Source organism: Hesperophylax consimilis, chromosome 12 (assembly GCF_061612785.1).
Source record: "Hesperophylax consimilis isolate HC1 chromosome 12, BYU_Hcon_1.0, whole genome shotgun sequence".
In the NCBI taxonomy this organism is placed as follows: Eukaryota; Metazoa; Arthropoda; class Insecta; order Trichoptera; family Limnephilidae; genus Hesperophylax; species Hesperophylax consimilis.
In genome coordinates, this window is record NC_142847.1 from 30142879 (window position 1) to 30287057 (window position 144179).

General features: G+C 33.5%; 1 protein-coding gene across 1 annotated transcript; it reads left to right on the forward strand.

The window, feature by feature from the left end:
* Window positions 1-28635: 28635 nt before the first annotated feature.
* LOC149419474 (uncharacterized) lies at window positions 28636-111489 on the forward strand. Its single transcript, XM_089637594.1, has 4 exons — window positions 28636-28819; window positions 29709-29840; window positions 58245-58360; window positions 110640-111489. Exon 4 carries the CDS (start codon window positions 110674-110676, stop codon window positions 111487-111489), a length of 816 nt encoding a protein of 271 aa, XP_089493720.1. The 5' UTR covers window positions 28636-28819; window positions 29709-29840; window positions 58245-58360; window positions 110640-110673.
* Window positions 111490-144179: the final 32690 nt, after the last annotated feature.

The following is a 144179-nucleotide window of genomic DNA, read 5'->3' on the forward strand; positions in this document are numbered from 1 at the left end:
TTTCTCCGCGAGGTGACGGTTGCAGTCCTCAACCGAACGTTTTTCCGCCTGGGCCACTTTCAAACCAGCCTGGGCAGTAGTCAGATCAGCTCTCAGTTTTTCTCTGTCCAATGTAAGTTGTGATACAGCACCAATTACGTAGGTTACGTTTCTGGCAATTTTTAGTTGCTGCTCCTTGCTTACCTTACATTGCTTTTCAGCTAAAGTGTCCTGCAATTCCTCCAGCGCCATCTGGACATCGCTTAGAGCTTCTTTCCCAGATCTAAAGTATTCTTCAGAATTGTCCGAATCCTCGTCCGAAATATCACCTAGTTCTAGCCTGGGACTGCTGCAGCTGGTGCCCGGGATCTCGGCGGCGGCGGTTGTGGGAGAGTGCGGGGGGGCGCCGCCTCTCTTCTTCCTTCGGCGTACGCAAAGAGTATGGATACTAGAGAGACAGCATGTGAAGTGTGCCCGCGCGCTCCAAGTGTGAATTTTGTGGAATTTTACGGAGACGGCTGACATTAGCTTTTACACCTCGGTCGCGTATTGAGCTCCTAGTAAAACGTTGATAAAACATAGAAAAATGGTCAACTGCGCCGTAAAATTGTGTAAAAGCAATTCTGTGAAGAAAATTAAGAAGAAAGACGGCATTACCTTTCACATATAAGTATTTAAACACCGCTCAATTAGACATTTTATAGTTAATTTTTTGACGAGTTCATTTCAACCGCACGGCCATCCCGAATCACGCGGCGGACGAATGTCAATGGGCCGAATCAGTCAACTTATTTTATAATAATTAAAAATTACCAACAAACCTTTATTTTTTATTAATTATAACACACGTTTATAATGATTTGTCTTGTATGGTGACCTGATAAATCAACACATCGACGATTCAACACGAATTTTAAAAGTGGTATAAAGTCATGGAAAGTGATGAAACAAAAACTTTATTAACTGGGTTAAGTAGGTTAGGTTAGGTTTTTTTTTTCCTTCGTTTTTAATGACTTTATAATGTACTTTTAAAATGTGTGTTGAATTGTCGATGTGTTTATCAGGGAACCGTCTGTATATATATATACCTAGGTCGTACTTTAAATCCTAGTTTTGTGAACAATCGCGCATGTGCGCGCGTCGGTACGACGAGATGTGTGTCACTATTTTAGGTTTTCGATAAATAACTCTTAAAAGTTCACTTGTATCACATTTTATTTTTTTCCGGTGTAGATAAATATTCTAAGATATTCCGTGTTTTTTTATCGTATTTTTGGAACCATGGATTGATGTTTATATTTATTCATTTTGTATCATGCCTATAAATTGTGTTTATAACATAATATTTTATTAATTATTTAAAATTGTTATTCATGTCTCCTGTACTTATCTTTAATTTGATTTTTTTTCTTCTTTTTTTTTGTTATCACTGTAAAACTGTAGAGTTTTTTTCTTATATTATTTACGACCACTCCTTTCCTTAAAGTCAAGCACCAGCTTCCATAGGGAAATAATAATGCACAAAATTGTACTATGCAAATCTGTTGATTAAATAAAATAATACTACCTAACTCTATATTATCAAGTTATTCGTAATCCGGAAATTTTTGTCTTTCTTTGAAAATAAATCTTTATATATGTATATATAAGAAATCTCGTGTCATGGTGTTTGTGGTCGCACTCCTCCGAAACGGCTCGACCAATTTTTATGAAAGTTTGTATGTATATTTTTTAGGTATGAGAATAGGTCGTAAAGTATATTTCTTACCAATAGGTGAGTATGTGTCCCTATTCAGAAAAAATAGGGTGTCCCTATCTAAAAATAATTTATATGGCAGAACAACGTTTCCTGGTCAGCTAGTATATATATAGTTGATAAACTGTAACACTGTAAAGTTATTTAATTTGACTTTTATGTCGTTTTTAGTGTATTTATTAGAGTTTTTTCATCGAACTCTTTCAGCCAGATTTTTATTTTTGATTTGTATTCATGAAACTTTTCCAATATTTTTTTTTATCTGGAGGAAGGATGTTGTCAATTTTTGTTACAAAATAAATTAAGTTTCTTCATCGCAATATGGGTTTATAACTTGCAATGTTTTCTGTCTTTTTGATTCGTCTAGTGTGATGGATAAGTTTTAAGTTTTTTCTTATATTATTAACGACAACTCCTTTCCTAAAAGTCAAGCACCAGTTTACATTAGAAAAGAATATGATAATGCACAAAATTTTACTCTGCAAATATGTTGATTATTTAAAATAATTCTACCTAATACAAAAAAAAAAAATCTATTCAAACTGATGAATTGCGCAATATTAGCACCAAGGAATGGCGCTGCGAGTTTCAGCAAGTTCATAACATTAGTTTTTCACCCAATTGCACTTGCTATACATTCCCTGAAGATTGATACCGATTTATTTGGACGCGCACTACACGATTCGATCATAATATTGATTTGGCAAAAAAAGATTTACGTGAAATCAGATTTAGGTAATTTACAATAACATGTATGGTACAATAAATAAATAAACAATATGTATGTCTTTTTTTACTTCCCTTTCTGCACTAGTTAATTTTATATTTTTACCACCATTCTTTGTTTGGCAAATAATGCGTAATGCGCTGTATGCCCAAAATGTGATAAAAAATTAAGGATGTTTTTTTAATAAAAAATAAATAAAATAATGTGCAGCCCGTTCACAGTTCGGCCCTTATCTCTGACCCACGACCCCCTCCGCGCTCGCTTACCGCTCTTCCCCGTCTCTATCCCCTCCCACAAGGGCGTTGACAATTATGGGAGCTTCATTGGTTTTGCGTATTATTTAATACATCTCGACAAATTATGCCGCTTCCATTGATCCTAGTTCCATGGGCGTACGTTATCGTCCGGTTGATCCATAGATGATGGAAGGTAATTCTGGAGTGGTCTTCTCTGCGTTATTGTTCACTTTGTAAACATATAACTATTATCCTCTACTAAGCACAAGTTAATAATATTATAAACTTCACTCGGTACAGCCGCGAAAACAAACGTCAACTGTCAAAAACTACCGCAAACATAAACGTCAAAATTAACACAAAAAAAGGAATCTAAAAGTATGCTGAATTGACCGTGCCAGATTTCACTCGATGGGAAATGTTTTTTAACGTCTGGGTGGTCTCTTATTTACTAGATTAGAACTGACTTAAGTACTAAAACACTAACTTAAAGACCGGGTCCTTTGGACCGGGCCGAACTGTCACTTTCAAAAACACTAAACCATATAATTACGTTGATTTTAAGTTTTAATATTATGAAACTGATAAATTGGCGGAAAGCCCTTGACTTTCTACGTCGATTGAGCACTTATTTTCTTAATGAAAAACGCTATTTTGAATTTTAGAGTTGAGAATTGCACGGAGCAAGTGTTATTGTGGCCGGTTTTCGGTTAGGATGATAGATACATTGAATGATTCCGATAGAAGAATACAGCAGGTTTATTTATGGTATACAGGCAATTCACATTGTAATATCACCACACAAGTTCTGTAATATTACTCTCGTAGATATTTATATTAACTTAATAATGTTAATATTAATAATATATTATAATAAAACAAATATGAAACTTTTTTCCACTTTAATTTTATTGACTGTAACCGGTTTAGCTCGTCAAAGGCATCTTTAGACTGGTACAAATTATTCTTAGTCTACGGTTTATATACATAACATATGGGGGAGGGGGAGAGGGGTGGTCCACAAGGGTTATTAATCAATTATATTAATTACATTTATTTGTTAATTAATTACATTTACAAATAAATGTAATTAATATAATTGATTAAAAACTCTTGTAGACCACCCCTCTCCCCCTCCCCCATATGTTATGTATATAAACCGTAGACTAAGAATAATTTGTACCAGTCTGAAGATGGCTTTAACGAGCTGAAACCGGTTACGGTCAATCAAATTAAAGTTTCATATTTGTTTTATTATAATATATTATAATGGAATTCCACCATGAATTGTCAGTGTCAGAAATATTAAAAAGTGTCAATATTACTCGTGTGGACTGGTTGTGATGTCAGAATCAGCAGATTCAGTCGTACCTACCAACCAAACGGTGTGCTTTAATAATATTTATATATTCAGAATCAGCCTATATATAATTTATAAATTTAGCCCATAATATTTTTCACTGGAGTTCCATATTAAGTTTAAAAATATACAAAACCAGGCAAACTAGTTAGAATTAGCGATGGCTTCTAAAGTTAAGTAGGTACCTACTTAGTTTGTTTGCAGATTGTTTGATATGGCCGCTGCCGGCGATCAGAAATCAGTAATCTATCACAGATAGTGCTTACTGATTACCATATCAAAGTACCTACCTAACATCTATTTAGGCAACATGTTTATGTTTATGGGCGTACAAATATTATCAAAAATACTAATTTTGGTTGTGTCTGTAACTCCGTGCAATCGGTGCAATGAACTAGACATAGGTAACTCGGATTCGCTCTGATAAGCTTTTATTTTAAAAATTGGAACGGTTTGACCATACCCAGACAAGCGATAAAGTACTACCTATAACACACTTTTTAATTTATCTAAGCCTATAATATAATATTTATATAACAGAAAAGTATTTTTTTTTATTTGTCTTCTTTTTTTAATTGTTTTCATTATAATACGCCGTGATTTTCACAGCTTCGCGGTGGTTATTATTAATACCATTATAATTTTTTGCGTAGAGAGATGTTAGGTTAGGTTAGATTGGACAAACGGAGGTTGGATAAAGCTATTAATTTCAAGCAACTTTTCGAATCTCAGTAGTGGTCAATTTATTATCTGGGCGTTACCAGGTTCAAACCTGCAACCTTTGGGCTCGGAGTCAACTCTTGCCACGTTTACAAGTATAGACTTACGATAAGTTTTTTTTTGTTTTACTTTGGGGTCAAAATAAATTAAAATAATGAGTTATTTATCCAAATTGAACGATAATTCATTTGGTCACAGCACACGGCGTTCCCAGTTCTTGGTTACTATTTGTTGTGCTTCGTGTTTACATAATTTCATGGATTATCCATTTGACACGAAAAGTGGTGCGTTAAATGCGTTTTTTTTTCTCTTTAAAATCTAATATACAGTTAGTTGTTACTGTCCAATTGAGAGGACTCGTGGAAACATGCGACGCGAACTACCTACTTATTTACCAAGTCATTGATATACTTTTTTATAGATAGATCTGCGAGAAAAAAAACACATGGTTTTTGTAAGGCGATGCACTACGTAGTGTAATATTTTAAATCGAGCCGCTATCAATAACACCCCTTACGTAGATGGCGATAAGGTTTACATTCCCGTTTAACACCATCCGCCTGTTTTGATTTATGCAAGAAAAAAACATGTCCAAAAAGTGTCTTTTATTTTATTTTGTGGATGTTCAGGCATAAATATATATTTTTTTCGATCATTTTATAAATAACTTAATTTTCCACAGTATACAATAAAATCATAACCGAAAATGGGTTCGTAAGTAGGAGATTTTGAACTTTAAAACAGTTTTCATAGGCCTTATACATTATTTTTTTCTGGGCTTATAAAAAAACTTATCTAAAAATACTCGATAATTTCAAAGGTCAAGATGTATTCTACTCGCAGTATTTAATTAAAGCATCTGAAAGATTTCTTGGCGACCAAATTTTCAAACCAAAAACACGTCATGATTTTGCATAACTACGTATGGCATCGCCTTAAGTAAATGATCGTAAAACATTTAGGACGGTTTGTTTCGGAGAATTTTAACAATTATTATTATTTCAGTTCTGTCAAGCAACTAGCCTATAATGATATAATAACAGAACTTCTATAGGACTTTCAAGTTCTGTTATTATTTCAGTTCTGCCAAGCAACTAGCCTATAATGATATAATAACAGAACTTCAATAGGACTTTCACAGAACTCGAAAATGAACGTTGTAATTTGATGAATTGTTCAAATTCTCCGAAATAATCCGTCCTTAAATATTTGTGCCTAAACTTCGCAAAATAAAATAAAAACACTTTTTGTAGCTTATGTCAAAACAGGCGGGAGTTTAAAACTTATCGCCATCTATAAAGGAATGTTATTGTTAGTTCCTCGATTCCAAATATTCCATGACGAAGTGCACCTTCATAAGTTTAAAAATTATGAAGCATGGTAAAATTGTTATATTCGTATGCGTTCTCTATGAGAAGGAAAAGAGGAAGAGATTACAACAGAGTTATCAGCGGTATGCCTAAAGTAATTTAAAGCAATAGGCATTCATTGGTGTTTATTCACCGGGGCGATACCAACTACGATAATATTTCACTCATGGAAATATTGGGTTAGATTCACTGCCTTGTTTGCAGAGATGTGCAAAATGGGTACCCAAAACCATTTGAAATGCAAAATGGAAATAGGTCAAAACTTTTCCATTTGAAAATGCAAAATGCAAAATGGTTTTTAGAAAAGCATTTCAAATGCAAAATACCTATTTTCAAAATGCATTGAAAATGCAAAATGGTTTCTCGGGTCAAACAATTAAAATAATTATAGAATTTTTAAACAATTTTGTCATTTAATAATGGACATCAATGTAGAACAAACATATTACATGATGGTAAATCCAAAAACACCACGACTACAGATTATGAAACCACAAAAAATTAGCGCGGGACTAATGTTGCCAACGTAAAAACGTAGAAACTGCGATATAACATAATACTATGTATTACAGCGTCATGGCACACAGTGGGCTGAAAATCGCCTTTCATAGACATAAAGACTTTAATTTTCAAGGGTATTTTTTTGGCTAGAAATGGATTCTGCTGATCATTACTATGCTATAAAATTTCGTACGAAGCAATTGCGTGTACAAATGAAGGAGTTATCATTTTTTTAAGAAATTTTTTTATGGCACTGACATTAAAAATGAGGCTATCTCTGGAATCATAAGGTTGGCAATTCAATCCTTACACACAGATATACTAATATTTATTTATATTTTTTTTCACATATTTCGTATTGTGGCGCAACTTGCAATTTTTTTTTTATCCTCAAGTTGAAAAAAAAACTTTTTTATGTTGATGATTCATTTTAATGCTAAAATGCTTTACATATGAGTATGCTTTGTCTAGTTTACAATATTTTATTGGCACTATAAATCAAAATTCAAGTCTCTATGTCTATGAAAGGCGATTTTCAGCCCACATGTGGGCCCTTTTGTGGCCCCATGTTCAGTATTTACATCAGTATTTTTTGTAATGGTATCACTCAATTTCCAGGGCTCCTACCAGGGAGCAACTTGACAAATAGAAATTATCTCTCATAGCGAGGTTGAGGACCGACTGATATTTGGGGCTTATGAAAAAAAGATGAGTGGAGATAGTAGGAAGAATGTTGCAAAAAAGCATTTAAAATGCTAAATGCAAAATGGTTTTTAGAAAAGCATTTAAAATGCAAAATGGAAAATACCCATTTTGCATTTCCATTTGAAATGGATTTATTTGAAATAAAGCACATCTCTGCTTGTTTGGATAGTACGGCTTCTGGAACCAGGCCCAGAACCAATTATCTCGGAGCTCTGCCATATAAGTTGTCATCTGTTTTTAACAGAATGCATTTCTCACTACTCGTTTCTTTGTTATTTTGATGATGCTATTGATGTCCATTAATTATTACAGTGTTTTTTTTAGTAGCTTCACATATGTTGGCAAGTATTGATAATATAATATAGACATCTTAGGTATTTTATCTGGTCATTAATATGGATATTATCTATCGTATTAGTGCAACCACTCCAACACGGAATCAACCAATGGATGAATACTATCGTTCGCCGTATACAGAATTTGGGTAATGATTATGAGAATGTTATTGACATATTTAATGTATCAATCAATAAGTGTAAACTGGTCTTAAAAGAGTTCATTTCGGCAAGCAGAACAAAAAGTCTAGTTGAAAAACTGCCTAGCTCTGCTTTGACTTATTTAATTTATAAATCTGTATAATATGTATACACTGACTTTTTTTTAATACACTAAGGATTTTCTATCGACTTACGTCTTTAATTCCAGTAATGTTTCAGAATCTATCTACAGGGTTTTACAATAAGAGGTGTTATTTTGAATATCCCGCTATTTCGGTAGATGTTACTTTTGAAGCTGTCATTTTTTGACATTTGACAAGTAGAAACTACGTCATTAATAAAAATCGAACAAATGGAGTGAATCAAATGCAAATCATCTTGAGTGATGAGGCCCATTTCCACCTCGGTGGCTTCGTTAACAAGCAAAATTGTCGCATCTGGGGCTCGGAAAACCCAAGAGTTATTGTTGAAAAGCCTCTCTATCCTCAACGTGTGACTGTTTGGTGCGGTTTATGGTCCGGCGGAGTCATTGGACCTTACTTTTTCGAAAATGAGGCTGGAGCAACAGGTAAGGTGAATGGATTGCGCTAGCGAGAGACGATTAATGATTTTTTATGACCGGAATTGGATGGTATTGATCTGGACAACGTTTACATTCAACAAGACGGCGCTACGTGCCGCGCAAGCAACGAAACCAATGATCTTTTACGATTGAATAACACCTCTTATTGGAAAACCCTGTATTATCTTTTCCACATAATTTTTCCATCTAGGATTGTAAAGTGTTTTGTTTTTGTGGTATTGTGCATTCGACGTTATTTGTAAAAATAAACATGTAAAGCCCAGCTGACTGTGAAAAAAATCAAATAAATAAAAAGGCAAAGGCCTGGTTTGTTAATTCTATATCGTCGGTAGTAGACCTCCCAGTGTGACCCAGTATAATGAGAAGCAAACAGGCAAAACGATTCGCTTTCCTTTAATTCCATGACCGAATCCAATTACATTTGATTTTAGATTGACTCTATTTAAGAAGAAATTTTCGATAATTAAAGGCTAGTTACTTTTATAATCTTTGAAGTTGAACAGCTCTTTTTTTATTGCTGTACGCGCTTAATTATATCTAAGTACAATGTCCACATTGCTTTTTAGGCTTTTGTTGATATTTTTAAGCGGAGTACAAAGTTATAATCTCAGTGAAATGTCGTCCTGGGGCCCGGTATTAGCTGCCTCGCAACTTAGTTCTGTTATGAAAACTTCCATGCCTCTTCCCATTGCAAGACCTGAGTCTAGAAGTTCAAAGATGATATCGGAATCCCCTGACCACTGGAACTCAGTCGCCAAATCATCGGATTACTATCAAACTTTATCAGAAACCAGTGATTCTGGGAAAATATTTTACCCCACGCCAGACCGAAAACATGGACAAGATTATAAAATAACAACACCAGAATATCCTGAATACCGATACGCACATTTCCTGGAATCTAAATCTTCAGGAGAAGATGGCTTGACGCAGGTAGCGAATTTAGTTTCAAAAATTGCTAAAATGCTGTTTGGAGCTTTTATAATAATTTTGCTACCTTTGATCCTGGCTAAGTTGTTCTTTTTTCCCATAAAAGCATTCATTATGATGAAATTGCTTCTCAAATTTATATTATTATGGCCTTTCTTGATGCGATTGATGCCGATAATGATGCCAACTCCAAGTGACTGCAAGATTTTCTGAGACTTCAGGAATAGAAGCGATGAGCGATTTGACGGACTATTTGCAGTCAGAATACGGATACAGAAACCTGACTGTAAGCACCAGAGGTAACAGACCTGATGGAAATACAACCAACGATGAATATGACGATTTTTCAATAGCTGCACCCAACTGCGATACAAAGATGTCCTGTTTCTGATCAACATCAATGAAATCAAATAATTTCATAATAAAATTGGCAACTTCAGCCGCGGTTTTGTTTGGTGATAATAATTCTGCAAACTCTCCACTTATAAGATTTTTGAATAAAACAAAAGAATTTAAGGAGTGTGTTCAAATTGAATGCTCAAAAAGTGAAACAAACAAATTAAAATAATAGCAAATAAATGCCAATAACCCTTCACAGCGAAAAAGTGCCGCGATGCGTTATATGAAAATAATGACATAATTTTCCGATGAACAAAATAAGTAATAGTCTAGATATTAATATAAATACAATATTTTGCTGATTCCGTGAAAACATTAGCGCACGTACTAATAATTGGAGTGAAATTTTAATTTTTTAAGATCATTGAACTGTTCTATAGCAATATATTCATGTAGCAATGATTGCATTGCGTAATTGGACAATTCATCAATATGTAAACAGCCATGCTTTTAAAAGTACATAAATAGTATTAAATTGGTTTTGTTTGCGAGTGCTTGTGTACAAAAATAATTAAAAAGGTCGAAATGAGCTCTTCGAGCACTGTTATTCTGTTCGGGATGGTTACGTTATTCATTTACTCCACCTGGAAACTTATACCAGTTCATTGCCAAGAAACTCGTTTGAACGTTGTTTTTCCACAACTGGAATTGCTGGGTGCAGCTTCTGGACCAACAAATCCTCAGCCAAGTCCTTCGCTCCCAGAAGAAAATGGACCTAATGCGCAGAAACTTCTACAAGCGCAGGCAGAACTGATTCGCCTCAAGGGATTATTGAAAAATCTTCTAGATGGAGAAGGATCTGCTAAAAATGAGAAAATAGTAACACAAAACACTACAGCGGCGACAACACCCCAAACCACACCAAGAACAACCTCAGTGTCAACAACCCCTGCCCCTAAATCAGCTCCAAAACCAAAGGAAATCGCCCCCAATATTGATTCTAATGGCATCGCTCCGTTTTTGACAAACTTTGCTGGTGTAAATAATGCTCCTGTCGAAGACTATGATATTGACGCACTTCACAATGAAATAGAAGCTTTACAAAATCAACTGATCAACAGAGACGATAACAATTCACGAAATACTTTTGTCAATCAACCTGTTAAAGAAGCACCGACGGCTTTTCATTTCCACAGGGAGCAGACACCGCCACGTCAATCCTACTTTGATCACACAAGGCAAGATACTTCCAATCAACATTATTTCCATGACGCGTCGAAATACAGATCAGCAGCATCGGATAATGCTGCGGGAGAGATGGAATACGATTACATTGTTCACCCCTTGACGCCCCGACCCAATGATGTAAAAAACAACCATCTCCAACAAAAAAACACAGCAGATCAACAGCGATTTGCTTACAGATATCAGAAACCTCCGCCAAATTACGAAGGCTATAATAATTACGCAAGTGCGTATGGTTACATGCCTCAACATTATGCAAATCAATACCCGTATGCTGATGATTCTAAGTCGCAGCCCTCGGAATACTACAAACATGAAATTAAGCCGGAATATATAGTGCCCAAGAACAATGACAAATATGAAGAACTTTATTATGCCAATCAGCCGAGTTATGGACCATCAAAACTTAGTTATGGATCATCAAATCAAGATTATGGTTCACCGTATCAAGGTTACGGAACATCGAAACAAGGATATGTATCACTGAAGCAAGAATATGGAACTCCTGCACAAGGATACGGGTCACCAAATCATGGAAATGGATCACCAAATCAAGGATACGGAACCCCCAAACAAGCTTATGGATCACTGAATCAAGGCTATGGATCAGCAAATCAAGGCTACGTGCAAAATCCTCAAGGAAACAAACATGTATTGGCAGGTAAACAAGGATTTCATGGTGTGATTCTCCAGTTTATTTTAGAGGTGATAAGAATGATTGCCGGAGGTAATGGGTCCGGGCTGATAGCAATGATTCTGCGTCTTCCGGGTATGATCATCAGAGGTATATTGCAGACTGCAAGTAACTCTCTGGCCACAAATGGCCTCAGGGGAGTCATTGGTAGGGGCATAGTCCCGACTATTGTTTTAATTGCCTCCAATCTGCTGTTAATATTTTTGACTTGGTTTATGTGGGACGATGGAACCCGCGCAGGTCCTGCTACAACCGAAACAACGACGCAAGGGTTTTTAGTACCGCTTTTACAAAATCTAGTTAGTAATACTGCTACTTGATTTCCTATCTGGTTTTTAGCAAAAACAATCAAATGGATGAAGAGAGATCTAATTCACATTTTTCTTAATCACAAATCATGATAAATTAACGGGAATAATAATATTCTATGGGGGGGGTACTAGTTTAAAATGTTTTATGTTTATTATTACTTTATTCGCCACAAACAGTAAATACTTGCATTTTCTGTTTTATCTTACTCACTTTATATACATTTGGGATCATTATTTAAATTTGAATGTTATATTGTTATATTTACAATAAAAGACAATATTTATTAATTTTCGGGAAATCGTCAGTTTAGATTTATTTCAGTTTGTACATAAGTATTATATAGCCAAAATAAAACCAATTATGGATTTCCTCTTTGTGACTTTACCTCTACTGAGACAGAATAATAAGGAATAAGTAAATTAAATTTGTAAGAAAGCAATATGAATTAATTTAATATTATAGATTTCATCCATTCTCTAAAACATCTTCATAAACATCGTCCATATCATAGGAATTATTTACAAACTTTCATAAATACCGATAAATAGCAAAAAAAAAATGTTCACAGAAATTTAGGAAAATTAATTATTACTGTTCACTAACAGTAAGACATTTAAAAAAAATCTTTTAAAAATATATTCAAATAATTGTTTACTATTTAATCTGTATGCCAACGTCTTAACGTTGGAATACGCGTTTTGCGTTGTTTTACAAAAAAATAATAAATGTAACTACATAAAAATATTTTTTATCTGTGTAAACGGGAGAAAAATGAGTATTGATAATTTATAAAGAATCTCTTCAAATTATTTGGTAATCCGGTTAAAAACGGCCGTTTCCTATAGTAAACTTTTAGTAAATTCCTAATATATCAGAACACGTGTTCATGCACCTGCATTTGCCTTCATAATATATAATGACGAAATGCGAAAATATTAGAATGAACCCGGGTTTCCACATCGTGATAGTATATTGGCATTTTACTAAAAGTTTAACAGGAAACCTATTGAATCATTCGTTAAGGGCCTGAAATCCAGTTCTTTAACTGGATTACCAATAATTTCAAGAGATTATTAATAAATTAGCAATACTCATTTTTCCCCGTGTTAATTTTGCGCTATTATTAAATTTATTCATACCTATAAAAAGATGTTGATCTTTGGAATTTATTTTGCATTATATTAAATAATTTACAAATCTTAAATTCTATTTTAAATCTAGCACAGAAAACATATCGACTTCGACTAAACTCAGCTAAATGTTGATTTTTATTAAAGAAAAACTCTTGTCCCGGGAGGAATCTCTTTTATTTGTCCACCTTCTATCCTCCATCCATACTTTTATGTTATTTCACCCGAAGAAAAGAAAGCTTTGAATTGTTGCAGCAATCCAAAGCAAGTACATAACTGAACCACACGAGAAGTACACTAGAATATAGAAGAAATATATTCGACCAAAAATATCTATTACAAATCATCAACAACTCTGTTGACAAAGACTATCTTCTAGAAAACACTCATCCAGTCCAGTACGAAACACACGATCAAATAAAATATTCCAAATCCCACACTCAAAAAATATCTAAACACAACATTCATATCAAAAACGTGCACGAAATACAACAACATCGTTTAGGACAGTGATATTTTCCATTTATCCTCAGGACAATTTATCAAATTTAATGCGTATTAGAAAAAATTAAATCACAAGATTAATGCTGCTGTGTGTAAGTACTTATTTAATTTTTATTATTTATTTATTTGATACTTTAAAGAGGTACAAAGTTATCTATGTATTAATACAATCTCTATACACATGTATTATTAACAAAATGAAAATTAGAATATCTCAATCACACATCGTAATTTAAGTATAAATTTTTCTTCTACTTCGATTTGTTCTCGTAATTCGCCAAATATCTTCAATGCTCCGTACATCAACGACTTTTGATCAGAATCAGGTTTATTTTTGCTAAAGGGGAGTCTTTTTCTTTTCCTCGTTTTATGTGTTTTTTTGTGATGCCGGTTTTCAATTTTTCTTAGAACTGCATGGCCACTAATTATTTTCTAGAATAAAAATAAAATAAGGAAGTTAATAATTTCTTTAAATGACAAGATATTTCACTCCTTCAGCATTACCTCGATTTTCGAATATCTATTTTTCTTCTGTATAATTCTCACAGCTCTATTTTTAGTAATTCGAATCGTTAATCCATCGTTGACTAAGAATATAATGATGCTACGGTAAAATTAACATTATGTTGTTAAATATTTCTTTCATTTTGTATATCTTTTATCAAAATACTGTGCCCATTATTTTATGACTCTATTATTTTATAAAATTTAATTTTACCTTATCTACTATCCCCCTTACTTATAAACACCGTGTAGATATTATGCGGTGCGTAAGATTAGAACAGTGAAAAACTTGACTTATTACCATGGCGTTGTTTGGTAGGCTCAAGGCCTGCTTTACCACACTAACGCTGAACCGGCGTGTGAGAAAATAATTAGTAAAACGGTTAGTATGTATATATTTTTAATCAATTCTTTAATTGTTATTTTTCTCTCAATTCCACTCCAAAATCATTTATTTATTATATATTTGCAAATATCATTGTACAAATGTATTTATGCGGAAACTTCACTGATTTACGCAACCCAGTAGAAATGTAATATTATATAAAATCTGTTAACAAAACTGTTTGTTTTCCAAATAATAAAAAACACATTGATAATTCTGCCGCCCTGTCCAACAAAACAATGCTGATGGGAACTCAAATTAAATTGAAATAGAGAGGCGACCATTGCTTTTAATTTTCTCGTTTAAAGACATGAAAATCCACTTGACTTTATCAATACGATAATAATAAAACAAAAGTCTTAGCTTATTTTTATGGCGCATTTTCATAACTTGTGGGCTGTTCAAAAGATATAAAATTACTTAGAATATTGTAATCAAATAATATTTAAAATACTTAGCTACTATACTAAGATTAAAAGCGGAATTATAAAAATAAACGACAGTAGCTTTTAACAACTGTCCCGGGCTGTGAAAATATTTAGAATTGTGGAATAAAACTTAAATAATGATAGTAATTTATTATTTTAATACATTATGTTATGTGATAGAAACTGAATATTTTATAATTATTATATAAATAAATCATTTGAAATAAAGTCAATTTTAATTAGGAACTGCAGAGAACATTGGCTTTAATATATATTTTTCATATGGATCAACAAACGCTGATTCTGAATATATAAGTTTTGTTGATGACCTGATAAATCATCACATATTTAAAAAGTTATATAAAGTCATGGAAAGTGATGAAAGAAAAACTTTATTAACTGGCTTAAGTAGGTTAGGTTAGGTTAGGTAATTTTTTTTTCATAGTTTCTAATGACTTTGTATCACTTTTTAAAATTGTGTTGAATTGTCACTGTGTTGAATTATCATGGAACCGTTTTATTATATGTAGAATTTATAAATCGTCTTTTTAAAGCGAATTACATACAAACCAATTAAAACACACCATTTGGTAGGTACGACCGAACCTGCAGTTTCATCACAACCAGTTTACGTGAGTAATATATTTATGGCCTATATTGTTTAAAATATCTACATCAGGATTTCTAATTCGTGGAATTGCGGGAAATTTTCAAGAATTGGGTTTTTACCGGGAGAACCTTTTGTGAGGAAAATGCGTGGATTCTGGGCATTTCTTGAATTATTTACGATAATTTTGAGTACGCACTATATATCGTTTTTGATAGCAGCAAATTTTCAAAAATGTCTATTTTTGAAGCTTAAAAGAAAGAGAAAATCCGAAAATAATTAGAAAAAAAAAAAAAACAATGCTAATTTCAGTGGAATTTTGGAGGTAAATGAACTTGTGATTTTGTGTGGAATTTGAAAATATTTTCATCTCTTGGGATATTTTAGAACGTATGCATTGTGGTAACAATCCACATTTACATTTGAACCGATGAAAATATTTTGATGCAGGTTTTTAAACACTGGTAAAATCAGTTGCGGTCATGGACGCATTTTTGCACTTTGATGCAAAACGATGTTAAAAACGGATAAAAAACTTCTTGACTACCATTCAAAATTCAGCGCCGGTTGATAAAAAGGTTGACTTTTTGAGACTGGTCATCGGTCACGGGTCACGACCATAGATTCCATGAGTTTTTTGGAGACGCGAAAAATAAAGCTTTAAAAATTATTTTAACTTTTAAAACCAACTATAAGAAAAAAAAAAAAATTTATTTCTTTTTATTTAGGAAGCAAACAGTCGTACAGTAAAAAATTATAACAATAAACATTCATATCTTCTAGACCAATTATGTTCCATTGAGCTAAATGTTGATTTAGTATTTTTTACCTACACAACATATTAAATGGCAAAAAATAAACATAATAAAGAAATACATAAAATTAAAAACAAATAAAAATTATTTTTTTTCGCATAGCTATACTATTCACTACGGGTGATAATAATATAATTTTCACAATAAAAAAATCGAATAAAATAAAAGTATTTTAATTTATTAATTTATTAAGCTGAATTTTATATGATATCAAGTTATGGTTGAAAATGTCTACATCTCTAGAGGCATTGTGAGTTTCACAGATACGTACTATTACAGAGTTTTGCGTGTATTTGGATTTACAATGTGGTATTCTAAATAAATCGTTCGATCTGGTGTTTTGCTTGGGGTAACGAAATGCAATCCTTTCTAACAGATATGATGAATCAACAAGGTAAAAGGTAAAAGTAATAATATGTATACAGGTATTTAAGTTAGAAGGTACAAAAAATAAAACGAAAAATGGACTGCAGTTCCTCATAAACCTTTCTTTTGATCGAATTCCTTTGAACGAACAATTTATAATTTTAATTCTGCTTTTTTTTTTTTTTTTTTTTTTTACAGTATTACCGCACAAGAGTCCCAACTGCTCCCGTCTGGAGCCAGTGAGACTATGGCATCCCCAATTGGGGTATGATGTGAGGCTGAGGGTATTGGGGAGGGGAGGGAGATGGGGAAGAGGAAGGTGGGGAAGTACCTGGCTATTCAGATCTGGTCACCAAACACGGCTAAAGCCATTTCAAGCAACGTTTCAATTCTGAATGGTGGTCTTACACCAGGGCGATACTGAGAGTATCTTCCACTCTGGAACGTGCCGCAAATATACTATATATTATTTTAAATTAATTAATTGTGAAATAACACAAATTAATCAAATAAAATTTATTTGCGCACGCCGGGTTCGAACCCGCGACCTTCGGATCTGTAGTCAAAAGCGTATACCACTAGACCACGCCGGCCGTCAAATTGCTATTCTTATTTTAAATTAATCTGCTAATATATGTATATAGGGTGAAGCAAAACAGACAGTGCAGTGTTTGAAGGCCCGGTACATGCTGTGTTGTGGGGGTAGGAAGCTTGGAGGGGTCTCATTGTGTGAGGAGGGTCGTGCTGTTTTCAGTCGTTACCATGGTTTGGTCCGGACAAAACCGTTCAAAATGGCCGTTATTTCATCCTTCCTTTCATCAACTCTACCGGTTTCAAAAGAACCCTTCCTTCACTAGGAGAATATCAAAAACATTAAATAGTTTTTAACTTTCTAATGATGAAGGAAGGGTTCTTCAGAAACCGGTAAAGTTTAAATAAACTTAAAGTCGTCAAAAACAAATTTGTGTATTTTATTGTAAAATAAAGCCAATTTCTGTAAGTTGTGCCTTTTTTTAGTCCTTCAAAACTGCATCATCTGTTTTTCCGCACCCTGTATATATATACAAATATACATATATATACAGGGTGTGGAAAAACAGATATCCAATTATTATTATGCCTTTCTTCATATTGTTCATAGTATTTCCAATCTAAGTTTCAAAATAAACCCTTCAAAGTTGGTTTTACCCCCGACGAAGAGTGAGCAAAATGACTTCTCATTTAGACACTATTTGACTATGTTATTCGATCTAGTGAAAGTTGGTCATTTCGATAAAGTCTGGATCATACCTGATCCATTCTATGATATGTTTAATAGAATCTATGAGATAGATCAGTGAAAATCATGAACCTAAAAAGACCTGGAAGGAGCAATTCGAGAACAATTTAAAACCGCGGGGTGAGGGGGAAGATGTATGAAAAATGCAATTTTTTAATGATGCAACCCAATTCCTGTCTCGTGAAATACCTCCAAAAATCGTAAACAACATAAATATAAAATTATAATAGTTCGTTATGCACCACTTTGCATACAAATCTTTTCGAAAGTTTTTTAAGCAATGTCTGCCAGACAATTTTTCCTTACCCTAGATTTTGCTTCAATGTTTTTCAGGGTTTTTTAGGTCCACTGTGAAAAGAACAGGCTTCTCTGCGGAATATAAACCCAACATTAAATGAACTTCTACATTCGTTCTATAACTTGACCATAGATTCTTATAAAATAGATCACGTCTGAACGCAGCATAACCATTTAAATCGAATAGTATTAAACTTATTGAAATTTTTTGTTAAATTATTTAAAAAAGTCATTCGACTAAAGTCAATCGATTATTTTATGAACAAAAATAATCGATTGAACTTAGTCGAATGACAATCGATTATTTTGTAAACAAAAATAATAGATTTTTTTTTTTGATAAACTAACGTTTATAAGACAAGGTTTTATGCATAGCATAAAGGATAACAAATAATTATAAGCAATAATTAGTCATCCGAAATACTAATACTAAGTACGAAATACTAAAAAAAATAATAATATTTGACAAGTCAAAAAATATTTCACCAATAAATGAAGATATCATATGTCTCGACGCCATCTAGTGAGAAATTTAGCACTAACAAAGCCTTTCCTGCAAAAATAAAGATGGTTGTTTACAGGTGAAAAAATATAATAAGCAGTAATTGTTGATTGAGGTACTGGTACACAGTGGCGGTTCGTGGTCTTTTTAACAGGGGGTTCAGAAATTCAAGAGAAGATAAACATATCTAATTAAAATTTACTTACTGTTGTACTTCGTCAAATAGTCGAATACGGCAGCAGTCACACAACTTAAATAAAGTTAGTGGGAGGGGTACCTACATATTATTGTTTTTAAATCACTTTACACTAGACACAATTATTAGATAATGCGAAAAGTTTTATAGGAATTAAATTATATTTATAATTATTAATAAAGGAAAGATCGTTTACTCCAATTTTACACCACGATGGGTCGCCTCCAAAAACTAAACAGGGGAAGCAAAATAACCGATTGGTTTCCTCGCAACCACATAACCAAGTACACCTCGCGTACCAATCACGTTTAAAAACTCGAGTGAATTTCTCGGTTTTCGCGGCACAAACCTGCTTTAATGAGAGGTCAGGACGCGGAGGCCCTTTATTTTTAATTTCCAACCATTTTTCATAAGTATTGGCATTATTTTTTATATAGACAACACTGTATTCCGCCATTGTATAAAAAAATTATGACAAAATATTCGCGACAATCAATAAACGCAAACGCATAAAAAAACATATACGCAAACGCATAAATAAACATATACGCAAACGCTTTCAATTTGAAATCCGAAAGAATACTGGAGATGGAGAACTGGACCAAACACAAAAATTGCATAACTAGCGACGACAATGGGGCGTTTGCCGAAACTTTCGCAAATATAATTAAGGAATATAACGACATATCTAAAAAAAAAAATACGAAAACAGAAATCAAAATCGGTCTACTTCAATAGGTAGTAGATTTACAAATGCCATAAGCAAACGGTTGGAGAAATGCAGAAACAAGAAAACAAAAATATGTACAAAAATGACTACAAAGTTAAATACCATAATATAACATAAAAAATAACACTTGCTTCCCTATGGTTCAAAGGTCAAACGTCGACCAGTCAGTCCGCGAAGTGCTCGGGTTTCTTCGGTTACATTCGTCAATGTTCGGAGGTCACGTGATATCACAACGCGTGTTCGGCGCACACAATTTGTCTTAGGACGGGTTGTTTCGGAGGATTTGAACAATTCATCAAATTTCAATGTTGATTTCCGGGTTCTGTGAAAGTCCTATTTAAGTTCTGTTATTATATCAGCATAGGGTAGTTGCTTGACAGAACTGAAATAAAAACAGAACTGGAAAAAATCTTTCACAGAACCTGAAAATTAACTTTGAAATTTGAAGAATTCTTCAAATTCTCCGAAACAACCCGTCCTTAGTTTTGCAAAGAAAGACCAAATTTTGTATATGTCACCGTCATAGGGTCTGTACCGGCTAAAATTATTTTGTATGAAGAGTTTGGCGCGGATTACAACTCGCACATACTTGGAATATGTATCGTATTTTTCGGTGGCGCGGGTTTTGAAGGCGAAATTTTAATAGCGTGCTATCTATAATGTGCTTATATTATTATAAAACAAGTTTGTTTTATTTTCTCATCTTTTTAATGGGGGTTCGCCGCACAAACGCACTTTAGAGAAAACCGCCACTGCTGGTACATATTGAATCATTTGGCGGGTTGGAAATAAGCCGACATAGCTCAGTGGAGCACCTGACCGGACATCAGAAGGCACGGGTTCAATTCCCGTTGGCGGCATTTATTTTTACTCGGGAGATGTTTTCAATTTGTATTAGTATTTCGGATGACTAATTTTTGCTAATAATTATTTGTTAAAAATAATTGATTTAATTTTGTCGAATGACAATCGATTATTTTATGAACAAAAATAATCGATGTCTCGATTATGCACGTCTCAATTTGGGTGTCGTATATTTTGAGCAGTACCTTCTGAGAGAAATGGAAATGTTAAGTGTGTTTTTTTACTTGACTGAAGAGTGTAGTATAAGGTTCGACAAACAAAGCAAAAAATGAAATAGGCAGGTGGGTTGTATGGTACATTCAGCTATAAACAGACTGACATTTGGGGAGTTAACCCCATCACTACTACATTCATTGAACTATCGATCCCTGATTTAAAAAAAAAAAATTCCATCTTGAATAAATAGTCTCATAAACATAATAATGTTTTGTAGTCGAATACTATAAATTTAATTGGGAGACCTACATTTTGGTTTGGAAAATATGTTAATTTTTAAAACACCTATAACAAATGTTTATGTTTGAAAAATAAATACGCAATTTTAAAAATATTAGCAAGGTAAATATCGACCAGGTGACAGTCCACCTATTAGAATGGAATGTTGCTTTAAATGACTATAGCCGTGTTTGGTGACTAGATCTGAAGAAAGTTATTTCATCCCTTCCTTTTCCCCGTCTCCATCCCCACCCCTTTAAGCCTTAAATCAACACTAGATAAAATGTGAAATTTTATAGCTAAATAAAATATTCTTAAAAAAAACAAATCTCAACATTCGAAGTTGTATTTGAATTCAAAATGTCAGCTATACACTATAATATGAATAATACCTCCTAACTTATAACTTCTGACGTTTCCCATACATTCTGATGGCAACATTCTTTTGTACTGCTTTTATAAGGGTTTGGTACTAATCCCTGCTACTAACTATATTTCTATACATATAAATTAACCCAGCGCAAAAGTCCGAAAACAGCAACCTTAAAGCCCCCGCATTCCCAATTCTCTTTAACTCTTTAAGTTTTTAAGTTAAAAAAAATATATATTTTTGAAGATAATATCTATACATTTGTTATGTCGAAACGTTAATTACATGAAATTCCCTCGATAGAAAAAAATCGCAAAGTAAGCTCCGAAAATTATTAAAAAGACGTTTTATTCTGTTATTTAATATGTTATAGGCATGAAAAAATTCACAGTGTATCTTTAAATGTAACTAAAGCATTTGTCAAGAGATTTTTGCTCTACTTCAAACGAGTGGTGTTTTATAAAATATTTTCACCATTTTCGCTTAATTGTTATCGCTTTTTTAATATTAGCGCGCTCTCTCTAACATTTCTATTTACATAACTCCCTTTCAGAGCATCTTTGAACGCTTACTACGGGGCCTTAACTATCAGTTAATTTTCTCCAGTGCGGCATGTATTAATAAAAGGGTTCCATGATAACTCAACACAGTGACAATTCAACACACCTTTAAAAAGTGATATAATGTCATTGGAAACGATGAAAAAAATAAATTAAACCTAACCTACTTAACCCAGTTAATAAAGTTTTTGTTTCATCACTTTCCATGACTTTATCCCTTAAATGCATACTGTTGCAAAACTGCAACATACCGTTCAAACCACCTTTAACTCTTTGGTGTATACTTAATGCATGCCGTTTTAGAATTATCAAGTTCACGGTAATATATTTTATCGAGTGGCATCACCTTTTTTTTCAAAAGTTTTTGTCAAATGTCACTTTTTCTTTAACAAAGTGAAGATTCTCGAAAATTGGTTGGAGGTTAGAATTACAGTTTTGTTTCGCTGTTATTATTTTGATTTTCTTAGGTAAGTAGATACAATAATACAATACTTATATGTAATAACTCGTATTTTTCCGGTACACTTATTAGTTTTGAGAAATTTTTTTAGGTTTTTTATTTTTTTTCATACGTTAATTGTTCATATTAATTTTTATTAAATACATGGTGTTGTAAACCTGCAACAATTTTTTTTTAATCAAATATCATTAAAAAATTACAAAAAAATAAAATTCTTTATATTTCCTAAATATCGCATGTAAATATCTACAAAATATTTTTTTTTCCAGAAAAATTAATAAATCATGCATTTAAGGGTTAAATGACTTTTTAAAGATGTGATGAATTATCATTTTGATGATTATCCGGTCACCTAATAAAAGATGTGAAGTGTTAGAGCACAAAAAAATCGTTTTAATGATTTTTGTTTCATAGAATTACTAAGAATTAATATTTTTCTTGCCATGTATTACCTGAACAAAGATTCTGGCAGTGAAAGGGTAAAAGGTATTTGAGAGTGTTAAGCTTCTTTCAAACACATTTAGGACCTTTATTCCTTCATGATGTTGGTTTAGGAGGAGCTTTTGCCAACAATTTTCTTCTTTGGAAAATTGTGCTGAATTGTTAGCAGAATATTATAAACTAGTCTGAAATTCCCTAGGTTGCCAGGAATTAATTTTCATAATTTTTCTGCAGATTAGGTACATGAGAAAACTAAAAAAATTAAATAATTTTTTTCTTTATTTTTTTTAAAGATTATACTCGTCAATAATATATACTGTTGAAGATGAAGATACTACTAACACATCTAAACGAAACATGAAACAGAACAAGACACAGAAAAAAAAAAAAGACAATGGTAACACGGTTAAGACGCTGATCCCGTAAGACGAAGGATCTTGGGTTCGATTCCTAGTTGTGTTTTATAATATAAGTAAAAAATAAATCCCATATAAATAAAAATCGGATATATTTATCCGAGACACTATCTAGGCATCAAACCAATTCATTAGTTCTTTGTGATCATTTAAATAGGTAGCTGTCAAAAATACGGAAAAAAATGGTTGTAAGATGGTATTGTTAATTCTGAATTTGAAATATGAGATCGACAAATATAACGTTTAATAATTAGGTCCCAATGGTCGAGTGGTTAAGACGCTGTCCCGGTAAGATAAGAGATTCTGGGTTCAATTCCTAGATGTGATCGTTATCTTTTTTATTTTTCTGTGTCTTGTTCTGTTTCATGTTTCATTTAGATTTATTAGTATTATATTCTTCTTCAATGATAAATTACATTATTGTTGTATAAACAAACAAAGTTATAAGTTGAGAGACGTTATTAGTTAGGTTAGGTTAGATTTTTTAACTATTTTTTTCGGTTTCGTAACAAAGTACTGCTGTACTAGCTCCGTAAAAATCACGAAAAACTATTAAAATCTCAAATATATTTTTATACACGTTACAATTTTTTAGCATTTCTACATTCTTCCATTACATTTGATTTATGAGCAGTAGTAAAACTTTCTAATGAATGGTACTTACCTTACGGTGACCGGATAACTCATCAAAATGACAGTTCAACACACCTATAAAAAGTGTTATAAAGTTATGAAAAGTGATGAAATAAAAACTAGGTTAAATTGGTTACATAATATGTAACTATTTAACATATACGACTTTATATCACATTTTAAAGGTGTATTGAATTATCATTTTGAGGAGTTATCAGGAGCACCTAGGATTCTTGCTGCAGAGTCTCCATCTTCTATCTTCGACGAACGTCACAGCGGTGCTGCCAAGGTCTGGAATCTATGTGATGATGTCAGCGCTTTATTAGCAGCAAACACGAAATGACAAACCTCGTGTTGGCACTGTTGGTGGACTCTCTCGCTGCAGCAGCTGGTCCAGTTTCTTCACCACCTAGGATTCTTGCTGCAGAGTCTCCATCTTCTATCTTCGTGTCACCTGTTCCTGTTTTTCATTTAACTTTATTTTGGTAATATTTATAATTTTTGTAATACCTGCATCAACTGTAAAGCGCCCCTGAGGTGATAACTCACAAAAGCGGCGCTATCAAAATTATCCAATATTATTATTATTATTATTATATTTACAAGTTAAACACATCATAAAACATAGTTATATTATAATACTTACCGTTAATGACTAATTCTGAGATAATTATCTCTTCTGTCAGAATTCTTTTAAAGGGCACAGTTCTTATTAACCCCTCAGGCTTCTGGCATATTCTGTCAGATTATTTCTGCTCTGAAATCTAAAAAATGTTTTTGAAAGATGATGACATACACACAAATTTTAACGCATCATTTTTTAAATTAATATAATTTTTTTGCTGGCAAATATTAATTTTTTTATTATTTATTTCACACCAAAATAAGTTAAATGATTGATGTATGAACGGTATGAAAAACGGTATCTCCAAACTTTTTTTTATTATTTTTTTATTATTTTTTTATTTATTTATTATATTTGTTATATAAGTACATTTTTGTTTATTTGTTACAATATATGATCAAATATTTCAAGACTCCTCTTCCATAGAAGCATTAGCTTGTGGCTGGAAGAGGAGTGTACATTGTTTTATTACAATAAGTAAGTAATTAAAAATAAAATGATTTTTAACTTATTTGAAGTGAGTTATTCTTAAGATTAATTCAATTGGAAACATTTTTATTTTTTGTAAGTTTGTCTTTAAAATATTTTTTCACAGTGTTTATTATTTGGATGTTATCATTAATGTTTCTAATTTTTTAAGGTATCGATTGAAAAAAATTCTTGCTCGGTAAGTGTAATAATTTTGTGCAAAGGAAGTGTTTAATTTTGGGCATGGAAAAATATATTTAGGTCGAGTACGGTTTTCAGTTAGAAATTGATACTTGTCTTTTTCTTTTATGATTTGAATTAATGCATTTTTAGTATAAAGATCTTTAAATGAAGGCACTTGAAATTCTTCGAATAATCGATCCGTTGGGTAATCGGAAGGTTTTCGTAATATTATTTTAATTATTAACCTTTGTATCACTTCTATTGGAGTAAGGTTAGTTTTGTATGTGGATCCCCAACTAATGATACCATATTGTAGAGTTGATTGGACCAAGGCATAATATATTAAATATAGGTTTTTTAAAGACAAAAAATTTCTGATTCTTAAAAATACATATATCAGTTTTCTGATTTTTTTTACAATTTGACATATTTGTTCCTTCCAATTAAAATTTTTATCGATAATTACTCCTAGATATTTGATTGTGTTTGTGTTTTTTAGTATTGTGCAGTTTTGGAGACAGTAATTTTTATTATGTATTTTGGAATTGTCATGAATGATAATGTTAAAATTTTTAGGGATGTCTTTTGTGTGTATTGCAAATGGAATTACATATGTTTTATCGCTATTTAGTGATAGCAAATTAATCTCGAAGAAATTCTTAAGAGTATTTATGTCTTCAGTGGCTTTAAGTATTACGTTTTCTCAAGTTTTTTCGCTTATTATTAGAACTGTGTCGTCGTCATACGAAGTAATTTGGCCATGTAGTGGTTGAAAGAAAATGTCGTTAACATATATGGTGAAAAGAATTGGTCCAAGCACTGTATCTTGCGGGATTCCAAAGTCAGAATGTTCTTTATCGCTATTAACATTATTTATTTTTACGACTTGTGGTCGATTTTTTAGGTAGTTTGAAATCCATTTAATCGCGTTGTCTTTTATGCCTATATTATTCAGTTTTTTTAGTAGAATCTTATGCAATATGCTATCAAAAGCTTTCCTAAGATCAATAAATATACCTGCACATTTTTTACCTTTATCTAAAGATTCGTAAATGTATGAAGTTACGTTAGCAATAGCATCTTGTGTGCTGAGAGATTTTATAAATCCAAACTGGTTTTTGTGTAGTATTTTATTATTATCTAGGAAATTGACTAATTGTTTTTTTACTATTTTTTCAAAGATTTTTCCTATATTTGAAATTAAACAGATTGGTCGATAATTTGTTACTTGATGTGGATCTCCAGATTTGTAAATAGGTGAGATTATTGTATTTTTGTAGTTCGTTGGAAATATTCCTTTAGTTAAACTTAAGTTTATTAAATGAGTGATTGGTTTTATTAAATAAGGTTTCATAGATTTTACTTATTATTTTTAGTATTTCGGTAAATCATAATAATCTGAACGTAACTAACTAATCAACCGTCACGCCGTTTCCCCGCAGGGGTAGGCAGAAAGGACCGCCAAACAACTCAGTCTTGGCACACACTTCTTGCCTCATTCACATTTATACATCGTCTCATACATACTCTTTTATTATTCTGACTCTTGACATGGCCCGACTCTAGTATCTGATTCACTTGATCGTGCCATGTCTTCCTCGGGCGTCCCCGACTTCTGCTACCATTCGCATTCGCATCATATAGTCTCGCTCACCACAAATACACCTCAGAGATCTCATTTCAACAGCATTCAGTCTACGTAACTGTGCTTTAGAAATACAAGAAATAAAACCAGCTGATAAAAATATCCAACCCCTATAGTCGAAATATGATCTACCCATTTAATTTTTACATTCAAAAAAATATGTATATGTTAATATTTATTCATTACCAAACTTTCAGAGGTAGCAATCACTTTGAGGGCGTACGTAATTATAATTTGAATAAAATAACTATGTTCGGACTTTATGGAGTAAATAAATTAATAATTATATAAACCAACCAGTTTCAGTTCGCGTTTAACGTTCCTCAGGGTGTCATAAAAACACACTAAAATGATGACAGAATTACAGTGCATAGAAAACCCCTCTCTCTTACCTACCTCTCCCCTCCGCCAACCCTAAAGTTTTTGTTATCTCTTCTACACGGAGAAAAATATTGCTAATTAATTAAGAATCTGTATTATTTTTAATCCTCTTCCTCATATCCTTCTCCCCCCCACCACTTTTAGCTTTACAACATACACCAATTGGGGATTCCTTAGTCAAACAGGCCCCAGACGGTTGGGAGCAGTTGGGACTCTTGTGCGGTATTCACATTAAATAAAGTGATTGTTTTAGAGGTAAATGGTATGTGTAATGTGGAATTGAGAGATTTATTAGGTTAGGTCAGGTTAACGACTCGTAACAATGTTCAAGGTATAATCATATGGTTTTGAACGTCAAACTAAAGTAGATTACTACTGCCTACGTACGGAAACAACATGACCAGAAAGACGCCGTTGTACTTCTATCGTTATCGTATGACACGCAACAACACTGTCACGCCACAAATGCAGAGTTATGTGCTGTGTCGTTTGTGTTCTGTGGTATGTAGTGCGCGGTGACCGGAATGCGTAGGAATGGATAGGGATGGACAGGCAGATTGGCAGGTTGGGTAGGTTGTATGGTCGGTGGCAAGTGGGCGATGGGTGATCACTCCCCGCGGCACAGTGGTTCGGCAGCCGACACTAGGGCCTGCTGATTGAGGGAGAGGGATGAAAGCGGGTGGTAGAAGTGGGGGAAGACTTGGTGAGAAGGCGCAGGCGTGGATGGCAGAAGCGAATTGGGCATGTAAGGGAAACTTCTCAATTCAAACTTTACATATGGGCAATGTGATAATGTTTTGGTAATTTTTAAACTGATACACAATATGTATTATCAAATAGGTAATGTGTTGAACGTGCAATTTTTATGTTGTAAAATATCATTACTAATTAAAGTTATTATCGGTATACCTATGTATTGATGTTTTACAATTTTGGTTACTTTTGTACCTAGTACTTAGCTATATACGTAAAAAACAACCCCTAAAAGTCGGTGAAGCAGTCTTCAAAAATGCCTTCAAAACATTCATAGATCTGTTAAAACGATAGTATTCCGACATGTTGTAATAATTGAACGATGTATAAATAATTACTCACTAGGAGAGATGATGAGATTTTGCTTCCTATAAAATATAAAATAAGTGATTTGTAAAAATTTTCATTCGAAAGTTTTGTTTTTAGTCATCATTGTATTCCATGATTAATTAAATTGAAATAAAATAAGTTATTTTAAAAGGTTGGTAGTGTTGCTTGAGAAAGTCCCTCTCACGTAGAGGGAACTACCGCTTCCCAGGCGTCTCGGCGTCTCGGCGTCTCGGCGTCTCGGCGTCCAGCCCTGTAGCCGTATCGAGCGTCAGCGTGGCCGCCATGTTTGTTGGGCGCCTGTCCGTGGCAGCAGCGCACCCAGTCCTGCTCCGCTGCCGTCGGCGGACCCCTCGCGCTGTAAACACGTCAAAAGACTAAAAAAACACACTCAATGGCATCTTAATACCTGCCCCCAATATCCCGGAGATAAAGGACTCGCCCCGCGGCCCGACTCGCGCCTCCAGCCTCTAACAACCAGTGAATCGTGACGTAAATAACCCTCACATCCGCGGTGCTCCGTGTTATCCTCTGTATACCGCCAACGAGTGAATATCATAGGTGAAATATAAATAAATATGTCCAATAATCGATCCTACACGTTGCAGTGTTAATATCAAGTGTCCAACGCTCCAAACGACGTGACTTTTCGATCAAATAGGGCAGTGTTTTCTTTCGGGAAAAATGGTAGCCATTTTGAGTTTTCCGCAAGGCAGGCCGATATCGGCGAGTCTCATTACAGTTGTGGAAGCCTCTCGGGTCTTTAGCAACAAACAATTAAGGCACGCAATATGGAAACTGTTTCGTTCCTTTGTTCCTTTATCCATAGAAAAAATCTGTGGAAATGTGCTGAAAGCGACAAAAGTATGTCAAAGGCAGATGACTCATTAAACAGAACTGCCTTGAGAGTTTTCATTTTCATTTGAATCTTGTGTATTTCCATAGGTTTCGTGTAAATGTTCGTCCTAGGCAACGTTAAATATATATCGTAGGGCCCTTTCAGGAAGGAACAAAGGCTCAGGTTTTGCACTTGAGACTTTCGTATTTTTAATAAACATCGTAAATAACTCTGGGATCAAATCGTTTTATCGCGGAATATGATCTCAATGTATACGCCTTGTTCGACATAACTCCCCTTATTAAAGCGCTAGAACTTGTTAAATGATTAATTGATCGCCTTCCAATACATTTATAATTAACTTTAAAATATCATTGCGTATGTCTTTTGCGACGTTATCAAATTATTTATCCTCTACTTGAAATAATTATTCGCGCTTTCATCCGATTACCTGCTTCTATGCGTCATATTAATATCAAATAATCAACCTATTTTGTTATAAGTTGGATCGATTATTTACATTGATATTTGATTAAACCTTTTGATAATCGTTTTGTTTCAACCTCATGGGATTCTCAAACTGGTTTTCTAAAATATAATATAAAAGTTTAGTTTTACGTAAAAATAAAATAATAAATAAAGTAAATAGCAATGAAGTGATAATCCTATAAAAGAGTGTTAAAGTGTGACGGCTTTTGGGATTAAAAATAAACGTCTATTGACATTAAACATCGTATATTTGAGGTTTGTATTATTTTACTATATTACATTTTTATTTTTTCACAGTAATTTGTAAAACGCATTGTGTGCTTGTATTATGAAAGAAAAGAAAGCAATTAATTATACTGGTTTGCAATAAGTATGTGATATTAATATAAATAATGCCCAGCTACGTTGTTGTCTACGATAGTGGAGAAATTCATAGAAAAACATAACCTCAATATCTGGATGACAATTTTTATATTCTTATATTATATACTTCGAAGAAACAGGAAATACCAGATCATTTACAACGAATAATAATGTAGGTAAAAGTTGGTGAAAATGAAAGGAAAGAGATATAAAATCAACTGAATAATCATTTTGTTAGAAATATATTCTTAGGTGAACAACGCTTGAACACAGATTAATATTTTTCGTTAAATGTTTGTAAAACTCGTTCTTGAACCACTAAACTCTCTCACTTAATGATTTTTCAAGGCAAGCTTTTGTGTTTTCTGTTTTAGTATGGGTCCTTTAAAAACCCAGGTTCACTCCTTCTTTTCTTAGAAAAGACTCGGAAGACCCCAGGGAAAATTTAAACAAAAAGTTCTATTTAAAAGCTTATGGGTTTTTGTTAGCATTAAGTTATCAGTATTTTTTAATCATAAAATCTGTGGTTTGCTTCTAAAAGGGCCAATGTCAGTTTTTCGATTTATTTTTTTGCGATTTCGCCTCAAAATTACGTTATCTGATGAATTCTAAAAGAACATTTCGATTGCAAGAAAGGATTTTTCCGAATTTCGGAGGCCAATGTTACACTAGAAAATACCCCTTTTTAAAATTAAAACTTGCTAATTCTACGTAGATCTCGTGAAATTAAACAAAAAACCACACTGGCCATTTCAAAAGCAAGCATTAAAATGTATCTGTAATAAAAAAAATCGTAGAAAATTACTGTTTTTTTTTTCGTTTCAACGTTTTAATTTGTTATTCTCTTTATGAATTTGAAAGAAAGAAAGAGGAAAGGAAGGTGGTTAACCCTACAGATATTGCAAATTTAAAACGTTTGAATGAACACTTTATAACTGGAACATGAGTAACCGATTTTTATGTACAAAAAAATGGTTGAATACCGCAGATTATGTTTTACATTATACAAATTTCACAGGTTTATTTGTTATATTCTTTACTTTGATCACCGTTTCAGATCGGATTAAATAAATACTATCTGTCGATCTTTAGAACAAGGAAAAGTGTAGTTCTTTATCTTTTGATGTTTTTTATAAGAAATCTTTCGTCCTAGGGCTTTATCGTTCAGCACCAAACACAAACATTTTGGTTGTGGGTCTGTCTGTGAGTGATTGTAACTCTGGTTCAATGAACGCGGATTTGTTTTGGATTCAAGTGTCATTTTAAAAATTGAAACTATTTGTATAAAAAAAATCATACTAGCGATGAAGTGCCTATGTATGTATAGTAATAATATTTTAAAAGAAACATATCTTATCTGTCCTTTTCAAAATTGGAACTGATGGGTCAAGAATTCAGACATCATTTGATAACTTACATAAAAATTTGGAGGCGGTTTTGGGTACCGCCGCCCGGGAACCATTTATTGGATAACCAACGTCTCTGCCATAGGTCACCCCAAGTGGCTCGCTACGTTTTGTGATTAGCAGGGGTGCCCGGGTTCTTTGGGTGAAGTGTGTTCAGGATACGCCTGCCCACGCGTGGCGTTGCAGATCGGGAGAGACCTCTCTGATCTCTCCAACTGGTCTCCGTTGACCCGTCCCCTTGCAGAGAGATAGATTTAGTAGTCCGTCACTCTTGGACACACTGATCCCTAGATTCCTCCCCACCCCTCATACCCTTTTCCTTCTCTCACTCCTTTCCGTAAAAAGATCCTTCACACAGCATCCCCAAAGATTATATAAGCCTTGAGGGAAAATATTTTCCTTACGGCCTCCCGTGTGGTGTTAATGTAAAAAAAAGTTAACAGCAGCAACGAATATTTTGTTTTGATTCTGCAGCAATAATTGTCCTTGTTCTGTTGTGATGTTTACATTCTTCAGTTCTAGCTTCACAAATCCAACGATTTATTATATATATCTAGGGCCAATGAAGTCATATTTGTACAGCGCCCTTGAGTTGATTTCTCAGAAAAACCAACGCTATACAAATTTTTATCTTATCTACCCTTAACCTTATTATTTATCCTATCAACACTCTAAAATAAAGTGGAAATCTTAACGACATATGTGATGAAGTCTTGTAAAAGCAATATTCGTCGCGCTGTCCAGCGTAATGGACGGAACTATGGTCGATTTGCCCTAGCAAGCCAAGAAAATCGATCTTTCCGTGGGGTTTATTTCGATTATTTCTGATGAACGTATTACTGAAATCTCAAATGTTTCTAGAAGAATCCCTCGGGAAGTTACTAATTCATCGACTAGAAAAATAAAATCTGGTGCTTACCGCTTATTTTATAGTTGAAAAATGTTTTATAATTTATTTTTATTAATCTTACATATAAATAACTTACATCCGTAAGGATCCCTCTACAAACATTTAAGATTTTAGTAATACGTTTATCAGAAATAATTAAAATGTGAGCGTCGAGCAAACCCTCGTCTTGTGTTGCCTTAATGGCGTAACCGAGATAAATCATTAATATTCCCAGGAAACGACGCCGATTTTGAATTATCCATCCTAGTCTGGTGGAATAACATCTAGGTACAAAATAGGCCTCGGTAGCACATTCTGTCACGTCTCCGGGCCTCATTCCCCGAAGACAGGCGTTTAATTTCCATCTGGGGTCACGGACACCAATCCGTCCCGTGACATTCGATTTCCGTGAGACGTTTAAAATTTCCATGAAATCGTCGTGAGATTTATTAGAAACGCGCGAAGGCAAATAAGGCTAATCTGTATCCGATTGGCAAACCAAAACAAAGTTGAATAGGTTAAATAAATCGGCGTCACAGTCTTCCCGTGGAAATTTCAGGAGTCATGTTCATCAATTCATAGAAAACTACATATATTACGAATATATTAGATTTTTTAATGGCTCCATGATAACTCAACACATCATTTTCATGACTTTATATAACCTTTTAAAATGTATTAAATTGTTATTGTGTTGTCCAGTTGTCTAGTTATCTGTAGGTTCGTAATATATATTATTTATTTATTCTGCGCAAAGACGTGCTATAAAATGATTGACACGCACGACTTTAGCAAGTATAAACTACCAGGTAATATTTAAGTCAGATGTTTTCATTAAGGCGATGCACTACGTCGTGTAATATTTTAAATTGAGCCGCTATCAATAACAACCCTTACGTAGATGGCGATAGGGTAAATTCCCGCTTAACACCACCCGCCTGTTTTGATTTATGCAAGAAAAAAACATGGCCAAAAAGTGCCTTTTGATCATTTTATAAATAACTTAATTTGCCACATTATACAATAGAATCAATCAAAACGAAAATGGGTTCGTAAGTATGAGATTTTGAACTTTATGGCAGTTTTCATAGGCCTTTAGATTATTTTTTTCTGGGCTTATAAAAAGACTTATCTAAAAAATACTCGATTATTTCAAAGGTCAGGATGTATTCTACTCGCAGTATTTAATTAAAGCATCTGAAACATTTCTAGGCCACCAAATTTTCAAACCAAAAACACATGACTTTGCATTACTACGTATGGCATCGCCTTAAAGAAAATGTCCAAAGAAGCGAAGCAACGCAAGATAGTAATCAACAATGGGAAGTGCTGGTACCTACTTTGATGTATGGCAGCGAGGCATGAAACTGGCAGAGGAAGGATGAAAAGTAAATACTGAATGTGGTAGAAATTAGTTCGGTATAACCATGTATGATCGTGTGAGAAATGTAGAGATTCGCAAAGAATATTTGGATGATTTAAGCGTAATGAGTGAGATTAAGGCAATGCAATCGAAGTAACGAAAAATCATGTGTTTTTATTGGATCGCTTGAAATAGAAGCATTAAGTAAATACTGTGAATAGAACACAAATATTGTGTCAAGGACGGGATGGTTTCAAAGGGAGATATGTAAATACGAATGTTAGAGAGAGCTCGAACTAGAATTAAGCGAAAATGGAGAAAATATTTAATAAAACACGTTTGAAAAAATAAATTTAAAGATACACCGTGATTTTTTTCAAAATAAATAACAGAACAAAACATGTTTTAAATAATTTTCTGACTTACTTTGCGATTGTTTTTCTATCTAGGGAATTTTGTATAATTAATTTTTCGGCATAACAAATTTATAGATATTATCATAAATTTTTTTATTTTATTTTTATTTTTTTATTATTTAATAAATGTTTACAAGTTACATTTTTAGACATTTTTTTTAACTATCATATTAGGCTAATGCCCGTGTTGTGTAAATAACATAAAATAACATATATATATTAATTTTTGACTTAAAAACTTAAAGAGTTAACGAGTAACTTTATAAAAGTTATAAATCGGCAGAAATTGGGTATTAGGGAGTTTAAGAAAGGGACGCTTAAATGGTTTGGCGTGTAGAACGAATGGACGAAGAAAAGAGTGTAAGAAGAATAAGAAAAGAAAAGTCGGGGACGCCCGAGGGAGGCATGGCACGATTAAGCGACCTTAATACTTGAGTCAGTATGAGACTATTTATGAATGTGAATCAAGCAAGGAGTGTGTGCCAAGACCAAGTGGTTTGGACGTTCATCCTCTCTGCATACTCCTGCGGGAAACGGTGTGATATTTAGGTAGTTACTTATTTTGGTTTGTCAGAAAACTTTTATTAGGATTTTGATTCACTTTTTAATAATACCACAACATATTCATATGCCTCCGGAGCTTGTGGGGCGATGGTATGAAGGGAGTGATGAAAGAAAGGAGATGAGCTAGGTGAGGGTTGGGAAATTCTGAAGTACTTGGCTGTGTAGATCTGGTCACCGAACATGGCTAAAGCCATTTTAGGCAACGTTTCGATTCTGACCGGTGGTCTTACACCAAAGTTACATCGGTGAAAGAGTTAATAATAATCTGCCAAATATGTAGGTACCTACTTCATTGGAAATTTTGTGTTCCTTTTTTGGTTTTGTCAGAAATAATATTTGTAACTGTAATCCTAGTATACGTTTCAATTCATCCCTCGGAGCGAGTATTCTATAAAGTGGCACCGGCTACCGGTCGCAAAATGGACACACAGTCTGTAATACACAAAAAAATTATATATCCAAAAAACTGGTCACAGACGAGGGATGTTAAATGAAAATATATGTGGGCGTGGCCTATTTAGGAAAAAAACACGGAATATTATAATTGTAGGATTTGTGAATTGAAAGAATTTATTAAATATTTGCCCATGGATAAAATTGCGTTTCAAAAACAAATATTGCCGATTTTCTTCATGATATTATATTTTTTTTGTTCATAAACTTCTCTAAAGTAGACACCAGATATTTACGTTTAAATTTGAAAATTAATTGTAAAAAAAATCAAACAAAAGAAACACACATTTCGAAGAAAGAATTATTTATTAAATAATTGAAAATAATAAAACATTCTGATAAGAAGTAGGTAATAGGTACCTATTTTATCGCTTGTCTTCGCACAGTCATCAGTATCAATTTTGAAGATTTCAAGTCAATTTGAGTTCATTACGTAGGAAAATTCACACCACAGACCATCGAAATTTGTATTTTTATAATAATACGCCTGGGCGTGGCCTTGATCAGCGGTTCCTAAAAGGTGTTCTGCGGAACCATAAGCGTCCGTGGAAGGATGACAGGGATTCCGAGAGTCGGGGCGTGGAATTGTTGCAGAAACCAGGCTATCATGACTCTGCTTCCCTTTGTCTCGACTTGCCGATGCGGAACTGGCTTTTCAACTTACGCCTTCACCAAAAATAAGTTCAGAACTAGATTGAATGCATCTCCAGATCTACGAATTCAACTGTCGGACATCAAACCTAATTTTTTTTTATATATATTTTTTTTTATAGTGAATACCTCACAAGAGTCCCAACTGCTCCCGTCTGGAGCCAGTGAGACTATGGCATCCCCAATTGGGGGATGTTGTGAGGCTGAAGGTAAGTGGGGAAGGGAAAGAGGAAGGTGGGGAAGTACCTGGCTATTCAGATCTAGTCACTAAACACGGCTAAAGCCATTTGGAGCAACGTTTCAATTCTGAATGGTGGTCTTACACCAGGGCGATACTGGTAGTATCTTCCACTCTGGAACGTGCCGCAAATATACTATATATTATTTTAATTAATTAATTGTGAAATAACACTAATTAATCAAATAAAATTTATTTGCGCACGCCGGGTTCGAACCCGCGACCTTCGGAATGGCAGTCCAATGCGTTACCACTGGACTATGCCGGCCTATTAAAAAAATAAATTCTTCTCATTAAATGCTTTCAAAATAATTATTCAAAAATAATACGTACAAAATAGATTGCCAACAAAGAAGAAATCAAGCAAACAGAAATCTCTTATGTACCAAGGCCGTCCAACTTTAAAACAAAACCCCGAATGAAATTACTGAGATTGAAAATATTATTAATTTTAAAAGGGAATAAAGAAAGTATATATGTCAAATGTTGACTTTTTCTTTGTGATTTAACACGTTTAAATTTAAAATATTAAAATATATATCATGTTTGCCAAATAATGTCATTATATGTTTCTCAAATTATTAGCACACGAATCGTCGTGAATCTCACATCGGTGAGCCAACTTAACTAACTTAGCTGACAATTAGATTAATAATAAGGTATAAATAAAATAAATTTGGTTTGTATGTTCATAATTTGGTACTGGTATGGTATAACAGGGTATTTCAACAAACTATGAAAACGGTTAATGATTTGTTGAACATTGAAAGTATATTTTTTTATTTTGATTATCGTACTAATAGTTTCAAATATTTTCATTCGTGATTATTGGTTTCCAAAACGATCTAAAACCCACATTAAGAAACTGTTCCTATTGGTTACAACAGCAGATTATTAATACCAGCCAATGGCTGGTATTAATAATAATAATTGGATAATTTGCATACCACAATTTTTGTGAAAAACCAGCCCAAGGCCGCCGTAATTTATTAAATTATACAGCAAAACATACTTTATATATTATTTACAAATAGAAACGGCAATGGATGGCAAGGTAGAACACAGATTACAATTACGGCAAGACAGATACAGAAACACTGGCTGGTAGACGGCTGTCACCAACGTCGCTCAGCGTGACTTCAACGCCGCCGATGTCGTGAATAAAAGCGAACGTGTCGTTTTGGTGGCAAATAGAAAATGGCACATTCTAAATCGTTATAGAAAATTTATTAGTCAACACAAAGTAAAATAAAAATTCCCTTACAGTCGCAATTTTTTTGAGAATCGGGAACGGTGAAAAATTGTTAATTAACTTAATTTATAGTTTATAGGAGATAGGGTTCCGCTAAAAGAAGTCAAACGTTTAGGATTCTATAGCTTAGAAAATAGCCATAAATTGGGAACCGCTGGCTTAGATTATCTTAGATCTGCAAAGTCGTGTGATTATTATAATGTATCTTTACACTCCTTTGCTGTACCGTGTTGGGCAAGGAACCGCATCACGACCCTCTCCCGCCCTCAGTAGTGCATATATTAAAGCGTATAGTTTCCGTGTTTAGCGTGAACATAACATAATATATATTGTACACGACCAATTATATTTACGTATTATATTCCCTGCGTGTATCTATCGTTACAAATTGATAACATGGCATGTACTGCCTGATCTGACAAAACTTGTTTGTGAGAAGTATGGAGTAGTTACAATGGTATATATATACATATTTTGTGACCCCCCCAAGTGATATATCTCATCACACTCATCTTTGTCCCCTTGTCCTGTTCGCGTTGAGGACCCATCGCCTCGACAAAGGCATTCACGTTATTTTCTTCATTCTATATATATTCTTAAAATACCCACATAACAGGGAGAAAGCTTGACGAGATATGTTTAGCACCGAACTCCTTTTACACGTGAAGTCAAGTGAAAACTAAGTGATTTGAGAAATTTGGTAAACTTCTGGTTGCTCTCTAAATATGTCCGACTTTAAATCCTTCCGACCACCCCAACATTTAAAAGACTCATTCGAATTCCATAAACTATCATCGCTAGAATATACAGGGTGTATCGGCACGTACCCGACAAACTTTAACCACCTATTCCTTAGCACATTTGGAGTAAAAAATGTTATGGGCACTTTGCTGTCCGGTAACATTTTTTTTGAATAAAAAATTTATTATTCATATTTTCATCACATGTCACCATTGTTTTATCCTTTGTCAAAGTTTGAGAACCCGTCTGGCAATATTTTTTTCGAGTTTCGTTGAATAATGTATGCACGTACCTACGTTGGCGCGCATTTACAATCACAACGAAATGGCACGGCACCATTCGTCTCATTTTTAACTATTATTATTTAGTGTGTACGAAAGAGCGAGGACACTTTTTGACACACTTGCTAATAACAGCTGTTGAACACGAGAAACAATGCAAATGACAGTGACGGAGTGTGGATTTTTAATTTATTTTTTGTTTTTAATGGAAAAAAAATGTTACCGGACAGCAAAGCGCCCATAACATTTTTTACTCCAAATGTGCTGAGGAATAGCTGGTTAAAGTTTGTCGGGTACTTGCCGATACACCCTGTAGAAGAGATACATGCGACCAATTTTTTATTTTAAATCACCCACAATGCTGTTGACAACGACTACCTTCTGGAAAACTTGATTTTCACTGTCCAGTACGTAACCCACGATCAAAGCAACTATTTCACATCCTACATAACTAACTACACACAACATTGATTTTTCAGAAGGACGTGCACAAAATACAATAATATATTTTCAGACGCTGATATTTTCCATTAAATCAAATTGTTAATTACGAATCCTCTACCCCTGCTGTGTGTAAGATCTTGAAGTTGTTTTCCCATTTTCAATATGTTGTTTTTCTTTATTTTACTGATCTAAGTATGTATCATTATTTATATAGATACTTAGTTCAATTTTACATTTTCTATCTATTTATTTTAATTTGTATTTTTTAAATTATTTTATTTTTCTGTCAATTCCACTTTACGAATTCTATGCGGAAACTTGTAATTATTATCTATGGTCCACGCAACCCCGTAACGTGTAATTATTTCAATGAAATATATATAACTAATTGTTTCCCTAATAAATCAAAATTCAAATATCTTGCCACGCAGTGGATATTATAATATAATCGACACATTCGCATAAGAGGTTGGGAGAAGGTTAAGCTTGTTATTTGGAAAGGAATATGGAAAGTTTCGGGCTTTTTCAGCAGACTTTGATTGTAGTGATATTGATTTTGGCAGAAAGGAAAGGTACTACGTGGTCTTTTTTGACACTATGTTTATTTAATGCTCTTACTTCCAGTATTCTGGGATTTTAGGCGTTTGAACAGTATGAATAAGTCTGGTTCTAAAGGACAATGAGTTAGTCCTTTTCCAACTCATGTAAGCACCCAATAATCAGAATTACAGAAGAGTACGTACGAGACGATGTATGAATTTGAGTGAAGCAAGGAGCATGTATCAAGATAGAATTGTGCTGCGGTCTATCCACTCTGCCTACCTCTGCGGGAGAGAGTGAGGTTCTTGCAAATTTGTTCGCTTTTGGGAATAACTCATATGATCTCACAAAAATCGTTGTTCCCTTACTGTTGAGGTGAGAATTATCATCTAACCGGTGTTAGAAAGAGAAAACACGCTTTATATTCAAATCTAGAAGTTAACCACAGAAGAATTAAATCAAAGGTTCCGACCGCAATTTGAAAAAACTTTGTGATTTTTTTATTAACTATTTCCTTATGAAACGACAAAAAATGAGGTGATTTTTTATTTGTTTCACTATCAGTAATTTTTGTTGCAATTTTTATTTTTTATTTTTGTATTGAAAATTTTAATATTTAAAAAAATATATGTTTCTTTCTAATAACAAAATGTAAAGGGTATTTTATCACGTTTCAAAAACAGTTTTCAGAAATATTCAATTTATATTAATTTTGTTGCAATGCGGAAAAACTCCGACCTTCTGACAGAATATGCTTGAGGAGTTGGTCATATTAATGAATCAGAAATTAAAAAAAAGTGATTTGAGTGATCCATATATACTTCTTTTTAATCCATTATTTTTTGTTGTTTTTTTGGCAAATGGAAAATAATATTTAAAACTTTTTCTCTTTGCACGTGCAGACACGTGCCGAGGGAAATGGAAGGTAAATTTCACAATGAGATAATTGGTAACTGGAGCTGAAAACGGAACGTGAGAGAGAAGCCCGTTCCGGGGAGGAAAAAATATTCGACGAGGAAATCAATAAACTCAAGGCCGCCAGCCAAGAGTGTCGAAACTCGGAACGATTATAACTTTTTAATGTTCTCTTTTGAAAGTTTCATAATCTTTGTGATTTGCAACGGAGGAAGTCTCAAATCAGCACGTATTATTGTAATATTCAAACGTATACGATAGGTAGTACGATTATATTGTAGGGCGTCGATTGTTCGTCGAATTTTAAAATCGAAAGGTACTTTTTGGTGTATTTTTCGTCTTCCATTCTAGAGATATCATTATGTTATAGCAAAAAGAACGAATGAACGTAAATAATGTCGATGCAAACTTATTATTTATTAATTACTAATTTAATGAGTACTGCTGATTTATTAAACTCCTGTTAGAAAGGTGAAATCAGGCTATTTAAAAAAAAACATTAGTGCTTTGATAAAATATATCGGAACACGTGTTAATGCAGCTGCGTTTATCCTGTTATTATATAATGAGGAAATGCAAATATATTAAAATTTTTATGAACATGTGTTCCAACATCGCTATAACACATTCGTGTTTTACTGATTTATTAGGAATCCTGTCAATTCATCTATTAAAGGCATACAGTCCCAAAGACCATTAGCAAGTGTTCTCCGTGTACCCGGTCTTGCCCGTGATTTGAGGTCTGAATTGAAAAGTATGGTACACGAAATAAGGAATTTATATGGAGTAATAAATATTTCAAAGCTTTATAGCTCATAATGGAAATGACGTTGCTAGTTGAAAATAGTTGATCTATAATTTGCAGGGATAAAAGTTTAATCAAATTTCTTGAAACCAGATCTTAAAAACACTATTCGAGAGTTTTTTCTGCAAAGAACCACAGCTCACAATGGGATCGACGTTGCGAATTGTAAATACGAAATATTCTCCGTTTCCATATAAATTGCAGACAAAAGAGGCCGTGCTAATTTCACGTTACCAGAGATTTTTGTTAGAGGGTTTCGATGAGACAAACAAACATATTTTCTGCTTTATATTTAAGAAGATTAGTTGGACAAGTAAAACTACAACTTAGAATTATTTAATTTAAGGCGATGCACTACGTCGTGTAATATTTTGAATTCAGCCGCTATCAATAACACATCTTACGTAGATGGCGATAAGGCTTAAATTCCCGCTTAACACACTCCATCTGTTTTGATTTATGCAAGAAAAAAACATGGCCAAAAAGTGCCTTTTATTTTATTTTGTGGATGTTCAGGCACAAATATTTAAATGTTTTTCGATCATTTTATAAATAACTTAAATCGCCACATTATACAATAAAACCATAACCGAAAATGGGTTCGTCAGTAGGAGATTTTGAACATTAAAGCAGTTTTCATAAGCCTTATACATTATTTTTTTTTGGGCTTATAAAAAGATTTATCTAAAAATTACTCGATTGTTTCCAAGGCCAGGATGTATTCTACTCGCAGTATTTAATTAAAGCATCTGACACATTTCTAGACGACAAAATTTTCAAACCAAAAACACATGATTTTGCATTACTACGTATTGCATCGCCTTAAATCAATTTAATTTTGAGAAAATGCTTTTTAATTCATGTGTCGGGAAAAGCAGGAAATCTCTTTTGACGCTTTTGTCGGGCGTAAAATGAGTTCCTATTTTTTAAAAATTTTAATATTTATTTGTGTGTTAAAACAAAAGGCTTTCAATTAGCGGTGGATATCGACAGTAATTAATTTAATGTCGGCAGATAAAAGTCCCATAAAAGTTTGACATTATTTTGGGAAATAATGTTTTTAGCGGCGTATTTGAGGCGGCATTGCGCGTATTTAACGACCAAAATAACGGGGTTAAAAGGTAATTTGTACAAAATTTTACCCTTTACAATTATGATCACCAAATCAGGTCGAGGTGGGAGGAATGGCGGCCTATTTCCTGTTTCATATAATGGAAACATATATAAAATAATTATTGTAGCAACGCTTCGTTTTCGTACATTTTGTGGAATTCTTTTTTTAGTAGAAATATTTTAAAGATATCTTGCTTTTGTAGGTGTGTACTATACAGGGTGTTAAGGGACGAACTTGACTTACTTTATAGTGTAGCGCCCTTCGTGGCAGCCGGACGCGTCCTAACGAAAAGTGAATATTCGTATATTTTGCTCAAAATATTCGACATTCGAAACGAAAGTCTATCGGTAAATGCACCCCAGATGTTTTCAACGGAATTCTCGGAAACTCTGAAGGGCCTAGCAAGTGTTAGAAAGCCAAGCCCAGAGTAATTTATTATCCCGACCGCCGCCTTTTCTTGCGGGCAGAATGCACTGCTTCAATAATCACCAGGATGGACTCGCCGAACGTCTATGTGAGGTGTCAGCGCTTTATTAGCAGCAGACATATACCTGAACGGATGAAGAACCTCGTGCTGGCACTGTTGGTGGACGCGGTGGACTCTCTCGCTGCAGCAGCTGGTCCAGTTTCTTCACCACCTAGGATTCTTGCTGCAGAGTCTCCATCTTCTATCTTCGTGTCATATGTTCCTGTACTTCATCTTACTTAACTTCACATTATTTTGATAATATTTATATTTTTTGTAATACCTGCATCAACTGTAAAGCGCCCCTCACAAAAGCGGCGCTATACAAATTGTCCAATAAATAAATAAATACTTTAACCGGTGATTCGTGACATTATTGTGAAAAAATAAAATTAGTCCGGTACCTTTTTCGATGTTTAAAAAAATTTTTTTTTAATGAAAATTTAAAAAAAAAAATAATTTTACATTTCGTCACTCGTTACTCAGCCAATTACTCGCATTACTAGTAAATACATACTCAACCCCTCACATCGACTTTAGTTGTAATTAGGTACTACTTTTTCTATGTTTTTTGTTGAAAAAAAAACATCAAAATATGCCAAAATTTCATTTACAATATTTACTCCAAATAAAGCCAGAAATCACTGGTTAAAGTAAGTCAAGTACGTCCCTTAACAGCCTGTATACATATTATAGGGCTTGTGCGGTGTAAGAGGGGACTGCGAGTTATATTTTCAAACCACTATCGGTGTGCACAAAGGCATTCAAACGAGCGCTGTTTTGTTTTCAGGTGAAGTTTTTTCATTTTTCGATTTAAAAAATATATTGCGAATCTAATTTTACACAAAGAGTACGAAAATGCGACAAAGAATGTAAAAGCTTGCTTTTTTTTTAAATATATTTAATTTAAATTTCGTTTTAAATTTAAATAATAATGTTTTTTAATAACGACGCTAGGTCGGCCTTTGGGAATGACATTTGACAAAATTTCAATACGAATTTTACTCCATTAAAATTATTTCAAACGAAATTGCCAACTAATCTCTAATTTATTTATTTATAAAAATTTTTAAATTAGCAACGCTGGGTCGGCCTTTGAGATTGAAATATGGAAATTTCAATACGAATTTAACTATGTTTGCCATTAAAATTACTTTTAACGAAATCGAAAATTAAAATTGTATTTTTACCCTGACGAAGAAACTATTGGTTTCGAAAGATATCGTTTATTTTGATTAAATAGTAGTGTATACAAAGAGATTTTATTTAATTTTTTTTTTTTTTTTTTTTTACAGGCCGACAGGCGTAGTATTAAAATTTACGGGCCGTTTTATTAAATGACAAATGTTCAAAATTTTAATATGGCGTTGATTTCTTCGTTGTTATTTATGTACAAATTTTGTCAAAAATTCGTCGCTAATGTACAGCTTAAAAATCACTTGATCTTTATTATCAAGGCTTTCTGCACGTCTGTAAAATTGTAGTTAAGTAGCCTTTGGCATTTTCCGTCAGAAGCTGTATTATTTCCTCATTGTAATAGAATCTTAATTAATGGAATAATTCAGAAGGTATCTGGAAACTAAAAACTGTTTTTGAAAGGAGATGAATTAAGCTTTCAAGTTTTATTATTAGAAATAACCGTTTATTTTTCTTATTATTTAAATTTAGAATGCAAACATAAAGAAAATATCATATTAAAAATAAATCACCTAACATTTTTACGTCTAAACACCGATAACGAAAAACACACTTTTATTAGACCAATGTATTATAAACATTACTGTCATCTCAATTTTTTTCGTTTCATATAAAAATAATTCACAAAAATAACACGATAAATATAATATTTTTTTCTCAAATTACGGTCGGAACATTTGTTTTCGAAGAGGTGATAATAAATTTTTTTCTGTGGATATCTTTTAGATTCGAAAAGAACGCTTGGTGTTTTCTCTTTTTAACACAATTTAAATCATATTTGTAACCATGCCAGGAAGGGAAACACTACGATTTCTCTGAGACCATATGAGCTATTTCCAAAAGCGAGTGGAATTTACTAAGCTTCCTATGTCAAAAAGTACGCATAGAGTATAGTAAAGATCTGCTCTTTGCAATGGAAAAAACATAGAGCAAAAGAGTTCTTTGGAGATAAAAGGTGTAAGATAAAATAATTTATTTTTTTGTAAAGAAAGACAAACATTCCCGGGTTTTTTTTTATTTTTTTTTTTTATATTAACTCCACACAGGAGGCCCTGAAGAAAATAATTTCCCTCAGGGCCTATGTCATCTTTGGGGATGCTGTGTGGAGGGTCTTTTTGTAGAGAGGAAGGAGTGAACATGGGTCTTGAAGAGTCCCATGTTGTAGGAGGGAGGAAACACAGAGGCCGGCAGTTCGTTCCACAGCCGAGCTGTTGAACTTAAGAACGAATCGTAGAAGCGACCCGTTCTCATGTGATAAGTGTCAACCGTGTACAAATGTTGGGCACGCGTTTGGCGTGTATCCCGACTACGCACCGGTGCCGAAGGGATCAATGACGCTAGTTCCTCAGAGCATCTTCCATTGTAATACCGATAGAACAAGGACAGCATACCTACCTGACGCCTGTGCTCTAAAGATTGCAGTCCTTTTGTTAAGATTGGGGAATCTATCAAACGGACCGCCCGTTTCTGCACAGAGTCAAGGGTTTTATTCAGGTATTTTGGGGCTCCAGACCAGAGATGGCTGCCAAATTCGACAGTAGGGCGCACTTGCGATTTGTACAGGGTCAGCAGTTGTGTACTATTAAAGTATCTGCGGGCCCTGTACAGTACGCCCAGCTTCTGAGAGGCCAACTTTACTCTGGCTTCGATGGAGCCATTCAAGATCAATATTTAATAACTTGGTTCGTTTCTGGGTTTATTTTAAAGAAATTGTGACTCCATATTTTTTACGTCTTTTGACAGCTTACATCAATAATCACATCTTCGGACCACGTGAGCCCTTTAATTAAAAATAAAGCAGATTTACAAAGAATGGTTCAATTTCGCGTAAGAAAAACGGTATTTTATTTTTTTTAAATTGCTGCGAATATGAAAATAAAATAATTTTTTTTGAACATGTTAGAAATCCTCACTGAAACGAAAAAATACATACCATAAAAAACATCACATAAAAGTAAAAAAAAAAATAATTACCATTTCCAAAAATTGTTACCCAAGTTATAGTTATAAAGCTAATTGCGTTATTTTGTTAAAAAATCACCAAAACAAAAGCATTAACGGAGTTTTAGATAGCCCTGTATGATTAAATATCGCGTTCTCAATAAATACTCCACGCTCCATTTCATGTAGTTGCTTCTCGCAATAATTTTATCTTTAATTATTGTTCACATAGATCGTGTGAGAAATGAAACTTGCTATTTTGACATTTTAATTTTTTTTAATAGCATTGCTTCTTGTGTAAAGCAAATATACTTGCAGATATGCAATAATTTATTTATTTATTCATTTTTGGGAAAATCAACAGTTTACATTTTTACAGATTGTACATAAGTAAAATAGCCAAAATAAAACCAATTACGGATTTCCTCCTTGTGATTTTACGTAAGACAGCATTAGAAGAAATAATTAAATTTATGAGAAATGTGAAGTTATAATTATATAAAATAAAAGAATTGTATAAAATAATAGAAAAAAATAATACAACAAAAATAAAAATACAGGGGAAAAAAAAAAAAAAAAATTTATATAAAATAAAAGATTATCGATACATTGGTAACCATAAGAATACAAACAATATTGTGCATATAAATCATATCATAACCATAACCATAAGAAGACAATGTAATAATCCTTAACTTTATCAGTGTGTTATTGAGAACATAAGATTGTTATTACTGATTATATACTTATATTCTTTATAATCTGTACGTCTATGTAGATCTGTATGTAAAAGCCCAACGGGCGTCTAAATACATTCATAATGCAAGTTGGCCATTTATCGTTTAGTATATTTCTAAAGGCCCTCGTAAATTACCTGAACGAGGTCAATAGAGGAGTGGGTGTCTCAGAGAGAATGTAGAAGAATTGGATCATCTCGTCTGTAGAGGAAATGGATAAAGACTATAATGTAGAGCTATGCTTATATGAATGGTTAACGCCCTTATGTTTGTGTTCATAGAAACGTTTCACTTTTAACTCTGCGAGGTTGGTCTGGGTCCGGTGGAATAGAAAACAAAACTGTTATTCAAATATTTTGATTCCATAGAAAAGTGAAAACGAAACAGTGACAAAACGGAGCATTGAAGATACGTGAAGAAACAGAACAAGTAAAAAACTCACCTAAGATTTATCATGTTATGTTTTGACCAGTTACCAAATCATTTGATTAGGTACCTATGTGTTTTGATGTTTGTACATTTTTGAGGTGAACCATCTTTTAACGCGCCTACGGGAGTAAACCAATTCTTGAGTATCAAGCGTGGCAAGACGGGACGACGCTTTTGCATCGAACGACATTTGATTCGGCCAGTATTGTGACTCATCGGCTTTTTCCGCCCGCCAAAATTCTTTGCGGTATATTATCTTATATTATCACTAACATTGGATCTATTCTAAATAATGATGAATTTTTATTTGTTATATTTCTTTGTGTTTATTTTAATAATAATAAAAGAACTTTTGCAATAGCCGTTCTCACCGAATTCGTCTCTCATAATCTTGACATTGTTCGCAAACCACCTGATGTTTTTCACGATCTTGCAAAAGCATTTGATAGGGTCTCCCGCCCCTTACTGCGTAAAAAGCTTCAACAGATCGGAATAACATGAGTAGCCTATTCATGGTTGGAAAATTATCTAACGAACCGATCGCAACAAACCCTTATCCACTCTGATAAATACATATGACCAAAAAATTATCTATTTCCTACGGGGTACCTCAAGGCAGTGTACTAGGCCCACATTTATTTCTTAAATACATCAACACACTGTGTTGTACCATGGATATTGGAGGTAAGATATTATCATTTGTAGATGACACTGTATAGATATTTGAAGATAAATCATGGTAATCACATTTAAGCAAGGCAAGGTACTTTTCGAAGTAAGTACGTACCAAGATTTACCAGTTTAAAAAAAAATAATAATATAAAATAACTTTGTTCAAATTAGAGCATACTTACGATTATAACAGATTCCAGAGGCATCACATAGTTTGATACGACAAAATGTTTATTGCAAATACGATAATTTTATATTAGTTTATATTTATGTATTTTAAGTCATAACCCACTGTTTTCTTAAGTGTTTTAGATGGAAACTAAGTCCAGAAGTTCTCGAGGAGCATAAAAGCACAATGCAATATTGAGATACTGTAATTACGATTATTTTGAAACATTTGCAAGACCACTTTCGCTATTTGATGGGAAAAATGGCTCACACGATATTCAACTATACCAGCGCCAACGGCTGATTGGAGCGTTTCAGATTACCTGCAATTGAATCAAGGCCGTCCCTACGCGGGCGCAATTGGAGCAGTTCGCTCCGGACGCCGAATTGCCAAGGCGCTTATAATATCTAACACCTAACAGTCCTTAAACATCACCCTCGAGATTATTTTTCATAAAAACGGCGATACACAAAAATACAAAACATCAGAATATTATTGATTACAGTGATCACCTACCTAGGCGTCTACTACTTTTGACAATGGGTGCCAAAATTTTACTCGCGCCGGGCGCCGTTTGGCTCAGGGCCGGACCTGAATTGAATGTTAATTTCAGAGGCGTGCATTGATCTATGACCTAACTGTGTATAGTTTTACAAGTTCGGATATGAATCATTGTGGATTGAATATTTAAAAATTGCAATTTCTTTATCTTACTATACTAAAAAAGCTACATAAGTAATTTAGAAACGATGTATCAATATAGAAAGATAGTAACATAAAAAAATATTCCCAAGGAGGAAGGAAGGACTAGACTAGACTCCACAAAACCATTATATATGGAAACAAAATTACTAACACTAAGAAAATTGTATGAATATAATACATGTCTCTTTATATACTAAATAAATAATAAACTTATACATACAAATACAAAACTCATTAAAACGGCCCAAGTAAACACACACTTTACACGGCAACACGATAAAATACATTTAAACACCATACATACTCATTATGGCAAGCAATCCATTGGTTACGAGGGGAGCAACATACATAATTGCCTTCCAGACAAAATTAAAAATGTGTAGGTACAGTTAAAAAAAAAATTGTTCAATTTTATGCTCAATCAACAAAACAATGAAAGTGAATAATATCGTTATGTAATGTATTTGTGTGTAATGTATTAGTTATTTCTAGGATAATATAATAAGTGAAAATGTAATTTTCTTTTATTATCTAAAATATATTTTTTTAAATGAGTGTGTGATAAAACCATGTATGTCTGTATTACAAATATGAAGATCCGAAAAGAATGCAAGACAGATCTACAAAAGCATAGAAAACAAGATAAAGAGATGGACGTTTAGATATTTTTGGACACGTATAATAGAGTGTCAAGAGAAAATATAACGTGTAAGCTATTGGGAGAAGATTTCGGGGATGCTCCAGGTAGATATAACAGAAAAAATAATCAAATACTCTATGTATGGAGTATCTATGTATGTACACATTGTACAGACATGAATGAATCAACGAGGTCAAACCATGGTACAGTTTCACAGCGTTTCATCCCCCCTCACTCACGCTGGGAAATGGCGTGGTGGTTAGTTAATTTAATTATTATCGACAGGTAATATTTGACTTAATTGCACAGTTTCAGATTAATGACCAGGTCACCTGATTAGTGCTAATACTGCTAATGGGAAGTATTTGCATAAAATGGTTTGAAAGGATTCCGACCGCCCTCGTTCAATAAATGGCGTGATATTTTATTTATATTAATGTCATGTAGTGGATATTTCCTCGTGCGGGTGGAGTCTATTGAAACTAACTTACTAAACATTGTTGCTATCCTTTCCAATTCTCTATCCAGACTAACAGCTTTAATGAAAAACGTCGATGTTTGTTTTATCATAAAAACTATCGCTGGCTATAATTATAATTGAATAATTTGCAAAGCTGAAAGTATTTATAAAAAAATATTTGCCTTAGAATCATTGCCCTTTAAAAGAAGAAAATTATCTATCGAATGTCAGAAAAATTACGATATATTTCCAATGATATTACAAAAATACAAGACACGTTATATTCATATTAATCGAACAAAAATTGTAGAACCGCTTATGTAAAAAGATTCAAGCAATATGTCAGTATGAATGGCTCGCTAAAGTATGTCCACTGGACCTATTTCAGTGAAATCACGCGAGTCATCTCAGTAAAGTATCTTCACTATATTAATTCATATAAATATCTGTCAAACATTTAAACAAAACAAATGAATATTTGAATAAAAAATAAAAAAAATGTTGGTATCTACTTTATCACTTGTCTGATGTGATACGTAGTTCGAATTTAGAAAATTATTTTATTATTATTAATTAAATTTTTTTAAAGATCATTGAATTTAAATATTGCTACGCATTACTCGAGAATATTTCAAATTACCCATTCACGAACAATCAAAATTAGTACGTTAAATATTCACAAAAGATTTACTTGAATGTTGTAAAAAAGATAGCAGAATCTAACATAAGCTCCTACGCCCATCTCTAATAATATAATCCCCGGCCAAATTTTCCTCCAGTCGAAAGTGAATAATGATCGGTTATAACAACTAATGGAGGTTTGATGTGAGGGAAGCATTTTCCAAATAAGTATTAATATTGGGGAGATGGGGCATTCCGCTGGTGCGAGTAAAGGGTAAAGTGGTTTTGGTCATAAAATAAGTAGGAGGCTAAATAATTTTACTAACTACAAACTGCGAACTATTGATGTTTTCGGTACTTTCCGCAATACTTTACGAGAAGGAAGTACCAGTTTTTTTCGTTGTGAAAATCGACCATAATTTATTACCTCAGATAATCGTAAGAATGTTCCCTGTCGAAATGTTTCCTGTAAAAAATGCAAGGAGTTAGAATGTTCCTTGTCAAAATGTTCTCAGTAAAAATATTCCCAGTTAAAATGTTCCTGGTAAAAACATTCCCAGTAATAATGTTTCTTGTCAAAATGTTCTCATTATAATGTAACCAGTTAAAATGTTCCCAATTTAAATATTCCCAGTAATAATGTTCCTAATTAGAAACAGGTAAAATCTCATTATATTGTCACAGTCGCAGACTCAGCATGTCACAACGCACCTAACTTAACCTAACCTAAACGACTGTGCGACTTTCAACTAGAAACATCTTGTTAGTGACCATTTTAATTAGGGATATTTTAACTGACAACATTTTGACAGGGAACATTATTTCTGGCCACGGTAAAAAAGTGCAATTTTTTATAATTTTTTGATCAAACATACTAATTTCTGTGCTCAATAAACCCGTAAAAAGTTTTTTACGGTAACACATCTACTTTAAAATATATTTTTTTGTTGTTTTTTTTTTGATTAAACGTTCTTTCCCAGAAAATTTAGTCAACCGCCCCACCTACCTTGCCATATGCTGATTGTGTAGGACCGACATTTGTTTCGTATGTTAACTGCTGTAATTGTGTTCCGATTTCAGAGAAATGCGCATACGTCCGCGTTTGTGTACGTGATTGACACCAAAAGTTGATAGAATACATTGTCATCCATAACGAGTCTATTCGCCGAGTTTCAGCCCGATTCAATGTCGGGAAGTGGATTAATATTGGCTTCTAAGATTTGCATTAATTCATCGAAAACGAAAGTGAAAATCAAAAATACGTATTTAAAAAGAAAGTTAACTAACACGATCTTTGCTTTTACCTCAATCTTTATCTTTATTAAAATATTACGAATAATATTATTTTTTTCAATTTTGTGCTTTTTCTCCTAAACAACTATTAACCAGTATAACATTATGTGTACATTTGTAGGAATAGATATATTATTTAAAGCAAGCACGTGACGTAACAAAAAGCTCTGAAATAATTGATTTTCTACCTTGGTCAGTATTAGTGGCTACGGTGATGGCTGGAAGATTATATTTACGAAAGCGATACGTGATTAGGTGGTCTAGCACGGAGATCGATAAAGCCTTATGTCAATACGATATTGAAGAGATCGATAATCTAGCGTCTAGCGATATTTGCGAGCACGGTCACTGATAAGAAAAATTCCGACCGACGATAAACAAATTATAGCGCGGCCTCCATAGTATCAGATATGCTTCGGTCAACTATCAATATATGCATTTTTTTTCAAATGTCATTCATTTTAGTAAAATTACTGGCTTATTAAGGAACGGAGTCGAACTAACGAAGCTCTTAGAACTGAAAGAATTCGTATACGCGGCGAGTTGAATCCAATTACGCTACATTGGTTAGGTCTTGCAGAGACTAAATTTGTTCACGTAACACGTTTTGAATAAAAACCTCATTAACTAATTGACCGCTTTTTTGTGTAAAAAATTAAATGCGGATTGCCAACGCATTTCTATTGCGTTATTAATATCGGTTGGGTTTATCAATAGCGCCACCGTGCTCGAAAGATCGGTATAAAATCATCGGTAGTTATGCCTATCGATCCGATATTGTAAAGTTATTTAATTAACTGTGCTAGCCACAGTTATTTAATTAACTGTGCTATGTAGGCACCTAAGACTCCTAATTTTTCGAAGAGTGTAAAACAAGGAGAGTAGTAAATATTAAATATTTATGTAAGAAATGTTGGGCATTGTTCTTCTTGTTTTAAATGAGCTTTAATAATAATGACTAAATGAAATTCTTGTATGTAGGTATTCATTGTATTAGAAAAGAAAATGATGAGTGATGGAAGAAGTCAGGGACCTTAGTCGAGTAATACCGAGAGCCAGAATAATATATAAATATGATGTGAGTTGATGTATACATATAAATGAAGCAAAGGGTGTTGTGCCAAGACCACTGAAAATGCCTTCCGCGTAGATTTGAATGGAAACGAATGTCGGCACTGACTTTGTACCTTTTGGCTCTAGTCTATTTAGCTTGCGCTCTGTCTCTCTTACACTTGTCTGATATCGTATATCGCCATCCCATTTGAATTTCATAAAGATGACGAAAAAAATTTTTTTCAGTCTTTTTAAATTTATTTTTAATTTTTAATTTATTAATTTTTTAAATTTCATTATTTTTTTTATAATATAATATTGATTACATTTTATGATTTTGACTGTCCTACTAGGAAGGATTCTATTTATATTATTTTCTATTATTTTGAATCACGAAATACGCACTGTAAAGGGCGCAATTTCCCTGTGAGAGGTCCATTGCAAAAAAGGGTGCCTTAGTACATATCGGCGTTAGCTCAGGTGGTAGAGGTTGAGGTCATGATCATCAGGCGTCAGGTCAGCTACGGCTTTTACACGGGGAACTGATTGCCAAACAAACCACTTCGAATTCGTCAAAGGAAACGCATTAATGTGGTATGATAGTATATTCACAAAGCACAATTACAAACAGATACACAAATGAGATGGGTCATTTACATCCTAAATATTCCTAGCGTTTCGTTAGGAACAATCTCTCTTGATAATTTAGGTTCTGGCTGGCAAGCGTGTGTGTAGGCATAATTCAAGTCACAAAAGGCACATAAAAGGTAAAGATAGTTAATCCGCTTACATGAATTTGTAGTGGGTTTCGCGTACATGTTGAACCACAAAAGGAGGGTTATCTTCCGTACTGTACGCGCTATTACGCGTACATTTCTCCATGGTGAGTAGGCACAGCAATTAGGTACAGGCTTCGAAAATACTTGTACAAAGCGGCCGTTAATTTAGGCGCGCAATCATGGCGTCCTGGTTGATAGCAAAACAGACATGTTGACAGGGCCAAGGCTAGATTGTGAGTGAGGGCGGTTGGTGATTTGAATGGCCGGCGTGTCGAGCGTAGAGCAGTTTTACCAACTTGGCCGTGCACAAGGCAGGCGCGCGCGCACAGCGACAATGGTAACAACTCACCGCTGACTAATTTGAATTCGCGGGAGTTTTGAACGTGTCCGATTCGTTACGTGACAGCACATAGCATTTCTCGTGTTCTTTTTTTATTCTAAGATTTATTCGAAGACTTAAGCTATCAATGCCGTGTCCGTGAATGGCAATACTCTCAGTATAGCTCTGGATAGTGACCACGTTTCACAATCGAAACATTGCTACAAATGGCTTTAGCCATGTTTGGTGACCAGATCTGAACAGCTAGGTACTTCCACACCTTACTCTTTCCCTCCCCGTCGATTGGGGATGGCGCGGCGTAGTCGTAGGTACTGGCTACGGAGAGTTAAGACTAACAAATATAAATTGTTCCATTTTCGAATGTATATATAACGATCGAATCGTGGTATTCATGAGCAGTAATCGATTAAATTATACTTTCTATTTCTATTTAAACCAATAATTGTCATTATGGAAGAAAACGCTACAATACATCTAGACTTGTTATTGTCTTACAAAATTAAGATAAAATGTGGCAAGTAAGAAACGCTATTACGTTTGCAGTAAATTTTTAATTCAAACATTGTTCATGTACGGCCATGCACGCATATTTAAAGAGTATTCATATATATTCAAAGAATATGCGTGTATGGCCGCAATGACGAAAGGATCGGGCGGTGTTTTCGTAATCAAAAGATGCGTCGAATACTACCTCAATGCCGAGTACAGGTCTCTGCGCGTGACGGGTTTTGAGGTGTCAAGTGATCAGTGCCGCGCCATAATAGAGCAACAACAGTTTGCAAATGGCGGCTATTGTTTTTGATACTCGTTGTTATTACTGATTTGTGTGTTGTTTTACCGCAAGCATCTAAATAAATAGAATGATTAGACTATTTTACTTAGAAGTTAGCGACATCAGTGACTTCGTAATTTTGCAGTTGCGTACCCAGACATGTATTCTAGTGAGCCTTGCATTTTCTCTAAAATCGCGGCGGGAAACAATTGTATTATTTGTAATAATCGATAATGATAAGTAATTTACTTATACTTACAAATGAAATGTTATTCCAATGCTTTACTAGTGTTTATCGAGTAATTTAAACACTTTCTCGTTACACACGAGGGTATTTTAGCACCCTTTTCACTTAGTGATTACTTGAAATAGATTTACTGAGAGAAAACTTCGTAATCTAAAGCACCACAATTGACGTTCTTTTGATTGCCACTTTGAGATTTCTAGAGCGCATCTATATATTGTAATGTCATTGGTGGAAGATACAAAAATGACCTTTTATTCCTTCCAAGCCACAAATGAAAATATCACTAGCGGGCATTATCTTTTATTACGTGGTGGACCCAACTATACACTAGCTCCATTGACATCAGCTGTGCGAAATAGGGCACAGGATTTTCTTTAGTTCATGTCTATCCTTCCTTTGGATAGTCCAATGATATGTAGTAAAATTGCTGTTTCATAAGATATCAAGAACCACTGAAGCGATAACCTGAATTGTGTCATGGGGGTGTCATTGTGCCAGAAGTATGCTAAAATAAATATTTCTTCAGGTGAAATTGATCAACATTTTCAAATATCGAAACCCTTTGGCCTATGTGGCTTGGAGTCTGCAAGGAGAAAAATTAGTATTGCCACCGCCATCTTTATTAATACAGGCCATGCTGTAGATACTGCACTGACAGTTAAAGAGACCTGTTTTCAGGCTTCTTCCACTGGGTTTAGCAGGGTTTTAGTATTAAAATCTACTAAACTCAGCGTAAAGTCCGAAAACAGGTCTCTTTAACTGTAATGGCCTGTATTAATAAAAATGGCAGTGGTATTGCTGATTTATTAAAATCCTAAAAACGGAATGGTAACCATTTGCTAATAAACTCTTAGTACATTCATAATATATCGGAACACGTGTTCAATCACCTGCGTTTGTCCTAAATGCGAAAATATTAGATTTTTTTGAAAACGTTTCGTCATAACACATTCGTGTTTTTATTAGAAAACCTGTCAATTTATTCATTAAAGGCCTGCAGTCTCGTTTTTCTCCGGAATATGAATCATTTGAAAGAGATTCGTAATAAATTAGTAATATTTTAAGTCCGGTCGGTGGCCGAGTTGACATCGCGCTTGGGTCTCACTCGGGCGTAGTGTGTTCAATTCCTCGGCTGGCTAAGTTCTCCATCACAACACAAGCAACATTTTCAGCTTACTGTGGTGGTAGTAGGAGATTTTCAAATATTGTCAGGTTATTCGTAACCCGGGAATGTTTGTCTTTCTTTTTAAAAAAAAGTACGTCAGAAATCGGTAAGATTTCTACGTGAAATATTTTTTTTTTGTGAGTAAATTGGCAAAATTAGTTTGCTTTCAAATGATCACAGATAACCCTCCTACAAATTTATCTCTTCAGTGTCTGCAATACAAAGATATACGTATGCTCTCCAAAATGTAGTTACAGAAATAACCTCGCGACAGCCTGTACAAATGGACCCTTTGAGAATTGTACAATTTTGTACAAGAGTCATCATCATCGAAATACCATTTGAAATAGTTTGAAAATCGTTTAATGGTCCCCATTTACTCCTAGTCGTGAAATTGTACTCGGTATAAAAAAGATTATAAAGAAGAATCCACTAGTCATATTATTATTAACGATAAATGCAATTGAAATTTCATTAGAACGGTCTCCGTGGTCGTGGGACAAGTATGAATCCCATGATGTGAATTTTAATCATTAATTGGTGTTGTTTCACAAATAATTTATAATAATAAATAATACCTATAGCATATTGAAAGACCACCGTTCAGAATCGAAAAGTTGCTTTAAATGGCTTTAATCGTGTTTGGTGACCAAATCTGAATAGCCAGATACTTCTCCTCCCTCATCTCCCTACCTTTTCACTACGTTCTCCCATACACCTCACAATAATCGAAATTGGGGATGCATTAGTCTCCTTTGCTCCAGACGATTGGGAGCAGTTGGAGTTCTTGTGCGATACTCTTGTGTGTTATGTACCTTGCTCTTTCCCTTCCCTAATATTGTGCGGTTCCCTAATTTGAATTGGAATTATTGTGCGGTACTTTTGTGTGTGGTGTCCAGATAAGAATAACCCGGTATTTCCCCACCTTACTCTTCCCATCTCCATCACCGTCAGCCTCACAACATACCCCAATTGGGGATGCCATAGTCTCACTGGCTCCATCAAAGAGTCTCACTGGTGAACCAAATACTTGATTCGGGTCATGTCATGAATCAGTGTAACAGAAAAGTTAGCAACGATATAATAATACGAGACAATACTCTAATCTACCCGGAATCTTAACGACATAAGTGATGAAGTCGTGTACAAACAATATTTGGCGTGCGGCCCGGAGTAGTGGACCAACCTACGGTTGAATTTGCAATAACAGACATAAAAAAATGATATTTCCGTAGGGTTTATTTTAATTATTTCTGATGAATGCATTCTTAAATTCTCAGATGTTTCTAGAAGAAATCTTCGGGAAGTTACTAATTCATCTTCTAGAAAAATAAAATCTGGTGCTTACCACTAATTTTATAGTTGGGAAACATTTTATAAAATTTTCAAACCGTTTTACACAAAATATTCTAATGGGAAGTTGCTATTTTTATTATTTTAAATATAAATAACTTAACAAGCGTAGGGATAGCTCTATAAAAAATATATCGTTACGAATTCGTCGGAATTAATTAAAATCTGAGCCTAGTGCAAACCCCCGTTATTAGAGTCTCATGTGTCACATTAATGTGAATGAAGAGGGAGTGTGTCCAGACAAAGATGCGCGGTGGTTCATCGCTCCTCCATGCCAACCACCCCCTGGGTATATTTTATATGAGTCTTGAAATGAATAATTTGCTTTATGTTGAATTTTAAAACTTACACATATATTACTCTTTTTTTTGTATTAGGCAATTCACCCTAAAAAGAGTGCTATGTGCCGTTAAAGTTAAGGGAGATGGTTATAATTTTATGGGAAATCTATACGGGAATAGGAAATCTCAAATATTGAAGTCATTCAAGTCTATAAACTTGTATAGAACTGAGAAAATGCGAGAATTGTTGAGAGAAAGTAAATAAGGAATACTAAGGGGAGATTGGTGGGTGATTTTTATAAGTAAACGATAAATGCCTTTGAAAGATGAATGATTTTTACAATTAAAGAAAACATGATCAAGAGTCTCATTTTCCATGCCGCACTGGCAGAGTGGACTATATAGGACCCGGATTTTAAACAAATGGGTATATTACTCTTGGAATGCTTTGGTTTATAAGTGCCTGAAAACTTTAACTGTAGACGTCACCACGACTCGTTCAAGATACCATACGGCAGAACGATGTTCTAGCACAGCATAGCATAACAAGAGGAATGGTGCTGAAGAAGGAACTTTCTAAAATAGTAGATATTTCGAAAAAAAATAATCACACTTTAAACATTTCTGTATTTGTATTTTATCACAAAAAATACGTATCCTAAAAAATATTATTATCTACATCTACCCACGCACAGGCGTTGCATTTGTGGGATTTTCGTTTCATGAGTTTTTTTTTAAATATTTCTTATATTTTATACATATCTGTTCCGTTGTGTTAGTTTGTTAAAAAGAATTGACGTTTTCATACTTTTCCACGTTTCAAATGTTATAAAGTTTGTGGTTACTGTACGTGCAAGCACTTTATTGTATTGTTTTAATATAGATTTTGTGTGTATTGTTGCAGTTGGTGAACCATGAGGCACTGATGGTGGCGGGGCCCCGGGCGGCGCCGCGCCCCCGCCGCTAGGGCGCCGCCCCCGCCCCGCATCCCGCACCACCACACCCTGCATCTGTCCACAGGTAACCCACTACCAAACACAATCTACACACTGTGAACCCTGAGGCATTGGTGTCGGCGGGGTCCCGCATCCCGCCCCAAACACAGTCTGCAACTGTCCACAAGTAACTCACAACCAAACAGAACCTACATACTGTGTACCATGAGGCATTGATGGTAGCGGGATTCCGCATCCCGACCCAACCACACTCTGCATCTGTCCACAGGTAACCCACTACCAAACACAAAGTACACACTGTGAACGCTGAGCCATTAATGGTAGCGGGGACCCGCATCCCGCCCTACCACACTCTACAACTGTCCACAACCAAACAGAACCTACATACCTTTAGCTGTACAGCTAGATAATACACAATATACACAGTACTGTAAGAGGTGCTCTAGTATCTAGCACTGCCTAATGAAATCCAACCTAGTGTTACCGAATGGCGGCTACCCGCTATGTGATTTTGTTCGTTTAATTTTAAGGAAATGTGTATGATGAATTGACACTTCCCATTTTTTCATGCCCGATTTCCATCTCTTTAGAACTTCCTCTCGTACCTTTACTTAAAAAGATTCTCCACGGAGCATATCCTAAGATGATATATAGGCCCCGATGGGAATTATTTTCGTCATTGCTTCTTATGTGGAGTTAATGTGAAAAAATGACAAAATCAGATGGTCTATGGCTGCCTTAACTCAACCTTACCCAACTTAATCAAAGTTGAGTTAGAACTTTGGGGTATAACATAAGCCAAAGATCATCAGGCCAGATGTTGCGGGGACATAGACAATAGAGACAAGGGGAGATTTGGTAAAGCGTACCGACAGTCAATGAGCTATGGCGAAACACGGACCATCAAAGTTGCGGAGCTAATGAAAGTTACGCTCTTGGTGTGTAGTAGTTTTGCATGAGTGAACGATATTGGCGACAATTTTGAATGCACAGTTTCATACTCATCACTTGTTTGCATTATCTATGTGCAGTGCAGATAATATTAGAAAAATAGCCTCAGTAATTCAATCATATTTCCATAAAATCGGCCATCGATATAACGCGTGTGTTCACATGGATACACCAAACAAGATCTGAACCTATGTCAATCATTTTATCATTCTATCTATTGTATAACGAAGAATGTCCCGTTGTGAGTTTGTTTTCCAATACATCTATAGTTTTAATCAGAAATTTTGCACACTTGACCAAAGAGGAATGAAGGTCACTGTATAAGTGAGATTTTGAAAAACCACTCCTACCCCTTTTTCCCCCTCTTTCAACAGAACTTTTATTGTTCGTGATCATAGACATATGAATATTAGTAGACCTGCCCTAAGTGATTAAAAGCGTATTATTCCCCACTCCCCATACCGGTTCCATTGGAGCCGGCTGTGCTCGCGTATGGCCTCAAGTGAATTTAGAAAACGTGACGTCATCATTCTTGTGCGAACTATGGTCGAGGCATCATCGGTTCATTTTACGAAATAACACGGCAAAATGGTGACTTGTACTATGAAAACTTGTAAAAATAGATGTGAAAAAGAGAATAAACCCAATTGTCGTATTACATTCCATATATAAGCATTATTTTACTTTATTTTAAGCATATTCACATCGTATAATATGGATCAGTTGTAGAAACATAAATACTATCACATCGAGACACGTCTGGACGTGAAACACAAAGCTGGTTGGTTGCTGGGAAGTAAATTATGAACATTTATAAAAGTGTCTTAACGAAATACATAAACGAAATATTCGACTCTGAAAATAGAAGAAATTTATTTTGCCGAATTTGGAGTTCGCAAATTTGTTCATAACGTGGCGAGTAATTTGCACTCCCATGTAAAAATGTCTATTCATTCAAAAGCAGATTTTACTTTTAAGAACTAAATGGTGATATTATAAGGCGAGATGCTTATATACTATCAGATTGATTTATTGACGAATCACAGTCAGCTTTACCCTCTTCGTTCTTCAACAGTTGATTTTACCCCTCATCCTTAATTTCTAGTCTATTAATATTCATATGTCTGTGTTCGTGATGAAATATTGCACACTTTACGTTAAAAATAAGAGGAAAATTAAAATCTGATTTCGAAAAACTTTGTGCGAAGCTCGGGGACTTCAGCTAGCAGGTATACAAAATAATTTTAAAAAAATACATCGGGCGGACATAGAAGTGTTTGCACGATCAACTTCAAAGTCACAACAATGAACAATGGAATATCCAAGAGTTCTTCAAATTGTGTATTGTCAAACGATAATTAATATAGGGGCTGCGCAGCATTCAGGCTTGCTTTAGGGAGCAATCACTTCCAGCTTTATCAATGGAGTCCCGTAATAGATGAGAGTTTGAACCGAGCGGAGAAGGTTGTCAACCCTTCGACCTTAAGAGGAACGGCTTCGTGACCTTTTTCATACTAAATTTACATTTCAATTTGAGGCCAAAATACTTGACCAAACTGACAAATTATTATTTTAATCAAATGGTAAAGGAATATCTAATACAGATAAGTGCTGCTTTATTTAATTGGTTGTTTATAAAATAAAATATAGGCGATTCGAAAATTCAATTTATCATGAATTTGGACATTTTTTGCTACTAGGAAGGAGGAATAAAATACAGAAGCTGCCAAATCGTTTCACAGCCGAGCTGTTGTACTCAAGAGCGAGTCGTAGAAGCGACCCGTTCTCATGTGAAAAATATCAACCTAGTATATTTTAATTTAATTTTTTTTTTGAGACACAAACAGGACATTCAAAGTACATTCTTGTGGGTAATATAAAATAAATTTACACAAATAAATAAATGTCCCTAGACCAATGTGTCTGCAGCAATCACATTTGCACATTCACAGAAGCAAACAAAACAATATCAGTATTTTTTTTTATATAAAACTTAAAATTACAAAAATTAAAAACATAATAATTTAAAAAATATGTTTAAATTGGTTATATAATAGAAAATATCAAACCATAAAAAATCAACAAATAATATATAGATATATATATATATATATATTAATGACGAAAATATCTATGCTAGTATGTGTTTTAGCAAGATCGTTGGATGATCGAGACATTCTAGACATAGGATTAAAATATCCAGTGTTATTGGTAAAAATTTCGGTCCAAAATATGTTAAGGTTTCTAGTGAATTTGGACCTGGCGTTTAACTTGATTTGATGGACTATGTTACTATCTACTTGATTATTCACAATTTTGTAAAGTATTAAGAAATCATTAATGTCTCGTCTTTTAACTAGACTCCATAATTTGAAATATGTCAGTCTTTGCTCATAACCGTCTAGTAGATGGTAGACACCTGATCGATAAGACAAAATCCGTGCAAATTTTCTTTGGACAGATTCAAGTCTAGATGTTGTTTGTTTTTGTGTCATTTGTTCAGCGCGCGTTTGACGTGTTTCCCGTTTATGCACCGATGACGAAGGGTTCAATGACGCAAGTTCCTCCGAGCATCTTTCATTGTAATACCGGTAGAAGGACAGCATACCTACCTGAGCCATGTTCTCTAAAGATTAAAATCAGTTTTTTTAAGATAGGGAATCTATCAAACGGACTGCCCGTTTTAACAGAGTTTTTTCAGGTATTTTGGGGCTTCAGACCACAGGTGGCTGCCAAATCCAACAATGGGCTTACTTGCAATTTGTACAGGGTCAGCAGTTGTGTATTATTAAGTATCTGCTTTCCTGTACAGTAAACCCAGATTCTGTAAGAATAAATTATCATTGACTCACAAATTGTTGCCGAATTTACCTCTATAATTGTGAAAAATCGATTAATTTAATGACCTATATTTTATAATTTGTAACACAAACAAGTAACGTAGAACATATTCATAATAAATATTTGCTACACCCTTTGATTAAAAAATTGATCATTTTTTTGGAGGGGTATTCTGGCTTCAAATTCAAGTTTAAATTTTGTATGAAAAAGGCCACGCAGCCATCCCTCTTAAGTCCTTTCCATCTCTCGTTTCCATTTCTCTGTTAGATGAGTGCAATGGCGTTGTTAAGTTCCAATCTAGAATCATGGAAATACGTTTTTAATTATTACTGGTGTGTAGCCTAGTTGCCAAAACATTATGTTTGCTTCTAGGTGTCGCGGGTTCAATCCTCTCAAATCCTTCGTCCTTGTACAAACAACAATTTTATCATAATGATAGGAATTAGGAGAAGTATAGAATACAAATAATATGTATTATTGCCAATTTTCTTTAACTGTTATATCTTTTTTTGTTGACAAATTATGAAACGTGATAAATTTAAATTTCGAATGAACACCGTTAGTAATCTCGAAAAATCATCTCTCAAAAATTAAACAAAATAAATTCAAACTTTATTTAAGAATTATAATTAAATACAAATAATCATACCTTGGTCCTTACTGAATTCACACAATCGAAAATTTCAAAGCAAATATGAGTTCATTACGCAGCGATATTTCACATCACAGACAATCGAAATTAGTGATTAAACGAATATTGTGCGATGCAAAAGTTGATAGGAAAAAGGAAATATGATAACAGATATTTTATTAACTTGATTTAATTTTAATTTGATGAAACTTCTTGTTAAATTCTGTGTGGAGATAATTTTTAAAGAAAGGATGAAGTGAACGACTTGAAAATGTCCATTTTTTAGGAAGGTGGAAACACAGAGGCTGGCAAATCGGTTAACCGCTGAGCCGTAGAAATAACTCGACAAATTTTAAAATAAGTTTCAAATTAGTTTAGGCAAGTTTCCCTTATGTGTTATATTCGGCAGTGTTTATTTTAATTGGTATTGAAATAATTTTTGAGACCATTTCAGAGGGTGATTTGAATCGTGAATTTTTACTTTTTCATTTCTCACTTGTGTAACGACTTGTGCTGTTACAATATCTACTAGCAGATAAAAACCTGCTACTGTTTTTTTTTAAACTTAGGGCGCCACTTCCGCTTAAAACAGTTCTAAACTGTACGGTCACTAAGATGCCAGACTATCAGATGCAACCACAATGATTATAGTTGATCTATAATACACGATGAGAACCATTCGTTCTAATAGCAGGTTGCCAAGTATATTTAGAGAAATGATTCCCAATCAACTGCTTGGAAGGCATCTACGCTGACCATAAAATAATTGAAGAACGGTGGTATAAATTCATTATACCTGTGTACTGAATATAAGAATGATCTATTTTTAGTTTTAGAATGTTGGTACATGACATCTGAAATTATATTATTTAATTAAATGCTTGCGAATGGTTTTCTAACTAAATAATGCAAGATGTTTTTGTTGTTGTTGTAAAGTCATTGTTACAGAAGTTCGTTAACTGATGACTGAATGATATTATCGCCCCTTTGATGAAAACTAAATAAGGCAGTGTAAGGTTTCGTCTTGAATGTCATCCGCTCTCATTTTCAGTTGACCTAGCCAAAATAATGGACGTGTGGGCGACACCTTTTCAACCCACACCTGCAGTTGAATAATTTAGAATTTCTTTGTTAAAAACAAATTCATGTATCAGGAATGCTTCCATTCTAGTTTTGGACGGGTAAATCCGGGCTACAGGCCAACATTTTGCATATTCCCATTATGTTAATATGTTTTGTTAATTTGAACGCTCCCCGGGAAAGCTCACAAACTGCCCGGGGGTCTAGTCTAGTCTACACGCCACTGGAGAGTAGTACTAGGTATTGACGATAATTCTAAAAATGCAAACGACCGCTATCGTTGGAAACTGTTGAATATAACTGTTGGAAATAACGCCGAGGTTGACATGAACACTATCAAAAATAATAATAACGATCCTGAAAATATTTGAAAATCTCAAGGCTTGGTTTGGACTGTTATAATGACAAATCTACGAACCAAAAGCTACGCATGGAAGTGTTATTGACGGATGCGGATAGAAAAATCCACAGACGTTTAGCAGAAAGGCCCATAACCAAAATATCATAACGAATCACACACAATACAGTTCACGAAGTACAAACTGTTACACCTTTTTATTTGGCGCTAACAACAACAACAATACGTTGTAGTCAGCTGACGACTGCATTACTTTGTGTTGAATAATTTTCGAAGCTCTGTAGTTAGTGATATTATCAACCATACTAATTTCAGTTGTCTGTGATGATGTGCGTGATGTGAAATATTGCTGCGTAACATTATTCACGTCCAATAAACTTTTAATTTTAAAAAACTGATTTGGGAACAAAGCGATAAAGTGAATACCAAAATTATTTTATTTTATAAGAATTCCATACTGGAAATGTGTATTTCTTTTGTTTAAATTTTTGACTGATGTAAATCTGAATCACTAATGATTTTCAAGGTTTACGAACGGTGTTCTTTGAAAAGATGAATTTCTGATAGTCCCTCTAATAATATTTTTTTTGATTGACAATATTATATAAATACTTTCAGCATCACAAATCTTGGTGATTTTTCATGGGTCTGCGCTAGTTTTCAATAATATCCAACTGTGGATGCAAATATTTTGATATTTTGACAAGTGGAGAATGGGACCCATATAACAAATTATCATTTGGGAATGTAGGGGTCATTTTGGTATACTAGCAGATAAAGAATGATTCCAGTCATATCCGATGTAGGCTTTTGTTTGCAAACATGTTCCATGAAAAACTTTGCTAACGATAGGAACAATTCTCAAACTTTCAGATAGAGATAGAATTAAATGTAGGTTGAAGGCATAAACATCTATTAATAGTTCTACTGTATCTCCTGCTTCATATTTGAGAAAATACAGGGTGTTAAGCCAACGCTTTCCCAATTTATACCGATTTAAAACAAGTTTCTCTTTAACTCTTTAAGTTTTTAAGTTCTAAAAAAAATATATGTTATATTTTAAGATAATATCTATAGATTGGTTTTGTCGAAACGTTAATTATATGAAATTCCCTCGATCGAAAAAAATCGCGAAACAAGCTCGGAAAATAATTTAAAATACTTTTTTTCTTTTATTTTATATGTTATTATAGGCATGAAAAAATTCACAGTGTATCTTTAAATGCCACAAATCGCTCGAGTGGGTTCAACCCAACAAAGCATCTTGAAATGGTTTGGTCGATAAGGTCACTTTACTCACTAATGACAACCTCGCTTCTCCTATTGATCTGGGTTTGTTCCCCCGTAGTAGAAACGATAAAGCATAACTAAGTTAAATAAGTTAGCAGTTGACTTTGAGACCGATGTGGGAAATTGGTTAACGCTTTGTGGACAGCTAGAGGCGTACTTGTCTTTCGAATTGATGACAAATGTAACTGAAATATTTGTTTCCATGAACTTCAATACAAAAAAATACACTGTGTGGCAAGCCTACGCACGACGGAAGTGAAACTTTTAGTATTCTTCTCTCTCTCTTTTCATTTCATTATTCTTGTGCCACGAATGTTTTTCTCACTTCTATCTCGTCACTACTCATTTTTGACACTAAAACTCTGTTCCAAATCGAATAAACCACAATCAATTACGTATTTCACTCACCGCGTAGTACACGAAGCAAGCAGCTGATGCCTGGCGTGGCGTCGTTGGCTAGAGAGAGAGGAAAAGAGAGAAGAGAGAGAGAGAACGTTCGTCAGTGGCTCTTTCACCTCAGTAAGCGACTACGGTGAGAGAGCGACAGTGAACGGTAAGAGGTGGTGGGGGTCCCGTACCCCCACCACCAAATGATCACGGTTTTTCGTGACGGCCATGAGTCGGTTTTACTCCGGTCCTCGAAAATGCATGACGCGTTAAAGAAGTTTCACTTCAAAAATTTCAATTGTTTTTTGAATCAGTAACAACTCGGAATTTTTTATTATTTTTATTTTAGCCATTTTTACATATATGTTTACAAATGTATAATATTTTATTAACTTCCTGACTTGTACCCGGCGTTGCTTGGGGAATTAATGGTTTAGTAATATTTTGACTAAACGTACGTATTTCACTGTACATAAGTATTTGTTTCACTTGAGCGTGTCCGTGACTTCCTCGGGTGTCCCCGAATTTTTCCATCGTTCAAACTACTCTCTAAACACTCCTAGTACGAATAAGAACAAACTTTGAAATTATCAGCGATATCGGTCTTGTAGTTTTTGAGTTTGTACAGCACAAACAAAGAATTATTCATTTTTATATGTGTAGATTTCATACATAGATTTTCTTTTGATTAATATGGCTCCCACAACCTACAACCCAGTTTGAATCTATCAATTGGTACAAACTTTATGGGATCCCGGTAGCGCATTGTAATATTGTATTCCTTTATATCAGTATCAGTTCTATAATCAACGTGAACGGTCGCGCGCAGCGAAGTAAAGTATTGTCGCAAAAATTGCAAGCGCTGCCGAGCACCGAGCGATTTCGCCGAGCGATTTGCGCCGAGCGCAGCGAGCTAACACATTATGGACACGGCCATTGATAATATAAAAACTGAAATACAAAAAATTACAACAGTGAAAGATTCGAAAGCAAAAACGAACCTAGAACAAAATGTTTATATATTAGAAGAGCTTTGGAAAACTGAAAAAATTAAACACCAAAATGAAATAATCAAACTACAAAAAAAATTTATTGAAAATTACGAAGAACTCACGAAGAAAATAGAAGAAGTCGTAGAAAAAAACAATAAAATTCCATCTTACGCGCAAGTTCTAGCAGCAAATAAAAAAGAAATTTCAAAAGAAGAGAGGTTCTCTATAATAATATCATCAACTAAAAAAACTACAAAAGCTGCAGAAATATGTGATAAGATACAGAAAGACATCAAACTAGACCAACTTAAAATTGGAATAAATGGACTAAGAAAAACAAATAAAGAGCAAGTAATCATATCCTGCCCAAAAAAAGAATATACCAACACTCTTACGGAGGAAATTAAAAAACTCAACTATAACCTGGAAATAAATGAAATAAAAAAGAAAAAACCCAAATTAATTTTGAAAGGACTCAAATCTAACTTGACGGAAGAGGAAATAGTAAATGGGATACTCACACAAAACGAAGGGATTCAAGACATTGTAACGAAAAACGAAGAAAATAAAATAAATTTGATTACTGAAATAAAATACAAACATTCTAAGAAATACCAACGTGGTACTCGGGATCAAGAAGATGACGAACAAAACAAATTCTCGAACTATATCGTGGAAACCAGCGGTACAACACGAAAAAATTTGCTATCATTAGAAAAGATAAATATCCAGTACCAAAGGGTTAACATAGTGGATTGTGATCCTTTAACCCAGTGCTACCACAGCTGCAAATTCATGCACACAGCCTCCAGATGCCTAAATCGAATGAATCCATCGGTGTGCCCGCATTGCACGGGTGATCATACTTTTGCTAAATGCCCTGAAAGAGAAAAAACACCGGTTTGTGCAAATTGCACATCGCAAAATAAGAAATATGGCGAGAAAAATAAAACAGACCACACAGCTTTCAGCAACTTATGTCAATACAAAAATAAAATGCTCAAAGTAGCAAGAGACAGAATAGATTTCGAATAAAAATGACAGATTTTTTATATAACGTACTAGACGAAAAAAATAATATTGACGAAAAAACATATAACAGCTATCAAGAATATCGTACCCACCAAAACGACCTCAATCTCAGTCCTTTAATTCTACACATGAATATAAGAAGTTTGGAACGAAACATGGATGAATTTTTGACAACAGTAAATAATGATCTCAGGAAGCCCGCTTGCATTGTGTTAACGGAAACACATTCAAGTGGCGAAGTGGCGTACTATATACCGGGATATACCTGTGTATCTACTACAAACCGAATTAACAAAAACAGTGGAATCGTTATGTTCGTACAACATAATTGTGACATATTGTGCGAGGAAGAAATTAATGTGAATGGAACAAACTGCTTACATGTACAAATGAAGTGTTATAACAAAAAAATTGATATTATCTCTCTATACAGAACACACTCGTCTACTGTCTGTTTGTTTATAGAAGAATTAAGACATGTGTTATTAAACTACAGAAACGCGAATACAATAGTTTTAGGTGACATTAATTTAAATATATCGCACGATTATACATCGAACGATAAAGATAATTACTTAAATATGATGGCGGAATTGAATTATGTGTCGTGTATAAACTCTTACACCAGAAACGTCAATGGGCAACGTCCATCATGCATTGATCACATTTTCACAAATATCAAAGATATAAATAATTTAAACTCGGGAATTATAAAAACCTCAATTGCCGACCATTACATGACTTTGCTACATTACAATTCAATAATACCTCAGGCGACAAACCAACATTGCGGACAAACTGCTAATAATAAAAAAGAAATATCTGTTGTTAATATCGAATCTTTGAAAAATAAATTGTCATCTGAATTATGGTTAGATATTCTCCGAAGTGATAACGTCAACGAGTGCTGTAAAATATTTGAAAATAGATTAACGAACTTTATAAATGATTCAAAAAAAATTATTCCAAAAGGAAATACAGCAAAATTTCGTAAAATCAAACCGTGGATAACACATGGGCTTGTTGTGTCCATAAGACACAAAGAATGGCTTTATAAAGAAACAAAAAAAAACCACTAGACATTAAATTAAATGTTCATTTTAGAGAATACAAAAATGAATTAACCACGCTCATAAAAAACACGAAAGAAAATTATTATAAAAATAAACTTGATGATTCTGAAAATGACAGTAAGAAAGTTTGGAATATAATCAATGAAATCATGGAAAATAAACAAAATACCAAAAGTAATACTATTAAGAGTGTAATACAAAACAATAACATAATTAACTGTATTGAAGAACCTAAAAAAGGAGCAAACGCTTTTAACGAATTCTTTGCAAATATCGGAAAGAGTCTAGCAGAAAAAATTACCGTGAAAAAAATAAATAAGATGTATATTGAAAATATTCCAAATATAGAAACTAAACTTGAACTCTTCGAACCAACCAATCCGTCTGAAATTGTACAAATTATATCAAAAATGCGAGGTGGTTCTGCTCCGGGATTTGACGGTCTCGCTGTAAAAACACTAAAAATCATTAAAAATTATATTTCTACACCAATCTCTCATATTATAAACAATAGCTTTAAGACAGGAGTTTTCCCGAGCACGTATAAGAAAACCATAATCTCTCCAATATTTAAGTCCGGTAGCCCGGAGGACATTTCTAATTATAGACCCATTTCACTCTTATCTAATATATCGAAAATTTTTGAAAAAATTGTTAAAAAAAGACTAACTGCTTTCTTAAAAAAAAACTCGATTATAAATGAAAATCAATTCGGTTTCACAGAGGGAAAAAGTACCCAAGATGCCATTGCAAAAATTTCATCTAGTATTCAGAGTGCCCTGGACAAATCAAATAAATGTATAGGAATTTTTATTGACTTAAAGAAAGCATTTGACAGCATTTCCCATGAAAGACTTATATTAAAATTAAAAGAAAATGGCATTGACCACTTAGCTCTTAAATGGATAGAAAGCTACTTAACAGAGAGACCTCAAATTGTAAAATTTAACCAAACCTTTAGTACACCACTAACAAGTACATTTGGCATTCCTCAAGGCACGGTCCTTGGACCATTACTATTTCTAATGTATGTAAATGACATTTTCCAACAGAAAATCAAAGGTGAATTAATCTCTTATGCTGATGATACTGTTTTATTAATAAAAGGTCAAACATGGGAACTAGTTAACAAACTTGCAAATGAATGTATTAATATCTTAAAATCATGGTTTGATAATAACCTACTCACACTTAATGCCAAAAAAACAACATATGTATTATTTTCACTACAAAAAATACCTAAACACAAAGTAAATATCATAATCCATGATGAAAATTGTGACAATGTCAACTGTAAACTACTTAATCCTATTTGTACTGTAATCAACTCTTCTTCTGAAATTAAATATCTTGGTGTGATCATCGATGAAAATTTGAAATGGAAAAGCCATATTACGGAGTTAGTAAAGAGAATAAGGAAATGTATATATATATTTGTTAGGTTAAGAAATATTTTAAATGTGAAAATACTAAAAAATGTATATTATGCTCTTGTCCACTCCCTGCTTATTTACGGAATCATAGGTTGGGGAGGATCTTATAAAAACAACCTAAACTCAGTAAAAGTCTCGCAAAAAATTATTATAAAGGTAATACTTAAAAAAAACTCTACTTTCCCAACAAAATTGCTTTTTAAAATGTTTCCAGTACCAAATATTGATGATATATTTAAGCAAACTTCAATTATAAAAATGTGTAAAGAAAAAAATAACACAGAATATCAAGAATTTTACAAACTGATGAGAAATGGAAATCAATTTATTACGCCAATCTTTAAAACAACTCAAATGCAAAACCATTATATTTACCAAGCCATAAAAAACTACAATAATCTCCCTTCCGAATTGCGCTGTATTACGAACCAACAAGAACAAATCAATAAAATCAAACTTTTTTTCAAAAAAAACTTATATTAAAAAAATATATGGATATATTATATTTATATTTTACACATAACATTGAATCACTGAAGTAAGAATCGTGGCTCCCTTATCAGGCACAAGAGCTCCTCTTTTCTGATAAGGTATACATGACCAATTATGTACCTAAATATTATATTTTGCAAAAAAATGTATGTATTTGTAACTATGATCTATATTAAAATTTAAAAAAAAAAAAAAAATATGGTGAACTATTTTCTGTATTGGCTTTGTCCTTTTTAGAAGCCTAATTTTATTACACGTTATTGGGTTATGTCTGTAAATGTTCTTGTCGTGTATGACAAATCATATTGATTTTTATTTGTCATAAATCCTTTCTTACGTTGATGTATTATACAGGGTTTTCCAATAAGAGGTGTTATTTTGATATTTAATCATAAAAGATCAATGGTTTCGTTGCTTGTGTAGCACGTAGCGCCGTCTTGTTGAAAGTAAACGTTATCCAGATCAATATCATCCAATTTCGGCCATAAAAAATCATTAATCATCTCTCGATAGCGCAATCCATTCACCGTAACTGTTGCTCCAGCCTCTTTTTCGAAAAGGTATGGTCCAATAACTCCGCCGGACCATAAACCGCACCAAACAGTCACACGTTGAGGATAGAGAGGCTTTTCAACAATAATTCTTGGGTTTTCCGAGCCCCAGATGCGACAATTTTGGTTGTTGACGAAGCCACCGAGATGGACATGGGCCTTATCACTCAAGATGATTTGCATTTGATTCACTAAAGTGAATTTTAATAATTTCAATGCGTTGTTGAAGCGTGTATCGTTCCATTTATTAATGGCGTAGTTTCTGCTTGTCAAATGTCAAAAATGACAGCTTCAAAAGTAACATCTACCGAAATAGCGGGCTATTCAAAATAACACCTCTTATTGGAAAACCCAGTAAGCAAAACCCAGTAACTAAACCCAGTAAAGTAAAACAAACGAAGAATAATGATTCCGACAGTCGGTAGACAAGCCGCCGCTTCTAGCGCGGCCTATAAGGTGTTTGGTCAACTGTCAATATACATAATTTTTTAAATCATGTCTATCGTTATGCAAAATAACTAGATTATTAACGAATGGAGGTGAACTAAAGAAGCTCTCAGAAATTAAAGATAATTGAAAGAAATCGATTAAATTAATTCATCTAAGACGCTATCAACTGATTGCGTTCCAGCTTGAAATGAAATGAAAGTTGTTAGTTATGGGGTTATGACTAAAGCACCTATTAACTAATTAACTCCCTTTTTCGTATCACAAAGTACACGCGGACTGCCAATGTATACTAAAGTTAATAATTTAATTCGACATTGTTAATTTATTAGTATTTTTATTTTTTACTTAGCCGTTTGAAGTTTAGGAATATCGATCCATAAAAATATCTGCCTGTGCTGCCATCGTATAACGATTTCTTATCTATTTCATGTAAATATCGGTTCGGCTATCGACAACGCAACCGTGCCAAAGATATCAATCAGTATAATCGTGCTAGACCGCTAGAGAGACTTATACATAGTGTTCCAAAATGTTTTCAATTAATTTAAAGCATTTTTCTTAAACAGAATAATAATGGCTTGATACTCTCGGCTCGCAGCCAGTCGGAGGCTGTCCGTCTTGACAAATTGCATCCCATTTATGGCACCCCTGCAAGACGCCTCTGGTGGAGTAATGTCCTCCAGGTCCCTCCAACCCCGGCACAATTGCCAGGCCTAACCAACTCCGACCCGGGCTTGCCGGGCCCCAGGTGCTAGTTAGTCGCGGGTCCATAATAAAGTTAGAGGTAATCAAAAATAATTAGTGTTGGCTTAGCAGCGGACCCGCGCAGAGCGGGAGAACATAAATTTCATAATTTAATATGTCGCTGCATCCGAGCACCGGGTCCGCTGACACGGGGCAGGCGCGGTTCTGCAAACAAAGTCCACAAATAAATAATTATAAGTAGCCATTGTTGGTAAAATAATAAGTATTACTTAAGCGTGATTGATGTCCGATCTGCCATTTGTGACTTAGATACTGGGGTAAAACTTTGCAATCATAGAAAAAATAAAAATATCAACAAAATGTTTTACTTTCGGTCAATATTCAAGATTCCTTGGCCGGGAGACCTGTCAATCTTCGGCCCCTTATTTAAGGCTAAGGCTGTCAACTAGCAAGCCGGAGGTCGAGGGTTCTAATCCCGACAAGAAATTTTTATTTGATTAATTTGAGTTATTTCACAGTTTTTATTAATTTTATTTATTTTTTTTATTATTTTAATGTATATCATATGGGTTACATTAATACATAGATATTTTTCAAAATATAATATTTAGGTTCATAATTGGTCAAATTAATACTCATCTCAATTAATATTTAGTATATTTGCGTCAGGTTCTAGAGTGGAATATAATCTCAGTATCGCCCTGGTGGAAGACCACCACTCAGAATTGATACGTTGCTTGAAATGGCTTTGGCAGTGTTTGGTGACCAGATTTGAATAGACAGGTACTTCTCACCTTCCTATTCCACCACTCCTTCCCCTCCCCATCGATAAACACGACGAGAAATAATCATTACCCAGTAGCTTAGTGGTAGAATGTTGTCCCCGTAAAGAAATAGGTCGTAGGTTTTATACATAAATTCGACCGTCACCTTTTTTGATTTTCCGTGTCTTTGGCTTCGTTTCTTGTTTCATTTAAAACTTATTTTCATAAATTTTTACCCTCCTAATTTATAAACGCGGTGTAAATATTACGCGGTGCGTAAGGTCAGAACAGTGAAAAACGAGACTTATAACATCAAACCCCAACGTTGAACCGGCGTGTAAGAATCTAATTAGTAAGACGGACAGTTTTTAGTGACTGCCCACTCCAGGTGTTTAGGAACTTGATTTCCCTGTTTTCGTAACCCTCACAGCATTTTCAAAAACGTGAATGCCAGGTTTCTACAGGGTCCGGCTCTGTTATCTTGCGCAGTATCACATTAAAATGGTAGTAAATCACTTTCTGCATCTGCACAGCCCTTGGCTTCACCGTGTGCCCGGTCCGGCCCTGCCGGGGACCATGGAGGAGGTGAGCGCACCCGGGCGCTGAAAGTGTCAGCCGGAGTAAATGGCTTCATTAGGCCCGCGTAAACAGAAATAATCCAATTTGTTTGCCTAACGAAGTTATTTCATCACTTTCGCTCCGCTACACGAGAGCATTATTCGCGTGGAGTGTGTTATGATGCGTATTGTCGCGGGATAGGGGTACGTTCCTATCTGAGTCACTGAAGATATAAAACGATAGACGTTTCTTGTGGGTTTATCAGTGTGCCTCTGACATTTATGGCTACCCTCACTTTTCTTCTATTAGTTTCAAGCTGATTTAAAAAAAAAACATTTATGGAACATGATGTTGCTTTCAATAGTGTACTCGCACTAAACATTTTACTTGGAATCAGGTCTCTTACCCTTTCACATGGCTAAAAATAACAAAAATACGTTGAAAATTGTTCACTAATTACAATCGTTATAAAAACCTAAAAAGCAGGAGTTTTTTCATGTACTAATATGGAGTTTCATATTAGTACATGAGCCGTTTTTGCCCATATTAGTCTTTTTATTTTCTAGATAGTATGTGACGACGCGACGCTACAAAAGAAAGAAATGACAAAATTGAACCAACTATCACTCAACGGCTGACACACAAAGGTTGAACAAACCATGTTGCATCGTCTGTAGGGGGTTTTAAATTGCCTGTTTTGTAAGCAGTTGAGACCATATTATTATTTTTTTAAAATTTGAGTAAATAAACTAAGACAACAAACGAAGACGAAAAAGTACATAAAATGATAAAATGCTCTAAAAAAATAAATATTTCATCATAATTAATTAATTTAAAAATGCTTTCTGGAGCAGACAAACAATTTCATTTGCTTATATATAGCCTAGGAGTCCAAAGAATTATTTTATTATTTTGGAAGCATTATCCTTCTAATTGAGATTTCTAGGGGTTATCGATTCCGTATATACTAGCACTGACTCCCCTTCTCTAAAGGTTAACTCAATCAGGTGCGTTCTATGCCTTTCTGGCTTCATTCTAGTCAATATAGTTATAATGGATACTCGCACTAATGGGAATCGCTGTACTACGGGCCTTATAATTTGCAGACAATCCAATTAAATGGTATATTCAAATTATTTTAAAGAGTGCACATTTTTTTCCTTATTTTATTTTCTAGATTCTATTTTGCCATGAACTGGGAATCATTTAAATTTAGTGATTTAACTATACTTATTATTTATACAAACAAAGTGGCGTTCTTTGCGCCTCACAATTTTTGCCTCGTGTGGTATTGTTTCTGAAAAACCCTAGAAAATTATTTCTGAAAAACCCAACAAAATGGTTTCTGAAAAACCGTAGCAAATTGTTTTTGAAAAACCGTTCTAAATTGTTTTTAAAAAACCGTAAAAAATTTTTACCGAAAAACCCCACAAAATCTTTTCCGAAAAACCATACAAAATTGTTTCTGAAAACCGTACAAAATTGTTTCTGAAAAATCCTACTAAATTGCATGTTATTACCATCGTCGTCCAGCAAACAGGCCATACATACCTATATACTTGTCTGTTTGTGTTGTGTTAGGAGTGTTAAGGTGTTTCCCATAAATTTTTTTCAAAAACTCAAAATAAAAATTGTACTTAATAACTCATGACTTCCCTACTGAACGCATAAACATATTCATTCATAACGAAAATCGTTGTAGACTTAACATATATTTTCATGCCCTAAACCAAACACTTTTTTTGCCCAACTTTATTACGAAAATTCAGATTCGTGAAATGGTTTTAGCTGTGTTTGGTGAACAGATCTGAATAGTAAGACATTTCGCAACCTTCTTCCCCATATCCTTCCCTTCCCCACTCCCTTCAGTCTCATGACATATACCATGATTCTATGATCAACTGGCACGCCGTTTTTAGAGCGGATGGTTCTCTTTGTGGTGGCTAGGACGGGTTGTTTCGGAGAATTTGAACAATTCATCAAATTTCAACGTTCATTTTCGGGTTCTGTGAAAGACTTATTCAAGTTCTGTTTTTATATTATTGTAGGCTAGTTGCTTGAAAAAACTGAACTAAAAACAGAACTTGAAAAAATCTTTCACAGAACTTGAAAATGAACGTTGAAATTTGATGAATTGCTCAGATTCTCCGAAACAACCCGTCCATACTCCTTCCTACATTCTCATTCATTAATCATTTTATCATTAATTCTTAATTTTTTTTGAAACTACTAAAAAGCAAGGTGAAATTAATGTTTATGGTACATTTATCTAATGAGTTACGCGTTTTATTTTTCACCATCAAAAATTTTAGTTTAGTTAAAAAAGGAGGTGAGCTATTTAAAAACAAAATTATGTTCGCATTCAAAATTTTGATATTTAAAAAATTTCATATTTCTAATAATAAAATTTGAAACCCAATTTCACCACTTTTCACAAACAGTTTTTTAGTTTTCGGATACGTTCAGAAATATTCCATTTATTTTGATTTTATTGCAAAACGAAATCCTATTTTAGAGCTTCTAACAAATATGTCAAAAGCCTGAGGTGTTAATTTAAATTTAATTTTTTTTTGTAATAAAAAAGTACATTCGAAATAGCTGTTTACCTTATTTTAATGTATAACAGAACTTCTATCCCAAATAAATTTTAACACCCCATTTAAAAGAGCTCGCCACACTAACCTTTTTTTTACACAACTACAGGGTTTTCCAATAAGAGGTGTTATTTTGATATTCAATCGTAAAAGATTAATGGTTTAGTTGCTTGTGTGGCACGTAGCGCCGTCTTGTTGAAAGTAAACGATGTTCAGATTAATATCATCCAATTCGGGTTATAAAAAAATCATTAATAATCTCTCGATAGCGATCCATTCACAGTAAATGTTGCTACAGCCTCATTTTCTAAAAAGTAAGGTCCAATGACTCCGCCGGACCATAAACCGCACCAAACAGTCACACGTTAAAGATAGAGAGGCTTTTCAACAATAACTCTTGGGTTTTCCGAGCCCCAGATGCGACAATTTTGCTTGTTGACGAAGCCACCGAGGTGGAAATGGGCCTCATCACTAAAGATGATTTGCATTTGATTCACTCAGGTCAATTTTAATAATTTCAATGCGTTGTTGAAGCGTATATCGTTCCATTTTTATTAATAACGTAGTTTCTACTTGTCAAATGTCAAAAAATGACAGCTTCAAAAGTAACATCTACCGAAATAGCGGGCTATTCAAAAAAACACCTCTTATTGGAAAACGTTGTAGTAAAAAAACAAACGCTGCAGCCAATTCCCACATTTCTCGCATCCTTCAAACATTCAACTCAATTCAAACAAGCACAAATACCGATATATTTTTTAATTCTCTCCCTCTATTTAAGAAAAACTGTTTTAACACACTGAATTCACACACATAACACACACACCCACGCACATGCACACGCACACACACACATACACTCACACACACCTCTCTCCTTCCCTAACATACTAACTAACTTAACATAAGTTAAATGTATAATATACCACATATGTATGTATGTCAGCGACATGTGGTTGGTACTAATTATTGTATTAACTTGTATAACTATGTAACTATTGTCCTCTATGTAATTTTGTACTGTTTGTTTCTGCATTAAAAAAAATAATAAAAATCAAGTGTCACTGTATTCGGATTTCAATGAAAATTTGTGAATGTGTATTGTTGGTTCCAGCTCGAAATATAGTATAGTTTTAAAACTGATAGGTGGAGCTGTTGTCAAGTTTTTTTTTTTTTTTTCATATGTTTTATCAAAAAGTCCACACAACCACAAATTTTAACTTTTTTACACCCCCCCTATCCATCAATATTATTTAATGCGATTTTTAATAGGAAAAAGGATCGTAATTAATTTTATAAGTAGTGTTAACTATCAATAGATGGCAGTGGGAACAAATCTATTGACATCTGTATTATACATATAGAGAAAATACCTCCCCAAACATCGTGTCATTTTCAGTGATGATTTAAATGTTTCCCTGATAATGCAACGATGTTTGACTGCAGTATTTTATTTATATGCGTAATAAGGGTGTCAATACATAGAATACAATACGGTGGCAAGACAAAGTCTAGTGAGTGTTTCAAAAAATTCATCATCACGGCGTTCAAGAAAGGTAGACAATAGGATAATAATAACAAACTTGCAAATGAATGTATTAATATCTTAAAATCATGGTTTGATAATAACCTACTCACACTTAATGCCAAAAAAACAACATATGTATTATTTTCACTACAAAAAATACCTAAACACAAAGTAAATATAATAATCCATGATGAAAATTGTGACAATGTCAACTGTAAACTACTTAATCCTATTTGTACTGTAATCAACTCTTCTTCTGAAATTAAATATCTTGGTGTGATCATCGATGAAAATTTGAAATGGAAAAGCCATATTACGGAGTTAGTAAAGAGAATAAGGAAATGTATATATATATTTGTTAGGTTAAGAAATATTTTAAATGTGAAAATAATAATTAAAATGTATATTATGCTCTTGTCCACTCCCTGCTTATTTACGGAATCATAGGTTGGGGAGGATCTTATAAAAACAACCTAAACTCAGTAAAAGTCTCGCAAAAAATTATTATAAAGGTAATACTTAAAAAAAACTCTACTTTCCCAACAAAATTGCTTTTTAAAATGTTGCCAGTACCAAATATTGATGATATATTTAAGCAAACTTTAATTATAAAAATGTGTTAAGAAAAAAATAACACAGAATATCAAGAATTTTACAAACTGATGAAATGAAAATCAATTTATTACGCCAATCTTTAAAACAACTCAAATGCAAAACCATTATATTTACCAAGCCATAAAAAACTACAATAATCTCCCTTCCGAATTGCGCTGTATTACGAACCAACAAGAACAAATCAATAAAATCAAACTTTTTTTCAAAAAAAACTTATATTAAAAAAATATATGGATATATTATATTTATATTTTACACATAACATTGAATCACTGAAGTAAGAATCGTGGCTCCCTTATCAGGCACAAGAGCTCCTCTTTTCTGATAAGGTATACATGAGCAATTATGTACCTAAATATTATATTTTACAAAAAAATGTATGTATTAATGTAACTATGATCTATATTAAAATAATAAAAAAAAAAAAAAAAAGGTACCTACCCACAAATATAATATCTTTGGCTGGAAAATTATTACCTCTTTTATGGGCGATTACGAAAGCCTAATACGGTATTAAAAACTGTTTTTTTAATGCTAAAACGTAAAAAACTGTGAACATTAAAACGCAACCATCAAGTTGTTAATATCCCTAACACCTGAGGATGGTTTTAACATCAGAGAGTTGGAAAATTTAGAAAAAACGTTAAGGCCCCGTAGTAAACGTTCAAAGATGGTTTGAAAGGGAGATATAAATACGAAATTTAGAGGGAGCACGCTAATATTGAAAAACGATAATAATTAAGCGAAAATATGTAAGAAAACACAACTCGTTTGAAATAGAGCAAAAATCATCGAAATAGTTGCATTTAAAGATAGACTGTGATTTTTTCATGGCTATTATACATATGAATTACATATGAATATTAGTAGACCTGCCCTTAGTGATTAAAAGCGTATTATCCCCACTCCCCATACCGGTTCCATTGGAGCCGGCTGTGCTCGCGTATGGCCTCAAGTGAAATTTGAAAACGTGACGTCATCATTCTTGTGCGAACTATGGTCGAGGCATCATCGGTTCATTTTACGAAATAACACGGCAAAATGTTGACTTGTGATATGAAAACTTGTAAAAATAGATGTGAAAAAGAGAATAAACCCAATTGTCGTATTACATTCCGTATATAAGCATTATTTTACTTTATTTTAAGCATATTCACATCGTATAATATGAATCAGTTGTTACTATCACAACGAGAAACGTCTGGACGCGAAACACAAAGCTGGTTGGTTGCTGGGAAGTAAATTATGAACATTTATAAAAGTGTCTTAACACTCCCGTACCGGACGGGGGGAACACACTTACACTAACGAGAGTTTTATGCTATATCTAAGTTGTTTTTTACACCACATACTCTGTAATTTAGTTAATCCTAAAAAAACTATTTGGTTATCGATCTGCATTTAAAAAATATATATTTTATTTCTAGTTTCTTAGATATTAAATAATTTGTACAATATTCCGGCAAAATTCCTGTCCCCTGCCCCGCACCTCAGCTTCGTAGCATCGGCTAAAATTCCCCCGTCCCCATCCCCACTATCCGCTCACCACCGAGAACGATCCAGCGAGCTACGAACTGGACCGTAAAAGTTGCATTTTATGGAAAGGGCTAACTCCCGGTCGCGTACACTGCACTACTGGTATTTCCTTTTGCGATGCTAAAATGTTCACTTGCCGGACAAAGATCGGCCTGTCTAGCTTGCATCCGGTAAATGTTTCATGTTTAGAGACAACATTAAAATTATATCTGTCTCTGTTTCTCACATGGAAAAGAAATCGGTCAGAAAGAGACACATATTTTGTATACATTTTTAAGTAATTTGAAGGAACTTGAATAAAAACAGAGTACTATATGGTTAAAAAGTCTATCGCAAACGTCTGTTAAATTTTATATTGGGTTATAGTTGCTAATTCTCTTAATTTTCGTGGTAAATAATTCTCTGCAAAACCGGACTAGTTTCGCCCTGCTATGGGCATCTTCAGACTGGTAAGTAGTTCATTCACACCTACTTATGAAATGGTGTTTATAAATTAATATCTATTTCAGGATTGTAAAATATTTATTCTGTACTTTTAATATTAGAATTTATGTAATCAGTCGGCATGTATTTATTGCAGTTTCTTACGGCATATTTACCAATGTTTTAAATTAGATCATAAAATTCTATGGTTTTAATTAATTTGTGTGAAAGCCGCACAAGAGCCCCAACAGTCCTATCCAGTGGAACCATGGCATCCCCAATTGGGGTATTTTGTGAGGCTGAAGTGGGGATGGCGAGGGGGAGGATATGGGTAAGACAAAGGTGGAAGTACATGCATATTCACATCTAGTTACCATATAGGCTTAAGTCATTTCAAGCAAAGTTTGGATTCTACATGGTGGTCTTTCACTAGGGCGATACTGAAAGCATCTACCGCCCTGCAACTTGATATTATATATTTTTTCTTTTATAAATATTACAGCATCCGTTGTCGAAGGGTAAGGCTCTAGACTAGTAAACCGGAGGTCGCGGGTTCAAATCCCGGTGTGCGCAAGTAAATTTTAATCTTTGTGATATTTCACAATTTACTTACTAGAATTCATTTAGGTTGTTGCTTGAAATAACTTTGAGCTTGTTTGGTGACCAGTACTGAATAGCCAGCTATTTCCCCAACTTCCTCTTCTCCATCTTCTTCCCCTCCCCACTACCTTTAGCCTTACAAAATACCAGTACCGGCTCGTGACTTTTGGGTCTACTATTAATTGTAATATTATCACTCTTTCAAATTTTATTTGATTGATTTGTGTTATTTCACAATTAATTAATTAAAATAATATATAGTCTATTTGCGGCACGTTCCAGAGTGGAAGATACTATCAGTATAGCCTTGGTGTAAGACCACCATTCAGAATTGAAACGTTGCTCCAAATGGCTTTAGCCGTGTTTAGTGACTAGATCTGAATAGCCAGGTACTTCCTCACCTTCCTCTTTCCCTTCCCCACTTACCTTCAGCCTCACAACATCCCCCAATTGGGGGTGCCATAGTCTCACTGGCTCCAGACGGGAGCAGTTGGGACTCTTGTGAGGTATTCACTATAAAAAATAAATAAAAAAAGTATCGCCCTGGTGTAAGACCACCATTCAGAATTGAAACGTTGCTCCAAATGGCTTTAGCCGTGTTTAGTGACTAGATCTGAATAGCCAGGTACTTCCCCACCTTCCTCTTTCCCTTCCCCACTTACCTTCAACCTCACAACATCCCCAATTGGGGATGCCATAGTCTCACTGGCTCCAGACGGGAGCAGTTGGGACTCTTGTGAGGTATTCACTATAAAAATAAAAAAAAACTCTAGTACACCTAAAAGTTCCGAGCCGCCACTCCAACATACCCCATTTGGGAATGCCATAGTCTCACTGGTTCCAAAGGATTGGATAGGAGCAGTTGGGACTGTTGTGGTGTTTTATATAAAAAAATCAAAAACAGGAATATCTGAGGTTACAGTAAAATATAATTTACTCCACGTTTAAGTTCTAAAAATACCTTTGTTTTCACTATATTCGAAAAATTCGTTGTATTTCGAACCCCTCGACATACAAACGAACCCATTATTTATGGTAAGGCAAACACTACGATTTGACCCTAAATGTAAATATACTACATAATATCATAAATTAGGAATTATAACCTTCACTAACATCTAAATATTCCATAATATTCGAAATAACATCCGTACCTAGTTTAGTAGTGGTAGGTTTTTAAAACTTAAAAATATGTATTTATAAATAGATCCATCATTTACGGACCACCCTGTGCAACAAACTAGCTACGCTGTAATCGCCAATCGCCAGTCGACATTCAGAATCGAGGAGTTATGCTCGTTATTGGCCCGCCTTCCCTGTTTTGTATGGAAAAAGGCGCATTATTATCTAAATTCATTAGAATATTAACTACGACTTTATTTATGAAAATATTTTGATAATGACTTCTGAAACACTTCGAATATACTCCCCCCTAATTATTACTAAAACAAATTACACAATATTATGCCATTAACATCCTTTAATAAGCAAAACAAATTGGGGTCTCTAGTGACCCCCCTTCGGATCTTATGTGATTTTTTTCTCTCCGGGACGAAAAGGTTAACTAAATACTTAAACGAAATATTCGACTCTGAAAGTAGAACCGAATTTTTTTGCCGAATTTGGACTTCGCAAATTTGTTCATAACGTGGCGAGTAATTTGCGCTCCCATGTAAAAATGTCTATTCATTCAAAAGCAGATTTTACTTTTAAGAAGTAAATGGTGATATTATAATGCGAGATGCCTATTTACTGTCAGATTGATTTATTGACGAATCACAGTCAGCTTCACTCCCTTCGTTCTTCAACAGTTGATTTTACCCCTCGCCATTATCTTCTCGTCTATTAATTCCTATGTCTGTGTGGCTATAGCATATTAAATAACAAAACAAAACATGTTTTTAATTATTTTCGGAGCTTACTTTGCGATTTTTTTCTATCTAGGAAATTTCATATAATTAACGTTTCGGCATAACAAATGTATAGATATTATTTTCAAAAATAACATTTACATATTCTTGGAACTTGACAACTTAATGAGTCCACGAGAAAATTGTTATAAATCAGTAGAAATTGGGTATGCATGGGCTTAAGATTTCTCTTTTGAGCAATAAGCTTCATACAGACCATCTACACGATGCATTCCCTACTATCTAACTAACTAACCATCACGCCGTTTCCCCGTAGGGGTAGGCAGAGAGGAAAGACCGCAAACAATTCTGTCTTAGCACACACTCCTTGCCTCATTCACATTCATCCATCGTCTCATACATACTCTTCTATTATTTTGACTCTTGACATGGCCCGACTCGAGTTTCTGATTCACTTGATCGTGCCATGTCTTTCTCGGGCGTCCCCGACTTCTGCTACCATTCGCATTTGCATCATATATCCTCCTTACACTCCTTTCTTCGCTCATTCGCTCTACATGCCCAAACCATCTAAGCGTCCCTTTCTTAATCTTACTCATTACGCTTACATCAGCCTTGCACTCTTTGCGGATCTCCACATTCCTCGCACGATCATATATATGGTTTTACCACATATACGCCTCAGGGATCTCATTTTAACAGCATTCAATCTACTTTCATCATTTCTTTGCCAGTTTCATGCCTCACTTCCATACGGCAGGGTAGGTACCAGCACTCCATTGTAGACTACTAACTTCGCTTGTTTGGAAAAAAAATTGTTAGCGCCAACTGCGTTCAGTCCTCAATTAATGGAGTTACCTGCATTTACCCTTCTTCAAATATATAATAAAGCCTTCAAAAGGGAAAAAATAAAGAGTATGAAATTATTTATGACTATTATACTATGTTTGTACATTTCAATCGATGTTCAAATTTTGCCTGATCTTTGTTCGCACTCCTCTCGGAGTGTAAGCTATTCTCATACCAGCTATTTTGTACTCAAAATTTTGGGCTTCCATTATTTCGGGTGGCAATATCCTGGAACGTAAAAATTATATTGCTTCTGCGATACCTGCCACCCGACCCCCTTTCTTAATGTCACCTGTTATACTTGTGTGAGTTTTAGGTGATTAGATTATTTTACTGCCTTGACATTAGAAGATAATATTAGTGTTTGACGCACAAAGGAATTACGCGTAAATTAGGTTTTAGGACGTCGAAACTTGACTAAAAACGGAGAGTGTTGGATGTACCGTATGTGTAAATATCTAATATCTTTATAACACAAGGTATATATTAAACTTTAGACTTATATTAATAAAAATGTAAATGTTCGTTTGTTCAAAATCTTAAATCTCGGTAAGTACGTCACCGATTGCTTTGAAATTATGACGCAATGTTTCATTTGAATACGCATGTGTTTTTACGTATTATACAGGGTGTCCGGAAACTCGTAATACAAACGGGAAACTGGTGAATCTACATCACATTTGGAGTCGATTTTGTAGTATATTTTTTTTTGATTTCAGCTTTCGTTATCGAGTAAATCGAGTTAGAATTTGATTTTTTTTTTTTTTTTTTAATCAAATTCTTATAAATTATTACTGAAGATAAAAGTACCCAACTAATTAAAACTATTTGAAAGTAAAACAAATGAAGAAACTCGGATTTGAAGCATTGTTTTGAAATCACCCTTCATTTAACCCGGTGTAATCATAAAATATTTCTGCTCTGCAGGGTTAAAACATCTGTTGTTCAACCCTAAACACCAGAAAAAACTTTAACCCTAAAATAGCCGAAAAATATTTTTTTTGGTTTTTTTTTGTGAAAATGCTCAAAAGAAAAAACTTTATTTTTTTTTGGGTTCCCAATGTGGTGTAGATTCTCCAGTTTCCCGCTTGTACTACGAGTTTCCGGACACCGTGTATAGATGTCACCCGTGACAGGTTGGACGTAAAAGCAGCACGTGCTATTGTTTCTCTGTCTGCACAGACATACTGAACCACAGCTACGCGTGGTGGGGTACAGCTGGTATATTATAAATGTAGTATAATAGGACGTGTTTGGAATTAAAAAACACAAATCACAGTTGTAAGAAAGGGATGCTTAGAAGGTTTGGGCATGTTTTACCGCCGCCCCGAGAACCATTTGTTGGATAACCAAAACCTCTACCATACGTCACCCCAAGTGTCTCCCTACGTTTAGTGACTTAGCAGGGGTGCCCGGGTTCAACGGGTGAAATACGTTCAGGATGCGCCTTCCCACTGATCGGGAGAGGCTGTTTTGGGGTTATCCCTAGATTCCTACCCTCCTCATACGGAGAAGAAAGGAGTGTAAGGATCATATATGATACGAATGTGAATGGTAGAATTAGTCAGGGACGCCCGAGGAAGACATGGCACGATCAAGTGAACCAGATACTTGAGTCGGTTCAAGTCAAGAGTCGGAATAATAATAATAAGATTTATTCCAGAATGTATGCAGGGGTAGTGCAATGCAATACATTCCATATTTGAAATAATATACATAATAAGTAATAAAAATAATAATAAGGTTGGTAATAGCATAGGTGATTCCGATAGGCACAAAAAAGCGGAATTTAAGTGAAAAAAGATATTATATAAACACAAAAATGATCGTGAACAGCCGTTTATGGGGGATATTTGCCCATCTCCCGTCTCCAGAGGGCCATCAGAGGGGACTCCATACATGCAACCATGGCAGCGATGATTTTGTTACTAGATTGGCGTAGTCTGCGCCATAAGCTTCCCATGTGATGGCGGAGAAGCGCTCTGAAAGAGTGTACTCGTCCCCCCAGGAACATTTCCGTGGCGCTGCAGTATCTCGGTAGGCAGAATAGTTGGCGATATGCATTATTGTATGCAACTTTTATCTTATGCCATTGGGATGAAGTGTAATCCACCCACAGCTCTGACGTATACAGCGAAGTGAAAAAGGCATTGAAAAGTATCTTTTTCACATTTGTACTGCAGAGATAAAAACGCCTTGACAGCATACCTGCTCTAACGGACATCGCTCTTCTTTGCCTTTCCATATCCTCGATGTCTTTCAGGTCGTCTGTGATGATATGTCCCAGGTATTTGACGCTACGACTAACATCCATTTTCCTTCCATCTAGACATACTGAAGGTGTTAGCATGTTTTCGTTTTTGCATTTGAAAACCATAACTATTGATTTGGATGTATTATATACAAGGTTATGATTTTTTTGCAAAATCTTCACATATTTGGAGTAGTTTTATCAGAGCGCTAAGTGACGGTGCAAGAAGAACCATATCATCTGCGTAGTTAATATTGTTTACACATACTCCTTGAACACGGCAACCTATCTTACTGTTATTAAGTCTTTAAATTATCTCATCAGTATATATATTAAACAGTGCTGGAGACATGCTTCCTCCTTGCCTTACGCCACTTTTCAAATAAAATGTGCTGGAAAACTCGCCGGACCATTTCACCACATTTTCTTGCTGCGTGTGCCAAATTGAAAGAATCGCTATTATATCTTCTGAAACTGCTCTTTTCCTGAGTTTTTCCCAGAGTTTATTGTGACAAACACGATCAAACGCTTTGCTTAGATCTAGAAAACAGGTATAAATTGGCGTTTTTCTTTGTTTATAGTAGCTAATGGTTTCTTTTAAGGAATATATTGAAATAGATGTTGACAGTGCAGATTTAAATCCGAACTGGTTATCCTCGGTCGTCAGATGGTCTGTTACGACCGTCGATAAATTTTTTCAAATATTCTTGCCAGGGCGGTCGAGAGTGAAATCGGTCGGTAGTTATTGATAATGGATGGATCAAATTTTGTTGATTTAATTATGGGTATAATTACCGTTTTTGTCATTTCGTTCGGGATGTACCTATGACGCATAATATTTGAAAATAGTTTTGCTAGGATAACATGAATCGCTGGCTCAGCATACTTGATGTGCTCAAGAGCTATTGAGTCATGTCCTGTGGCTTTTCCTGTAGCCATTTCTCTTACAGCTCTTTCTACCATATGTGGAGTAATGCTGTTAGTGGTAATATTACCTTCGGTTTTCAAAGTAAAATTTACATTCAGAGATTTTTCCGCTACTTCTTCACCTGCCATGGAGAGGAAGTTACGAAATTCATTGGCGATATTTTCCTTTCCTCTTGCTCCATTCACACAAAGAGGAGTTTTCATATTGGTTTTCAATTCTGAAGAGGTTTTTTGCCAAAATTTATATAAATCTTTATTTATTAGTGAGGTGGCAATACCATCCATTCGCTGTTGGATTTCTCTTTGTTGGCATTTTTTCAGAGCTACTTTGAAAATCGTTCGGTACTTCTTCCTGTCTTCGGTAGCTGGCCCTGAGAGTGGTTTTCCGGCCTCGAGCCAAGAAAGAAAGGCGCGTCTCGATGCTGCATATTTGGCTGCAACCAAATGATTCCATCCTGGAATGTTTCTATTTTTTCGGCTCGTGTTATTAAATGTGGTAGAGGCAGCACTTCGCAGTGCATCTACAACATTTTTATACAAGGAATTTATTTGATTTTCATGTGATTGTGCCGCTGATTTTATATCAAGGTCTGATTGGTCGAAATCTTGAATTATGTTTAGAAGTTTGCTGTTAATAGTTTCAGTATATTTTGTTATTTCAACATTCGATTTTGGATTCCATCTAGAAGGATCAATCATATTATCATTAAAAGATTCCACAAAGGCTGGTAAAAATTGAAGGTTGAGATTTATTAACATTGGCAAGTGGTCAGACCACACTGCATCATATTGGACATCTACGCTAGCTATAGCGTTTTCCAGAGCTTTTGTGACGACACAGTGATCTAGCCAGCTTGTGGTACTATGGGCATCACTCACATATGTAAAAGTATTACAGTTCATCAACTTGATATCGGCACAGACGTATAACAGAAGAGTATTTGTGAGACGATCTTTGAATGTGAATGAGGCAAGGAGTGTGTGCCAAGACCAAGTTACTGCGAGGAAACTGCGTGATGATTAGTTAGTTAGTTGTTGGCAAAGTGTGAATCACCTTGAGTTTTTTTTGTCACCCCATGAACCCGGGCACCCCTGCTAAAACCAAACGTAGCGAACCGTTTGGGATGGCCTATGACAGAGGTGTTTGTTATCTAATAAATGAACCTTAGGGCTGCATTACCCATACTAGCTTCCCCAATTGGGTACAACTTTCAAAAGTGATACAAATTTATTTCAATAAAATTTAATTAAAATTTTAATTGAAATAAAAACATAACAAGGAAAAATGATAAATAAATTATACAATAGCATAGAAATAATACGTATTTAAAGGCAACATTTGAACGATAAATTTTGATGGGTTCCTTCGTAGCTTTTGTAGTTACTATAAAGTAACTAAAATTAAGCAATGATGGAGAATGAAGGGTTGATTTGGTGGGAAACCAATGCATTTTTCCACTTTGCTAAGTGCTAACTAACTACCAACCTATCTTTTTTAATAAAATAATAATATATTTTAAAGAGGCAACGCAATAAACCTTGAAGCAGGCTTGGTAACATCACACCAGGAATAACACTGGAAATATTTCACAACCCCGATTTATAACCCCTAAAGGAAAATTAATGAAAATACCCTGGAAATCTTGGAAATGATCTAGGCTTCCATGATTCAACAGAATCTGATATTGTTCAACCTTCAGATAGTGAATGGAAAGCTTTATTTAATGATGATTTGCGCGAGAGGGATGAAGATCATCCCTTCAGTGAGCTGGTAGACAAAACAACGATTTATAGTAAATTAACACAGCGAAGGCTTGACACATTGTCAGAAAAGAACATAAATCCTTATCGAAAGTATATCAAAAGAATCTCTGAAAGTTTTCCAGAGTATTTTTTGTTATAAACAACTCGAAAAAGATAAGGGAAAATATGAGAACAGAATAAGAAGAATCAGTCCCTCATTTCATCAGTACAGAAATATTTGGTTTGATTTTTATGAACACATGTTCAGATATCGCGATAAAACATACAATAAAAAAAAATTGGAATCCTATCAAATCATTCGCTAAGGGCCCACAGTTCCGTTTTTAACCGGATTACGAATAATTTGAAGAGATTCTTAATAAATTAGCAATATTTTATGTCAGTAAGTTTTCTCCGTGTACTAGCACAAACCCATAAGAAAAATCACGTAATGTTATAATTATAAGAATTGTCAAGCTTAAAATATTTGCTTCAGAATCATTGCCCATCAAAAACAAATATTTTAATTTTTCTTTTTAATATATATTTTTTTGTTTACAAATAATTAGAGATAATATCAGAATCACACATCGAATGAACGCCGTTAGTAAACATTAAATTCATTAGTGATTGAGATTTAGATCGGTCAAACATTTAAACAAAAAAAAAAACATATTTCAAGTCAAGAATTATTATTTAATAAAATAATATTGATACCATTTTCAGCGCTTGTCTGATTTATACATATTTATTTTATTTCACATTGAACGCACTGAATACAATTTCACGCACCCATGAACTGACAACCATAATTAGTATGTTTAGGACGGGTTGTTTCTGAAATTTGAACAATCCATCAAATTTCAACGATCATTTTCAAGTTTTCTAAAAGATTTTTTCAAGTTCTTTATTTAAGTTTTGTCAAGCAACTAGCCTATAATTATATAATAACAGAACTTGAATGTGACTTTCATATAACCCGAAAATGAACGTTGAAATTTGATGAATTATTCAAATTCTCCGAAGCAACCTGTCCTCATCAATGTTTTACAAAATGATCCATGAACAAAGTGAATAATTTAAGAAGAATTATTTTATCTTATATTTTCAAATAAAATTGCAAATTAATTATCAGTTCCTATCATTAGATATTAGATTCGTAGTATGAATTGTTGTGACAATTTTTCGTTTAAGAGTACGATTCTGTTATATATAGATTGCCCACCAACGTAACTCTTGTACTATGTTAACCAATGTTTTTAAAATGCCTCTTTTAATGTATAAAAGCTGTAATAATTAAACATGTAAATGAGGTCACTGCATAACAGGTTTTTTGTTTTGTTTTTTCTTATTTTATTTAATTAAATTTGTATTGTTTTAATAAGAAAATCACTGAAGATAAACTAACCAATAGAAGTGCGTTTTGTGGGCATGTCAGTGTGTTCGAAGCGATGTTAATTTTTTCTTAATTCTGGTGAAATTGATAATACATTTAAAAATACCGAAAATCATTCCATTCATTGGCTCTCTGGGTCCTCGGAGTAGAAACTTATTATGTAAATTAAGGTTTATCTTTTTCGTAAGATAAAGTCTATTTAACTTATCATTCGATCACCTCCAGACAAATTTCCACCATAAAACCACATTCTCAAAATTCTTTTAAAATTACATTAAAACACGGCACTAACAGCTTACAAAAGTACCTACTGTAAAACTAACACATAAATGATGTTAAGACACCAAAAAAATCTTCTCACTAAATAAATCTCTCTTAATCTTAGGAAGAATGTAAAATAAGATAATCCATCTGATGGTCCCAAAACCTGAACATTTTTGATTGTTATATATGGAAGTGGCACCCTCTGTTATTTAAAAAATAAAACAGCATTCCGGATGAGAAAATCTAAAAGAGAATATCACTTGGAATTTATTAGTTTCGAACACTTTTACACAATTTTCTATTTATCCCGGAAGAATTTTTTTCAGAAAAATAAAAAATCTCTACGTTGATAATTTTACCAACTTCACGTAACATCACGAAGATAAATGTTTTTACAAACATTTCCCGACTCATTTTCCGACTTTTCCGATCATTTTTTCCAATTTTCCCGACAAATTTAAGAAAAATATAAATTTTGCAAACATTGAATGGTTCCAGTCTTCACATAATATGAAAAAGATAAAAGTTTATGTAAAAATATGAAACATTAAAATTTTCCAAACCTGACATCAAATGAAAAAGATGAATGTTTTTGTAAGAAATTGAAACAATAAAATTTCCCAAGCCTGACATAATATGAAAAAATAAATATTTTTATAAAAATTTGAAACAATAAAATTTCCCGAACCTCACATAATTTGAAAAATGTTTTTATAAAAATTTCCCAAGCCTGACATAATATGAAAAAAATAAATGTTTTATAAAAATTTTAAACAATAAAATTTCCCAAACCTCACATAATTTGAAAAAGATAAATGTTTTTATAAAAATTTAAAACATAAAAATTCCTAAATCTCACATAATATGAAAAAGATAAATGTTTTTATAAAAATTTGAATCATTCAAATTTCCCAAACCTGACATAATATGAAAAAGTTAAATGTTTTTATAAAAAAATGTCCTGAAGAAATATTTTCAGCAAAATGACGATTTCCGAGATCAAAAACGTGAAAAATTTACAAACATCGAATAAAAAAAATGTCTTACCAAACAAATATTGAAAATATCAAAAGTCCAAAATTAAATATTAAAAAAAAAATGATCTTATGAACCAACTTCATGTACGATATTTTTATTATGGTTTTTTGTCCCAGTGAGTTTGCTGCCACTGGATCGCCCGTTATTATTTTTCCAAGGAAACCGGCTATTTTTGGAATCAGTTCCTTTCGGCTTTAATAAAATTCGAAAATATGTGCTATGCCTACGAGCAAAAAAATGTACATGTAATTATGTTTGATATGTAAATGGTAATCTTGAAATTTTAAAGCTATCAAACCGATTTGGTTAACAATTGCTGTCAAAATGGACAATTTCTGAAAGCAAACGATAAAAACCTAATGCTGTAAGACACTAAAAAGTTCCACACTGAACTGTGTTGCAGACCTTACTATAACGAAATTAATTTACTGCGCAGGGTCAAGACCACATGCTGCAAGCAGCATTCGTTTAATGTCGATTGCTTATCGACACGTAGGATAACAGGCTTAGTAGAAATTAGTTTTCATTCGTCCAGTGAATTTCAAATGAACGAAGTTATACAATATACGTATATTACTTAGGCATTCTCTAATGTTTATAACAGGATTGAAAAATTAATAGTGAATAAAATGAAAAATATAAATTACTGAAAACGTTTTTTGTTCATAATATTAAAATAGTTGGATAAGAAGATGTAAATATTTGTTTTGATGAAAATAAATCACTTTGTATATAACAGAATAAAAAATAATCGACGTGTTTCAAAACCAATGGTTTCTTCGGCAGGATAAGCGACTAATTCAATTTTTAATAAAAAAAATATATATTTTCATTGAATTAAAATGATGCCATAAAGTTAATTTGCGAATATTAAAGATTTAAATATTTGTTTTAAAAAACTTTACTCGTGTATATGTAACGTTCTAATTTGTTTTTATTTTTTAATACATCTATTTAAATTTAGATTTTGTTTTCATGACTGATTGAGTGCAAAACTTAGAAGTGAAAATTAACCCACCTCCCGACATCCGATCAAGCAGAAACTCAACAGATAGACTCGATGTCGATGATAATGCACTTATAGCATACATACGCAGACATTTATACATTTCTCTGAAACTGTTATATGCGAATTAAATGTCGGTCCTACCCAATCCAAATTTGGCATAGTTGTTAGCGCGGTTGACTCCAGTTCCTGGGGAGGGAGGTTCAATCCTCAGTTAAACCAAAAAAAAATATTAAATAAATCTATTAAAAAAATAGATGTGTTAGAGTACAATTTATATATTAAAAATATTTGTTTTTTTACGGGATGTTTTTTTCGTATTACACTTCTTAAAAGGTGAAAAAACATGTAACATAGCTTTTATTCACAATGAAAAAACGTGTTACATCGTTTTTATTCAAAATAAAAAAAACGTGTTACAACGCTTTAATTCATAATGAAAAAACGTGTTACAACGCTTTAATTCATATTGAAAAAAATTGTTGCATCGCTTTTATTTATAATGAAAAAACGTGTTACAACGCTTTAATTCATAATGAAAAAACGTGTTACAACGCTTTAATTCATATTGAAAAAATGTGTTACATTGCTTTTATTCATAATGAAAAAACGTGTTACATCGCTTTTATTCATAATATAAAAAAAAGGTTAAAGAAATACATCACCTTATCTAAATGCTTTTGGTATAGATTGGGAAAAAAATATAACGATTCTAAATATCGATACGATTGAAAAAAATTCCATCGATTCTTCCATCCATATAAATAAATATGTAAATGTTCGTATGTTCAAAATCTTAAATCTCGCAAAAGTTCTTCACAGATTGCTTTGAAATTTTGACACAACTTTGCATTCGAATACGCTTATGTTTTTATATTATATAGATGTCACATGTAACAGGTGAAAATATGTTTTTTTTTAAAAACAGCGCCATCTATTTACGTAAAAGCAACACGCGCAACGCATGGTGAGGTACGGCTTGTAATAAAAATATTTTAGATTCACTTGGAAAGTTTCACATGTGAAAAGAGTTACATAGCGTTCTCAATCATAATAGTGAATAGTGGTGGCAGTAAAAAAATATCTTGACACAGTTCCTGTCCAACATGGCTTAGGCAAGGATCCGATAAAAGATAGCGGCATTAGCACCCACTATTTTCCAATTTATTTTCCCTTAAGTCTGGCCTTGTGAGAGATATAACATTTCACATTTCATCGCTTTGTTTCAGGAGGCCTTGCATTAATAAGAGGATTATATTTGCTCCTCGGGATAAATCGAGTTACTGGGTACCCAAACTCAATTCTCTTAATCTTTAGTTTATCGGGAAGAAAGTACGTGTTGTAAAAGATGGAGGTATACTAAAATATAGAGCAATAAAACAGAAATTATACCATTACAATACTCTAGCGCGTTTTTAATTGTTTAAAAGGTGTGGTGCACACATTTGATACCTATTCCATTTTATAGGCGTTTGCAAGTTTTGGTGTTGAAGATACCTTTCTGCCTGAAACCAGTAGGAATTAGTGTCTCCTCAATGGGGTAAGTTGTTAGATTAAAGAGAATGGGAGGGGGGAGGAGATGAAGAGGAGGTAGGTTGGGAAACATATCCAAAGACACATCAAGCAACATTTATATTCTGACTTGTGATCTTTTACCAGGGAGGTACTGGGAGTATTTACAAGTCTGCGAAAAGAGTTCTTCCTGTTTATAATACAGGGTTTTCCAATAAGAGATGTTATTTTGATATTCAATCGTAAAAGATCAATGGTTTCGTTGCTTGTGTGGCACGTAGCGCCGTCTTGTTGGAAGTAAACGTTGTCCAGATCAATACCATCCAATTCCGGCCATAAAAAATCATTAATCACACATTGAGGATAGAGAGGCTTTTTAACAATAAGTCTTGGGTTTTCCGAGCCCCAGATGCGACAATTTTGCTTGTTGACGAAGCCACCGAGGTGAAAATGGGCCTCATCACTCAAGATGATTTGCATTTGATTCACTCAAGTGAATTTTAATAATTTCAATGCGTTGTTGAAGCGTGTATCGCTCCATTTTTATTAATGGCGTAGTTTCTACTTATCAAATGTCAAAAAATGACAGCTTCAAAAGTAACATCTACCGAAATAGCGGGCTATTCAAAATAACACCTCTTATTGGAAAACCGTGTATGTATTTAATTAGCTCAGCGCACGTTTCGTTTCGGGTGGCCGGTGGTTACGGTGGCCGCTTTCATGGTTCAGTAAAGATTATTTTTTCATATTTGATATAGTCATGCACAGACATAGGAATCAATAGACGAGAAGATAATGGCGAGGGGTAAAATCAACTGTTGAAGAACGAAGGGAGTGAAGCTGACGGTGATTCGTCAATAAATCAATCTGACAGTAAATAGGCATCTCGCATTATAATATCACCATTTACTTCTTAAAAGTAAAATCTGCTTTTGAATGAATAGACATTTTTACATGGGAGCGCAAATTACTCGCCACGTTATGAACAAATTTGCGAAGTCCAAATTCGGCAAAAAAATTCGGTTCTATTTTCAGAGTCGAATATTTCGTTTAAGTATTTAGTTAAGACACTTTTATAAATGTTCATAATTTACTTCCCAGCAACCAACCAGCTTTGTGTTTCGCGTCCAGACGTTTCTCGATGTGATAGTATATGTTTCTAAAACTGATCTATATTATACGATGTGAATATGCTTAAAATAAAGTAAAATAATGCTTATATATGGAATGTAATACGACAATTGGGTTTATTCTCTTTTCACATCTATTTTTACAAGTTTTCATAGTACAAGTCAACATTTTGCCGTGTTATTTCGTAAAATGAACCGATGATGCCTCGACCATAGTTCGCACAAGAATGATGACGTCACGTTTTCAAATTTCACTTGAGGCCATACGCGAGCACAGCCGGCTCCAATGGAACCGGTATGGGGAGTGGGGATAATACGCTTTTAATCACTTAGGGCAGGTCTACTAATATTCATATGTCTATGTAGTCATGTTAATTTGAATAAATTTAAATTTTGGTTCTCACTTGCCTTGAGTTTGAAAAAAGAAATGTCATTGTAATAGTGACTTTCCTTTGGACAAATTATGTATGCAATATTAGAAATGAAAAGTTACACAAATATATGGTTCTATACTAATTATGTAAGTATTTAATAACTCTCTTTGAAATGTTATCACTTCAGAGGATAGTTGGTTTTTATTTATTAAATAACTAAAAATTATAAAAATTAACGCGAGGTCTACTGTCCACATAACTACAAGTGTATTACTTTCAACAAAACCAAAAGTGTATTACTGTCCACATAACTACAAGTGTATTACTGTCCACATAACTTCAAGTGTATTACTGTCCACATAACTACAAATGTTTTACTGTCCACATAACTATAAGTGTATTACTGTCCACATAACTTCAAGTGTATTACTGTCCACATAACTACAAAAGTATTACTGTCTACATAACTACAAGTGTATTACTGTCCACATAACTTCAAGTGTATTACTGTCCACATAACTACAAATGTTTTACTGTCCACATAACTATAAGTGTATTACTGTCCACATAACTTCAAGTGTATTACTGTCCACATAACTACAAAAGTATTACTGTCTACATAACTACAAGTGTATTACTGTCCACATAACTTCAAGTGTATTACTGTCCACATACACAAGTGTATTTTTTTATTGGCTTCTTTGGACTTTACTTTTCAAGTTCTTCATTTTTACACATCTTTAAAATACTTTTATGTAAGAACATAACATTGTTGGATTATAGTGGTTATTCCACCCCGATAACGCCATTGCTGGATTATAGTGGTTATTCCACCCCGATAACGCCATTGTTGGATTATAGTGGTTATTCCACCCCGATAACGCCATTGCTGGATTATAGTGGTTTTTCCACCCCGATAACGCCATTGCTGGATTATAGTGGTTTTTCCACCCCGATAACGCCATTGCTGGATTATAGTGGTTATTCCACCCCGATAACGCCATTGCTGGATTATAGTGGTTATTCCACCCCGATAACGCCATTGTTGGATTATAGTGGTTATTCCACCCCGATAACGCCATTGCTGGATTATAGTGGTTTTTCCACCCCGATAACGCCATTGCTGGATTATAGTGGTTTTTCCACCCCGATAACGCCATTGCTGGATTATAGTGGTTATTCCACCCCGATAACGCCATTGCTGGATTATAGTGGTTATTCCACCCCGATAACGCCATTGCTGGATTATAGTGGTTTTTCCACCCCGATAACGCCATTGCTGGATTATAGTGGTTTTTCCACCCCGATAACGCCATTGCTGGATTATAGTGGTTATTCCACCCCGATAACGCCATTGCTGGATTATAGTGGTTATTCCACCCCGATAACGCCATTGCTGGATTATAGTGGTTTTTCCACCCCGATAACGCCATTGCTGGATTATAGTGGTTATTCCACCCCGATAACGCCATTGCTGGATTATAGTGGTTATTCCACCCCGATAACGCCATTGCTGGATTATAGTGGTTATTCAACTCCAATAGAATGACTTCAATCTCAAATAAAGTGGTGTTATAATATGTAATAATAATGATAACATTTTACTAATAACGTAATTCATTTCAAGTGCGATAATGATTTACTATAAGAAACTTAAAAATAATAGTTCAGCATTCAATGGTCATGTTTTTAAGATTACGCCTTACTTATAATACATATCAAATAGTATAACATCTAAATGTACAGTATATACAAAACGATATAAAATATCTTTTAAATACTTCTACAGGAATATCACTTTTTAATAAGCCTCACCTTCCAGTTCCACCTCAAAATTACTTATAAACCCCATTCTCTTAGAATTCCGAGTAATATATTTATTACATAAGTACAGTGGGTTTTGGAGATTGCGGAAGGATCGGATCAGTAAAGCTTCGGAGAAAAAATAGTGACATGTGAAGTGATGAAGGAAGTTCTCCGCAAGTGAAATGGGCGGGGTTTATAATGGGCGGCTATTTATAAAGGTGGTTCAATTAGTTTGGGCGGCTTCCCTTGCCAAAATACTTCTTACTTCTTCCAACTCCTGCCGGCCTGGTTCCCCAACTTTGCTGAACTAATAAATTGGGGATATTTGCCCGAAAAAAGTGCCTTCGTAAATATTGTGAGATATAACCTCGTTTTCATTTTATAATTAAGGCAGTGAACTTTTCCGACATTTGCAATAACAGTTTTTTGGGTGTAACGTAAACGTGTGTTAAAAGAAAAAAGTTTTTTTTTACTCTATTATCTCTATTTTTTAGTAATAGATGTATTAAAACATATGTACATATTTTGTTATGATTTGACTGAGCATTGAATCTTCCTCCCCAGGAACTGGAGTCAACCACGTTAACAACGGAGCCAAATCTCGATTGGATATGTCTGACGTTTATTTCATATATTAACTGCTGTAATGTCATCCAATTTCATAGATATGTCCGCGTGTGTACGCGTGATTGCCACCACTTGTTTTCGTAAATAAAATCTTGTAAGTGAAAATGAACCCACTTCCCGACATCTGATAGGGCTGAAACTCGCTAGATAGACTCGTTGTCGACTACAATACATTCTATTACTTTTGGTGGCAATCACGAGTACATACGCGTATGTTTCTCGGAATTGGATGACATTACACCAGTTAATATGCAAAATAAATGTCGGTACTACCCAATCGGAAATTGGATCAGTGGTTAGCGTGGTTGACACCAGTCCCTGGGGAGGAACGTTTAATCCTCAGCCCATACCAAAAAAAGTATATATATATTTACTTGAATAAAATAATATTGTTAAAAGCCATTGTGAAAGTAACTAAGTAAGTCCTTGTAGACTATAATATTGTTAAAAGGCATTGTGAAAGTAACTAAGTAAGTCCTTGTAGACTATGATATTGTTAAAAGGCATTGTGAAAGTAACTAAGTAAGTCCTTGTAGACTATAATATTGTTAAAAGGCATTGTGAAAGTAACAAAGTAAGTACTTGCAAAACATAATATTGTTAAAAGCCATTGTGAAAGTAACTAAGTAAGTCCTTGTAGACTATAATATTGTTAAAAGGCATTGTGAAAGTAACAAAATAAGTACTTGCAAAACATAATATTGTTAAAAGCCATTGTGAAAGTAACTAAGTAAGTCCTTGTAGACTATAATATTGTTAAAAGGCATTGTAAAAGTAACAAAGTAAGTACTTGCAAAACATAATATTGTTAAAAGCCATTTTGAAAATAACTAAGTAAGTCCCTGTAGACTATAATATTGTTAAAAGGCATTGTGAAATTAACTAAGTAAGTACTTGCATAACATAATATTGTTAAAAGGCATTGAGAAAGAAACTAAGTGCTTGCAGAACACAATATTGTTTAAAGGCATTGTGAAAGTAACTAAGTAAGTACTTGTAGAACATAATATTGTTAAAGTAATGCTGTGCCTCGAGTGACACAGCAGAAACCTTTTCGTAAAAAGTTAATATTACGAAACAGTGCCAGCTTACTAAATGGTGTACTTCTCGATCGTAAAATAAAATATGAAGAAGTAAAAAAAGAGCGAAGAAGAAAAAAGGAACCGGGAGAAGAGAGGCCCTGGGTTTTTTTTAGGGCGGCTGTTGATGAGAAAAAAAATACGTGTGTTATTTTCGGAAACATTTTCCTAAGTGCGAGACGGAATCGATATAGAGATGAATAAAGAAATGGAAACTTTTCAGGCGATTTATCCAGCGACGTACTTTCTCCTAGTAGAGGTGGTGGGAGGGGGGGAGGACTCCCCTTCTAGATCAATAGGGTTTTATTGAAAAATAAGTACTTTTTTCCCGCAAATAGAAGACGCTTTGTTCGAATAATATTTTCATTTTCAAGGCGGTTTGTATTCTCATTAATCATGTACTTATTACAAAATCGATTTGATAGCAGACTAGCATATTTGGTCGCGCCGTTGTGAGTTCCGTTGTAACCATTATTTCTTTTACGTGATTAGTTTATAAGAAAGAGGGAGAGGTTGTAACGGATCCATAAGCGGCATTACCTTTAATGCTACTGTATTGCGGGGCTTAGACCGAGATATGAACACTATTTTTTCGAAACCTTTTTTCAACAATTGAAAAAAATATATAACAAAACAATCGCCGTCTTGGTATTTTAGCAGGCATGTATTCTACTTTATTTGACATATTTTTAGAAGTCCCAACTACTCCTGGCTGTCCAGAGACAATGTGACTATTGTATCCCTTAACGGGTATATTTTGCAGCTGAAGAGAGTGGGAAATAGACGGAGATGTATGGAGAAGGGTAGGGAAGTTTCTGCCTAATCAGATCCGGTTACCAAAACAAACTAAAAGCCATTTCATGCAACGTTTCGCTTTTAAATGATGGTCTTTCACCAGGGCTATACTGAGAGTATCTGTGTAGCAGCGGAAACAAAAGCGTATTAGCTATTTTCAAAAACAGGCAAAGTTAACTTTGCAGTAGTTAGAAAGCTTTGAAAACCAACGGATTAGAAAGAACAATTACGTTTCTTATTAGTACAATGTAAGGACGCCAAGTGGATTTACAAGTCCTTGATAGCGATGAAGACATTCAGATAAAAGCGGGAGGAAGTATAAACCCCGTCGAGAACTGACAGTAAATTTTAATAGCACCCATTTTATTGCAGTTGAGCCCCTATTACCGCAGCTCAAGTCGCAATTAATTGGATGTCATTTTTAATAAAATCCTCGGTTGTAAAATGAAGCTTTGCCGATCGTTAACTAATATTTGATTGATATAACCACAGAATAGATATAAAACACACACACCTTCAAATAGAAGTGCTTTCCATGATGATTCGAATGGAACCAACGTCTATTAGATCGAGACAGCCAATCAGCATTGCGTACTATTTCTCTCTTATACTGCCTGACATCGTATTTACCAATCCTTTTGATTTTTATTTTATACTGAGATACCTGGATTTTAAATTTAAGCAAATAATGGCCAGACTTTTTAATCACGAAACACGCCCGCGTCGCATATCTTGTGTTCTTCTTTATTCTATGGTTAGAACAGAATCGTTCACTATCAGTAAAGTTGAAAAAGAACCAATCAAGTTTTTTTGTTGTTTTTATGTTTAGGAATTACTTAACGAGTAAAACTATAATATTAATCATTGAAGACAATATAACCACTCTCAATCGAAAATTTTAAAGAGAAAAAGATTCGGTCGTTGGTCCTAGATGCGACCGAATCTGATTTACTTTATTTCTTTTCTGATTACGCCAGGCGGTTCGTTTAAAAACGAACATCCAAATCCTGCGTAGAAAAGTCCCACGATGGACTGTGCTGCAAACTCTTGCCTTACTCTTGTGAATTTTCGGTAGGCAATATAGACTGATGTTGTAGTTTACTCAAAACACTCTCAAACCCTTCTGGTGCCAAAACGTCCAACTCGTCGAAATGACACCCAGGTTTCATGCTAGGCAAGTCTATTATTTTGGATGTCTATGGTAATATAGCATTTTTCAACCGTCTCTCTCATAAGTGTCGTCTGTATAGCGAAAATGGTATGTTTGATGAAGTTGATATTTTTTCCAACTCGCCGATAAAAATCAAACGTATCTATGGTATTTTTACTTAAAAGAAATATTATTTAATTAAGGACTAGTTACTATTATTTTTCTTCTCTTCTATACTTTATAATAAAAAATGCCAGTGTCTGTTATGCGTAACTCTAGTTCAATGATCTCAAATTTGCTCTGAATTTGAGCTTAATTTAAAAATTAAATCTGATTGTGTGAAGAATTCAGACAAGAGATACGTTACCTACCTAGTTATAGTTAATTGTGATAGTTTTAGCAGATATATATGTTAATTTTAATTCAAAATTGAAAGTGATTTGTCAAGAATTCAGACTACCCTGTGAATTTTCACGGGCACTAGTTAATAATCACGTTTTCCAGTATACGTAGCATGATTAGAACATTTTGTAAATGATTAATGTTACTTTTATTTTCATTCTAAGTATGTATTATTGGTTTTAATTCTAAAATATTCTTAATGAACAAAATAAAACGAATGATTAAAAATGATGGGAAGTGATATTTTTCCTGGAAGACACGAGTGTTTCTGGGAGAGAAAGAGAGAGTCAGTCTGTTGACTAAACGTGTTAAGTTGTTAAAATATTTTGGATAAACCTATTTAGTTCTGGTGGATCCCTTGTGTTAAAAACCTCTTTCTACTTTCATACTGTGATATCATAAATATCAATTTAGTTCAAGGTTTAAAACTTAAAACAACGTTAACGTTTGTTTCTTTTTATTATTGTTGTTTGTTTAAATTAGAGTTTAAATTAATGTTGTAAGTTCAGTTATTCTACCCAGATCACGTTGCTAATATTCCTTTTCATTAGAAGTCAAAAAATAATATGAATAACGGTACATAATATATAACTTAAATTTTTTTGTATAAAATTATTCATTCCAAACTAGACTGTTGTGAACTCCTGCATTTCATCGACTTTAAAGTACCAAATCAACCAACCAGGCAAAATATATTATTCTACAATAATAACTTCGGGGCAAACTACCACACACATTCATCTATATCTCGCATTCATACACTTGGAAATAAATTTACTGCAAATATCGACTTATAAGTTTATCATTATAGAAAGTGTCCGGGGGTAAAGTGGACTAACTTCGGGAGGTGATTCTACATGATGGTAGGAGTAAAAAAGATACATTACCTTTTTACGAAATTCATATTTTTCTGTACTTCTAGGTTGTACTTCTGGAAGAGATCCCAGATATAACTTTTCGGAACACCAGTCTTTGCAGAAATTCTACGAAATGACAGTTAAGGGTAATTTACTATTGTAGCCAAGATGAAGTTTTGATCCGCCGGTAGTAAATTAGCATCAAAGTTTTTTTTATTTTTTTTTTTAATATTTTTATTTATTTTATAAAATACAGTATAATGTTTAAATTTACATAGTAAGAACATATTTCAATAAAAATTAACATGTTTACCTTTACAAGAGTCTAAAACTCGTGTGTAAAGGGAAAATAATAAAAACTTAACATACATATGTAAATAGAAGAAAAAAAGAATCATAAAAACATATAAAGTGAAGAGATTTTAGTTTTTTTATATAATAATTTATAAAATAATTTAGTGAGATATCATCGTCATTCTAATTCGTTAAATTATTTATTGTAGTGAGGTTAATTTTATTTTTAAATTTATTAAAATCCGGTTCTAATCTCATCTCAGTCGTTAATTTATTAAACCATACCACTCCAGTGTACGTGTAATAGTGTTGTGCAAAACTGGTATGCATTAATGGAGTCCATAAGCGACCCATTGTATTTTGCCTATTGCTCTCGACACGAACCATGGCATGGTGTGACTTCTTATACAGATCTTTGTGGATTTGAAGTAGCGTATTTTTCGTATATGTATTTTTTAGTGATGGGACTTGAAAATCTTGGAAAAGTTGTAAGGTTGGGTAGTCTGATGGTTTTTTTATTAAAATTTTTATTAACAGCCTTTGAGTGATTTCCAGCGGTAAAAGTGATGATTTGTAAGCTCCCCCCCACGCAACGATACCATACTGTATTATTGAATGGGCTAGAGCGTAGTAAATATTTTTAAGAATTTTTAAGTTAAGTATATTTCTTAGACTAATAAATATGTAAATGAGTTTTCTTAATCTATTTATGATATTGTTTATGTGAGTTTTCCACTTAAGTTGACTATCTATTATTACACCTAAATATTTAATTTCATTTTTATTTCCTATGGATAAACAGTCATTATTTTGGCAAGTAGATTTTTTTGATATGCATTTTTTTGAATGTATTTTAATATTTAATGTAATAAAAGGGTTTATTTTGTTTATACTAAAAATTATATAATGTGTTTTTTCAATATTTAATGTTAATAAGTTTTTATCAAACCATTCTTTTAACGTATTGATATCATTGTTAGCAATTATTTCAAGTTCATTCAATGAATTCGCTTGAAATATAATTGCAGTATCATCTGCATATGAAATGAGTTTTCCTGTTAATGGTAATTTAAAGATATTATTAACATATAATATGAATAGAAGAGGGCCCAATATGGTGCCTTGTGGTATTCCAAAGTCACTTGTGTTCGGTTCACTGAGAGTGTTATTTATTTTTACATATTGACTTCTAGAGTTCAGGAAACTTTCTATCCACATTTTGGCATTATCTATAATTCCTATTTTGTTAAGCTTGTAGAGTAATTTTTTGTGACTTATGCTGTCGAAGGCTTTCTTTAGGTCTATGAATATTGCAAGAGATTTTTTGCCTTTGTCTAGTGCTTGATGTATTTTTGTTGTTAAATCTATAATTGCGTCCTGTGTGCTTATTTTTTCGCGAAATCCAAATTGTTGGTCACTCAATATATTATTAGTTTCAATAAATTTTAGCAGTTGCTTTTTTGCTACCTTTTCAAAATTTTTTGAGATATTTGATAATACTGATATAGGTCGGTAGTTATTAATTTCTTTAGTATCACCTGATTTAAAAATCGGTGAAATAATAGTTTTTTTGTAAATAGATGGAAAGATTCCTTTTTTAAGACTATTATTTATGATATGTGTAATAGGTTTTTTCAAAAAGTTAAGATTTTTTTTCAGAATTTCAACGGTTATCCCATCAAAACCTGGCGCGGACTCAGTTTTTAGGTTTTGTATTATAACAACAGTTTCTTGTTCGGTTATCGTTTCGAATGTTTTTACCGTTTTATTTAATGAAGCTACTGGAATTCCTGATGTGGTGGTATTATCTATGTTGTTAGTAATTTCGTTTGCGAGATTTTTTCCGACATTTGAAAAAAAATTATTTAAAGCGTTCGCACATAGTTTTGGGTTATCAGAAACTTGCATCATATTATTGTTAATGTGCAGCTTTAAAATGTCACTTGTCTTTCTTTTTTTATCAATTATTTCATTTATTGTTTTCCAAATTTTTTTACCACTGTTACTTGAATTTAACATCTTTTGTTTGTAGAATTCTTCTTTGGTCATTTTAATTAGTGCCGTTAGTTTATTTCTGTATTTTTTAAAGTGTAAAATAATTGAATTATTTAGTGGGAATTTTTTTGTAAGTTTAAATAATTTTTCTTTTTCTCTAATGGAAACCACTAGACCATGGGTAATCCATGGTTTAATTTTTTTGAATTTTTTTTTATATATTTTTTTGTGTATTTCACAGCTTGAATCTTTTATATGCTTTTGTAAGGTGTCATGAAATTTTAAAGCACTATTATTTACATCTTCTGTGCAGAGTATAGATTCCCATGTTTCGTGAGACAGTTTTTCATGAAGTATTTGTTGGTTTATCGATATTTTAGGCATGTTAGATTTATTACTATTATTAATGTTTTGTTTTTCTATGTTAAGGTTAAGAATACATGTATGATGGTCCGTTATGTTGTTTCTCCATATTATTGTTTGAAGATTATCAATGTAGTTGGAATTACACCATATGTGATCAATACATGATGGTATTTGATTATTAAATTCTCTAGTATATTTATTAATACAGGGTTTAAAATTTAAAGCGGTCATCATGTTAATATAATTGTCCTTTTCAATAGTGTGATTATTTTCAGCAATGTTAATATTAATATCGCCAATTAGAAAATTATTTGTACATTTATTATTTAAAATAATATTATTCAATTCTCCAATAAAAGTGGATATAACAGCAGAGTGTGTCCTGTATATTGATATTATTTGTATAGGTAGTTTATTATTAATGCTCAGTCTTATAATAATACAGTTTGCATTAGTCATATTCGTTTCAGTAAAGAGTACGTCTTTAAATATCGTCTTCGTGTATATGACAATACCACTATTTTTGTTAATATAATGTGAGCTCTGAAAGTAGTTGTAATTGGGGAGAGTTGGGATGATTGAGTTGGTGTTTAAATGTGCTTCAGTCAGTATGATTATGTCAGGATATTTGTTTAATAAATTTAGGTTTACTAGAAAATGATCAAAATTTTTCTTTATAGATCGTATGTTTAGATGCATTACGGTAAATGAATCTGGAGTCGTTTGAAGTATTGTGTTACAGTCATTAGAGTTGTCACAAATTACATTTTTTACGTAAAATTTTTTTTCCAGATGTTGAATAATGTAGTCATCCATTTCTAGTTTTAGCAAAAGGATTAAATAATATATAAGCGTTTGATGCATTTTTGTTCAGTGAAGCGAAGGAATATATTTTAAAAATATTATGATATTGGTAATTGTATTGTATATAGTTTTTAAACGGTTGTGAAATGTTTTCTTTAAACACATTTAAAGTTTTGAAGAATTTAAACGATATTATAATTTGTAGTATACAATGAGAGTTTTTCGTAAATGGAAATAAATTGATATGTAAATTATTGGAAATTAATATACAGAATTTTATATAAAGTACTGAAGGTATATTATAGTTTTTATAATACAATCTAACTAGTAAATTAGTTTTATGATATAGTCAGAATTCTATTTTTTCCAAAGCTATTTTAAGCATTCTTTGATAATATGGGCAAGCTTTATTATTTGCTAGGTGATTTGTTGGTATTTTTAGATTGAATCTTTCATTTGTTGTGGCACAATTTTTACATTTTGGAGAAGTTTCCTTATTTTCACAGTCCTTGTAGGAGTGGTCTCCTGCACAGTGCATACACGACATTTTATTTGTTACCTTTTGTAGGCATCTGCTTGATGTGTGCCCAAATTTAAGGCAAAAATAGCATTGTACGACAGGATTTGTGTCTTCCACGTATATTCGCTGATACCCCAGGTTGATTTTTCCTTCTTTTATTATTTCTTTTCTGACTTTGTTGTTGATTTCGACAATGTAGCTAACATTGTCATTAAATTTATTTTTAATTATTTTTTTAATTTCAAATAGGGTACTTCTGTTTAGACCTTGAGTTATTATTTTTATGCCTTCATTCTGGTTGATTATGTCCTCAACAAAATCCTCTTTATTGTAGTCATTGGAAATTCCCTTGAAGATCATTGTAGGTTGTTTTTTCTTTATTTCTTCTGCATTTGCTTCCCTGACTTCGTTATTTATCATACTTGATAGTTTGTCTACATCTTTTTTTTCGGGACACTTTATGACGAGTCTGTTTGATGAAATCTGTTTTATAGCGTTGATACGAACACCTAATTTTCCCGGCTTGACCTTTTCTTGTATTTTTTTTTTCAGAGTTTCACTTGTTTCACCGCTGTTTTTTGGTGTGATAAGGATGCAGAATTCATTTATTTGCTCCGAGTTTTTTTTATATATTGTTGGCTTCAGCGTCATCTTACTGCTTATAGGTTCGGTTGGGATTTGTTTTTTTATTTCAGTATATTCAATTCCGAAGTGTCCTATAAGGAATAATAATTGTTGGGCTTTCCCGGAAATAAAATTTATTTGATCCTTGTTATATTTTTTCTTTTCATCTTGAACAACACTTATCAGTTCATCAATAACTGTCTTAGCTTCATTTAAGTATTTATGAGAGGTTGACATGATTTAGATTTAGTTGATATCTGAATTTATGTTCGGTAGTGCACCAGCTTCCCCTTTTCGTGACAGCGACCGCCTAAGTAACGTGCCCGTAAGCAGGTATATACTGTGTGTTATGTTTACACAATACACATTTATGCGCAAACTGAGACGTTAGAACTGTCGATGAATGTCACAATAATAATATGCAGGTATTTTTCACAATTTTGAACTGTTTGTTTGTTTTAACGGTTTATTTTAATTGAATGTTACAAAAAAAACACTTGAGATTACGTCTGGCACTTTCTCCTAAAGATTTTTATAATTTTCACTTCACTTAGATATGTTTATCGCTTGGTAATTTGATTTTTTTTTGTAACCGCTGAACACAAACATCCGCGTGGCTCAACGATTCTTTGCTTTGAGGTTGAGATGAGTTGCTTTGAGGTCTTCGGCCTATGCCTTGTACGCGAATAATTGCATGTGTTTGAACAAAAACACGAGTGTTAGGCATATTTCGATTTGGAAAACGATATGCATATTCCCGGCGGGCGGCGTGATCATGAAGCCCGTATACTTAATGAATGTCTACCCTTTCTTCGTTGGTAAATCCAGGCATTGTCCCACTAATGAAATAACAAAATTACTCTTAAACTAAATAAACACAATCTTAAAAATAAAGTAAGCCTGGAGAAAACGGTAAAGGTTACGAATTCCGCTTCACGGTAAATATGGAATGTTTACTTTGAATTAATACTTGAATTTAGTTATATTATTACTAAAAATTACTATAAATGTTGGGGAACCTTTAATAACGCCTGCTTGCGTCCCCTTTAGAGTTATATCCCAGTTTTCAAGTAGTTTGTGGGCTACACTAGGTTTGTATAGACTGGTTTGTGATTTAATTCTAATACGATATTATGAATATAATCCAACTTTTGATATGAACATAGTCGCCGTCGGCTGCTACTATAACGGCGCCGCATACTAATTGACATATCGCGTAAGTGACTTAATAAACGAAATTAAAATAAAAAGTGCGTATTTTTCCGTCTCCCCCGACATAATAAATCATGTTTTGAATTAATAAAGCTAAATCCATTTATTTGAAAGTGAAATATTGGGTATTGAGAGTGAAGCGGAATAAGAGAAAAATAATGAAAACACGCACTGAATAAAGATGTTTTTAAAGTAATTCTTAATAAATACACACTAGATACTACATTAACAAGTTTTGATAATAACAATCAAGTTTTTAAAGTCAAACACTGCTAGATGCATTACATTATCGGATTACTTTGCCAATAAAATACAAGTTATTGACACAACGCAAGGATTCATTGAATTCAAGACTGATAGAGGGAACCGACAGTAGGCGCGGGACAGTAGTTTGGCAACGAAAGCAAAATAATAATGCCGGTCGCACACGTTGAACCAAATAATACCTTTTAAGATTAAAAGCACCCCTGAAAGTTGGAATTTCGAAAAAAGGTACTTATCTTTTTTACTTGTACTATCATGTAGAATCACCTCCTGATGTATTTTATGTAGCATTATATTATTATGTAGGAGCGATTACATTTTTTCGTTTACTTCTTATTGTAAATTACACTTGTATTTACTTGTACTTGTATTCACTGTACTTGTATTCACTTGGTGTTATCAACCAGTTCTATTCATTATGATGGCATATTATTTTTATGCCATCTACACTTTAAGTGATTTATTTATTTTTTCTCTTTTCTTATATTATGTACATCTAAATGGAAAATTATATGTACCATGTATTATGTTCATTTTTATGTTTTTCTTATTTATTTTGTTGTTGTTTTAAAAATAAAAATAAACCTTCTGTTAGCACTTATTATGCAGTAAATCATGTAAAAGCCCATCAGGGCGTTTAAATTAATAAATATATAAATAAGGAACCGCTTTAATATTTATATGTAAGACGAGCGAAGAAGCATTTGTGATTAAATTAGTTAGTTGAACAAATAATCTTAATGAGTCTTAAGAATCTTATGTGTATCTATTTCGAGTACGTTAATCAATTTAACCCTTTGTTATTTTTGATTTACATAATTGCTTGTTTGTACATCTCGAAATAGTGTTTTAGGGAACGCGTATATCTGATTTAAATATTGAGGTTGATTGGGACAGAGGATTAGTGTTTTAAAATAGAAATACTCTTTGTTAAGGCGATGCACTACGTCGTGTAATATTTTAAATTGAGCCGCTATCAATAACAACCCTTACGTAGATGGCGATAAGGTTTAAATTCCCGCTTAACACCATCCGCCTGTTTTGATTTATGCCAGAAAAAAACACGGCCAAAAAGTGCCTTTTATTTTATTTTATGGATGTTCAGGCATAATTTTCAATAATTTTATAAATAACTTAATTTGCCACATTATACAATAAAATCATAACCGAAAATGGGTTCATAAGTAGGAGATTTTAAACTTTAAAGCAGTTTTCATTGGCCTTATACATTATTTTTTCTGGGCTTATAAAAAGACTTATCTAAAAAATACTCGATTATTTCAAAAGCCAAGATGTAATCTACTGGCAGTATTTAATTAAAGCATCTGAAAAATTACTGGGCGACAAAATTTTCAAACCAAAAACATATGATTTTGCATTACATTACTTTTGATTCCTGATTTGATTTGAATATAAGAACATTATACAGATTTAAGCTAAATTAAGTCAACATGGTTATATGTATATTGGGTAGGTACATAATATTAAACAAACGACATATGAATTAGTACAAATACCAATATACTAATACCAATATTTATTTATTTATTTATAAATTCACGCCCGGCTGGGATTTTACATGTTATTTTCTTATTTTTTTTACAAAGAACACAACAAAATCAAAAATAAAATAGAAGACATAGTAAAACACAACCTCTTAAACAAAAACAATTTCAAAACGAAATAAAGTGGAAACTAGACACTCTACCATGCAAGATGGAAAAAATATAATACTAGGAAACTTACAAAACTTTGGTAAGATAAACAGAGCTACGTAGTTTCTATAGTTAAATTATATTATATTTAATATTCTTCTTTCTGAAATAAATTGGGTAATGACTTTTTTATATTTGGTGAATGATGTGTTGAATATATCAACAACATCTTTATAGTCACTACCCAAATTTTGTATACGGCGAACGAGGATATAGAATTGAGATTCTGTGTTGGAGTTATCACAATGATGCCTCGATGTTGGTTTGCTAGGTATATGTAAAGAAATCAAGTATAATAGTTCAGGGTTGTCAATTATTGAATTTATTATTTTATATATTGAGGAAAGATACAACACATTTGTGAAAACATTATGACCCACTCAACATTAGTTTCTTACTAGGCTGTGCCCTTGCCAAGAAACTAATAATATGCATTTTTTACGGTTTATTGTAATCATTTTTGTTATTCGGTATAAAATATCAAATAATAATTATTATTCATTACCCTCAGTTGACCAGAATTATAAATTCTATAAACCTTTAGTTTTACCTTTGATGGTCTAATAATGTTATGTTGGTTTGTTGCAGATGTCCTGACGGCGTCCGGGCGGCCAGCGCCAGCATGCCGGCCGAGGAGCACGGCTACGGACACGGGCACGGGCACGCCGGGCACACCGGACACCCCGGGCACGCTGCCCACCAGGGCGGGCCGGGGCAGGGCGGCGCGCTGCAGGGCGCCGGCCACGGGGCCCGCTACAGCTGCGAGCGCTTCCCCAGCGCCGCGGAGCGCTTCAGCGTCGCGCCGCCCTCCGCCGCGCGCTACTCGCCGCCGCCCTCTTACCGCTATCCGCGCGATGGATCCCCGCCTTCGCCCGCGCCGCCGGGGGAGAGGTTCGTGCCTCCGCAAGGCGAGAGGTTCGTGCCCCCGCCAGCGCCTGTTGTCAGTGCGTCTCCAGAGCGTTCGCCAAGGCGTACACGACTCCCATCCGCGCGGTATTTGGCTGGGTCTACGCCCGTCGTGTCGCGCTACGTGCCTCCCTCGGCGCATATCCCTGTCGAACGTTATGTGCCGCGACCGGCGCCTCAAAGCGCGCCTTACTACTGCGCTGAACGCTACAACAATGAGGCGTACCGCCAGTACAGGCCGTACCAGCGCGCGCGCCCCCCGGCTAGGCGGTGTTGCCCGCCGCCTCTGGCACCCAACGCGGCACCCACGCTGTTGCCGCCCGAGCGCTTCTCGCGGGAGTTCAGCTCCTCGCCGTTGCTGGGGCACCCCGAGATGGCGGGCACGATGGAGGCCGTGGCGGGCTACGTGGAGTACGTGGGTGGGTCGGGCGGGCGCCACGTGAGCTGCACGCCGCCCGGCTCCCGCCTGCCGCCGGACCCGCCATGCTGTTTGCAGGCAAGGAGGTGTGCTCCACCCGCACTTAATTGGTAAGTCTGAATATTTATTTACTGTCATTGCAGTCAGCATTAAACATAACTTACTAATTTTCATTGATGACGTTGGCTCCATGTAACGCTGTGATATTGTTTTATTTGCTGACGATCTCAAGATTTACGGTAACATTTTTACTGATTCTGACCACGATATGCGTCAAGAAGACCATATACACAAAATATTTGGTGTATTCAAAACGATATTTCTCTAAATATTGACAAATGTTGCATGATAGCCTTCACTGGTAACAGAAGACGAAAGGATTATGCATATTCCATTAATAATGGTCGATTAAATAGCAGTTACCACCATGAGAGATTCAGGAATTACTTTTAATTCAAAAATTTTGTTTGATGTACACATCACTGATATCACGAGTAAGTCCTTGAAAATTATGCGATTCATGCAAAAAATATCAAAACCCTTCAAAAACCCCCAATCCATTTTAACCTGCGCAACTTATTGGTCAGAAGCAAATTGTAATGGGAATGTTATCTGGAACCCACACAATTTAAAATATTCTAAAATTACTATCCTTTTTTTATATTTATCCGACTTTATGTCCGGGTTAAATCTTCCCCATAGGAAAAACTAAACCATTCCACACACTTATCCACAAATTATCATCTAGTCAATGAAAATTATGCAAGTGCATTATATAAGCAAAACAATACAAGAACAACACGTCAACTCACAAGAGATCAAATAGGAAAATAATTCACCGACTCCAGATATTTTCATACCAGAGGGTTCGGCTCGGTAGAACTCCTAACAGGACCTATAAATCCTACTAATCCCTCAATATTTAAAAAATCTTTCGTAATCCTACATGTATCCTACATAATCCAACATAATTACAACAAAGTCAATGACAGACGTCAAGTATAATTTTGCTCCGTATAAAATAGTGGAATAACACGCAAAAAGTTTATTTTAAACATTATATAACTTGTGTATCTGTGCATCATAGTGCGGCGGAAATTCTGGAACTAATTTTATGTATGTACTGAACTGCATTCTTAAGAGAAACTCACTTAAAAAATTTAAAAAACTGAGATTTTAACAAATTATTTGGATACACTACCTACATATGGCATATTTATTCTACTAGTCAATAGATGTCAGTAAATACCTACATGCATTAAAATTATAAAATAAACTGAGTTACGCCTACGAATCAATAGATGGCAATGTTTGCACACTTGTGAAGGAAAATATTTTTAATTCAACTATTGCCCAATAGATGGTGATAGTGTTTATAAACATCAAAATAAAATTTTATTTTATTTTTATAAAAAATAGAAATCAAAGTTTTTATTGCACATTGGATCATTTACTAACCTTATGTCCAAACCAACTAAAAACATGGAAACAAGGTCTAACAAAAATACCAAAGATGACCCAATATTCGAATTCATCAACTCAAAATTCGAAGAAATGAAAACAATTATGTTTAAAAAAATAGAAACTGAGCTTCAAGAAATAAAAACGTTTAACAACTTTATTAACGATAAATATGATGACATCATTCTCAAACTGTCACAAATCATGGACTCACCAAAACAAATAAACAAACTTAAGGAAGAAATGGCAGAAAAGGAGAAAAGATTGGCTGAATGGAGATTCACCTGGCAGATATTGAACAATCAGGCCTATTAAACAGTATCGAAATAAGCGGCCTTAAATTACAAGAAAACATACCCCCAGCCCATACTGTAACCCAGATTGCTGAGCTCGCAGGAGTCACCATATCACCTGAGGATTCATTTAAAATTATAACTACCAAACCAAATAACCAAAAAAAAAATTACAATTAATTTTGCAGACAGCAAAAAAGTTCACATCATGTTAGCAGCGAAACATACTGACCCGATAAAAAAATTCAACGGGAAAGAAGACCAATACGTCTATCTAAATCCGGCATTAACCCAGTATTACAAAAATTTACTTTGGAACACCAAACAAAGAGCCCTAATAAAAGAATATAAATATGTTTGGGTGAAATCGGGAAAAATACTTATAAGAAAAACTAAAGATTCAAAGGTTGTCGAAATAAAACATCTTAACGATATACCTACTAAGATGATTTAAACAAATCAAAAAAAAAACCTATAGACACTTCATCTACTCTATATCTTTATAATGGCCTCTTTCACAACGGAAACACTTGAAAAACTGATACCTAACCCAATAATCACCACAAATACCTGCATGTTAAACCGTATAATCCAGGACGAGTTACCGATCCTGAACATAATTCATCAAAACATTCGAAGTATTAACAAAAACTTCGAAGATTTCACTGTGCTGATAAATGAATTATATTTAGAACCTGACTTATTAATCCTTACAGAATGTTGGATAAATTCCTCAACATATGTGCATAAAAACATCAACAACTACAAAGTCTTCAATACTAAACTTCACAAACATCAAAACGATGGAGTAATTGTATATTGTAAAAATAAGATGGAATGCAAAATAGAAGAAATCGAACTACAAGACGCAAACTGTTTGAAAGTAAAACTTGATCAAGACACATGCATCTTCGCTATCTACAGATCCCCTTCATCTACAAATTTGTCACCATTTCTTGAATCACTAGACTCCATTCTACTTCAAGAACGAAACATCAGGAACTTGTTCATCATAGGGGACATCAACATTAACATATTGGATACCGGAAGGCAACATCCACAAACACAGGAATACCAATTACTACTCCTCTCCCACGGGATGACTGCCGCTGTAAGGGAACCAACAAGAGTGGATCACAAAATTAATAAATCAATCCCCTCGCAAACCTGCATTGACCACATAATGACAAAAACAAATAAAAAATATTCCACAATCATACATCAATCCACTATCACTGATCACTACACTTTAATTTTTAACATCCATGCAAAGGAAAATCGACCATCGACTCAAAATTTAACGGGGAATAGACATGTTATAGACTACAACGAACTAAAAAATTCACTAAAAACTGAAACCTGGGAATTAATATATAAAGCTGAAGACCTTGAAGATGCTTGGAAATTATTTATTAAACTATTGCAATTAAAAATACATAACCACACCTCAATAAAAACTTACACATATTCACACAATAAAATTATCAAAAAAGCATGGATCACACCTGGCCTACTAAAATGTATAAGAAAAAGAGACAAGCTCCATCAGCAAGTAAAAAACTATCCATACGACCTTTCCTTAAAACTATTTTACAAAAATTATAGAAACATCTGCTCCAATCTTACTAAATCGGCCAAACAAAATTACTACAGATCTAAAATTCATCAATCCAATAATAATCCAAAACTTTTCTGGCAAATAATTAAAGAAATCACCTACACAAATCAAAACAAAGCAAACCCATTGGAAGAAATCAACACAGAGAACGGCACACTCTCGCTCAACAAAAACGTACATCAACTAATTAACAACTTTTTTGCAAACATAGGCTCGAACTTAGCGAATAAAATAACCAAACCCCAACACTATAACCCAAAAATAAACAAACACCCAAATCCACAAAGGTTTAAATTTGCTCTAAAACAAATCACTAAACAAGAACTAATACTAATATTTTCTAAATTCAAACCAACATCTTCATCTGGTAGTGATGAAATCACAATGAAAACATTAAAATTTATACAAGATGAAATTACCGAACCGATACTCTTTCTAATAAACAAATCTATTACGGAAAGCAGATTTCCATCACAACTCAAAATAGGGACTATTACACCAATCTTTAAATCAGGAAATCGTACAGATATCAATAACTACAGACCAATCACAATCCTGAACACATTATCTAAAATCTTAGAAATAACAGTTAAAACTCAACTCATCGATTACCTAGAATCAAATAAACTATTATCACCAAAACAATTTGGTTTCAGAAAAAATCTAGGAACATCCAACGCCATAGCTTTAGTAATTGAATATATTAAAAATTCTCTAGATTCACATAAAAAAATGCATTGGAGTATTTCTCGACCTTTCTAAAGCCTTCGACACAATAAATCACCAACATCTTTTTGAAAAACTAGTTAACATAGGGATCACTGATAATGAACTGATATTCTTTAAAAGCTACATGGGAAATAGAAAGCAAACTGTGAAACTTAACAACATAACCAGTGAGTGTATTGATGTCAAATGCGGGGTGCCTCAAGGAAGTATTCTGGGTCCGATTCTGTTCCTAATATACATTAATGATCTATGCCACATAGAATGTGACGGAGAAATCATAAGTTTTGCGGATGATACTGTTCTCCTTATAAATGGGAATAATTGGACAGAAACATTTAAGAAAGCAGAAGACACACTAAACAGGATTAAAAAATGGCTAGACTACTATTCACTTACACTAAATGCTAATAAAACCAAATTCATCACTTTCAAAATAAAAAATACAAAAAACTCTGAAGAAAACCATAACTTGAAAATTCATAGCCCGCATCACTTAAATGAGCATTGTAATTGTCCCTCATTAGAAAATGTTGACCATATAACGTATCTAGGTCTAAAAATAGATGGGAATTTAAAATGGACCAATCACATTAGCTATTTAGATAATAAAATTAAAAAACTTAGTTATTTTTTCAAAACTATCAGGAATGTGCTCATTAAAAAAGACTTAATCAAAATCTACATGGCTCTCTGCCAATCACTGTTAGAATACGGTATTATCGGATGGGGCAGTGCAAATAAAAACATACTAAATCCACTTATCAAATCTCAAAAAGCCATAATGAAAATTATACTGAAAGTTCCTGTAAGAACTAGCACTAACGAAATCTTCACCAATCTTAACATCATGTCTATTAAACAACTATATTCTAAAACTATACTCATTTACATTCATAAACACAAAACACAAGAAATAACAACAAACACGTACAATAGAAACACTAGATCTCATGATCAAAAACTTATCCAACAAATAATTACAAATACAACTTTTGGGCAAAAAAGCTTCTTATATCACAGTATTAAACTCTACAACAAAATACCACTCACACTCAAAAACCTCAACACTTTAACATTTAAATCTGAAATAAAAAGCTGGATACTTATCATAGGAAGATCTGAAATAGAAAATTTACTGAAATCAAACACAGACTAAAACAGAATCAACTGAACTATACCAAAAAACAGTACCTTACTTATTTTAAAATTACTTAAAATATATATATATACTACATTATACTTTGTTGTAATATTAATTTCTTATAATTAAATTATAATATGTAAATGACATCCTCAGCACGGGAGATCCCAGTGAGGATATCATTATATCTATGTGTTAATAAGAAAAGAAGACAATAAATCATTATTATCATTATTATTATTATTATTATTTAAAATGAATGATTCTTGCATTTTTATATATATTTTGATAGATCTAATACGCCTAAATTTTTAAAATACCAAGACTATTATCATGATAATAATAATTATTTAAACTTGGACTAAATGCCTTACTTCAAATTTACGAGGAACGACTTTAATACTTTAATTTTCAACCCTGGAAAAAATAGACAATTTGCAAAGTCCCCGTAATAAGCGTTCAAAGATGGTTTGAAAGAGGGATATGTAAATGCGAATGTTAGAGGGAGCGCGCTAATATTAAAAACGATAATAATTAAACGAAAATAGTGAAAATATTAAATAAAACACGACTCGTTTGAAATATAACAAAAAACTCTCAACACATGCTTTAGTTGCATTTCAAGATACACTGTGAATTTTTTCATGCCTATAACATATTAAATAACTGAACAAAACGTGTTTTAAATAAGTTTTTAGGTTTTCTTTGCGATTTTTTTCTATCGAGGAAATTTCATATACCTAATTAACGTTCCGGCACAACAAATGTATAGATATTATCTTCAAAAATAAAATATTTAAACGGAACATAAAAACTTAAAGAGTTAACTAAAAACTTGTTATAAATCGGTAGAAATTTGGTATATAAAATTAATCATAATAAGCTCATACGCTTACCACTTATCGTCTGAGTAATATTCTTATTAAAGTTCCCAACAGACGTCATTTAAGGAGTCATTTCATCTTGATTTATTTAATAACAATATTGCCTCGTTCAATCCACTGTCTCGAATATGTCCTCTGTATATGTAATACTATTGAATGTGACTATATGACATCTACATAATCAGTCTCGCATTCTTAAAGCAAATTTGCAATCTACTAACATAACATACAATAGTTATATTTTAATGTGAATGGTTGTAATTTATTCTTCTTTTAAAACACATATTAATCTTTCTGTTTTATCTTTCTTTAATTTTTTTTGTTTATTTATTGACTTCTTATTTCTAATTATTCTTATCATCTCTGAACATTTTAAAGTGGATTATTAATATTTGCGGTCTTCACAAGGTTAATATTATAACTTAATTACAGTGGATTATTAGTTTGCGGGCTTCACAAAGTTAATACATATCATAATTAAAGTGGATTGTTAACATTTGCGGTCTTCACATGGTTAATATTATAACTGAATTTAAGTGTATTATTAACACAATGTTAATATTATAACTAAATTAAAGTGTATTATTAACACAATGTTAATATTATAACTGAATTAAAGTGTATTATTAACACAATGTTAATATTATAACTGAATTAAAGTGTATTATTAACATTTGCGGTTTTCACAATGTTAAAATTATAATTATGTTAATACTCTGTAAATGTTCAACAACAACAAATAAATATATAAATGATTTTGATATTTTTTGTTTATGCACAAGAGTCCCAAATGCTCCCAACCGTCTGGAGCCAGTGAGACTATGGCCTCACCATTCGGGATATCTTTTGAGGCTAAATGTAGTGGGGAGGGGAAGAAGATGGGGAAGATGAAGGTGGGGGAGTATCTGGCTATTCAGATCTGGTCACCGAACACGGCTTAAGCCATTTTAAGAAACGTTTCGATTTTAAATGGTGGTCTTACACCAGGGCGAAACTGAGAGTTCATTTTACTTTGGAACTTGTCGCAAGAATACTTTATATTATTTTAAATGAACAAAGCGTGAAATAATATTAATCAAATAAAATTTACTTGCGCACACTGGGATTTCTAGTCGAGAGCTTTACCCCTTGACCACGGAGGCCAATTACATTTACATTTCGTGAGCAGCTTACCAGAAAACCCCTTTTCGTCTTGTATATTGTCTTGCTTAATATATACCTTAGGGTGTCCCAAAAAAATTTAAGTTGTTATTTTTCAATGCATACCCTCTAATTTTGTTTCAATAATGACAAAACACTTATAAATAATATTTCGTTCACTTGGGACCACTGCAACCCGTGCCGACTTGCATCGAAACATGTTTGTACTTGTACATTAACAGTCCAAGAGGGCTTTTTCTATTTTTGCGGTTTTTTTCGTATTTTCGAAGTCACTTGTGTCCGTAACAGCATATTCAAAAAAATATTTATCGTATATGTTTTTTAGATACATGTATGTTATATACAACCTGTTAAAAATAAATAATCTAAAAAAATATTTTTCTTACTTTACAGCTGTTTATAATATAGTAGTTTTCAATAAATCGCCAATCGACCTCAAGATAACTTTCATTTGCTACTACATACAACATGACAAAAATATATAAAAAATATTTTTTAATAGAACATATCTCAACCTATAGGACCCACTTTCTATATTTTTATATAATAGCTAAGTAACTGTGTGATATTATTTTGAAAAACTATGTAAATACACTTACTTTGAAGTCAATTTTATGTATTAAAAAACAGCAATTTGAAAAAAAAAAAAAACCGTATAATTAAACAGTATTTATACTATCTTAATTGATAAATAAATTAAATTAATTTAAAGATTTAATTGGTGATATTCTATTTCCATTTAAACTCTAAACACATATAAATGATTGCATTTTACATATTCAATCATAACGCGAAGATCGTTCGCCACAAGCGGTCGTTCGCGACGCTCTCTTCTGTAAAGTAGTGTTAAAAAACATAAGGGTAATGGTTAATTTTCGATATACGTATATATTGTAGACATAAAATCAAAACGTAGACTTTGTTCATGTAATTTGAAGGGAGCGTGTCAAAGGTGAACAAGAATTTGAATAGCGTTGAGGCGAAAGTTGTTGAGATGATTGTACCTTGTTATATATTACCTTCCAGCTGAACAATATGTAGCAGGTCTTAATTATTGTCAACTCATCTCATTTGCTTGCGCCCGCTGTGGATATGTACGAACGAGACAGCAGTATTATAATTGCTTCCATCAGTATAGACGAACAGACGTATCGTATTTCATGTGACTAGTGTTAGGGCTGTGCAAATATTTTTAATTATAATAATAATTTGATTATTTAATTTGGCTATTATAGTTCTTCGTGAATTGAACAAATGAAAATAAAATATAATTATATTGTATAATATATGTATATATATATATTTTTTATATAACTGTTTGAACCCGTTAGTCAATCTGCCAAAAAATGGTTTATCGGGACGTTATAAAAATACATATATAAAAATACATAAATATTGTAAAAAATTCGTAAATCATTTTACTGCCAAACTTTTTCACTATCACGATCTAGGCAAAAAAAATAGCACAAAAGTTCTATTATTTGGAATATTCCAATCTGTAAATATCCCTTAAATTAATTTTCCCACATCAGAAACACCAGATAAAGCAAACAACACAAACCTGACCTCAATTATTTGATTTCCCAAAAAAAAAATTATTCGCACATGCCGGGATTTGAACCCGCAACCTCTGCAATCGAAATCGAGAACCTTACTTACAATAAAAATATCAATATCCACTTATTCCAAGAAGGGAAAGACATTATTCTAGTATATTTTTAAAATGATTGTTACCATACCAAATTTTGGAAGAATCTTAAATGTGTATTTATTTATAAGCCTAAAAAGTTTTAACGTAAAAGTGGAATCATTAGTGTTTATATGAAAATATCAATATTTCATAGGAAACTATAATAGTCATTTTTTGTTTTTAACGAGTTTTATTATTCACAATGTACATTTGTTACGTATAAATTTTATTAAATTAGCGACCGGTTTCGACACGTCCGTGTCATTAACTAGCTATTACAAAAAATGTCTACAAATTGTTACATAGTGAATGCCAAAGAAATACAAAAAACAATAATAATATTAATAAAAATGCATAACAATAATAATAAAATATTATTGAATTTTATAAAATATATTATGATAAAACTATACTAACAGACCGAACGATTAGTCATAATAGACCCGGTATAGTTTTACATGACAATATTATAAAAATAACTTATATCATTGATGTCGCTATTCCAAATTCCTGTAACATTCAAAAATGTGTTAATGAAAAAATACACAGATTTAGGAAACGAAATAAAAGAATTTGGCATTCTCAGACTATAAAAATATTACCATTCGTTATTTCGGCTACTGGCATCATACCTAGCTCTCTCATTGAAAATTTAGGCGTATTAGATCTATCAAAAAATTTATATATAAAGATGCAAAAGTCGGTCATTTTGAATACATGTAGGATAACGAAAGATTTTTTAAATATTTATGTTGAGGGATCAGTAGGATTTATAGGCCCTGTTAGAAGTTTTACCGAGCCGAACCCTCTGATATGAAAATATCTGGAGTCGGTGATTTTTTTTTCCCATTTGATCTCTGGTGAGTTGACGTGTTGTTGTTCTTGTATTGTTTTGTATTTATTTTACTTATATAATGCACTTGCATAGTGTTGATTGACTAGCTGATCATTTGTGGAAAAGTGAGTGGAAGGGTTTAGTTTTTCCTATAATAAATAATAATAATAATACTTTGATGACTTGTATAGCGCCGTTTTTGTGCAAAAACACCTCAAGGGCGGGGGGGAAGATTATGGGGAAGATTTAACCCGGACAACAAAATCGGAAGCATAAAAAAAATTATAAAAACTGTTTTTTATATGCCTACTCACTGTCAAAACCAAAACTTTTAATTAAATAAATGTATTCTCAACTGTGTTTTATATTTCAATGTTGTGACAGCCTACTCACTGTAAAAACCTAAACTTTTAAATAAATAAAAGTATTCTCAACGGTGTTTTATATTTCAATGTTGTGACAGCCCTCATCAGTCGCAAGTCGGAAGAGCCGGCCGTTAGGGAGTGTGCTCATTGAATTGAAATATTTCCAATATTTGGGGAAAAATTTTTTTTTCCTAAATTCTTACAATTTTATAGGGAATTTTAGTTTACATGTTAATTAAATCAATACCTCTCTAATAATTATTTCATATGGAGAAGATGCAAATTTACATAAAACTTTGAGATCTCTTTTGACATTTATGTATTTTGAAACTAAAATTAGCATAAATAGTAGTGGTTAAACCCAGTAAAAAGCTCATAGTTTACTTATAAAATCAAATTATTTTAATCGTGGATATCCGCCAGTTTTTAAAAAGCCGTTCATATAATGTTTATCAACACATTAGGGAATCTCAAGGGAAAATTCCCACATTGTAGGGAAAAATTGAAAGCCAGCTACCACATAAACGGCAAAGATAAAACACGCTATTTGTAATATGTCATCGGGAATGTTCGTTGTTGTCGATCGGGAGACCTCGGGCGTTTATGCCCGGATATTAGCATCAAACCACTTGTTCAGTAACGTTTTGGCGGAATTGTCTACAAAATACGACGAGGGCGACACAGTTGACCAATTTTTTAACTATTTTAGTAAATTTCGACAAAATCGTTATCTCTGCTACCCTCTTAAGACGCCCGCGAGCAAACGTGTTGATGAGCTTGTAAGAACTTGCTTTTTTGTTAGTAAACGAATATCACTCATTCAGGCAAGATGTTGTTAGATTTACGCAGTTCTAAAAATAGTATATTTTTAATAGGAGTCGTAAAACACCAAATATCGGGTTCTAAACTGCCATCCAATGGACAAGTTCTTGAAGTTTTGTTCAACAATATCCGGGAAGTGAATTTAACTGTCAATATATACCAAATATAGTCATAGATGGTATTAAAAGCTGTGTTTGAAGTAAAAATCAGTCAAGTGACTATAAGCCCTGACATCCCACTCGTCAAAAAGTTTCGAGATAACTGTAAAATTGTTGATTCCGATAAAATTCAGTGCTACAGAGAAAATCTCACATTGCACCTAACCGCTTCTGAAATCAACGATTTGCTTGACTATTACCGTACTGCACGGACAACAAAAATACTTGGAGATGACTATCGAGAGTTGTTAGAGCTCTCTGTGATAGTTTTAGGCGGAGATACAGCGAGAAAATTTAAGATTCGGTCTCCAGGTGCTCGATGGATGGCAAAGGCGCTTTATTCCTTGAAAATATCATTACTTTGTGCGCAATTTAAAATTACCGGTAAGGATAAGGCGGCACTTTTAGAAGTTTGCCTGTTCATAGTAACATCTTATGTCAAGCCATGGCTACAATGTATTATAGCAGTCAAAGCACCTTACCAGGACTTGTGCTTTTTGAAATCGATGAAGGCTTACGAAAAAATTGATGAAAACATCTCAATGGCAGCTTTATTTCTGTTCAGTAAGCATTTATGGTATTTGACCGATGAAGTATCTATTTTATCGCTGTTAGATGATGCTGTGGATCAAACAACTAAAATAAAAATAATTTATCAACCCATGACAAATGTTACATCCCGTCGAAGGAAGATCTTGATGGTAAGGTTAATTGAATGGTAAGTTTATTAAGTAGTTACAATTGTGTTTTGTATTGAGGTTTTTGTTCATATCATAATTTAGTGAATTTTGTTTCGGAGAAAAATATTTATGACTTCATTTCAGTCAAAAGCAAATATTTTGTTGATCGTCTGAAAATAGATGCCAGTTTTCTTAACGAATGCCCTACGATGTGGTCAAATAATGCTTCGTATCAAGAAGCCAGAAAGAAGGTGTCGTCGCTGAGGGTAGTGAATGATACAGCTGAAAGAGCTGTCAAGTTAATGCAAGATTTTCATGGCTTAATCACGGTCGGTTCAGGAACACCGGAAGATTTATCCTGACTGTAAAAAAACAAACTTTGAAGAGAAAATTTAATCAATAAACCATTTTAAATATAAAATAATACATACTTGAACATTTGTGCATTTTTTAATTTTATTTATCCGACAAAAATGAAAGTTGAAAATCCTTCCATATTAACTCTAATCCTTCCATATTAACCATATGTTTGGCATCAAGTCGGCACGGGTTGCCGGTTTTAAATCAAAATAATATTTATTATATGAGTTATTGGGATCAAATGGAATAAAATAAGAGGGTGTGGAGGGTATGCATATTTGAATTCATGAAAAAAAATTCTTCCTTATGTCCTGGGACACCCTAATATACCTACATAATTTGTGTGATTTTTTTATAAATGAGTTATTTATAGGTAGTTACACATTTCAACAAATCTTCATGTCACCATTCTTGGTCCTATTTTACCCACGTTAATTTAACAAACAATGAAGAAATAGTTAAAGCCATTGATTAAATTCCCGGTGACACTGTGCACAAAGGCCGATTGTTATCATTTTATTATACCATTTCAATATTCACAACATTTCCTAATAGTGCCTCGGATTCAGGATGACTCACCGCCCCCGCCCTCTCCCCCCCCTAGAAGTCTGGAGGCGGTGGTAGAAGGGAGGGGAGACGGGTCGATACTCTCATCTCCGCCTCGGGGCGCTAGATTCACTTGTAAGTGGCGATGGCATGAACTCGCGTAAGAAGAAAACTCGGGAGCTTAGGATCACATAAGCCTAACTACAAAACTGGTGTTTTTAGTTAGGCTTGGTTACGGTAATGCGACAATTATATTTATTAGTGACACGAAGCTCTATTTGGTACATACAGCCGTTTAAGAAATACAGGTGGGCATATGAGCATTACAAAGTTCATTTGTGTTTATCTCAGAACTATGTTTTAGTAGATAGGCCCCTGTGATCCTAAACCCCCGAAGTAATACAGCACATTGGAGAATAAAATATCCCTGGAAAATGAATATCATTTATTTTATGGCAGATGGGTACTTCATTTTACGATTGCAACTTTTCCGTTTTGAATCTATCAAACAGACCTCCCGTTTTTAGTTATCTAAAGGCTGACTCTAGGTGGCTGTCGTAAATATAAAGTACTGTTATATTTAACTGTTTCTGAAATAATTCCCCATCCTGAGCATCGTTAAGGTTAATATAAATACTTTCGTCTTAAATAATTATCACTCAAGTACGTGAAGCAATTTTTTAAACATTTACAAGCTTGCCGCCAGTATTTTAACTCATTGAAAAACGTAATAAACAGCCCCTGACTAATAAAACTCATCATGAAATCTTGTCAGTTAAATATTTAATTCTTACTCAATAGAATGCAAAAACAAGTGAAGATTTTTATAATTTTTTGTTAAAAAACCAAGAACTTCTTTGCAAAATTGGCAGCTCAGCTAAATATGATTAAAATAAAGTAAAATAATTATAAAAAATTCGTTTAAATTCAGAATGTCCTCCTTTTTTACAGAAAATCCTCCCTTTTAGACCCATCTGCCCTCTTTTATCAAATCATCTTGTGGCAACCCTACCTGCGGCCCAATACCATTTCATTAGCTTTGCCATTACCGTTAAATTAACCGTAGGTAGGTATATGTATTTAATTTAACAGTCAAAATATGTACCTAGTCGAGATAACGCTCGTTAAAAGATTGAAGGCTTCTAACATTGACTCATTCTTACCTCAACTTTACTCTCAGTAAATAATAATATTATCACAAACTTGCATCTCATTTAACTCTAATTTACTTAGCTTACGAAGTAATTGCTCAATTCTAGTCAAACATTAAACATCTTGTCAGTGATAACATCATGCATAAAATGTCATAGATATGACGGGCGTGACCTCAATCCGCTATATTATAAACATAGTTTTCAAACAGGTAACATGCAAATCAAAAAATATACATGAAAACGTATTTGGATTCCCAGGATTGCAGATAGGCATGCAGGAATTTGTAAGGAATGTAAATAACGAAAACGTTCGTTTCATGCTTCACCGACAGGTGGATTGGTGTCGCCATGACATGTGTATTGTGACGCGAACAGCGACTAATGTCATGCTTATCTCGCAAACCTGTCAGTGTCAAACCGTCAGTAAAAAGGCGTAGCTCGGCCCAAATGTCTGCGTCTAAAGTCCTCGGTACACGTTTATAAGTTATAAATAAGGAGTTGGAACGGATTCGAGGAACGGGCGGGATTGTCACGGGAAGGAAACCGGTTCCCGAAGGAACGTGGTGCAGTGTTGTGTACACAGACGTGAAGTTGGTGCGGATGCTGTGCTGGTTTGCTTGCAGCAGGCAGCTTGTTTGACCTGCATTTCGTGCCTTTTTTGAATAAGGTTTGTGATTTTACATTGTACTGTATCGAGTTTGAGGGTTGCATAAATAATCTCTCGATGTTTGTATCTGTGAAACATCACACAAGACACATTTTTATTCCCTGAGAGAATATAAATTTATTTCTTTTGAATAAAATATGCAGTGTGTGACTTTTTTTAATATATTATAATTTCGGTAAGATGGTTTTCGGTTTAAAAGAAAATTTGAAGAAATGTATGAATTTTCGGCATTTTCATGTTGTGAAACTATCACAATATAAACAAGCTGAGCATTGCACAGATAGTGTACAAGATAAATATAATACGATTTTCCAAAACTCGTTATAATATATTACATGATTATACATTAAATAATATTAAATTAATACCAGTATCACATATTCGTGACTTGGATGTAGGTAATATTCGATGAAAACTTGTCATTCATTGAACACATCAACTATATAACTAATAAAGCTTTAGATGCTTGGCTTCCTTTGCAGAACTTTAACTGATTTTAAGTCCATAGATTGTATGAGAACCCTCTATATTTCATTAGTCAGAAGTCAATTGGAGTGTAATTCACCTATTTGGTACCCTTTATATAAAGTTCACTCCAATAATACCTATAGAAAGAGTTCAGCACAAATTTCTTAAGTACGTAAATTTTAAGCTCGGAATTCCTATTGATTACATTAATTATGTCAGTTTGATGAATCAATTGCATCTAATAACACTGTCTGACAGGAGAATTATTTCAGACCTGGTTGTGTTACACAGAGTCATTAACAACTTAATTGATAGTCCTGCCATCCTTGCCACTATTAAACTACATGTGCCAACTAGGAATACAAGACAAAATATAACATTCTTCTGTAACACATACTCGACCAACTATCAGACACACTCACTGACCAATAGGATGCATGATCTGGGCAACAAGTATGGGGATGCTATTGATTTATTTATTGACTTCATATATAGAATTAAGCATAATCTACACCAACACTTTGTTGAATCCTACAAATTAGAGTAGCGTTGGTAAATTAGTTTTAATGATCTGTCTTATATGTAGTGTTGTTGTAATTTCTTTTTTACTTTATGTTATTCTTACGTTTTACTAATATTGCTTCATATTTTTTAACATTTTCTCATTATACTTGTAATCACAATTTTACAAGTGTGTATTTTTTACCTTCTTTAAAATGGATTAAATCTATTTACTGTCAATATCTCCTGTATAATACATATTCTCTTATTGTACTGCATCATGTATCACTTCTATGTAAAAGCCTTTTTAGGCGTATATATAAATAAATAAATAAATGAATCTATAGTAATATTATGTATAAGACATAATCGACTATCTAGGTAAGTAGCCACCTACTAGTTAAAAACTATCTATTAGTCGACAAGTTTTATTCTCTGAAGCAAAATACTATGATTATAAAACGTACATAAATGCTTTATGATTTTTGTAATGAGTTTCCCCGAATTACACCATCGAGGTAATGTGATGCTATCGATTAAGAACGGTTAACTTCAACTATATTAGTTAACGAGATTAACGTTATCAAACTCAGGTAAGACCTTAAGTATTTACTTTGAAATCAGCACTGTTTATTATCGCTGTAATGTAGATTATTGATAGATAACCTTATCATAACAATATAATGTCTGTGGTTCTTCAGTGAATAAATTAGGTTATTTTCTTCGGTATATACAGGGGGAGATAACTCCGATCGAAAATTGGAACCGAAATATTGTAACGTCATATGATTGCCTAACTATATCCACCAAAGAAAAACCCTGAAGGTCTATGGAATAAACTTTCAGAGTTTTTTCATTGGTGTATAGTATAATAAGTAGTCTCCGAATGAGAATTTTACTGTCTATGTATTAGCATATCTATGGTTGTTTAGGACCAATTTGTTTCACACAAAAGCCCGAAGATATCGATCTAGTGAGTGATTTATTTATGGGTATATACCTAATAGCTTCTATTTTATCTTGAAAGATAGTAAGTTGTGAAAAATGATCTAAGAGCTGTATAACGATGTACTCTTATCAAATTGGAATGCATAAAATCACTCACATTACCGAGTTATTAAGAAAGATAGCCTTTTGTTTTAAAATGCCAAAGTTCATCTGTTTGTAAAAAGGTGAACCCCAATTTTTTTAATCAAATGCTCAAATTTTAGACCTTTTTCGAAAACTTACAATGTAGCGCTTGTTTTTCAAATATCAACACTCGAGCGATTTTTGCCATATTATGCCAATTTTGCAAAAACGTTTTGTGCGCTTGCCATGATGTGCTAAATTTATAGAACCTAAATATATTGGATAAGCGGCGATAAACATCCAAAAAACGTTATCTGTATATTTTGAACGTAAAGGCATTTTTTGTTTGTGTTTGTATTTTTCCATTGATTAGCATACGCGTCTTTTGACCCCTATTACATTTCGATACTCGAAAAAAAAAATTTTTCGACCCACCTAGCTCGCAGTCCCCTCCCCTCTTACCCGGAGTAGATCTACGATACACTACATGACTACATCATAAGCAAGAATATTTAAAAAATCTAATTTCATCTTCAACAGAAATAAAGCCTCGTACGGTCCAAGGTTACCTTTACAAATAATTGTTCCTTAAGAGCAAATTATTATTATTATTAACTTCACGTTGTTATCTAAGAAAAAAATTCTAAAACTCATTTGCCAAACAACCGTTATACCATATTACGCAAATCAGCGAATTTTCTTATTTCTTTTTCATTTTTTTATTTATTTATAAATACACTCTTCCTACAAACTTAAGATAAATTACGAAATGGTAAATTCATTGGCTTTATACGACAATTAACAGTTTCTTTTCGTATCAATATTCGGAGGTAGGATTTTTTTATTGAGTGCGGGCAAATTCAAGACCAAAGGTACGCAAATCGCCAGCGCTCAACGCATTGTATCGTAAATATCTTGTAGCTACAGTGGTTAGAGTAAAACACGCGGTGAACGTTTCCAAACACAACTTCTAAGACAAAGAAAATAGAAATTAAGATTGGTAAACAAAGAAAACTGAAAACAGTTATTTGTTATTAATCTTTTTAAGAACTTAAAAAAATGGAAACAAATTATGGATGCATGTTTTATTTTTGAGAGTTGATAACTGTATATCATTGAAGAGTTCAAAAATCTGGCTTGTATGTCATCTGAAACTTTTTTTATTATAAGTACCGCACGGTGACCGGATAAATTATCAAAATGATAACTCATCACATCTTTAAAAAGTTACATAAAGTCATGGAAATTGATGAAACAAAAACTTTATTAAACTGGGTTAAGTAGGTTAGGTTTAAATATTTTTTTTCATAGTGTTAAATGACTTTATATAACTTTTTAAAGGTGTGTTGAATTTATGTCACTGTGTTGAGTTATCATGGAACCGTACCGCACATGGAGAAAACTTGATCATTAAAAATCTGGTCAAAATATTCGTTTTCCTGTCAAAATTCGTACCGCAGGCCTATAACGAATGAATTGAGAGTTACTAAAAAGTATCAGTCGAAAGCGAATGTTTTATAAGGACGGCGGAACACGTGTTCATACAAATACTGATATAGATATTGACATACTGATATTGTCGCATTCCGTCATGATATCTATTAGGAAAAGAACACGTGTACTCGATATATATTCTGAATGACTAATATTTTGTCAGAAGGTTGGCATGCTGTCAATTTTTTGGTAGGATAATTTTTACACAAGGGTGAGAGGGAGGGGAAGAAGAAGAATGGAGAATACGAAGGTGGGAAAGTACCTGGCTATTCAGATCTGGTCACCAAACAGAACCAAACCCATTTTCGGTAACGTTCCCATTCTGCATAGTGGTCTTTCACCGGGGTGATGCTAAAAGCATAATTATGCCACTCTGTATGGACTACAAATTACGGAAAAATCTGTGCACATTTTACAACGCCGCAGAACTCACAGATCGAGTGTTTTTCCTGCTTCATATAAATCAAATATATTTTATGCTTTATAGCTAATATAACCTTTTAAAAAATATTTTTTATTAATTTAATGATGAAACTAAATTGTTTGTCGCTGTTATATAATGCTTTTTGATGTGCTCACGTCTAGATAAAAAAAACTAGTACAATTTGAAAAATAAAAAAAACGGAATGAAATTTTTTAATAAAATATACTGAGCGGAATGCTATCAACATAATAAATAAATTATTCACACTGTTCTCAAATAAATGAAATTCTACACCCACTGAAAATTCTAAATATATTTTTTCATACACTTTTCAAGACCCACGCAATATGTATATATATATTTTTTCATTCAGATCATTTCTAGCAAGAAATTTCGTGAACTTTCTATTTCTTTGAATAAAAATATGATTATACAATATTATAATTTTATGGCAGTCCCACTTATTTTTGGATAGTTGTAGAATTCGAATTCGAAACATTGACGCTGAATACGAATATAAATTGCTGTGTGTGTGGCCTAAACATTTTTTTTATTTATTAATAATTTTTTTGCTACATACATATAAATATATAAACATTTTACATTAAGTAGTAAAAAAAAGAACTATAAAATTTAAAAATAAAAATTATACAATTAAACCATAAATATAGTACAGTAGTACACATATATTTATAATATCTAAAAACATCATACAGGCATCGCCAGTCGTGGGTATACTTATGTTTTATTATGCGATTAAGATTAGAAATTATAAAATTACGTATTAAAATATTGATAAAAGAAATAATTCCGTATTTTCAAAATTATAAATAAAAAAAACAAGTTAGGTAAAAATTAAGAATTTGTAAAGTTACAGCAGGTAGGATGTTATAGCAGGTAAGTATTTGTGTCATTGGTAACGATCCAAGTCTTTATTACATTTTTGTATACGCTGTAAGACGATATATTTTTACATCTAATTTCTACAGTCTGATCAGTGTATTGTATGAAAAAAGCATGTCTCTGCGCAAGCCTAGTTTTGCATAGGGCAACCTCAAATGCATTATTTACTCTACTGCTGGAGCGATTTACGTTTTTTGTAAAGTATACATTTCGTGAAAATATAAATTTCAGACATTGCATACAGTAAATTTTTCTTATATCTAAGAGTTCAGCTTCTTGAAATAATTGCAAATAATCTTAATTATTATTATTAATTAATCTTCACGTTCCGATAACGCGGATCATGAAAGGAGCTCGTGATTTTAATACAAACAGTAGGAAACTCAATGACGAGTGGTATCCGTGATCAGCGTCTTGTAGGGAGAAAACGTCACGAATGAGGCACGTGAACGGTTGACAAAGTGTTACTGTAATTAACATGCGCGGCGGTTAAAGTGTTAATGACGTCACTTATGTCAGACGTTTTTTGCGACACGGGTCTTGTACTTTCAGTAGCGACATGCACGCACTGTGCGCGGAAGAGTTGTTTGCGACATGAGTACAGAATGAGTATCGGACATTTGCGTTGTCCTGCGAACGAAAAGCTTTACACTTGCTCCATTCAAGTGTTCCAAAAAAATGCAACATTTATTCAGAATTGTGCAGTGATGATAGAGCCGACAATGGATTTAGAATGTCGGACAATTCCGAAAAATACTTGGTGCTAAGATTTTTTTTTTTATGATGTACAAACACTTGTTTTGGACACTTGACAATATTTGACGGCTTCCGTGGTCTAGGATTAAGGCTCCCGACTAGCAATCCGAAGAACTCCCTAAACCGCCCTCACCTTCCCCTTCCTCTTCCCCTCCTCACTACATTCAGCCTCACAACATACTCCAATTGGGGATGCCATAGTCTCGCTGGCTCCAGTCGGTTCTGAGCAGTTTGTACTCTTATGCGGTATTTACATAAAAATAAAATATAAAAAAAACCTGAACCATTTGTCCCGATGAATTCTGACGTCATCATAACTCATAACCCAAGCTGCTAGCATCGATTAATAAACTCGTACATTTTTTTAATCTCAAGATTAATGTCATATTCTATTTTTTTAAACTTTTTTTTTTTAAATCGTGCTCTTGGAGTAGGATGGCCACAAACTTAATACCAAACTTAAGTATAAGCTTTAAGCTATATGGAAGTCTTCATCGTTTATTCATAAATGCGTGATTCGCGTCACGCGTCTTGACATTAATCTGTGACCTTCTAAAGCTGAAACAGGGTAGATCCCCAATCGATCGACTGACACGTGTCAACTTTATTTCTATATCCAATCCAAGATATAGCATTACAGCACCTTTTGTACGGTATGAAATTATTTTATTCAGTTCAGGGATACAAAATGGGGAGGGGGTGAAAATAAATACGTAGACAGATTCCTGCCCACTGAATAGACAACCTGAAAAGCTCACGAATAACAGCTCATGGGTCCTAACCTAGAATGAACATTCAACATTGACACGATAGGTTTATCAATCATATCGGTAATTTTCCGATACTTGCTAGCACTACAAAACCTAATCTAGCCTAATCTAACCTAGTCTTACCTAACCTAGCATAAACATTTATCATTAACACCGTAAGGTTTATCAATTATAGCGGTAATATGTCGATACTTGCTAGCACCACAAAACCTAATCTAACCTAACCTAGCATAAACATTCAACATTGACACGATAAGGTTTATCAATTATATCGGTAATTTTCCGACACTTCCTAGCACTACAAAACATAACCTAGCCTAATCTAACCTAGTCTTACCTATCCTACCATAAACATTTATCATTAACACCGTAAGGTTTATCAATTATATCGGTAATATGTCGATACTTGCTAGCACCACAAAACCTAATCTAACCTAACCTAGCATAAACATTCAACATTGACACGATAAGGTTTATCAATTATATCGGTAATTTTCCGATACTTGCTAGCACTACAAAACATAACCTAGCCTAATCTAACCTAGTCTTACCTAACCTACCATAAACATTTATCATTAACACCGTAATGTTTATCAATTATATCGGTAATATGTCGATACTTGCTAGCACCACAAAACCTAATCTAACCTAACCTAGCATAAACATTCAACATTGACACAATAAGGTTTATCAATTATATCGGTAATTTTCCGATACTTGCTAGCACTACAAAACATAACCTAGCCTAATCTAACCTAGTCCTACCTAACCTTCCATACACATTTATCATTAACACCGTAAGGTTTATCAATTATATCGGTAATATGTCGATACTTGCTAGCACCGCATAACCTGTGATGAAAGGCTTTAAATCACAGTGAAAAAAAAAACAGATAAACCATAGCTGCAAAAAAATATGCAAATTATTTATGAAAACGGACATGCTAACGACATCTGGCGGAGAAAGAATTGATCCAGCTTGCTTGCAGTAGACACCTGTAATAGTTGGAATTAAATCAAGGTTCCGGGACGAAAGCAGAGAGGTCGTAAAATCGTCTAGCACGAGAAAGAAACCCCCTTTTCTAGGCCTAAAAATAAATATTGAATTTTGTCAACCAATAGATCTGAACAAAGAACTATAAAATTTTGAGTAACCAATCAGTGAACGGAGGGGCGTGTGTCTACGAAAGACAAAGGAATGAACTATGGACCCGACATTAAAATAGATAATTAACGATGTCTCGATTCTCACAGAAATTAGAGGTGAACGCACTTTAGGGTAAGCATCGACTTTCAAGGTGACAAACTCCTGGGAATGTTTACAATAACTGAGAAATTTAGGAGGTAGCGAACCATTGTAATCGAGTGCTTTGAAGTTTTCATGTTGGAAAAACACACACACGAAAATGCAATGAAAAAAATTATAAACGTGATAGTATAAAAAAGGACGGGAAAAGCGAAGGAAAGTTACTGGCGGAATTTTCAACTGTAGTGCAATTATTTATGATAGAAGTAGGGTGTCGAGTTCGAAAAAATCGTACTAAAGAGAGGTGAGAGTTTTGGAAACAATGGAAATTAATCGTTATCAATTTAAGATGAAACGGACATATTGGTAAATCAATTTTGAATGAAAATCTCGCAAAAAAATAGACATTTTAGAAAAGTGCGGCGACCGAATGGAAGGATAATACAGAGATTTTTGAACTGCTACAAAGGTCCTAGGGACATGAAAATTGAGTATCAGAAGAAGACAGTAAAACTAAACATATAGCGATAGATTAGATTCAGGAAAAGTAGACATTTTACATAATTATTAGGTTAGATAGATATTAGAGCTACCCAAGATTACAGAGGGATCGAAACAAGATAAAAGGTTGACGGTCTCATGTGTATTTTGGAATATAAACAATCGAAATCCGAACATGATTTTTATTTACGTTAAGGTAATAAACGATTGGAGAGACGATTAATTTTAACGTGGACCTTATGGAATGTTTATTTAAAGCAAAAGATATTAAAATTAATAGGTTTGAAATTAAATAAAATTTACGAGTCTAGTACCAAAATTTGGAACGTAAACAGATGTCCAGACGTATAATATATGTGAAATCTTGTATGTAAGAGATAGGAGATGGGGCGGAGATCAAGTAAGGCAATAAAAGTGACAGATATCCCAGAGTCAAATTAGGTATATCTCCCATAGAAGTGTGGAAAAATATATATTAATTAATAATAAATGAAGTATGAAATTTTCCTGGAGACCACACACATCGGGAAAAGTGAGAAAAAGATAAAAGGAAGGGTAAAGAACGGTGATAAGGAATGATCCAAGTGGAGAAAAGCGATACAATTCTAATTTATCCGTGAAATAAATAAATACGACTTGGAGAATAAGTAGCTGTAGAGTAATGAGAAATAACATAAGAATAAAGAAGAAATTTGTGGAAGAAAACGTCGCGAATAATATAAAATTCGAAGAAAAAGGGAAAATTCGAATCTGCGACATAAAGAAGAGAAAGTACGGGTGGAAATGGAAAAGCTCATATAAGTGTCAATAAAATTAAGTAGAATTTAGACAAATCGAAATTCAAAAATGCGTAGTAAAGACTTCGACATGGATTTAAACAATTTTCGCACGAGATGCATAAAATTGGGATCTATATATATGTTATTGAGGACGGACCTATCGCGAATTGAGAAAAAAAAAGGAACGCAAAATCATGAGATTTTAACTACATTTTGTATGAACAGAGGACAAAGGGAGCTTGGGCGATTAACACAGACTTACCCGATTCGGACCCTATCGATTTAGAGTCGTGAGATAAAAATTAACCACCGCCCAGAGCCGGAAAGCAGAACATCTTATGGAAGCACAATCGATATTAATGGCAGGGATGTTCGGATTTGCGAGTTGGTAAAAGATGGAATCGATCATCAGAGGAAATTCAGATACGTCTTTTGGAATCTGAGAAGGGTATAAAATAAAGGTACACACCAGTTTTGGGACAATCAGTCGAGAGTTTGAAAACGGAGTTTACGTCGCAGTACTACGTCTATTGGTAAAATTCTAGTGAAATAATCTAAGTGTTAAATTTTGAAAAAGTCTAAGTTTAAATTCTGAACAAGTCCCTGGACTTAGGAAGTTTTGTGAAAAGTTAGAAATTTTAAATTCAGTTTAAATTCCTTTGAAAATCCCATCATTGAAGTTTTATTGAGTCAGTTTAATTTGGGTAAACAGTGAAAATAAATATAATTTAAACTCAGTGCTTAAAAAGTGTTTAGTGAAGTGCAAAAAAGTGATAACTGAATTAAAAGTTAAATCAAAATTTAAAAATAATTATTCCATTCAAGTGAAATTGAAATTCGATTGAGAGTTTTGTCGTTCATCTAGAGTGGATGTGCTCGTGAATTGAAATTTAAAAATAGATTATAATTTAACATCAATTTGGTTAAAAAAATAATAATAATAGTAATAAATATTTACGTTTTAGTTTAAAATAAACACAATCTAGACAGTTCGAAAAGAAATAACAACAAATGCTCAAACCTTTGTTCTAAAAGTAATAGTTCGGAAAAGAAACTAATTTATTAAGAATCGAGATAATTAAAAGTCTGCGCAATTCGGAAAAAATTTCCTTATAAAAAATAAATAAAAAGAAATTTAGAATCAAAAAAATTGATCAATTAAAATCCATCGTGCGTATAGCGACAGTGTTAAAAGTGTTTGTCGTTTTAACCGGAATTCTAAACATCAATCTACCATTTCGAAAAAAGTATTTGAAACAGCTATCATTCAAAAGCCTAAACTAGAAAGGTGTTATTAAATCAACGGGTTTTCTGTATTAGGATTTCGTTCGGAAGAAAAATTAATTATCAGCTAATTTATATGATTCAAGCAAGAATAAAATATTATATAGGAATAAATAGTCAAAGAGTTTATTTGAAATTAGTCGGAAAATACAGTTAATTAGGTAGTTTTCTTCATCAAGGTTGTTGTGTACCACCCAACCGGAAATACCTTGATTAGGGTAAGTTTTCCTTTTATAAATAATTTTCAGGTCCCAGGAGACACAGAAGGGCTGTGAAATGGAAGTATATCAATTGAATATTAAAGAAAAAACAACAAAAAGGAATTACACACTAATAGATGTAATATTGGTATTTATCTTTATAAAAAATAAAGTAATATATTGTATATAAAGAATATATATATGAGTAATGTATGTGCCTACTGGTATATATATATTTATCATTTAATCAGAACATCGAAATGGTAGCGATTTTTAATACCTACCCGAGGACATATCTATATTATTGAAAAAGAAAATATGTATTTATTAATATTCCAGACTATGTAGAATCATATATTTTATATTTATTTATTAATATATGTACTCTTTTTTTAACATATTTTGACAATCGAGATATGTGTACTTATATATATATATATATATATATATATATATATTTATTCTTCAATTAAACTCTAGTAAATTTACTAAATTCAGAAAATGAAAAATAGTTTAACTTCAATAAAGGAATTAAAAATATTTAAATTAACTATGCACAGTGAACGGTGGCATAACTGAATCACAAGGAGAGCGCGAGATATTTTAAAATAAACAATCTCACATCTGGGTTAGTGGGTCAGATGAGATGTTTACATTGTTCAATTTGTTGATAAAACAAAGCATACACTGAAGAATTGGGTCAGTCAACTGCATAGTTTGAAAACGACTTTGGCCATAACTAGATAATTTGTCAGGGTTATAAGGATAATTACCAGGATGTCATTGTACAATGTGCAGCGATTTTTGCGTATTCACAAATACCTATCATTCACAAACAACAATTGAAAATCACGGGTTAGCAAGATTTATATCGAAAAATTACATGAAACATTTAAATATCATTGATTAGATAGTCGCATAGATTTTATTAGTTACCTGAAACAGCTGGAAGCTGCGTGCTTACAAATACTTATCATTCACAATCAACAATTGAAAAATCACGGGTTAGTAAGATTTATATCGAATAATTATACAAAACATTTGAATGTTATTGATTGGGTGTTCATACAAAACCCCATCAGTTGCCTGAGACATTTGAGAGTCGAGTACTCTCTAATGTGGCAACCAACTACTTGAAACAATTGGAAAATCACGGGATAGGATGAACAAAATTAATGTTGAAACCTGGAGGTAAAATTTAAAACAAATACAGTTCATCAAACAGGAGGCAGTGGTCGCTCCTACAACAAGACCATTAACCAAACCAAATAGAGATGACGATTCTCTTAAATAAAAACGTCAAAACCAAACAAAAAACCTGGAGTTCGATAGCTCTCCAAAACAAACTATCAATAAGACCTTATTCTACTAGTATTTATTAGTATAACCTTATTCTTACGTATATATTCGGTTACCAAGCCTAGAGTTTCGCAGAACTCTTCGTGCGAGATCCGAGCTTGGAATGCGAGGTAGATAGCCTCGTATTGCGAGTTATAAACCTTTCCCAAACTGTATGTATACATATATTTATTCGTATGTACTGTTTACTGGAGGATGCGGACCTGCATACAGCTTGCATTTTAGGTCTTCCGGACCACTCTCGCATCCTCTCTTAAACGTGGAATGAGGATTCACGACCCGTAAGTCCACACCAACCGTGAGTATATGATTGTATATAGGACGAAACCGGTTCGCCCTAAGTAAATTGTAGTCCAAGGAGGGGTCGGAATTTGGGGGTATCGGGACTCGAGGGAAAACTTGAAGGCAGTGCATGATGACGTGGAAGGCTTTTTGGGACGCGATAACTTAGGTATCAATCAAAGAGCCGTGTCAAAGGATTGTGCGAATTTCTCGTTGACTCAAGATCATCTCGTTTACTTGCAGGAGGATTTGGAGCCAAATTATGCCAGCAAATGGGCTATTCCGAGTTCGTCAAATATGCAATTAACTAATTACATTAACCTACTAAATCAATCTTTACATGTACCTTATAGCAGCAGAATCATAAAGGAGTGGCGCCAAACTGACACAAGAGTTTACCAAAATCAAATTTACTAACAATTAACCATTTGAGTTATATTTAATTACCTGTCCAAATAAACATGTATAATATCTTTTATCAGCGTTTAAATACGACTTTGTTAGGGTGCAGGGAATCAGAATAATTACAATAGGAAAGTTAGCTCATTCAGGGAATTCATTTAAGTCTAGGTTTGCAATGGAAAGACCAATTAAATTGTGAAACTCGACGCCTCGATCAGAACCAAGGGGGTTACCACAAAAATGAAGGTAATTAAAATCCTATATCATAAATCAAAAAAATTACACAACGTTTGATGGAATTTAATTACAATATAAATACGGAAATATTTGCGTTCAAGTTCGTAAATAACGTATTAATTAGTTAAGTACATATGTCTATAAAGATATATAGTACAAGAGAGCTTTAAGTAGCTTTCTGTAGATATCAAAGAAAAGGGTCCAATTTTCATGGAGGCTTATGTGTTGTAGGGGAGGAATTTTCCATCCCTGCGAACACATATGCAAAGCCTTAGAGAAAAAATTAAATATCGGTCATAGCCAAGAGAGAAGAAAATTTTATATTGTTTTAAACAAATAAAAGAATGGCGAAAAGAGGAAATATTACAAACCTAATCTAACCTAACCTAGCATAAACATTCAACATTGACAAGATAAGGTTTATCAATGATATCGGTAATTTTCGATACTTGCTAGCACCACAAAACCTAACCTAATCTAACCTAACCTTGCATAAACATTCTACATTGACACTACAAGGTTTATCAATAATATCGATAATTTGTCGATACTTTTTAGCACAACAATTTGTTTCACTATAGCTTCAGTTTTCTTTTTATTACGATTGTGTATTTAGTTTCTACATAATATGGTAGTATTCCCAAAATGAATAAATTTTAAAAAGCTAAACGACGCTCCCTCCCTAAACACGAGTTATTCTCAATTAGGGAGGTGTAAATTAAATAAAAAAATCACTAAATATTCTGTAAATTATGTGTTTTGCAGCTGCGCTTATCGTAATAAATATAACGACGAAATACGGAAATATTCCGACATCCTAATAACACATTCGTGTTTCACTGATAGTTTTTAAGGAAATCTGTCAATTCATTAGTTAAAGGCGTGCAATCCCCTTTTCAACAGGAATACGAATAATTTGGTTGAATTTTCAATAAATTAGCACAGTTTTCTTTCGGACCGGCATTGATCTCCACTTCTGGAGATGGCCTGTTCTGTGTTTCCACTCTTATTTATTTGTATACGCAAGTGGATATTTGACATTGACTTGTAAAGTAAATTCGAAAAACCCTTTCGTCAATGTCGTTTGATTGCGGGGCCCTTATGTACGTCCTTCTGAAAATAATGAAAAGTTTTCTTGGAAAATGTCTCGGATCAATCATCATTACTGCCTTCTTCGTATTTACACTTGTTTATTGTTTTGGAATGGCATAAATAACTCTGAACAATACAATGGTACATAATAATAATTTTATTGTCTTGGTTAATGGGCAATGTTATTACATTTTAATTAATTACGCTACTTCTACCATTTGTCATAAAATATTGCCATTTCCCGGGAGTAATAATATTATTATTATTAGGTTGGTATTTCGATCGGTGCGACTCGTGACTTTTGGGTGTACTAGAGTGCTAATATTCCAAAAATGGCATTAACGATATTGATGTTTGAGCATTTATTTATTTTTGAAAAATTCGACTTTTTGTACGAAGATTCCCAGGAAATCCGTGCGGCGCACGACCAAACTGAAATTTCTTGAAAATTTTCACACAAAAATTCAAATTTACGAAAATAAATCGCTTTAGACAAAACAACATCAATAATGCCGAATTTTTCGAACTTCACTCCATCAAAAGTCACGAACCGCCACGATTTCGATCCATGTTTTCATTAGATAGATTATTTGATTTATTTCAATTATGTGTAGTTAGCAAATGACAAGTGATGTCCTTTTGTTTTTACAATAATGTTAATTGTTTATATTTCATCAGGGCAGGCCCTGAGCCAAACTATGCCTCGCGCCAGTATTTTTCCTGGCGCGAGGCATAGTTTGAAATTTTTTTCAAAGGCGCTGTGTTATGTATTAGGTATTATCATCGCCTTGGCTCCTTGACTCCTTTACAAGTCGGCGTCCGGAGCGGAATTTATGTCATGCATTTGTTCAATGAATTTTAATTGTTTCTATGTCACGCATTTCTACGATGAATTTTCATTGTTTGTGTGCCATGCATTTCTACAATGGATTTTCATTATTTGTGTGTCATGCATTTCGAAAATGAATTTTCTTTGCTCATATGTCATACATTTCTACAACGAATCTTCATTGTTTCTATGTCATGCATTTCTACAATGATTTTTTTTATTCTATGGCAAGTGGTGCTTTTTGTCATTAAACTTTCATTGTCAGCCGTGCATTTGCACAATGAATTTTTATTGTATGTCATGCATTTCTACAATGAAGTTTCATTGTTTGTATATCTTGCATTTCTAGAACAAATTCTCATTATTTCTATGTTTTTATACGATGTATTCTTAGAATGAATTTTTGTCTTGCATTTCCATAAATATTTTTTATTATTTCTATTTCATGTAATACTACAATGAATTTTCGACACTTTAAAAAATTGATGAATAATTTTATGGGAAGATACCTACCCCAATTACGTCACTATATCTTACTCATCGCCCCAAATTTTTATTGAGTCACACGATGGCATGAGGCAGACTTTTCAAAGCAAGGGGTGGAATTGAGTCATCTCCTTTTCTCATGGGAACTTCCCTTCTTTCTGTTTACTAAACGTGCCGCTGCTTCATTTACCCTGAAAACTCTGGGACACATCAACACAAATAGGACATTTTTATTCCAGGGATTGGACGAATTGTTAACCCCCAATGACATCTGCATCCCTCGGGGTCTAGAGAGATAAAATTTGTGCGAGAAAATATTATGGATTCTGTACATTACCTACTTACTTATATTTTATTTTAGCGAATGCACACATTTTCAGCCTTACTAAAAAACACTTCCAAAAAAACACATTGTATAAAGACTGTAAAAGTTTAGATTCGATATGGTACTAATAAAAAATATCTTTAACTGGACTCCGAAAGAACTGGCAACGTCGGATTTCAGCAGACTGACATGTGAAATTACCGTCTTGAAAAAGTAAGGTTATTTCAGACAAATTATTTATTAAAAGACTAGAGAGGTGTCGATTTTATATTCTTCAATGATGTGTAATAGTAATAAATCATGGTAAATACATATAAAACTCTTTTGAAAAAAAAGTTAATTTATTTATTACCTATTTTAACCTACCTACTAGCGCTTGTAATTTAACTTCTGAAAAATAACAAGATAGTTTTAATGCTTCAATAATTATTTCCAATTTTGAAAATTACACAACATTTTTTCTTCCTTACATTAAATTAATAGGTACGTAGGCTTCTTCACAGAATAATTTCCAATTTTGACCACGATACTTAAATACAAAGCAAATTTGAGTTCATTGAACCATAGTTACGTAGGACGCACACACAACAAAAAATATTGTTTTGGATTATACGCAGTTACCATCCCTTTTGATTTGAAAAAATCTAGTTAGAGTTCTAATTTTCAAATATTGTTTGACGTTTCATTTCGACATGGTATATGGAATACACGAACGTTTTCATATTCTGAATAAAATTATCCTACCTATGTAATACCTGCGTATTTACATCGCCAGATTCTATTTAAGACCTCCCATTAAAAATGTTCAAATAAAACTACAATATAGTGTGCAACTCGCGGCAATATTAGTCGCAACACGTTTTTAATAATACGGCGTTATTTGACTCTGTTTCGCGTAAACAGTAAACATCTTACGTGTCCTGTACCCATTATTTCGGCATGGCGCCATTACGACTCTCAGCCGTGAACCGAAAGCTGTGTGCCTTAAGCCTCGTAATATATAATACACGATAACGTCCCAAAGATCAAAGCGACACGGAAGTGACAGTGGAACACGTTCCTTTTTTATGTGTATAAGGAATTATATACATATACGTCCGTGTAGGGGAACCTTTACCCCTTGGACCTGTCTTGAAAGTAGATAGGTTCCGTGAAGAAATAACTATAAAGTGCCGCACACATGCTATTATTTTTTCTGCCGTTATTTATAACTATTTCGTTATTCCATGTTTTAATTGCAGTTGCATTATTGTTATATCGATATTGAAAAGGTTAACCTACGTGTTCAATTCACGTGTTAAATATCACTGCAGAGTGAGTGGCTACTTGCACAATCGCCATCAATATTTCAGTTACGGACACCATCTTTCTCACGAGTACAAAACCAACTGCAGTATTCCCCAGGGATCGATCCTAGGACCCATGCTCTTAACAACATTGGCAAGACCATTAGACTTTCAAAATATCTCCTCTTCGCTGATGGTATTACACTTTTAAAAGCTATTAAAAGACACATCGATTGCATTCTTCTGCAGATTGATATTTATTCTCTTGTAAAATGGTTGGAACTGAACATCTTACCCTTTAGCATACAGAAATGTTCAAAAAACACACCCTTGTTCCCCTACAACATTAATAAAAACAAATTAACTCGCAAAGATGAGATTCGAAATTTCTCTTTCAAATACTGCATATCAGACATTGTCTCCCGTGCCAACAAAATACTTGGATTTGTTCTCCGTAATGCAAGATTATTTACTAATGGAATTGCAATACGGATAACATATGAAGCACTTGTAGTAACCTGGAATATAGCTCCATTATTTGGGCCCCTTCTGAAAAAAACCATATCCTATAAATATAAAGAGTATAAAATAGGTTTAAGTGTTATCTGTATATGAGGGAATATACCTGCTATTCATTCCTGGATCAAGGAAGATTAATTAAAAAAAGTTAATCTTTGGAACTATACTTAATCCACCTAGTTTGAAAGAGGTTAGCTTATATGTGTCTAATAATTACACTTGCAGGAGATCCCATGCGTTTTTTATGCTCCGAAAGCGAGGAATTCTGCCTTTTTGACTCAACTGCTTAACGATTTTGCATTGACCTTCGATGTTTTTAACGTCACTTACAGACGGTTCAGCAACTATCTTTTGACGTATGTCACGAAATAATAAAACTACCCCCATGACCTGTTTATAATTACATGAACCTCGAATTTGTAATCTTCTCGGTAATATACTGGTTTTTAACCGTTTTACGGAGAACATGAAGAAATAAATAAAAAAGAAGTAAATATCTCTAAAATTCAATGAAGATTCCTTCAGAAGGCGAAATTGATGTCGAGCGTAAAAATAAGCATACGTAGCTGAAATTATTATGAGAAGTTTAATAAGAATAAAATCGCCACCGTGGAAATAAATTTTTTTTATCTTGCATGCTGTAATAATTCAAGATCTCGCTCGTCGCATTATATAATTCAGTAGCATTTTCATAAAGCGGATAACATCGTTATATTGTAGTCATAAATAAAGATTTATCAGTAAGAAAAAAATGCTTGATTACAACCATTAACGGAATATTCTGATTATTTGCAAATTATTTAGTTAGTAAAACGTGCAGTGATTCGATCTTTGAAAAGCCATGATAGTGTAGAATTAATGATTGTACGATTATCACGAATTTGAATTGTACGAAGTAATGCTAAGATTTTTTTCTAAATCCGTTGATAATCTAGAAAAGAACACCTTTACCTTAATTCTGGGCGTGCAATTTTGAACATTGGCCTAGTGATATAAACTAGACCCAACGAGAGTTCGTACGGACGG

Coding starts and splice junctions, on each gene's coding strand:
- LOC149419474 (XM_089637594.1), top strand. CDS start 110,674: ATGCCGGCCGAGGAGCACGGCTACGGACACGGGCACGGGCACGCCGGG.